The sequence below is a fragment of the Pelobates fuscus genome, chromosome 12 (assembly GCF_036172605.1).
Source record: "Pelobates fuscus isolate aPelFus1 chromosome 12, aPelFus1.pri, whole genome shotgun sequence".
NCBI lineage: Eukaryota > Metazoa > Chordata > Amphibia > Anura > Pelobatidae > Pelobates > Pelobates fuscus.
The window spans coordinates 75,702,041-75,846,219 of record NC_086328.1 but is presented as its reverse complement, the minus strand read 5'-3'; the positions used below and the strand labels follow the sequence as shown (position 1 = coordinate 75,846,219).

Below are 144,179 nucleotides of genomic sequence, written 5' to 3'. Positions count from 1 at the left end.
AAAGCAGAATGACACAACATTGTTAAATTACTAGTGAAAATGTAGTATATTTATGATAAACATATACAAACAAGTATTTAAAACACATTACTAGTCTTTGGTTTGTCTAAAAAAAAGATAGAAAGCGATTCACTACGATCCCTCTCCCTTAGAACCCTGCAAATAGAGAATTAACTTACCTGGAATCCTGCGTTGGGTGAAGCTCCCCAGTGCTGATCTCCATTCCCCCATCAACATCACCACTGCTCACTCATGGTTCAATCAAATGATTCTCATATTATTTTATTTGACTGCTGTACCAGCTTGCATGCTCTCTGAGACTGGTAAGGGAACGAGGTTGGTGACCATGGACAGACGAGGCGGGGGGGAATTAAAAAGAAAAAAAAAGGGTATTCAGTTACTATCAAGGCAGGGAGACGTGAGGGAGTGCACGAAGAGAGGAGAAAGAAAATATCAAGGCTTCCTTTTGCAGACAGGGCTGGAAGGGAGAAGCCCCGTATGTCTGTTGCCAGCTGTACAATTTTTGCACAGAATTTACATTGGGCAGCTCAGACAGAGTTCCTAGCTGCCAAAGTCACGTGTGCTAGGGGTGTAACTAGCCCCAGCATAAAAATGCAGATTACTCTTTATGTACAGGGTTTCAAGCAAAAACTCTGCACATACAGACTCCTACAATGACCACTTCTAAAAGTAGAAGCGGTCATGGTGGTTGGAGTAACGTTTTAAGTCATGAAGGGTTTTAATGTAAAACACAAACATTGAATTAAGTACTTATAAATTAGAGTTTTAGTTTCACAACCTGTATGCAATATTGCTGTATGTTACTGATTTTGTTCACCTATCATATACCTACTAGTACATGGATAGCTAGTCTGGTAACTTCAAGACTGATTCCTTTTACCAGGTCCAGTCAAGTCAAACTTACAACTTTTTTCTGTCCTGTCAATTTTCAGTCCTTCAATGTATGACCGCATCATGTTGAATATTGCCCTGCTTAAACCTGCCCAGTCAAGTTCTTTTGTGTATGTCCTTGGCAATGTCAGAATATCCTACTCTTTAAGTATTTCAAGTATTTAGAGTACGACCAGGGTGTGATCAGTAATATCCATTTTAGTGCATGTTCCAGTGTCTCCGCAAACATTAGTTTTGATTTACTCGGGCCTGACATTTTTTTTCATTGGTATTGATCATTAGGAGAAATTCGAGCAGACGCAAAATAACAAGTGCTCACCTTGGATGTGTGAATGGCCACTACAGGTAAATGCTTCATCTGTGTGTATACTTTTGGAAATGCTCAAATATAACACCCATACTTTGCATCGCACAAAGAGTTACACTTTTAGGTAATCTCAGGAATCACACAGTGGATAAAATGCCATATAAATAGTGGACCACCTGGGCCATTACTGAAACTCTTGTTCCATCTTATATTCTAGATGTGGTTTATACACATCTGGTGCATCGTTCTTGGCATTGCCAGAACCATTATTGCGGTCTCACATATATACTGTAATATTAATACTATTATTACTATTATTACTAATGCTCTCAGCCTGTCAGCTGCCCCTTGCCAGCCCTCCCTCATACTTCACAATAGCTGTGCACCAGAACCCCAACTTCAAGGTAAGCTGGACATTCCTTTATCCATAACAACTTAAATAAGGACCAAATTGAGTTACAACCAGGGGAGGTGTGGTTAAGACTCTATAACCAAAATTATGTAACTCCTAAATGGTAGATAATTGAGCAGTGAGACTGCATGGGGCATGATCTATAGATCAAAATCACATTTCAGTACTTAGAGTGGCTGTTTCTGTTTTAAAGGTGTTCCGTTAATTAACCACACTCAGAGATATATCTTTCTAGTCTGAAAAACCCACTCCAGTAATACAAACCACCCAATAATCGGTACAGGGGAATTGAGATGAGATGGGGCACAGAGAGGACGTCAACAGTGACATGACACATGTCACTAGCGACGCCAATAACTAGCTGGCCCATCCGGAAAAGCTGCCTGGCTAGACCCCCAGCCTTCAGACCCATGTCACTTGCATGCAGGAAGTGCTGTTGAAGCACTTTGTGCTTGTCCCTAGTGCCTGCTGCATGAGTGCATCTAATACATGAGTACATAATACTGTACATGAGTTCAGAGAGGTAGTTACAATGATAAGTATTTAAACCAGTAGTTCCCAAACTTTTTAGGTTCAAGGCGCCCTTAATATTTCAATATTTTTCCAAGGCACCCCAATTTTTTTTTAGGTTGTATACATGTACAGCACTGCAGCATATACTGGGCCCCAGTAAAATCCAGGCACAATAACCACTACAGCTCGCTGTGGTGGTTATAGTGCCAGGTGCCCTCCCAGGGTAAGTAGTCAAACTGTTCAAGAACAGTTTCACAACTTACCTGTGGTCTGCCAGGATAGGGGCTGTAATAGGGAATAGGGGCATAGGGGTGTGTGTGTGGGGGGGGGGGGGGCGCAATGTATGCGTGTGTGTGTGAGGAGTGCAATGTGTGTGTGTGAGGGGTGCAGTGTGTTTACGGGGGTGCATTGTGTTTGTGAAGGATGTAGTGTGTGAGGTGTGCATTGTGTCTGTGTGTTTGAAGGGCGCAGTGTGTGTATATATGGGAGCAGTGTGTGTGTATGGGGGGTCATTGTGTGTATAGGGGAGAAGTATCACTGATCTCCCCTCCGGTCCTGCAGAGCCGGCAGGGGAGAGGGAGGCACAGTTACCATTGCTATGACCATTTGATCATAGCACCAGGAAGATATCTTGCGGCGTCCCTGTGTGCCCTGGGGGGCAGTGTGTGAGGGGTACAGTGTGTGTAAGGGGTACAGTGTGTCTGATGGGGGGCAGTGTGTGTGAGGGGTACCGTGTGTGTAAGGGGTACAGTGTGTCTGTATAGGGAGTTGTGTGTGAGGGTCTGGGGGCAGTGTGTGTATAGGGAGCAGTATGTGTGTATAGGGAACAGTGTGTGTGTATAGGGGACAGTGTGTGTGTATGGGGGCAGTAAGTGTGTATGGAGGCAGTGTGTGTGTGTATGGGGGCAGTGTGTGTGCATGGGGAAGTGTGTGTGTATGGGGGCAGCATGTGTATATATGGGAGCAGTGTGTGTGTATGGGGGGGGTCAGTGTGTGTATAGGGGAGAAGTATCACTGATCTCCCCTCCGGTCCTGCAGAGCCAGCAGGGGAGAGGGAGGAACAGTTACCATTGCTATGATCATTTGATCATAGCACCAGGAAAATATCTTGCGGCGCCCCTGTGTGCCCTGGGGCACAATGTATTCCGTTTTGTCTCTGCATGTCACCACAATAGATTTTAAATGAAGCCATCAAAATGTGATGGAAGTGCAGACGAGATTATTTGCATCCAAAGTGAGTGAATTACACATTTTACATGTAGTACTCTTCTTTAGAGGAACAAAAATTGAATGAGTAGCTGTTTTATGGTTAGTTTTAAGTGGTTCTTTTGTTATTTCATACGCAATTAAGCAGATAAAAGGTCTGGCGTTCATTCCATTTTACATTTAAAAGTTGTTGCTGTAAACTCTCAATGTGAGGTGTCAACGCCAGTAACACAGGTATTAGAAGGCAAAAAAAAATTGGTTTTGCCAAACCACTTAAATTGGACAAAAAAAAATCAGGACAGCAGAAATTATTCCATGCCGTGGTTTGGCATTTCTGTACTAAAAAACATTTGGGAAAGCAATTTGGCCAGCCAAGAAAAGCAGGAAAAAAGGTGCCTATGACTATGATGACATGAAAAATTGGTACAATATTACCTGGACTAATTGGTCCCTAAGAATGGTGGGGACATTCCTTGGGGACAATGGCGGTTTGCAGGCTTTCTGTAGCTGGGAGTCACAGAGGAGAAAAGCTTTCCCGCACTGGGACTCCTAGGTACAGAGGCTCATGGGATAAAGACCCCTGGTCACCGGAGTGGCGGGAACAGGGGACAAAGAGACTGAGGTTCCGGTTCCATTATGTGACCCTCGAAAGGGGGAGGACCCTGGGAGGGGACATTGTCTTTTTGTGTGTTCCACCCCTTGCATGGGGAAAGTATAAAGCCGAGTGTGGCCAATAAAGTTGTTGTTGTACCCCTGGAACTGTGTGTCGTCCACTTACTGGGGGAAAATGGGTCTCTTCATTTAGGAATAGCGGAGGTAACCAGTCAGGTTACCCTGGGTCCATTACAACCGGTGGCAAGAGGCTCGATCCTACGTCCCTGCCAACAGACCCATGGACTATAGTAATCTAAACTGACAAACCCTACAAGAGTTGCTGGAAGCAAGGTGGAAATCGGCTGGTAACCGTAACAAAGCTGACCTGATTACCGAGCTAATGTAGGATGACCAGTGAAGTAGTGAAGAGGCTGCTCCATAGCTGGAGGGGGGAGAAGAGCCTTCACCAGAATGATGAGACAGAGCCTGGTCTTCTACTCAGAGCCTCCATCAGCAGAACTCCTGAACAAGCTCATCTTAGAGACCCAGGCCTTCATCTGGGCTCAGAAGCAGGGAGTAACTCCCATCTCCCCCAACCCACCCCTCCCCCCCTCCCCCGAGGAACAGAGAGGAGCCACCTGCCCCCGCACACAAGCCGAAACTACCCTACGCTGCCTTCAAAGAGTTCAGGGAGGCAGAGGAGGGCATTGAAGACTTTCTGCAAGACTTCGAGCAGCAGTGCCTCTTGCTAAAAGTCGCTTCAACAGACTGGGTCGCCCTCTGGGCAGTAAGTTGACAGGAAGGGCTGCGGAAGTGTACCGAGCAGTACCAGGGGACTAGATCAAAGACTACAAAGCCATGAAGCAGGTGCTCCTGGCCAGGTTTGCCATTACTCCGGAGGCATACCGGTGGAAGTTTAGAGAGACAAGAAAAGGGGAGAAGGACTCCCATACAGAGTGGGCATGTCTCATTCACTGAGCTGCCCAGAACTGGGTGTACTTCCAGCAAGTGAAGTCCTCCCGAGGAGGTGCTCCAGTTGTTCATGATGAAATACTTCTATAATGGACTAGCCCCTGAAGCTCAGGTATGGGTGAGGGACAGGTGGCCCAAAAACCTCGCCGAAGCTACCAAGCAGGAGGATGAGTACGCTGACACCCGATGGTCCCACCGCCCAGCTCTCTTACCTCAGCCTACCCCTGCTGCAACCCTTCCTCCTCGGGGTCCCCTGGGTAGATCTCTAGGCCCCAAAGTCCCCGGCCGGGACCAACAAGAACTGTTTCAAGTGCCACCAACCTGGGCACTACCAGCGGAGCTGTTCACAGGCTCGTTCACGACACCAGTTTGTTAACCTGGTGGCGCCCCATCCGCAGAGAGCAACATCCCATTGCTACCAGGCTACCGGTCCGGAGTCCCCGAACCCCAGCAAAGCATCATGGACCTGCCTTCACGAGGTCAACCCCCTTCAAGTTGGCCACGATAACAGGGACCATCACCGGCAACCGGTCCAGCTGAATGGCTGCACAGTGCAGGGTCTGAGGGTTACAGGGGCCACGCTTACCCTGGTCCATTCCACACTCATCCCTGGGACCCTCGGAATGGGGAGGACATTGGCAGGGGACATTGTATTTTTGTGTGTTCCTTGCATGGGGATGGTATAAAGCTGATTGTGGCCAATTAAGTTGTTGTTGTATCCCTGAAACTGTGTGTCGTCCAGTTACTGGGGGAAAATAAGTCTCTTAATTTATGAATAGCGGAGGTAACTGGTCGGGCTACCCTGGTTCTGCTACAGAGAGGATTTTGATGCATAGTCTGCACCCCAGGAATGTAGCCACAAAGCCCTTCTGGAAACTACAGTCAGAAACATACCCTTAGCCACCACCTTAGCGATATCAAGTGATGCCTCCGAACAAAATTCAGTAGCCAAATGGAAATCCTTCAAGCTTTCAATGAGATGTTCCCTGCGGACACCAGCCGCAATGTCCTTTTCCAAGTTCTCTAGCCATACCTTCAATGCTCTAGAAAGGGTAGTTAAAGCAACAGCCGGGTGTAGAGGGCAGAACCAGGTATGCTTTTCTCAAATCAGCATCCAAATGCTTCTCCGTGGGTTCACGTAAGTATGCCATCAAATCTACTGGTAGCGTAGTCTTTTTGGCCATATGGATTACATCTACATCGATTTTCGGAATAGACATCCAAGATTTTAAATCCACTGGAGAATAGGGATAAACTCTAGCTGTTTTATTCTTCAGAGTAGCTTTTTTTCTCGGGTCTACTCCATTCTTGAGAGATGACTTCCTTAACAGCTGAATGAACCGGAGTAATACATACACTTACAGACATACACATACATACATACACATAGACATACAGTTGCAAGAAAAAGTATGTGAACCCTTTGGAATGATATGATTTTCTGCACAAATTGGTCATAAAATGTGATCTGATCATCATCTAAGTCACAACAATAGACAATCACAGTCTGCTTAAACTAATAACACACAAAGAATGAAATGTTGCCATGTTTTTTATTGAACACACCATGTAAACATTCACAGTGCAGGTGGAAAAAGTATGTGAACCCCTAGACTAATGACATCCCCAAGAGCTAATTGGAGTGAGATGTCAGCCAACTGGAGTCCAATCAATGAGATGAGATTGGAGGTGTTGGTTACAGCTGCCCTGCCCTATAAAAAACACACACCAGTTCTGGGTTTGCTTTTCACATGAAGCATTGCCTGATGTGAATGATGCCTCGCACAAAAGAGCTCTCAGAAGACCTACGATTAAGAATTGTTGACTTGCATAAAACTGGAAAGGGTTATAAAAGTATCTCCAAAAGCCTTGCTGTTCATCAGTCCCGTTAAGACAAATTGTCTATAAATGGAGAAAGTTCAGCACTGCTGCTACTCTCCCTAGGAGTGGCCGTCCTGTAAAGATGACTGCACGAGCACAGCGCAGACTGCTCAATGGGGTGAAGAAGAATCCTAGAGTAACAGCTAAAGACTTACAAAAGTCACTGGCAAATGCTAACATCCCTGTTAGCGAACATACAATACGTAAAACACTAAACAAGAATGGATTTCATGGGAGGATACCACAGAGGAAGCCACTGCTGTCCAAACCAAACATTGCTGCACGTTTACAGTTTGCACAAGAGCACCTGGATGTTCCACAGCAGTACTGGCAAAATATTCTGTGGACAGATGAAACCAAAGTTAAGTTGTTTGGAAGAAACACACAACACTATGTGTGGCGAAAAAGAGGCACAGCACACCAACATCAAAACCTCATCCCAACTGTTAAGTATGGTGGTGGGGGCATCATGGTTTGGGGCTGCTTTGCTGCGTCAGGGCCTGGACGGATTGCTATCATCGAAGGAAAGATTAATTCCCAAGTTTATCAAGACATTTTGCAGGAGAACTTAAGGCCATCTGTCTACCAGCTGAAGCACAACAGAAGATGGGTGTTGCAACAGGACAATGACCCAAAACATAGAAGTAAATCAGCAACAGAATGGCTTAAACAGAAGAAAATATGCCTTCTGAAGTGGCCCAGTCAGAGTCCTGACCTCAACCCGATTGAGATGCTGTGGCATGACCTCAAGAAAGCGATTCACACCAGACATCCCAAGAATATTGCTGAACTGAAACAGTTCTGTAAAGAGGAATGGTTAAGAATTACTCCTGACCGTTGTGCAAGTCTGATCTGCAACTACAGGAAACGTTTGGTTGAAGTTATTGCTGCCAAAGGAGGTTCAAAGAGAGAAAACAAACAAGCCAGTTGCCTGTGGCAACCAGCCTATGAGTGTATCTGGGGAATCCTGGAAAAGGGGGTAACCCTTACTGTCACGTTCACAGTAAATGATGTGGAACACAACTGCAGATTTGTTAGGACTTTGATCTTTTATTTAGACACTTAGATGGAACTGAGACTTCAGTTCCAGAATTACAGTTACTGTTTCTTTAAATAATAACGGTTTGTTTCATTTAACATTGACAAGGTTCAGAATTCATTAGCATCCGTTATTTTTGTTAACAGTTCAAATAATCAGAGATTATACACATTGGAATTATCAGCAGCAAGACTGGTGCAGTATAACTTAAATAATACTTGTTCGGAGGGATGCTGTAGCAGGCTTGCTGAACAATTCGATTGAAGACTTTAGTATGAAGAAATAAGATTAATTGTAGCTAGACAGGTACAGCTGAACGTAGATAATACTTGTTTTGAAGAAAGCTGTAGCAGGATAGCTTAACAACTTGATTGAAGACTTTAGTATGCGGAGATAGGATTAATTGTAGCAAGACAGGTACAGCTGAACTTAGATGATACTTGCTTTGAGGAAAGCTGTAGCAGGATTGCTTAAACATTAGATAACAGTCTTTGTATGAAGAAACAAGATTATCAGTAGCAAGACAGGTAGAGCTGAACTTGGATGATACTTGCTTTGAGGAAAGCTGTAGCAGGATTGCTTAAACATTAGATAACAGTCTTTGTATGAAGAAACAAGATTATCAGTAGCAAGACTGGTACAGCTGAACTTGGATGATACTTGCTTTGAGGAAAGCTGTAGCAGGATTGCTTAAACATTAGATAACAGTCTTTGTATGAAGAAACAAGATTATCAGTAGCAAGACAGGTACAGCTGAACTTGGATGATACTTGCTTTGAGGAAAGCTGTAGCAGGATTGCTTAAACATTAGATAACAGTCTTTGTATGAAGAAACAAGATTATCAGTAGCAAGACAGGTACAGCTGAACTTGGATGATACTTGCTTTGAGGAAAGCTGTAGCAGGATTGCTTAAACATTAGATAACAGTCTTTGTATGAAGAAACAAGATTATCAGTAGCAAGACTGGTACAGCTGAACTTGGATGATACTTGCTTTGAGGAAAGCTGTAGCAGGATTGCTTAAACATTAGATAACAGTCTTTGTATGAAGAAACAAGATTATCAGTAGCAAGACAGGTACAGCTGAACTTGGATGATACTTGCTTTGAGGAAAGCTGTAGCAGGATTGCTTAAACATTAGATAACAGTCTTTGTATGAAGAAACAAGATTATCAGTAGCAAGACAGGTACAGCTGAACTTAGATATCCTTGATTTGAGGAAAGCTGTAACAGGATTGCCAAACTCTTTGATAGCAGAAATATGATTATCTGTAGCAAGACAGGTACAGCTGAATTTGGATGATACTTGCTTTAAGGAAAGCTGTAGCAGGATTGCTTAAGAACGTGATAGAAGACTTTAGTAAGTTGAAATAAAACTTTAACATTACTGGCTCTTACTTCAGAGACTGTAATCACTTAACTTCTGGAAGTGGAGGAATTGTCCCCAGCTCTCCTCAGAGGTGGTTGCTTCAGTGAACGTTTGCCAAGAGTGTTGGGAGTTGTATGCGATGAAGAGAGATGTAAGAGACTTGGATATTCCTCCAGTCCGGTCCTGTAGCGAGTGGTTGTCTCACCGAGGTCTGTGAGCCGGTGAGTTAGGTGCGGTACGCGTTTCAATAATCCAGCGTCTATCAGCTGGTGCGGTCGCATTAAATATCCGACCGCGGCAATGGGGGTGTGGCTAAGCTCCGTCAAACCCGGAAGCATGAGGAGACTCGGGAGGCTTGAGGCCTGACAGTACCCCCACCCTAATGAGCAACCTCAGTGTGCTATTTCAACATGGTTTAGAAGGGTAGCGTCTATGAAAATCAAAAATCTATTTATCAGCATGGATTTCAGAGAAGTTTTCCCAAGTATCTTCATCAATTCCATACCCTTTCCATCTAATGAGGTACTGTAAAGAGCCATTATGAACTCTGGAATCAAGAATCTTCTGAATATTGTACTCTTCTTCACTTTGGATAAAAACAGGATCAGGAGAAGTACCTATAGCTCCAGGGAAAGGATGAGGGTGATGATTTTTAAGTAAGGATACATGGAAAACAGGATGGATTTTCAAGGTAGAAGGAAGCTTCAATTCAACAACATTACAGTTGATTATTGACTTAATTGGAAATGGACCATGAAAAAGGGAACTTAACTTCTTAGATGGCCAATTTATGAAAATGTCCTTTGAGGAAAGCCAGACAAGATCCCCAATTTCATAATTGGGGGAAGAGTTTTCGTTAATATCAACATTTTTTCTTTGAGTGGAAGATGCAAATTCCAAAAGTTCATGTAAAAATTTGAATAGGGATGACATATGAGAGATTTGATTCGAAACAGAAGAATTAGACGAATGATTTGTTTGAGCATGAAACAAGGAGGGATGAAATCCATAATTGGAAAAAAATTGAGTCATCTTACCATTAGTATGATAGGAGTTGTTGTATACGAATTCTGCCATGGGCAACCAGGTTATCCAATCTTCTTGTAAGTGAGAACAATAATATCGTAGATATTGTTCTAAGTACTGGTTGACTCCTTCAGTTTGTTCATCAGTTTGGGGATGATATGCGGATGTCAGTTTACGTTGGATATGTAGAGAAGAACATAATGCGTTCCAGAAATTGGAGGTAAACTGAGTCCCTTGATCTGAAATGATTTCGTCGGGCAGTCCATGAAGTTTTACAATATTGTCAAGAAATAATTTTGAAAGTTCAGAGGATGAGGGTAACGTCTTTAAAGGGATGAAATGGGACATCTTCGTGAATCGGTCCACTACCACTAGAATGGTAATATGCTGTTGAGAAGGGGGAAGATCCACTAAGAAGTGCATAGAAATGGATTGCCAAGACTTTTTGGGAATTGGTGGGATCAATAATTGACTACAAAGGTACTGAGGTCCTTGTTTGGATTTTTGACAGATTGAACAGGTTTCAACATAGGATTTAACGGTTTTGTCTTGACGAGGCCACCAATAATATTTTTTGGACAATTCAAGAGTCTTTTTTATACCTGGATGATCTGTCAGTTTAGAATCATGAATAAGATTGAGCACTTGATTTCTGAAAGCAGGAGGTACATAAATTCGGTCTTTGAAATAGTAGAGACCGTCTTTCTTCAGTAGTTTAACTGATGTAGGAAGATTGAGAGTATCTTTACTGAGCCCTTTTATGTCGTCTAGAAGGGAAGAGAAAGTTCCAACGACTGTATAAGGAGGAGACTCTAGTTCGGTGTCCGAACAACAAGAGGTTCTGGCTGGTTCTGTAGTAGACTGAAGGATTGGAGTATGTTGTAAACATGTTTTCTTGCAATAATCGGAGTTAAAGGTCAGAGAAAAGGGGAACCATGAGATTTGAGGGTTGTGGTTCCTTAACCAGTTGATCCCTAATATAATAGGATAAAACGGTGATGAGATTACATCAAATATAAGATTTTCAGTATGAATATGATTGGTGGTTACTTTTAGAGGGATGGTTTCATGAAGTATGGGTCCCGATGAAATGAGGGACCCGTCAATCACTCTAACGGGAATAGAAGTTCTTTTACGAACACAAGGAATTTTATTCTTTGTTACAAAGGTTGAGTCGATAAATACTCCATTTGCACCGGAATCGATAACAGCCTTGGTCATAATTCTTTTATTGTCCCACTGTAATACAAGAATGATAGGGGACATTTGAGTATTTGATGTAGAGGGGAGTGCACTTAGGATGGAAGAGGCATGAGTCTGCCTACTGCCCTTTATCCGTTTCAATAAAGGACAATCAGAGACCAAATGAACTTGAGAGGCACAATACATGCAGAGGTTTAATATACGTCTTCGATTTTTCTCTTCAGGAGTGAGGGGACTTCTTATTACCCCTATATCCATAGGTTCGATAGGTAAGGATGGGTTGTCAGAAGGCTTTGGAGGATGAAATGATTTTTTCACAGCTGAAGTTGAGAGAGCCTTTTCGGCCTTTCTTTCTCTAAGCCTCCTGTCAATGCTGATCGATAGATGAATCAAAGCATTCAAAGTAGTAGGGAGTTCTATTCGAGATAGTTCATCTTTTACAGCTTCAGATAAGCCAATTCGAAATTGGTTGCGCAATGCGATGTCATTCCATTGCGTTTCTACTGCCCATCTTTTAAACTCAGCAATATAATCTTCAACGGGTCTATGTTTTTGCATCAAGGTTCTAATTGTTAATTCAGCAGTATTTTGTTTGTAAGGATCTTCGTAGAGAAGAGACATGGCTTTAAAGAATTCCTCCAGTGAATCTAAGATGGGGTCATCATTATCCAAAAAGGAATGGGCCCAGGACATAGGTTCACCTCTAAGAAATTAGATAACTGAAAAAACCTTAGATCTTTCTGTGGGATAGGATCTAGGTTTTAAAGCAATCAATAACTTGCAGGAATTAAAAAACTCCCTATATTTGGAACGATCACCATAAAATTTTTCAGGGTTACATATAGCAGGATCGCTAGTTGAGTGCAGAACAGTATGAGGAGAATGCATTTGTAAGTCTCTGACATAAGTGAGAATTCTTTCATTTGTAACTTGCAGGTCTTGCACACCTTGATTGAGTGTATCAACTCGTTGATTCAGCAAAAATACTTTAGAATCGAAATCTGCTGGTTCCATAACAATGGCTGGATTATTCTGTCACGTTCACAGTAAATGATGTGGAACACAACTGCGGATTTGTTAGGACTTTGATCTTTTATTTAGACACTTAGATGGAACTGAGACTTCAGTTCCAGAATTACAGTTACTGTTTCTTTAAATAATAACGGTTTGTTTCATTTAACATTGACAAGGTTCAGAATTCATTAGCATCCGTTATTTTTGTTAACAGTTCAAATAATCAGAGATTATACACATTGGAATTATCAGCAGCAAGACTGGTGCAGTATAACTTAAATAATACTTGTTCGGAGGGATGCTGTAGCAGGCTTGCTGAACAATTCGATTGAAGACTTTAGTATGAAGAAATAAGATTAATTGTAGCTAGACAGGTACAGCTGAACGTAGATAATACTTGTTTTGAAGAAAGCTGTAGCAGGATAGCTTAACAACTTGATTGAAGACTTTAGTATGCGGAGATAGGATTAATTGTAGCAAGACAGGTACAGCTGAACTTAGATGATACTTGCTTTGAGGAAAGCTGTAGCAGGATTGCTTAAACATTAGATAACAGTCTTTGTATGAAGAAACAAGATTATCAGTAGCAAGACAGGTACAGCTGAACTTGGATGATACTTGCTTTGAGGAAAGCTGTAGCAGGATTGCTTAAACATTAGATAACAGTCTTTGTATGAAGAAACAAGATTATCAGTAGCAAGACTGGTACAGCTGAACTTGGATGATACTTGCTTTGAGGAAAGCTGTAGCAGGATTGCTTAAACATTAGATAACAGTCTTTGTATGAAGAAACAAGATTATCAGTAGCAAGACAGGTACAGCTGAACTTAGATATCCTTGATTTGAGGAAAGCTGTAACAGGATTGCCAAACTCTTTGATAGCAGAAATATGATTATCTGTAGCAAGACAGGTACAGCTGAATTTGGATGATACTTGCTTTAAGGAAAGCTGTAGCAGGATTGCTTAAGAACGTGATAGAAGACTTTAGTAAGTTGAAATAAAACTTTAACATTACTGGCTCTTACTTCAGAGACTGTAATCACTTAACTTCTGGAAGTGGAGGAATTGTCCCCAGCTCTCCTCAGAGGTGGTTGCTTCAGTGAACGTTTGCCAAGAGTGTTGGGAGTTGTATGCGATGAAGAGAGATGTAAGAGACTTGGATATTCCTCCAGTCCGGTCCTGTAGCGAGTGGTTGTCTCACCGAGGTCTGTGAGCCGGTGAGTTAGGTGCGGTACGCGTTTCAATAATCCAGCGTCTATCAGCTGGTGCGGTCGCATTAAATATCCGACCGCGGCAATGGGGGTGTGGCTAAGCTCCGTCAAACCCGGAAGCATGAGGAGACTCGGGAGGCTTGAGGCCTGACACTTACATACGTATTAAGGAGAAAAAGAAAAAGAGGAAGATAAAGAAAGAGATAGGAAAACTCCTAATCTCTATTCTAGATCGACCATGTTAGGAAACCCCTTCCTAGTAGTAATGATAAAATTTAACCTTTAATGGGGATGCAATAAGACAATGTGAACATAAATAATAATAATAGTGGTAACAAACGGAAAACCAAAAAATAATAAATAAAAAATGAAATAATAGAATAAGTAGTGGTTCCTAAATAACTGTGGTAATGGACAATAGCAATTGTAGAAAAATAAATACGTCGTCCTTAAAAACCACCTATAGGAGGAGAATCAAAGTCAAAACTGGTACAAGCCAATGTAAAAGGGGTGGTGGAGGGAGGGAGTCAGAGTTAGGCTGAAAATGCCCTCTATAGCTCTTAGAGTGGGAAGGATCGCCAATATAGAAAGGCTTGAGCACACTAGCTAACAAGTAGGCTCAATGCCAAAGTTACACTATAGGGTACACAATGTTGCAAAAACCCTATAACCATAGGAGCTCCCCTACTGCGTATAATCAGGAGACCACCTACGTGGAACATATGGAATGAGTGTAACCTCGGTTAAACAAATTGCCAGTAAAGCTCTAAACTTGCATATACGTGGAGCATATGAAATGAGTGTAAAACCGGCTAAATAAATTGCCGGTTGAAAGCTCTAAACTTGCATATAGTGTGCATAAAGGAAATCACCCTCCTAGAGCAGAGGGAATATTAACTCGGCTAGCAGAGCAGCCAACAGGAACACCTAACCCCAATCACCCCTTGTGAACAACCTCCAATCACCCGAAAAAGAGCGACCAGTCTAGCTAGACTAAAGACTCACAAACTGGAAACACTACTGACTGAACTACCTATACGGCACCTGAGGTTCCTATGGCAATACCAGTCTGAAAATGCCTGATCTCGTCAGATCTCAGAAGCCATCCAGACTCGGGCCTGGTTAGTACTTGTATGGGAGACCAACTAGGAACCTCAGGTGCCGTATAGGTAGTTGAGTCAGTAGTGTTTCCAGTTTGTGAGTCTTTAGTCTAGCTAGACTGGTCGCTCTTTTTCGGGTGATTGGAGGTTGTTCACAAGGGGTGATTGGGGTTAGGTGTTCCTGTTGGCTGCTCTGCTAGCCGAGTTAATATTCCCTCTGCTCTAGGAGGGTGATTTCCTTTATGCACACTATATGCAAGTTTAGAGCTTTCAACCGGCAATTTATTTAGCCGGTTTTACACTCATTTCATATGCTCCACGTATATGCAAGTTTAGAGCTTTACTGGCAATTTGTTTAACCGAGGTTACACTCATTCCATATGTTCCACGTAGGTGGTCTCCTGATTATACGCAGTAGGGGAGCTCCTATGGTTATAGGGTTTTTGCAACATTGTGTACCCTATAGTGTAACTTTGGCATTGAGCCTACTTGTTAGCTAGTGTGCTCAAGCCTTTCTATATTGGCGATCCTTCCCACTCTAAGAGCTATAGAGGGCATTTTCAGCCTAACTCTGACTCCCTCCCTCCACCACCCCTTTTACATTGGCTTGTACCAGTTTGGACTTTGATTCTCCTCCTATAGGTGTTTTTTTTTTTGTAAATCTTTCTTTTATTATGGCATATGCGTCATGGGGTACAGAAGAGAAAGAGGAGGCATTGTGGGATAACACGAGTTAACAATATCAAGATAGTGTGCAATGCACCTCAAAGAAAGATTGCCATGGTTTTTTTGTGTGTGGAACAATCATGTAAACAGAGTGGTACAAGCTTGGCTGAGAAGCAAAAGTAATAAAGTTAGGCTTCATATACAAGTCTGGTGGTCATAGCTAAACAAGATATTTCTTTGTTTTATATCGACATAGGAACAACATAGTAATACAGGCCTGGTAGTATTTGCAGGTCAAATGAACACACAAAGGGTTATTAACAAAGGCTACCCTAACTGCAGGCAAATGACGGTTTCCATTATTATCATTATAACAGGCTAAACAAGCTATTCAAGCTAAACAATAAAGGACTGAGGTGGATGTGACCCTGTCGGGATAACAATCTTGCTACCTCTAGTCGGTTCCGTATCAGTATTTCTATAACATCATATGCGCCTCTAGATTATACGATAAACATGCATAGAACAGGTTAGTCCAAATGCTGGGCCAGACAGTTCAGTATCATAATTGCTTTATAGCTAGCAAAACCAAGGTAAGGGGTTAAACTGAAGCAGATAATAACGTTAGTGACTCTAGACTGCCTTACAATTACAGCAGTGAGATAGCACCCAAAGTCTGTCCGGTGTCTAGACTGGTGGCTGAGGTGCGGGTTGTTGAGACAGTTCACCCGATGCCTTTGGGATGTTTCTGGAGGCAGACCGCCTCGTGGTCCGGCGCGGTGTTCTCAGCATCGTTTCTGCCCGGGTTTTCCCGATTCCCTGCTCTCCGCCCGCTCCGACCGGGCGCTTGGTGTCTGGGGACCTTGTGTCTTCGGCCCGAGGCCTTGGTAGGGGTTCTTGCCACAAGTCCATTGGCCCCATCAACAGGGTCGTGGGCCTGAGGGTTTGCCGGTGCACGGTTGTCCCCTCGGGTGTATGGGTGGCGTGGGAGGGTTACCTCTAGACGAACCCCCAGCTCGGAAGAAGATCGTGTGGCCCCTTTGGTGGCTGGGTGTGTTTGGCGGTGAGTCCGGGGTGTATACAGGAGCTTGCTTGGGTTGGGTCCTACCTCCACCTCGTGTTTGCCGTCATGGTTCGGGAAGGCCTCGCCTAGGCTGTGTTTCCGTTGAGAGGCCGCCTTTGCCTTCCGTGGAGGGATCACCCACAGGTGGCGCCGGGTAGCCGGGCGGATCCAGGCCGCCAATTCTCTTATTCCTCGTTTGTAAGGCAGGCCCTTGGTATTGTGCCCCCTCCACAGGCGTGTGCATAGCTGGTGTAGGAACTCCAAGGCGTCCCTGGGTGGTTTAAGGAGTGTGCTTTGCGAGGTTCCCGCCATGTGGCTGGACCCAGAACATCCGAAGTCCAGCCTTGAGTGGGTAGGTGCAGTTGTTGGATCAACGTATGTCCCATTGGTGGGGACCGGGATAACCCCCGCCGGTCCATAGGGGGGGGAACGAGGGCACCAACCTTGTCTCGTGTCTTGCTTCAGCAGTGAGAGAGCGGCCGTCTCCCTCACCGCCGCCATGCTCGTAGGCCGCAACCCCGTGCGGGTCGGGACCGGTGCAGAGATCACCTTGCTTGGTGTCTACACGTAGGTCTCAGTAGCCCCAGTCGTTTGGGAGTCGTTATGTTGTGGTTCACAGCCTCTGTTCGTCGGTAGTCGACAGTGTGCACGGTGGTAAGCAGGAGCAGCAGCGACATGCGACTGCTCCGTTCCGCGGCCAGGCCCCGCCCCCCTATAGGTGGTTTTTAAGGACGACGTATTTATTTTTCTACAATTGCTATTGTCCATTACCACAGTTATTTAGGAACCACTACTTATTCTATTATTTCATTTTTTATTTATTATTTTTTGGTTTTCCGTTTGTTACCACTATTATTATTATTTATGTTCACATTGTCTTATTGCATCCCCATTAAAGGTTAAGTTTTATCATTACTACTAGGAAGGGGTTTCCTAACATGGTCGATCTAGAATAGAGATTAGGAGTTTTCCTATCTCTTTCTTTATCTTCCTCTTTTTCTTTTTCAAAGGAGGTTCAACCAGTTATTAAATCCAAGGGTTCACATACTTTTTCCACCTGCACTGTGAATGTTTACATGGTGTGTTCAATAAAAACATGGCAACATTTCATTCTTTGTGTGTTATTAGTTTAAGCAGACTGTGATTGTCTATTGTTGTGACTTAGATGATGATCAGATCACATTTTCTTGCAACTGTACATACATACATGCACATACTGACATACATACATACAGATACATACACACATATAGACATACATACAGACAGATAATGACATACATACACATACATACATGCATACACATACATACTGACATACATACAGATAGATACATACATACACTTACAGACATACATAGACAACATAGATCTGTGTAAAGGGTACATGCCATACATAGTTCCACAAGACAATCTCCATATTACAGGGTTGGTTTATTATCATATCCTCTCTATCAGGAGGGCTTGTCTCTTTATATATGTATATTCTTATCACTCTTATTCCCCTTTCCTGTACCAGATGCCCTTGAAGGCATCTTTCTTACTTTTTTGCCTATTTGTACAGCAACTTTACTCTCCCAATAGGATTTCTGTAGGTAATTAGTTTAATCGCTAATATTTGATACTTGTTTCTTTACTACAGTCTCTGGGACGTGTTTACGGTTTTTGTGGGTTTTAGCCACCTTGTATCATTTTGGTAACATTCTGCCTTTTTTGGATGTTCAGCCACTCTACACGATATCCTCATGTCACCATTTACATTGCATTGTACTGCAGCATACTGCTAGTAGCGCAGGGTATATTCCTGTAGAGTTGGTGAGACTTAAGGGAATTTTGTGTTCCAACTATCTGTGTATTTACACGGACAATCGGCTTTAACTCTATATCTGCTGACTTTGGCTTTAGAATTTTGCTTCTTTAGACAAACCTCCTGGGAGTATTTTTGACTCGTTTATTCCCTGATATTACGATTGTTTAGACACATTGTAACTGTGATGCTTTGCCTACCCGGTCAAACATCATTAGGTACTATGTTTGCATCACCCTTATTTATATTATTAGCTTTCTTTAGTTGTTATATTTAGATTCTCGGTTTTGACTGCCAATACTGACTTTTTTCTCCAGTCAGCAAGTCATCTCTGGGATAGCTTTGTTTTGATGTCCCATTTTCTATTAATAAAGGACTTTTAACCATTTGTTAATTTCAAATTTAGGAACAGATCCCTTTCCCCTTCCCTTTTTCTCCCTCCTTTCTTTTCAAGTATACTTCTATATCGGGTTACCCCCCCACTTTCTGTTCCTTGACTTGGTAATATAATTGTTATGGCCATCTCTGTTAAACTTACAGACATACATACACTTACAGACATACATACAGATAGATACATACATACATACACTTACAGACATACATACAGATACATACATACCTACACTTACATACATACAGATACATAAATGCATACTCTTACAGACATACATACAGATACATACATACATACACTTACAGACATACATACAGATACATACACACAGATAGACATTGTGGCAAAACTAGCCACTTAAGAATGTATTTTTATGTATGGGATACTATCCCTTTAAAGACTGTTAGAACCAAGTTAATAACTGTATACGTATATTGTGCGAACGAGAGCATTTGTATGCTGGCGGCAAGAAAGCCACCAGCATTCATACAGTAGTTTCACGAACAGTGACTTTCAACACTGTTCGTGAAACAAACTAACTACCAAATGGGAGACCACACACAAGAGGTCGTGTGGCTCCCATTAAATATTGCAACAATGTTTCCTTCGGTAATTATTGAGATTCAGGGTGGCCGCTGTTCGGCTACCGACCACGCGGCGGTCGGCCATCTTGGATCCTTTGTTAGCCCAGCGGTACTTGGTCGTTGAGCGCCTGGAACTAAAATCGCCTACTCGACGGCACGATTACCGCTGGACTTCCAGGCCGTTCGGGAGCACCGGTCCTTCAGTAGTTTGTTCCCCTATTGGCAGTCGGTACTTTGAATGTGAATGCAAAATAATATGTGGTTCGTGCGGCGTTCGGTTAGTTATGCTGGGATCTGAGCGGTACTTTAACGAAATGTGTGCTCAGACCCCAGCTATCTACCTAACATTCATTCGTTAATATAGGATTAATAATGTGAAAGTTACATATTTTTATGCGAAATGTCAGTTCTGCTGTACGGAGGGATAATCCACTTAACTGGATATTCTAGTGGGAGTATCCCTCTCGTACAGCAGTGCATGATGGGATAAATGTCCAGGTTGTTAAATTCCCCATGTAGTCCCCTACTGTACAACCCCTGAAATGTCAGTAGGGAAACCCCTTGCATGGGGAATCACATAAATACTGTGACCTGTGATTAAAAGCTCAGTTGACTCCCAGCCTATGTGTCGTCTTGTTCTTGGGAAGGAAGGATTTATGCAACGCTACCGGGATTACTGTATGCTGTTCCTGTTACCCAGCGGAGATACCGTGGATTATACTACCTCTCCGCTACAAACATACATACAGACACGTACTGACATACATACATACATACACATACAGATACAAACATATACACTTACATACATACACACATTGACATACATATACATACAAACACAAACATACAGACACATACTGACATACATACAGATAGATACATACATACACACAGACAGACACATACATACATACATACATACACATAATGATATACACACAAACACAGCCAAATGTTCTTACTTTTTTTGCAGGAGGATGGCTGTGGCTGATGGGAGTCGGCGTGGCTCACCTGTCCTTGCCTGTCTTTCTTCCCTCCCGTGCAGAGGGAGCTGGGAGGTAGTGACCACCGGCTGTCACTTTCTCCCAGCACTACTTTGTGGCAACATTTTAAAGGGGCCCGGTAGTGCTATTGCAAGGCCGCAGCGCTGACCGGGCCCCTGAAGATATAGGGCCCATCGCGTGGCCCTAAATGCTTGTGCAGTGTTCAGGATCCCTGGCCTAGTTAATTTTTTTATTATTTCTGTCCTGATCTGGCTGAGGGTGGAGCTACCCATAAGTGATGCTGCCATGATAAGCCAGGAAACATTAGTTATAAAGAATGGCTAGAAAAACTTGATTTGTTTTCTTTAGAAAAAAAGGTGTCTCAGAGGGGATATGATAGCACTATACAAATATATACAGGGTCAGTTTAAACCGCTATGTGTTAACCTGTTCATTAGCAGGAATAAACAGCAAACAAGAGGTCATCCATTGAGACTGGGAGAAAGGCATTTTCACTTACAGATGGGGAAATGGTTTGTTACTGTAAGAACAATAAAGATGTGGAAATCTCTGCCGAAAGAGATTGTGTTATCAGATTCTATAGATAATTTTTTTTAAAAAAAGGATTGGATACTTTTTAGCATAAACAGAATATTCAAGAATATAATTGATATGTATATAAACAGGTTGTTGATCCATAGAGATATCTGACTACCATTGTGGATTTAAGAAGTGTGGAGTCATTATTTACTCTTTTTGTGTCATAATTGGGAATAGATACAATTTCTTTTTAGGGGATAAGGGGGGAAAGTCACCTAAATGGTGGTTTTACCACTATAGGGTCAGGAATACATGTTTGTGTTCCTGACCGTAAAGCAATGTCAACAAGTCACTGTTACCACCAATCATTAATCCGAGTACCATAAAACACAGAAGCTGTAACTAGTAGAGGTAGAAAAAGCTGAGTGCCAATGGACGTGGTGGCATCATATGTAATTGTAGCATAAAAAGGGTGAGAAAAATCCAATTGTTTGGTTAATTGGACACAATGGACATGCTGCTAAACAAAGTATCCCGAGGCTGGAAATGACTAATAACTGTGGTGGCAGGCAGTGGCGTACACACAATCCACGGGGGCCCCGGTGCGAAACTGATCCGTCGCCCACCCCTCCATTCCCTCCCTCTCCTGACCCCCAACAGACACACACACACATACATATATACACACACATAGACACATACAGACAGACAGATACATACAGCCACATGCACACATACATACATACGGCTATGGGGACCAGGTTCGCACCCAGCTATGCCATGAGTGGGAAGATAGGACAGTATGGAGAGGGCATGGCTGGGTGGGTGGAGAACCTGGTTACCTATTTCCAATATATAGATGATCTTTTATTTATATGGAAGGGTCCACTCCAAACAGCCAAATTATTCATAGAGTTTTTAAATAAGAACGACGATGGTATCATTTTAAAAGCTGATTTTAGCCAAATGAGTGTCACTTTTCTGGATTTGGATATATATATCAATAACAATATATTATGCACCAAAATGCACTTTAATTAAAAAGGTCCATGTCAATAATTTTATCGAAACAGATAGTTGCCATCACAGAAGCTGGCTAAACAGCATTCCTAAAAGCCAACTTTTAAGATTAAAAAGAAACTGTTTAGATAAAGAAGTTTTTGAAATCCAGGCGAAAGAAATGAAAGAAAAATTAATTAAAAATGTATATGGTAAAAAATCGTAGAAGAAACTATAGAGAAAATAACAAACATGGATAGGGAAAAACTATTAAGAGCAACGCCCCAGAAAAGATAAGAAATTAAGATAAAGAGTTCACACTACCAGTAGTCTTAGACTATAACAGTAAGAACAAACAAATTAAAAAGATTATTAATAAAAAATTGGCACCTGCTAAAAGAGGATACCATATTGGGGACCATAATTCCAGATAAACCGAAAGTGATATTTAGAGGGGCACCTAATCTAAAAATGCAACTCACAAAAAACTTTACGAGATATCAGAAAAGTTCTAATGCCCTTAACAATTTTCTACAAACTAAAAAAGGATTTTTTAAATGCAATTGTTGCGTAGCTTGTAAAAAACTAAAAAGACAAATAGGCATACCCCAAACTTCAAATCAAACAATACTAATAAAAATCATGAAATTAGGGACACAATTACTTGTATGAGTAAAAACGTCATATATCTTTTAGAGTGCCCCTGCGGCCTGCAGTATGTTGGGAGGACTATAAGACCTCTAAAAACCCAAATAGGGGGAACACTGTAGAAATATTGAAAAAGACTTTAAAAACCACCTAGTATCATCTCAATTTGAAGTGCACAATAGTGACCCCCATGAGTTGAAATTTATGGGTATCACCAAGATGCCTCAATATTGGAGAGGTGGAGATATGATCAAAAGACTGGGCAAAAAAGAGATGGAATGGGTGTATTATGGGTGTATTATTTGGATACTCTGGACCCTAAAGGATTAAATGCCGAATTCAACCTTTTTAATTTTTTATAATTATTTCATCAACCATTTTCTTTTATAACTTTTATTAAAATAAAAATAAAAAAAATATATTTTTCTTTTTCTTTTTCTTTTTATACGAGTATATTATCTAATTTTGTTCTCTTTTTTTAGCTTATTTTCTTTTTTTATATTATCCCCACCTCATATGTATGTTTTTTGAATTCTATTATCTATTCACTATATATATTGAGAGAATCATGATTCTATAGTTCCAATTATACATGGCTTGTTCTCTTTATTTAATTATTTTATTTTATATACAGTTATGTACTTATATGAAAAAGAAATTGAACTCGTTCTCAATTTCATCAAAATTATAAATTCAGTGGTCGCGGCGCGTCATTTCCGGTCAACGCCCGCGACCAACAGGAAACAGGAAGAACAGCACCACACCTGATGAACATCCATACATCAAGACCCCTTATATAAATCGGGCGGAATGCCAAGGATACCCACACTTTTGATAAAGCCCAAACCCGGGCGAAACGCGTCAAGGGAAGGACTAGAAGCTATTTTACATGTTTTCAATTATTTTTTGAGAAATAAAGTGAAGCTTTTCTATTCAATCCTCTGGATTTTACATATTTCCTGGTGCTGCTGGTTTCCTGATATATCCACATATCCTTTGGTGGGGATCATACCACCACAAGCTATCATCACCAGAGCATGTTATTGCTCTGGATACTGTTGTCAGGATCGGGACAGGGATCCAACAAGCAGAGTACAAACAGTAGCCAGATACGTATACCGGACCTTAGAATGGCCGGACTAACGTAAGTAGTACAGTATAGAATGGTCAAAGACAAGCCGAGGTCGAGGGTAACAGAAGACAGGTAAGCGAGAGACAAGCCGAATCAAGGGTAACAGAGAAAAGCAGAGTAAGGTAAACAAGCCGGGTCAAAACCAAAAGGGATAATAGAATACACAAGCACTGAGTGACTAGAACAAGCTAGAACCACGACAGGGCAATGAGCTAATGAAAGAAGCTCTGTTAAATACCATGTTCAGAGCAGTAACCACGCCTCCGAGGCGTCCTGATTGGTCCTGCAGCAATTGAGTGACAGGTCGTTCCGGAGGAGTGTCCTGATGACAACTTCCTGCCTAGATGCTGTAAAAGGCAGTCACTCCCTCGCGGCCGGCCTTGCATGACCGGATAGACCGCGGGGAAGGGAGCCATCAGGCCGTCTGGATGGAGGAACAGCTAAGTCTCTACCTCTTTCGGAGGTAGAGACCACAGGTACCCTGACAGTACCCCCCCTCTCAGATACGCCCGCCGGGCGGAATACACCAGGGCGAGAAAGGGAAACGGGAGTGAAACACCCAGCGGAGACGGGGAGCATGCACCTCCTCCTGAAGTACCCAACTTCTCTCCTCAGGACCATAACCCTTCCAATCGACCAGATATTGCAGTTTCCCCCGGGAGATTCGAGAATCAACGATGGAATTGACCTCATACTCCTCCTGACCCTCCACCTGAACTGAGCGGGGAGGGGCGATCGTGGAGGAGAACCTGTTACATATTAATGGTTTTAGCAAGGAAACATGAAATGAATTAGGAATTAAGGCATTAGGCAACGCTAAACGATACGCAACTGGGTTAATTTGAGACAGTACCCTGTAAGGTCCAATATATCGAGGAGCAAACTTCATGGACGGCACTTTTAACCGAATGTTTTTAGTACTTAACCATACTCTATCGCCTGGAACAAACACCGGTGCTGCCCTTCTACGTTTGTCAGCGTGTTTTTTAACCAGCGTAGAATTGTGCAGAAGGATTTGTCGAGTTTGATCCCACAACTTTCTTAAATTGGCAACATGAACATCCACCGACGGTATCCCTTGAGAAGAAGACTCCGAAGGAAGGATGGAAGGATGAAAGCCATAATTCAAGAAAAAAGGGCTAGAATGCGTAGAATCACAAATGAGATTGTTATGTGCAAACTCCGCCCAAGGAATCAAACCGACCCAATCGTCCTGGTGTTCTGAAACGAAACAATGTAAATATTGTTCAACTTTTTGGTTAGTGCGTTCAGCAGCTCCATTGGACTGAGGATGATAGGCAGAGGAGAAATTCAATTTGATGCCTAGTTGGGAGCAGAATGATCTCCAAAAACGGGAAACAAATTGGGAGCCTCTGTCAGAGACAATCTGGGAAGGTATCCCATGCAAACGGAAAATCTCCCTGGCGAATATCTCCGCTAATTCGGGTGAAGATGGGAGTTTAGGTAAGGGAATGAAGTGAGCCATTTTAGTAAATCTGTCTACCACAGTGAGGATGACAGTCTGCTTTTTAGAGATAGGCAAATCAACAATGAAGTCCATTGCCAGGCAGGACCAAGGCTTTTCAGGAACCTCTAAAGGGTGCAGAAATCCGCATGGAAGCGAATGGGGTAGCTTGGTCTTGGTACAAACTTCACATGCCCCGATGAATTCTTTAATATCCTTGCGTAAGTCAGGCCACCAAAAATCCTTAGAGACCAGCGCATAAGTCTTGCGGATGCCAGGATGCCCAGCCACCTTGCTGTTATGGAGACAGCGTAGCACCTCCAGTTGGAGAGCGGCAGGAACGAAGTGTCGATCCCCAGGGGTCTGTTTGGGTGCCAAATGCTGAAACTTCATGATCTCAGAAAGCAATGGAGAGTGAATCCTGAGATTCGTGTTCGCGATGATATTCCCCTTAGGAACTATGGAGGACAGAAGTGGTTCAGTTATAGTGGATGGTTCATATTGACGAGACAATGCATCGGCTTTAGAGATCTTAGAACCAGGTCTATACGTAAGTACATAATTAAAGTGAGTGAGGAACAAGGCCCAGCGAGCCTGCCTGGCGGACAAGCGCTTCGCCTCCCCAATATAAGACAAGTTCTTATGATCCGTTAGAATAGTAACAGGGTGTAGTGTCCCTTCCAGTAAATGTCTCCACTCCTTTAAAGCCTTAATGACCGCTAACAGTTCCCTCTCCCCGATGTCATATCTGCTCTCAGGCCCAGAAAATTTTTGAGAGAAGAAACCACAAGGGTGTAACGGTTTATCCACCCCTAACCTTTGAGACAGAACAGCCCCAACTCCTGTCTCAGAAGCATCGACCTCGAGCAAGAAAGGCAGAGTCGTATCAGGATGAACTAGAATGGGAGCTGAGGCAAAAAGTTCCTTGAGAGTCTTAAAAGCACCAAGAGCTTCCTCAGACCAGAACTTAGTGTCAGCCCCTTGTTTGGTCATATTGGTAATAGGCGCAATGATAGAGGAGTAACCCTTAATGAAGCGCCTATAGTAGTTGGAAAAACCAATAAACCTTTGGATAGCCTTGAGTCCTTTGGGCAAAGGCCAGTCTAAAATAGATTGGAGTTTACCAGGATCCATTTTAAAACCTTCCCTAGAAATCACGTACCCAAGAAAGTCTACCTGAGACTGATCAAAACTGCACTTCTCCAATTTGCAGTATAGACCATGTTGCAGAAGTTTGTGTAACACCTTTCTGACCTGTCTATGGTGAGTCTCAATCTCCTTAGAGTGTATTAGTATGTCGTCCAGGTAAACAATAACACAATCATGCTGAAACTCCCTAAGTACCTCATTAATCAAATCTTGAAATACTGCAGGAGCATTGCATAGTCCAAATGGCATAACAGTGTATTCGGAATGGCCATACCGGGTATTGAATGCCGTCATCCACTCGTGACCTTGCTGGATTCTCACCAAATTGTAAGCCCCTCTGAGATCTAACTTGGTGAAGATTTTGGAGCCCTTAAGACGATCAAATAACTCGGTAATCAGTGGGATAGGATAGGCATTTCTGACAGTTATTTTATTCAAGCCTCGGTAATCGATACAAGGTCTCAGCGTGCCATCCTTCTTCTTAATGAAAAAGAACCCCGCCCCGGCCGGAGAAGAAGACCTCCTGATAAATCCCTTTTCTAAATTCTCCTGAATATACTCCTCTAGAACCGAGTTTTCCTGAACAGACAAAGGATATACATGGCCCCTCGGAGGCATAGTCCCGGGTAGAAGCTTAATTTTACAGTCAAATGACCTGTGTGGCGGCAAAGAATCGGCATTCTTCTTGTCAAACACTGCCCTTAAGTCTAGGTAAAGGTCTGGTATTTGTCTCTCTGTGGACTGAGTAGGATTCTCCTGTATGTTAATATTAGCTAATGGAGAAACCTTGCACAAACACCGATCCTGGCAGCCCTGGCCCCACGAGAGTATCTCCCCTAACTCCCAATCGATAATAGGGTTATGTTCTTTCAACCATGGGTACCCCAGAACTATGGGAACGGAAGGAGACGAAATGAGCAGAAGAGATAAATTCTTCACGTGTAGAATACCAACATTTAACTCAATGGGTATGGTCTCACGAAAGATAACAGGGTCTAGTAGTGGTCTACCATCTATGGCCTCAACGGCCAAGGGTGTCTCCCTTAGCTGGGATGGGAAATTGTTTTTACTAGCAAAGGCTTGATCGATAAAATTCTCAGCAGCGCCGGAATCTATCAAAGCCATAGCCCTTACTACTTCCATCCCGCAAGTTAAGGAAACTGGTAGCAGAAGCCTGTGATCTTTATAATTAGGAGTAGAGGACAAAATAGAAACACCCAAGGCCTGTCCTCTAGAGAGACTTAGGTGCGAGCGTTTCCCGGGCGGTTAGAACAGTTCGAGAGTAAATGACCCTTAGCTCCACAATACATACACAAACCCTCTCTCCGCCTGTACTGTCTTTCCTCCTCAGAGAGGCGGGTATTCCCTATCTGCATAGGTTCAGGAAGCAAAGATACCGTGGAGTCAGGACTTGGAAAAGCGGGGGCTAACCTAAAAGAAGTTCTCCGGTTCCTCTCTCGAGTGTTCTGTCTCTCTCTTAAACGTTCATCTATACGAGAGATGAACGAAATTAAATCCTCTAAATTCTCAGGGAGTTCTCTGGTAGCAACCTCATCAAGGATTACTTCAGATAAGCCATTCAAAAATACATCCATATACGCCTGCTCATTCCACTTGACTTCTGACGCCAGAGACCTGAACTCTAGTGCATAATCCACCAGTGTTTGGTTCTCCTGTTTCAGACGCAACAGTAATCTGGCTGCATTAACCTTTCTACCTGGAGGGTCAAATGTTCTTCTAAAAGCAGTTACAAAGGCGTTATAGTTATAAACTAATGGGTTATCGTTCTCCCATAATGGGTTGGCCCATCTCAGAGCTTTCTCAATAAGTAGGGTGATAATAAATCCTACCTTTGCCCTATCTGTAGGATAAGAGCGAGGTTTCAATTCAAAGTGGATACTAATTTGGTTTAAGAAACCACGACACTTCTCAGGAGCCCCACCATAGCGTACTGGGGGGGTAATGCGAGAAGAAGCACCCACTGTGGCTACCTCTAGACCTGAACCGACAGGAGAAACAGGGGTATTACGTATCTCCTCTGGTGGGTTATTGGCACGAGATAATAGAGCCTGTAGCGCAAGCGCCATCTGATCCATTCTGTGATCCATGGCTTCAAACCTAGGATCAGGAGAAGCCAGCTGACTGTTTGTACTTGCAGGATCCATTGGCCCTGTCGTAATGTCAGGATCGGGACAGGGATCCAACACGCAGAGTACAAACAGTAGCCAGATACGTATACCGGACCTTAGAATGGCCGGACTAACGTAAGTAGTACAGTATAGAATGGTCAAAGACAAGCCGAGGTCGAGGGTAACAGAAGACAGGTAAGCGAGAGACAAGCCGAATCAAGGGTAACAGAGAAAAGCAGAGTAAGGTAAACAAGCCGGGTCAAAACCAAAAGGGATAATAGAATACACAAGCACTGAGTGACTAGAACAAGCTAGAACCACGACAGGGCAATGAGCTAATGAAAGAAGCTCTGTTAAATACCCTGTTCAGAGCAGTAACCACGCCTCCGAGGCGTCCTGATTGGTCCTGCAGCAATTGAGTGACAGGTCGTTCCGGAGGAGTGTCCTGATGACAACTTCCTGCCTAGATGCTGTAAAAGGCAGTCACTCCCTCGTGGCCGGCCTTGCATGACCGGATAGACCGTGGGGAAGGGAGCCATCAGGCCGTCTGGATGGAGGAACAGCTAAGTCTCTACCTCTTTCGGAGGTAGAGACCACAGGTACCCTGACAACTGTAAGTAGGATATATACATTTTCTATTCCAATTTTGGGCTTTGATATTGTACCATTGGTTTTTGTATTTTGTCTTTTTTTCATACATATGGTTGCTGAGTTTGGACATCCTAACATCTACATACCCTAAGACGGGGATTGTACCGTCCAGGCGCTATACAGCAGAGCTCTTAGCAGCTCTTCAAAGTGTGAGTTTGCCTTTCATCTAAAAAAAATTACAGATTTTACCATTTACTATTTAGAACATATTGCACTATTATTTTATTGTTCTTATCTCTTTTGAGGTTTTTCCATGCTGTACCAACTGAGATCTATATGTATGTATGATATAATCCTTTTATTATTGTAACACTTTTTTTTTTGGCGCGGTTTACCACTTTTCTTATTTTCACATACATACAGACCGACACACACAGACACATACATACATACAGACCGACACACACACAGGCACAGATAGGCACACATACAGACATTCACACAAGACACACATACATACAGACAGGCACACATACATACATACAGACAGACACACACACATACAGACATGCACACATACATACATACAGACACATACATACAGACACACACATACATACATACAAACACACATAAATAATTCACACATACATATAAAGACACATACATATAAAGACACATACACACATACATACAGACACACCCAACACATACATACAAAGACACATACACACATACATACAGACACACACAAGACACACATACATACAAAGACACATACATACACACATATATACAGACAGACACACACACACACGCACACAGGGCATACATACAAAGACACACACATACATACATACAAAGACACATACATAAGACACACATACGTACAAAGACACATACACACATACACACACACACACATACATACAAAGACACATACATACAGACACACACACAAGACATACATACATACAGACAAACACACACAAGACATACATACAAAGACACACACAAGACATACATACAAAGACACATACATAAGACACACATACATACAAAGACAAATACACACAAACAAACACACACACACACACAAAATATTTTAGTCACCCTCTTGTTTCCTACCTTTTAAGTGCAGGAGGGTGACTGGGGTCCAGTGGTGGCTCAGGTGGATGGGAGTTCCCACTCTGACTCCCTGGTCTTCCTCCCGCGCGGCTCTCAGTGTTAGCTGGGAGGAGTGATGTGCGGTCACTTCCTCCCAGCTCGGTGTGATGTAAACACAGGGAGCCCGGTAGCACTGTTAAAGCGCCCAGCGCTGACCGAGCCCCCTTACAATGCGGGGCAAATGGGGCAGCTGCACTGGGCCCAGTTACCCCTGGTGGGCCCAAAGCACCTGCCCCATGGGCCTCACTGGAGAAAAAAAAAAAGCAAATATCTGCCCCATGGGCCCGCCGGTGCTGCAGCTGCTCCATGGGGCCACACTCTAAAAGGGCCCATCGGGTGGCCCATGCATTTAGGGCAACCCGGTTGGCATTTCTCAATAGGGGCCCGGTTGGGTGTTGTGGCCTTCTAACAGAGCGACCGGACCCCCTTGCTTTACAGCAGCCTGCTTGGAGGAAGTGACAGCCATGAGCCCCTCCCTTCCAGAGAGAGTGAAGCCCGCGCGGAAGGGATGAGAAGGCCTTCAGGAGGGGGCTGGAGTGCCAGAGCCTCTCACTCCCACTATGTATGTGTGTGTGTTTGTGTGTCAGTATGTCTTTCAGTGTGCCTGTGTATCTGCCTGTGTGTGTCAGTATGTCTGCCTGTGTGTGTCCGTATGTCTGTCTGTGAGTATGTGCGTCAGTATGTCTGTCAGTGTGTGTGTCAGTATGTGTGTCTGTGTGCGTATTAGTATGTCTGTCAGTGTGTGTCAGTAAGTATGTCAGTGCGGATCTGTATGTTGTCAGAGTGTGTGTAAGTGTGTATATCTGTGTATCTGTATTTAGTCAGTATCTGTCGGTGTATCAGTGTATCTGCATGTGTCATTGTGTATATGTTCATGTGTGTGTATCTGCATGTGATTCAGTGTTTGTATCTGCGTGTATATGTATCTGCATGTGTGTCAGGTTGTTTATCTATGTGTCTGTATGTGTGTCACTGTGTATATATGTATGTTATTGTATGAATCTGCAGGTGTGTCAGGTTGTGTATCTATGTGTAAGAGTGTATGTCTGTGTCAGTCTGTATCAGTGTGTGTGTGTTTGTGTGTGGCAGTGTATTTGTTCATGTGCATACATTGCAGCATTCAAAATGCCAACACTACACACAAGAACACCCCTGCATTCAAACTTCAACACTACATACAAACACACTCCTGCACAAACACACTCCTGCATTAAAACGTCAACACTACATGCAAACACACCTCGGTGTTAAACAGCAAAATTATATATAAACACACCCCTGCATTCAAAAACCAACACTACACATAAATGCATGCTTGCATTCAAACGCCAACACCACATGCAAATGGTTTTGAAAAGGTCACCGTGATTTCTGATGGCAGCCCTGCACAGGGATTGATATCTGACAGGAATTAATTCATAAGTGCAATAACAATAACTGGGTTACAAGGCCGTACTGGCCCACCGGGATAACGGGAAATTTCCCAGTGGGCCGTCAGCACCTGGGACCGGGCAAACGGCTAGGTGTGCTGGGGGAGCTGTGCTGTCTCTGCTCCCCAGCGCGCAGCTTAATGAGACCGCGGCCAGAATATGATGTCATATTCTGGCCGCGGTCTCATTAAGTAGCGCGCGAGGGTGGGGGAGCAGAGAAAGCACAGCTCCCCCAGCGGCCGCCATCACAGCTTCCCCAGAGGCCGCCATCACAGCTCCCCCTGCGGCCGCCAGCACAGACAGCTGTCTGCCCTGCACGACCCCCTGGCCGGTTGCCCACAGGTAGTAGTAATGTGTGTCATGGTGTGTGTGTGTGTCTATCTGTCATGGTGTGTGTGTGTGTGTGTCTGTCTGTGTCATGGTGTGTCTCTGTCTCTCTGTGTCATGGTGTGTGTATGTGTCTGTCTGTCATGGTGTGTGTGTATGTGTGTGTCTGTCTGTTTGTGTCATGGTGTGTCTGCCATGGTATGTGTGTGTGTGTGTCTGTCTGTCTGTGTCATGGTGTGTGTGTCTGTCCGTCATGGTGTGTGTGTCTGTCTGTGTCATGGTGTGTGTGTCATGGTATATGTGTGTGTGTCATGGTGTGTGTGTGTGTCTGTCTGTGTCATGTGTGCGTGGGTCTGTCTGTGTGTCTGTGATGGAGTGTGTGTCTTTCATGGTATATGTGTGTTTCTGTGTCTGTCATGGTGTATGTGTGTGTTTAAAAATAGTGTTTTTACTCACCTTTTATTCCCTACGCCGTGCTGGTCTCCCTTCGACTGGCCCTGCCTCTATGGCTGAGATCATCAAGCTTGATGATCTCAGCCAATCCAATGCTTTGCCATATGATTGGCTGCAAAAAGCTACACCAATCAGCATCTCCTCATAGATATGCATTGAATCAATGTATTTCTATGGGGAATGTTCAGCGCCTCCAGAGCGTGGAGGCCCTTAATGTAGAAACACAGGAAGCACCTCTAGTGACCGTCTGAGTGACTGTCACTAGAGGTGCCACTTTGAAGCAATGCAAACACTGCCTTTTCTCTGAAAGGGCAGTGTTTACATTGAAAAGCCTGCCGGGACAGGCTATAGACCACTACATTAAGCTGTGTGTGTGTGTGTGTGTGTGTGTGTGTGCCTGCTAGTGAGTGAGCTTGTGTTTTTATGTCAATGAGATTATGTATATCAGTGCGATTGTTTGTTTATGAGGCTGTGTATCAATGAGCTTGTGTGTGTCAGGGAGAGCCTTACATATTACATGCGACAATATATGGCGCAATGATTTATGGGGCTGGCATACATTTTTTTTCCAGGGCTGCTTTGTATCCCCAGTCCGGCCCTGCTGGGTTATCTGAATCACATCTCTACCGAATCCCAATAGTGTCATAGTGCTGCTTTTATAAATAAATGTGACATAAACATGTGCTAATTTAACTTAACCCCTTAAGACCGCAGGACGTACTATGCCGTCCTTATTTTGGTGGCTCTAAACGCCGCAGGACGGCATAGTACGTCCTGGGCGGTCTTCAGCCCCACGTGGCCGGCGGAACATGGCCGCTGCAGATCGCGGTCGGGGGGCATGCCTGGCCCCCCAGGCAGCCCCCCTGTGCCTGGGGACCGCGGTCTGCAGCTTCCGATCGCAGTGACAGGCTGTCACTGCGATCGGTATTTACCATGTGTCAGCCGATTTTAAAATCGGCTGACACATGGAGCCGGCGGAATTCTCTGCAGCAGATCGCGGTCGGGGGACATGCCTGGCCCCCCAGGCAGTCCCCCTGCGGTCAGTGACCGCGATCTGCAGAGTATGATCGCAGGGAGAGGCTGTCTCTGCGATCTGAATTCAGAGACAGCCTCTCCCTGCGATCTGATCGCAGTGACAGTCTGTCACTGCGATCAGAGGTTACTATGTGTCAGCCTATTGGCTGACACATAGTAACTGCAGGCAGGATCCCCCTGCAGATCGCGGTGGGGGGCATGCCTGGCCACCCAGGCACTCCCCCTGTGGCCAATTACCGCGATCTGCAGGAGGTGATCACAGTGACAGCCTGTCACTGTGATCACTGATCCTGTGTGTCAGCCAGTGATGTAAAATCACTGGCTGACACTGTCTCTGCCCCTCTCCTCCCCTATTAACCCCTTAATGTAAAAAAAAAAAAATTAGAGTTAAAAATAAAATACACTTACATCATTTATATATATATTATATATATGATCTATATATAATATATATATATATACGCACACATTTACACATACACTAAGTGTATTTTAATATTTATATATATAATTATATATATATATATTAATATCAAAATACACGTAGAAGGATATTGATTAAATATATACATAATTTTATATATATATATATATATATATATATATATATTATAATAAAAAAATATGTAAATACGTAAAAAAAATTAAAATAAAAAAATAAATAATTAAAAATATATATGTGTGTAATTTCGTTCTAACTGTATTTTGATAATATATATATATCTATCTATATATATATATATAGATAGATAGATATATATATATATATACGGTATATAGATATCAAAATACACGTAGAACGAAATAATATACCCAAGTATATACGTATACATCACTATATGTATACCTATATATAAATAAAAATAATAGTAAAAAAATTATATACATATATATACATATATATATATACACACACGTGTATATATAATAATTTTACATATATATTTATGTAATAATTTTACATAATTAGGTATCCTAATTAATTACAATTAGCGGGACCTGCCTAACAACCCAGGCCGAAAGTATAGGGAATTTAATTTGCTAGCACTATATTTAACCCTATAACTTTCCAAGACACTATAAAACCTGTACATGGGGGGTACTGTTTTACTCGGGAGACATCGCTGAATACAAATATTTGTGTTTCAAAACCGTAAAATTTATTACAACAATGATATCGTCAGGGAAAGTGAAATTTATTGCCTTTTTCGCACACAAACGGCACTTACACTGACGATATTTTTGCTGTCATACTTTTTACTGTTTTGAAACACAAATATTTGTGTTCAGCAAAGTCTCCTGAGTATAACAGTACCCCTCATGTACAGGTTTTATGGTGTTTTCAAAAGTTACAGAGTCAAATATAAGGCTTGCGTTTCAGTTTTTTCACAATGAAATTCGCCAGATTGGTTACGTTGGCTTTGAGACCGTATAGTAGCCCAGAAATAAGAATTACCTCCATAATGGCATACCATTTGCAAAAGTAGACAACCCAAGGTATTGCAAATGGGGTATGTTCAGTCTTTTTTAGTAGCCACTTAGTCACAAACACTGGCCAAAATTGGCTTTCAAATTAGTTTTTTGCATTTTTCACACACAAACAAATATTAACGTTAACTTTGGCTAGTGTTTGTGACCAAGTGGCTACTAAAAAAGACTGGACATACCCCATTTGCAATACCTTGGGTTGTCTACTTTTGCAAATGGTATGCCATCATGGGGGTAATTTTCATTCCTGGGCTACCATACAGTCTCAAAGGCAACATAACCAAACTGGCAAATTTCAATGTGAAAAAACTGAAAAGTGTAACATGCTATATTTGACCCTGTAACTTCCCAAAACACCATAAAACCTGTACATAGGGGGTACTGTTTTACACGTGAGACATCGCTGAATACAAATATGTGTATTTTATTGCAGTAAAAGCAAACAGTATTATGACATTCACAGTTAGAATGTCACATAGAACTAAGAAAATGTAAAAAAAATCATATTTTCTCTCATTTTTTTATATTTTATTCATATTACGTTATGTTCCATACCTAAATATTGGATGTTAAATGAAAGCCCTGTTTCCCCTGAACAAAATGATATATAATAAGTGTGGGTGCATTTAATATGAAAGAGGTAAATTATTGTTGAACAGACATATAGTCAAAATCTGTGGTTTGTTTACATTTTTTTTGGTTCACAACTTGTACATTTGGCTGCGGTCTTAAGGGGTTAAACATTATTCAACAAAACAGAACAAAATATTACAATTGGGTGGTGCACCTCAGTGATGTTTTTTCTGTAATTCAAATGTATTCAAAATTTCCATTTTTAAGGCAAATTCTCAGAATAAAAACGTTTAAATTATAATGGACAATATATATTGGTGTACACAAAAACAAGACATTGTCATGTATATTTTTTAAGTAGTATTTCTAGCTTTAACAATCAGCCTGCCAATGCCCACAGGCAAAATGCCAATGAGTTTTATTTTTTTCATTTTATAACTAAAGAGATGAAAAGAAAAAGGAAGGTAGAGTGAGAGAGAGAATACACTTTAGCTTTAGGACGGTAGTGTAATTATATTAATAATGCAGTGGCATCAATGATGTATTGACTTCCCCCTACTCCACCTCCTCTCGCTGGCGGGAAACTTAACTCAGTGAGAGAAGACAGAACGCTCACACAGAACCTTGAGAAACTACAGACACAAGGTAAAGTAATGACCTTGTTAGTTCTTTTTCTTCTTCTATTTATTACATTCTAGGTGTATGTTTCTGACTCTGGTAAACAGTCTACCTGTGTAAGGCACATTTTGCATCATGCATACCCTCTCCCCCGTCCACACGTCTTGTTCAAAATGCTAATCAATAAAAAAAAATAAAAAATTATATATATATATATATATATTTTTTGTACTTTCGATTTTATACTACTTATTAATCCCCTGGTGCCCGTAGGCTAGGGGTATAGCTAATCGCACATCACCCCCTCCCTTCCCCCCAGTGTACTGAAATCAGCCGAGACACTTAAACAGATCAATTCTATTCATTTTTATTGTCTGTATACGTCACCTTTCGCTAATTGTATTTTTTGGAAAGTAGTTCAACCATATTATTCTTCTCTCCTGGCCCCCTTCCCCCTCCATTGTTCCTTATCTGCTCCTCACACATTGATTGACTCCCCCACCCCCTCCCCATTTATCACTGATTTTTGCCTGACCATCTGTTAAGATATGTCTCCCAGTAATATAATAACTCGGTGGCCATGAAACTGTTACTTTGTGTGTTTATGTGAGGTAAAATTGGCCATGCCAGTCTTTGAGCTCCCCCTTGCCCGTTTTCTCCCGCCTAAATGACAACCCGGTCCTGGGCGGCACCTGTCCTTGTCCCGCGCTAACGAGACTGCAATGGGAAGCAATGAGTTCCGTGGGGCATGTTAAAATCCGTATAGGGCAACTATTCATAGTGACTTTTTATTTCAGACATTTCAAGTCAGGTTACAGCACTTGGGAAATTATTATTAATAATATATTTATTTTAGCAAACTTTCTGTCCACCTCTAATCATGAATACAGTAGCCCTGCTTGCCAAACCTGGACCTAACTTTTCATTACATTATTTATATGGCATACTTACCTATTTGAATGTGCCCCACCACTACGTGTATTTCTAAATTACAATCCCTAGATCTATGGATGGGTTGAGCATCATAAGAATTATCAGGGACTACAGATGTTTGGGAACTTTAATTCCCATGCACAGTATCCCTTTATTTTGCTGATGGCATCTGACCTTATGTATTTATTTTATTTAGTGTTTTATATTCTCTATTCAAATTTAATATTTTATTAATAAAACCAAGCTACTTCTATAAGTGTTGTTTTGTCTTTTTAAGTCTGCCCACCTCTCTGTTGCACAATAGCACAAGAAGTTCAGGCTCAACAGTTTCAGTGTATCAGGTCAAAATCTGAAAGGAGAAGGGCAGCAAGTTTTTTAAATTGGAATTAATATTAGATTTGGTGTTTGTTTTTCTAAAAACAATTTTTATTACTTAAATAGCATACCAAGTTGACTTGACACAACTGTATTATAGTATGTATATTTATTTTTATTTTGAGTATGGTTCTTTGTACAGCGCTACGGAATTTGTTGGCGCTATATAAATAATAATAATAATATGTAAGGATTGACCTGGCGCACATGACCTGGAGTACAGCATTCCTCAGTTGATGCCCACAACATTAGGAGTGCCTGGAGCATCTTTCTGTGTACCCGAGATGGTCTATTCAACCTACTAAGTTCTTGAATAACATTTACTGGCGTGAGGGAACAAGGAACTGACATATCCAGAAAAGTGGGAGTTAACTGATTTCCATAGATCGCAAGCACATTCTATGTACAAAGCAGTCCTAGTCATGTAAATAAACCCAACAGCATATTGAACATTTTGGCTGCAGTTGCTCCTTTGCTAATAATGACTTTATCATTGAATCAGCAGGGGTGTGGGTGGGGAGTAGGAGGGGAAAGCATTCTTAAAAGCACATGTCTGTATAGAAACTTAATTCATTGAGGCTGCTGTACTGCTGGTGAGTCTTATACTCATATAATGTTAAATATTGTTTCCTATTTTATTGTCTTAGTATAGCTGATAGATCCCATCCTTTATTTCTTACCCTATGACATCTTTGTCCTGTTTAGAGTACAGTATGTTTTTTGGGGGTTTTTTTTTATGCGTTTTATAACTACACCAGCTACATTTTGTTCCCAATCTGAAGTGCTCAGCATTCCTTCAGGGTTTTTCACTAAAGTGAGAATTCATATTGAATTTAAGTTTAAGCCCAAAATAACCAAAATGGAGAGATTCTCTAAGTCAGCTATGCTTCCAGTTCAGCTACGTTTGCCTTAAATTTGAAATTCACTTTGAATTCTCACTGAATAACCAAGCGTGCCATTTACTCTATTTATATCCACATCTGCATTTACTCTCTCCCCCTTCATTCCCTCGTCTTCAATTTCTTTTTTGCTTTCTCCGTCTGTTGCTGTCGTGCATACATTTACATACGTCTATTCTCGTTTCTCTCCTATTTCAGTTCCATATTTACTTCTTTTTCAATTAATGTAACATTGATTGCACGTTTCCCTTCCCTCTCGCCTTCCTGGTGCTCTGTTGAAAGATTTCTATCATGAATTCTTTCCGTTCCTGAAATATAGAATTCATCTGTACACATGCTTGGGCTGCCATCTTCCTTACTGTGAAACACGTGTTCAGAGAAAACACATAAGGCAGGCATTCATTGAACCATGAATATGATTGAAAATTGACAAATGCCGCCTAGTACTCTTTTTTTTTTTTTTTTTTTTTTCAAACAACTGATATTATTTTGACTTTATTGCTTCACATATAATTTATTTTAGATAGTTTTCTGTACAATTATTTAATATAACGCTAGGCAGATCTGGACAAATCCAGGAACTAGGTTACCATGGTTCCTAAACATTTACACAACATGCCTGTATGTACCACGTTATATCGATCTACATAGCTTTATAATCGTATCCTTGTTTCTAAAATTATTTGACTGTTTCCTGTGTTCTCGACAATCAATATTCTAAAATACTCTTATTTTTATTTTATCTCTTAAAACCATGCCACAATAAGTTTTTATTTTTAGTCCATCTCCAAACCAATGTACTTTATTTCTCTCTTTGTCTCTCTCTATCCACTGTCTTCTCTCATATACTTGCAGTGCTATGGGAAATTCCTTGAAAAACTGTTTTGATATGAGTAAATTAATTTGAGTGACATAACATGCACTGACATTGATGCTTTGCATGAGGGTGTCAAACGTCTTCCAATCCCCTATAGGAAAGCACTGAGTCAGTGCTTTCCTATGGGTAATGACTAATACTCTCGCAGTGTATACAGTGCATGCGCATAAAGTTCCCTTTATCGCTGACGTTTGAGGAGGCGTAGAGCGATACAGCGCAGAGGGACCAGGGCACTGGAATAAGATAAGTGTTAAAAGGGTTACTTAACCATTTATTTGCCGGGTAAGGGGGTGCCCAAGGGAGAAGGGACACTGTAGTATTAGGAATACAGTTTTGCATTCCTAGCGCTATAATGTTCCTTTAAGTAACCTTATACTTCAGTATGATTACTTCCAGAGAAGTGACAGTTCCTTGTTCTTTTACTCCAGTAAATGCTATGGCAGTGTTTGCATCATGCATGTGTACTGGATACCTTCTTCAGCAGTGTCATGTGTGCTGCCTGGTGCTGCCTGTACTGCACAGCAAGTCTCATCTTATTTCATCTAATATTTTGCCTGCCAATAGAAAATAAAGTAATCTGTAAAGGATTTAAAAAAAACCAAAAAAAACACTCATGCAACCAATAGTTAACTTTTAGTTATGCTAAAGTTACTTTTAGTTATGTGACAGTTCCTCTTTATTTGTGTCCAGTAAAAGTTCAACACCATAGGACTATTCCATGTGTTGTCTTTACATATTTACACTACAGCACACAGTATAGTTCATACACCTAGCAGCACATTTTGAATGGGAAATGCTGGAAGGGAAAAGCCTTTTAGGTGACTCACTTATTACTCAGACTATGCAAAACTGTTATGTTTTCACAGGGAGTATTCATCTGTGTCTATTAACCCCTTAGGTTTTTTTTGTTTATGGTTTTTTCAAAGAACACTATAGAGTTAGGAATGCAAGTGTGTGTACATTTATAATGCTATAGTGACCTACTGGCCGTCTAGGTCCCAGGCCCCACGTGTAATTCAAAGTTACATTTCTTTATTTTGTAGTTTATTAAATGTAATGTGTGAAGACATTTCTGTTTAGTTTGTTTAAAGGAATAGTCAAAGCACCAGAAGCTGTTTCGATGTATATCGTGTATAGATGCACCGGCAGGGTCACTGCTTAATTTTCTGCCATTTAGGAGTTAAATTACTTTATTTGTGCAGTTTGAGCCACACCCCCTCTTTTGTGACTCACTTCATCCATGAACAAAAAAAAGCTTTTATTATTGGATTGGTTGATCCTCCACGGAAGCAGGGCCAGCCGTGGAGTTGAGAAAATAGTGAGTAAAAACACCTTTCCCTTGCGATGGGCAGTCACCCAAATAGTTAATTTAAAGGGATACTACAGTCACCAGAACAACTACAGCTTATTGTATTTGTTCTGGTGTGTAGAATCATTCCCTTCAGGCGTTTTGCATTAAACACTGTATTTTCAAAGAAATTGCATTGCTTACATTACAGCCTAGTGATAACTCCACTGGCCACTGCTTAGATTGCTGCTAGTGGTGCTTCCGGGGTAGTGCGGCACAGGGAGCAGCACTGCCATTCAGTGTCTCCACCCTCTACATGCAGACACTGAACTTTCCTCATAGAGATGCATTGATTAAATTCATCTCTATGAGGAGATGCTGATTGGCCAGGGCTGTGTTTGTCTTGTGCTGGCTCTGCCCCTGATCTGCCTCCTTGACAGTCTCAGCCAATCCTATGTTGAAGTATTTTGATTGGCTCAGACCACCACTTCTGATGATGTTGGCAGACAGGGGCAGAGCCAGCAGCTGCAGACTTGAATACAAGTAATATTTTACAAAATTTAGGTAGGGTAGAGGGGGGAAGGGGAATTTTAAAATACCAATACTCACACACACTCACTGACAGGCAGAAACACACTCACTGACAGACACAACACACTCAATGACTGACACACACATACTGACAGACAAATACACACTGACAGACACAAACACACATTCTCTCACACACTCGCAATTATTATTTTTTTTTCAAATTGCAGCCTCCCTACTTTTGAGAAGTTAAAAAAAATCATGAGTTCCAAATGTTAATTGCTGCATATGTTTGGTATCTACATGAATTTTGAATCATGAATAACTACCCTAACCATATCCATGCACTATCTGTAACTCTGGGTATTAACCCTAACCCAGAGTTAACCCTTACCCTACCCCTAAACCTAACACTACACATAACCATAAAATGATTCCTTATGCAAATGTTAACACTGCAATCTGCAGAGGGATTACCTAACTAAAACAGTGAGAGAGAGAGGTCTGTAATTGCCATCTACTGGCTGTTTACAGCAGGAGAGGGAGGTATCTCCCTCATTCGGCAGCTCCTGCTCGGTTCCTTTGCCAATCACACTGTGATCAGTGCCAGGCAGCTGGCAAACCCCAGCACTGATGATAATCTGCAGGTGGACATGCAGGGAGGCCCTGTCTTTTCAGACCCAGTGGGGCAATGTATAGCCTTAAAATCACTACAGCTAAGCGTGATTGTTTATCCTTGGGGACTTAATGGGCTGTGCTCACTTTCAGCCCTGTGTAAAGTTCATGGGTCAGTCGGGCCACTAAATATGGCCTTGCACATTGCAGAGTGTTCTGCGCTATGAGATTGCAGCATGAAATATAGTTCTCTGTCTCATCCTGCAGCTCCTGCATTGGTGCTGGGCAACCTGCACAGCCCAGCACTGATCACTGTCTGCAGGGGTCATGGAGGTAGACCCAATAAGATTATTTTCAGACTCCATGGAGCTCCTTCTGTCTGAGCCCTTCAGGATACCACAATAATCACAGCGGCAAGATGCATTTGTTCAGCTGCAGTAGTTTAGAGAGATCTAAAGGGATATGTGCAGCACTCAGATCTCAGAAACTGTGAGAGTCACAGCAGGGAGGTGTGGCTAGAGTTGCATAAACAAAGTGATTGAGCTTCTAAATTGCAGAGAATTGAGCAGTGAAACTACAGGTCCGTAATCTATGCACCAAAACCACTTCATTAAGCTAAAGATATTTTGGCACTTAGAGTGTCCCTTTGATGTTAACATTTATTAGTTTAATATATGTGTTTTTGCTCTTAGTTTTCAAACTTCCCCTTCCCCACTCCATAAACTCACACATACTCACACTTCTTAGTATGTCTGTGTATGTTGGGTGGATAACTACAAATAAAGGAACAGAATCAGCTGTTTGCGTTACATGGTTTTGCTTGCTAAGAAAAATAGACACTTAGGAGGAGATTTCTCAAAATGTTCTTGGAGTGGTCTAAAGTACTAGAAATTGGGTAATTGGCATGGAATTGAGCGGGACCAGTAGGCACATATCATTTTTTACTCCTCCCCTTGCATTTTCAAATAACTCTTTAGAACATATAAATTATGCCCTTGTTTATTGAGGAAAAGAGATGATTAGACACCTGAGAGAGCTGCGTACATTACTTGGGGGAGTGCAGATACTGTTCTTTGTAACATAGGTATGAGAACCTTTGCATAGTTTTATTTCTAAACAAATGTGTTATTGTGCATATTGTGTAAATCACACACTCACAAGAAGCCTGTAATTGTGTTTTTTACATCAAATTAGTGGTGGGTTAGTTGTAAATGAAATGATCTGAATAAACTAAGGAAAATTAAATGAGTGTTCTTTTCATACTTAATTTTACACAGAAAAACAATGGATCCTTTGAGTAAATGTGTGCCAAAATGAACAAATGCATTCCACTTTGTTATTCAATGTTTAATTGAGCTGTTAACACTATTGACTGTATTTTGGCATTGCAGCTGCCCTGGATAGTTATTTATCTGTAAATCTATCTATTCACCATACCACAAACATAATAAAATACAGAATGTTATTTGAGGACAACTATACCTTGATGTATGCTAGCCTTCTGTATGGTTGAACATCAAGAGGAACATAGTCTAAAATACAGTTTTATAATACCCATACCTATCTGTTTCTGTCTCTGTGTTGTTAATTTAATTTCTCTTTTTCCACAGTTAAATTTAATTAATAAACCCACGTACATTATGTGTATTTGGTGCTGTTGTTTTTACTGTATGCATATGAATGAAAGCATTCGGGTGCAACGATTGTCTTTGATTGTTTAAAAATGTTTGTTTTAGTGCACTTACATTGAACTTATTGAGTGTGAAATTTTTTTTAAATGTTATTTGATAAAAACACATTTCTATAAGCATACTCATCTAGCTTACATGAAATGCTTTTAAATATTTAATTAAAGATTTAGAAGCATTGTCTTACAATCAGTGAGTTGTCTTATTTGTGCAGTGCTGACTAAAGTGTGATGTTTTGGGGAGGGGGATGGAACTAGGAACTAAATTGAGGAGGGGGTGGACAAAAAGCTAGTATGTGGACAGTGAGAAAAGTTTGGGAAGAGTGCAGTAGTATGAGAGATTGCTAGAGAGGCAGGACATAAGAAAGGAGAGAACAGGAATAGTAAGAATATTATATACGAAAGGAGTGTGGCAGATAAACAATTCTGAAGTAGTAGAAGCAGCTGAGATATAAATAATAAATGGGGAGGAGGAGCTGGTACAAGCTCAGCCTATTAATGTCTTTGCTAGGCTTTTGGAGATATCCACGTGACAGCCTTTCCTCTGCTCCTGACAGTCTCCGAAGGATTATAGACCTGAGCCCAGAGAGCTACAGTACAATTTCCAGGATGTCTCGGAAAGATGAACCTAACGACAAGTGAGTGTGCCACTGTTTGATATTCATCGGTCTTTTTTTTATTAGTGTTTTTCTTAACCTCTCCTCCTCTGTATTATCTTCACTGCATGTAGCTTACCTAGTTTTTTATCTTTCCCTTTCATAGCTGCCCCCCTGTTCCCATCTCTAGATTTGCTAATCCTATTCAGTATGTTTCTCTCCCTTTAAACACTCCCCCACCCCTTCCCATTCCATTTGTTTTCTTTAACCTTTCTGCCTCCATAGCTAAAGGCATTCTTTCTCAGAGGGCAAGGGACTGCTTCCGGATAAACCTGTTTTATCAGTCACTCTAAAATGGAAGTTTCCTTCCATTTAATTAATAATTGTCTCCTTAATTTTAGAGTTTAATGTTTACTCTCCAAAAAGACAGCAACCCATAATTCCCTTTTGTGCCCTCTGTGTTGCCGTACTGTAGAATGCAGTGACTTGTGTCTATATGTTTACCATGGAAGAGGATGATGACAAGACTATTATAATGTTTGTAATGTTATTCTGGTTAAGTCCATTGCAGCTCTTCTGTAACTGTTATTTTTGTTTCATAGACACCATATGGCAGCGGTCATATTCTTCATCTTGGGCATGGGGACCCTGCTGCCCTGGAACTTTTTCATCACCGCAATTCCTGTAAGTGGCTTAATCATAATTATGTACATTATGTGAAAAATAATAGGTCACTATATGTGCTTTCTACAGACCCTTGAAATGAATAATACAAACTGCTGTATATGTATTGATAGGAATTGTCATCGGAAGTTTAAAAAAGAAAATAAGCTGTGATTGTCAGTGCCCTTTACAGGGTGGTTTTGCCTCCCTAATGTCACCTCCATATATCCAATTTGTGACATCAACTAAGTTGACATGGAAGACATCAGTTCCTGCAATTACATAATTTGTTTTAGCAATTTGATATGGTATTCCATAAACATAAGGAAAACATAGCTGAACTCTGATAAAACATCGTTATGTACTAAGCGTTCAGTTATATTTAATTAATTGTGTTTATATTGCTAGTAGCTTGATCTCACTAAAGTATATATGGGAATACAATTTTGATGGAAAAAGTTAATGTAGAAAGACAGATTAAAAAATAATTAAATAAAAGGTCTGTTCATAAAGTATGATATTGGAATGTTGATTTACATCACCAATGGCAGACTGTAACTGCAAACTGTGGGCTGACTATTTTTGCCAACATATTGCAAGCTGGTTGCCATCACCCTGAATAGTGAATTAATATATTATGTTTATAGGAGTAGGATAGAGTAAACATTTTTGAAGGGTCAGTGCACAAGTTTTTATCTTTCAAAATAGCTTTAACTCCTTCATGACAAGGGATTGAACATATGCCATTATATCGAGTCCTGGCATGTAATATTTTCTGGATGGGCTATTAGCATATGTTTAGGTTCTAAAACCATCGAGATTTACCTTTCTTAATTCTCTGTAAGCATGAACACACTTGGGTTGTTAGAACCCTATTTTTTTGTCTTCTAATGAACATGTATACAGAAAGATCACGAGTTCTGCATTAACACCCTATAATTATGCAGTAATCCAGAATGCAGAACAAGTATTTTAATTGTTACCTGTTTTTTTCTTTGTTGTATTTGGTTTGTACCCACACATTCGTTAAATGTTGATATAAATAGACACAGACAAGTACTGGCAGTCTCAATGCTGTAAACGTTAGACCCATTATGATGAGCATATCGCATTAGTTTACATTCTCAGACCCGCCATTCGTTGTCTTTAACTGCACTGTGTTTTGGATTAATAATTTCTATCATGTATCAGAAATTTATTTTGATGAGATGGTTGTTTCCTCCCTCTCTTTTCTCACTTACTAATGCGTATTGTAAATGCTAGTATTTTCAGTTTCGCCTGAACCCTGAGGATCCTGCTGGGAACTTTTCAGATTTGCATGTCAATGAAACTTCTGCAGAGAAGATCCACTCTTCTGGAGATGCTTTTAATTTCAACAACTGGCTGACGCTTCTGGCACAGCTCCCCTTACTTCTCTGTACACTCCTCAACTCATTCCTTTATCAATGGTGAGACACACTCTGGCATAGTCTAATCTCCTGGACAGCAGTACATTTCAATCTTTATCATTCTGTTGTCAAATGTGTTATTGAAAAGGAATGCGTGGGATAAGGAAAGTCAGTAACTAGGTAGCTGAAAGGGAAAACAAAAATGCATAGGATACATTGTGAGAGGTTGAAAGTCTGTCTTTTGTGAACTGAAAACCATATTATAAACCAAGCAAAAAGTGGTGATTTGGAAAATTGTTCAACTCAGCTGTAGTAAAAGATTGTAAGCACAAGGTTTGTGGTTCACTTTTCAGTCCACTACAGTTTGGTGTTTAGTGAATCAAACCCTAAGTCTATTAGAGTTATTCACTTCAGTGTGCATTCGCAGCACTTCAAAGTGAACTTCAGATTTTCGGGTAAAAGAGCTTAACTAGATAAATTCTCCTAGTCAGTTACGTTTTCAGTTTGACTTTTTTTGGCCGAAAAATGTAAATTCCTCAATTTGTTGAATTCCTAACAGTTCACATTTTAGTGAATAACCCTTTGAGAGTGTATGTAGGAAGGTGGAGAGTAAGTGAATGAGAAACTAAATGAATGAGAAGAGGCAGGAGGATTGAGGAAATTATAGAAGAACAACAAATTAAGTATCATTTTAATGGATGAAATAAGCAAGAGAGTTAAAATTTGGGGCATTTAAGAAACAGTCTTATTATTTGCCTCTTTATATACATGATTTAATAAAGTCACATTTGTATTCATTTCCATTTTTGCATAGTTGCTGCAAGGCACTGATGACCTTGGGACCACAGATGTTTGTGAACTGTATTTCCAATGATGCTTAGAAGCTCTTGCAAAATGTAGTTCATTTGCAAAGCTAAAATTAGCTATCACTGTAAATTGTAGAGTGGCACTATGTGCCCCAATTTTTACCGCACATTCAGAGCATTTTCTTGATGTTTTTGCTTCTACATCATTTTTCCATAGTGTTTCAGTGTTATTTATGATGCCCGAAATGAAGCAACAGGATTATTTACTAAAAAATAAATAATTCGAAATGAACCAATAAACGGCATATTTTAGGCCAATAATTTTCCAATGCAGGTGTATTTTCAGTTTTGCTCATTTGTCTTAAAGGTTACTATTCTCTGATGAATTCCTGAGAATCCCCAGTTAAGTGAATACATTTGCAGAGTTTAAATGCTGTAGTAGTTTCTTCTTCCTTGTTTAACCCCTTAAGGACCAAACTTCTGGAATAAAAGGGAATCATGACATGTCACACATGTCATGTGTCCTTAAGGGGTTAATAGTTGTTCAACTAGTTGAACCTTTATTTATTGTATACTGTCAGATAATCTGCATTTGTGAGCAAGTCTGTTTTGTTCCCTCCTCCACAGTATACCAGAGAGAGTCCGAATTGTAGGCAGCATGGTATCGATCCTTTTCCTCTTTATTGTCACTGCTGTCCTGGTTACAATTGAAATGAGCGCACAGAGCTTCTTTGACATCACAATGGCTACTGTTTGGTTTATCAATGGTAACGAGTTTTCTCTTAATTATTTTTACAATATAGATTCTCTTCTGTTACTATGTTTCAACATATTCTTAGTCTGATGAAGGCCACAATGTCAGACTTGAATATGAGGATGAAAAAAACCATCTAACCACCAGCATGATTTTGCATTCTATAGTTTTTGTTTAAAAAAATTTGCTCTATTTTTGCATGCTCAATTTTATATAGCCTTTGCAAAACATTTTTTTGCAGTATTCTACATTGTAACCCTGCCTGTTCTATTCATTCAACCCCAGTGCAAAAATATTCTTTCTTGCTTGTTACTTTACCTGGGGACACTATTCTTTAATCTACTGTAGACCTTGCCAACTAAAATTAAAAATATTCAGGTGACTAAAATTAAATGGCATTTTAGTCAAAAGACTTTGTCTAAAACTAAATCAAAATAAGCTGTAAAAATTGACACTGTATTGCACATTATGAATATTGAAAATGATGTGCTAGACACAGCCCCTTTTCATTTCATAGAGCTATATGTTTTTTTTTCTCTACTACATAAAATAACAGTATTTTAACATTGTAGGCTCTCAAAATCTGCAGTATTTGTTTCTGTCTTGTAGTACGATTTACATAATATGTGTCTTTGATTGTACTATAGCAATGAACCTTATTTTTTTCCTTTTTACTTCCCTTTCCAGCATTCTGTGCTATATTACAGGGTAGCCTGTTTGGTCTGTTGGCTCTATTCCCGCAGAAATACAGCAGTATGTTGCTAAGCGGTCAGGGAATGGCTGGAATGTTTGCTGCTGTGGCTATGCTACTGTCAATGTCCAGTGAGTATATCAGTATTTAAGTTATTTTTTTCCCCATTACTTCTCTACATTTCACTTGATTGCTTTATCTCGTTTTGCTTTCTCAAACCTTAACATGATGTATTTATATACACAATGAGGACGGTAAACATATATTTGTCTGTAAACCTTTATGTAACAGAAATTTAGATCTGTTTTGTGAGACTGGCCATTTACTTTATTTGTACATCTTACTCTAATTAATGTAAATGGATAAAACTAAAGTTGTGCCTTAGCCTGTTAGTATTGTAGCCAAGAACATTGCTTCATGGCTCCCTCCCCTTTACATGACCATAAATTTGTAAATGTATGTGAAGCAGGATGATTTAACTATCTTACAGAATTTACCCGTTTATGGCCTGCTTGCTAATGTTGTGATGTGTTTTCAAAATACATTTTGATTGATTTATGCAACACCATGAACATGTTTTGATAGTGGTTTCCTCAGCAAGGACATTTGAAGTGAAAGTTTACCCCCATCCCTATTTAAAAGATCAATGTAGGCCCCATAGCCACTACATGAAGATTTAGTGGTTATGGTACAATTAGGATGCAGACACTGTCGCTTCTTTCTAGGATATACAATTTTCGAGCCACTGAGTATTGTGCAGCCTAGCCCCCATGTTGCTAATTTAAAAGTTCAAGTTCTGCATTAGCAATATCAGTTTTATCCGTATATTATAGCCATATTCATTGCTTGAAGCAGCTTTCTAATGCTGAGAAAACTGATAATGTTAATGCTGAAGTGGAATTTCTGCATTAATTATTTGAGCAAAAAAATAACAAGAGTGATTTATTGCAGCAGCTTTGTACAGGCAATCTGAGAATTGAGAGAGAGAGAACAGATAAATTTTCTTTACATAAAGCCGATATAAAGTGTTAACCTGTTATGAGAAGCAAGTCTATGCTTCCCAAACCGGGGTATTCAGGAGAGGTGTGTCTTACAGGAAGTGTAACACCCACTGAAAACATGATTCATGTTCTGAGCAGAAAGTAACGGTGATGGAAATACATTTTAAATATGAGCTCTTAATAGTATTTAGGGAAGAAACACTTAAGTATATAACATGAGTCAAGCCAGATGGTTAGAAAACTGATATCTGTCATAAGAGCTTAATTTTAATTTATGGGCACGAGATCTTATAAAATCTTATTTTGGGGTAACCATGGCCACATCACATGTAGGAAAAAGCCTGGGGGAAAAATAACAGTATATATGTGTGTGTGTGTATATATATATATACACACACAGATTTTCGGTTTCATTTTAATTTTGTTGCCTGATAACATTTTATACTTACTGACTTTCTTTTAGCTGATTTTTATTTAATTTACCTTTTGAAATCAAAATCGTTCAAAATTCAAGCAGCTGAAGTCAGTGACTCGGGTTACTGTCCACAACTTCATCCCTGGCCAGCGGGTGGGGACTCTATTAAATAAATAAAGTCTAAAGTCCCTCTCAGCCCCAACCCATGGGTGGCAGTGGGGGCTATTAATAAATAGGGGACCTTCCTCGTGTCCCCCACTCAACCCGTGGCTGACAGCTATTGATTAGTAAATGGTAGAGGGGACATCCTAGTGTGCCTCGAGACCCTCACCCATTAGGGCGAGTGGGTGCTATTGCTTAGTAAATGGGGTGGGGTGGGCATCCTAGTATCCCCCCAGTTTCCACGTATGGGTGACAGTTGTGCGCTATTGATTTTAATAAACAGAGGGGGACTTCCTAGTGTGTTGAATGGGAGCTAATTAAAAATATAGAAATGCTTTGGTTGCAGGGAGTGATTAATGGGTGGAGTTATATACCATTGACCACCACCCCCCCCCCCCCCCCCCCAAAAAAAAGTGTAGGCAAGTTTCCCAATTCCCTTAATAAAAAAATGACCTAACTCTCCTCAGCTTAATAATAGTGGGCAGTGACACTATAAATCGAAAACCTGTTAAACAAATATCATACTTACCTTTTAGATGTCTCCTTTCTTTTTAATTAATTCTTCTTTTACTTAACCCCACAAAAGAGCAAATAACAATCTGTAATAACTGACATGACTAATAAAATAAAATAAAAAAGACAAATACGCACCGGATTTTATTACCAACTTGGCAACAATAGCTGGCTGCTCACAGTTTAATAGATGTGCCGCAAGCAGCCGCATGATTGGTGGAAGCATAAGGAAGTTATTAAATGTCCCATATACTAATATGGCGGTCATATTCGTTAGTCTTTTTTTTTTGTCTGTGTGTGTATGGGTTTAAGTGTCATATATTTTAATTTTTTATATGTACATTTAACATTTATCAACAACTTTCAGTTGTCAAATCCAGTAAGACCAGTTATTGGGCCAATAGGGGCCCAATAACTGGAATTAAAGCCCCAATATTTTCAATAAAAATTATATGTATTGGTTTTGATAGTCAAACTGATAATTATCAGCTTTTCGATAAACCATTAATGACGCCTAACAAAAACAAAAGAAAGGGTGCGCCTTTAATACAGAAGATTATATATAAAATATAAGCATAAAATAGTTACAAATAGAGTCCAGAATAATAGTCCACAATAAATAAGGGAAATTCCTGTAGGACAGCGGTAATTCGTCTCAGATGTAGGTTTGTATTTTTCAATGCGCCATATGGAAAGAAGAACAAAAAGAGAGGAAATCCAATGGTACAGTACGTAGGTATAAATGGATATATAAGAATATGTAAGTATTACTCACAATTTCCAGTGCTAAAATCCAGCTCTGGTATGAAATGCGTGAAGTGGAATGATCCCCACTCAAGGATATATAGAGTAACAGCTTAATGTTCAGTAGTCCAACGGTGGTTCCAGCCAAAAATAAAAAGATAAAATATATAGTGCTCTCTGCTTTAACTGGAGTATAGATTAAAAGAAAATATAAAATGTACTCACAATATATTGAGCAGGCTTATACTGCTCGGTGTATGGCGTTTGGGTGGTATAATCCCCACCTAAGGATTCTTTTGGCGTTTCTTAGGATGGTGAAAACAAAAAAAAGTCAGGTTAAAAGATAGAATAATAACTGAAAAAAAGGAAAGTGGCAACTAAAATATTTAGGGCCAAAATTCCTTTTTTATAACAATATATAAAATATTTAAGACAATCTCTGGACGCGTTTCGCCAACAATAGGCTTCTTCAAGTAGAAGAAGAGTATTATACTCTACTTGAAGAAGCCTATTGTTGGCGAAATGCATCTAGAGATTGTCTTAAATATTTTATATATTGTTATAATAGAGGAATTTTGGCCCTAAATATTTTAGTTGCCACTTTCCTTTTTTTCAGTTATTATTCTATCTTTTAACCTGACTTTTTTTGGTTTTCACCATCCTAAGAAACGCCAAAAGAATCCTTAGGTGGGGATTATACCACCCAAACGCCATACACCGAGCAGTATAAGCCTGCTCAATATATTGTGAGTACATTTTATATTTTCTTTTAATTTATACTCCAGTTAAAGCAGAGAGCACTATATATTTTATCTTTTTATTTTTGGCTGGAACCACCGTGGGACTACTGAACTTTAAGCTGTTACTCCATATATCCCTGAGTGGGGATCATTCCACTTCACGCATTTCATACCAGAGCTGGATTTTAGCTCTGGAAATTGTGAGTAATACTTACATATTCTTATATATCCATTTATATCTACGACTGTACCATTGGATTTCCTCTCTTTTTGTTATTCTTTCCATATGGCGCATTGAAAAAAACAAACCTACATCTGAGACGAATTACCGCTGTCCTACAGGAATTTCCCTTATTTATTGTGGACTATTATCCTGGACTCTATTTATAACTATTTTATGCTTATATTTTATATATAATCTTCTGTATTAAAGGCGCACCCTTTCTTTAGTTTTTTGTTGTTCTATTTCTAACTATCCATAGGGGATTGGAGGGTACTCCCCTGTTTATAGGTGTGCTGCCTATTTATTATACACCCCCATATTTGTGGCATTTTTAGCGCTGATCAAATTTTGACTTTTTTCCATTAATGACGTCTATTTGATCATTCGGAAACGATAAATAAACTCCCCATAAAGATGGTCATCTCTAATTAAATCAAGTCCATTGTGTTCTGTGTTCAAAAGTACAGGGAATAAAATCTTTAATAATTTATAAATGAACCTACAAAAAAAGTACTTTAATACTGCAGTGATTAAATTGTATTAAGGTTTGTTTGTTTTTAAATGAAAGCTAGCCAGCACTGGTCTATGACATTGTCCTGCACTTTCAACCACTTCTTTCTTTGCCTCCCATATGGTTTAATACTTCATCTTCACCCTGATAGAATTAAGATGATTTTTGCACGCCAAATAACACTGGCAAATTGACAGATTTTATTTCAGGCTAACTCTGTCTCTGTGCAGATTTATTTTCTCTTCCCTTTTCTCTCCCTCGTTTCATTGTTTCTTTATATCTCATTCCTCTATTTCCATACGTACCTAATTTTAACAACTGAATAGACAGCCCAGTCTGATGTTTCTGTCTTTGTCATTACCAAATTTGCACAGTGATAGATGCAATTGTTCTTGTCTTCCATGACTAAAAAAAGCATACAATCATTTTCATGAGATTGGGAAATAAATACAGTATGCAAGATCTCGTTTCAATGAACTTAGAATAAATTTGCATCAGAATTGGAATTTTGTGTATGTGTTTGTGCATATGCTAACACTGGATGCTAAGTGCTTCTCATGGACACACTATTGAAATGTTGTTCACTTACCTACGGATCATGAAGGGCTGAGTGGATGGCTTGAAAGGTAATCTGTAGCTCCTAGGTTTGAAAGGGTTCTGTAGTTGTTGCAATACCCAACTAAACTATCTGACGCCTATGACATTCTAAGTTGTTCAGGAATCTAGGAATTGGCCAGTGAATTTCAACTTTTAGGTCAAAATAACAGAAATTAAAACAACTTAGAATACACCTATGTTTCCAGCTCAGTTGTTTTGGTCTAAAATTTTACATATCTTGGTGAATCTCTAGTGATGAGTTTTTGCTCTTTTTTTAGGACCCAAATTGTTAGCTACTTTCATTATTAAAGGGACTTTTGTGAATAAGAGAATTCATGTTACCTAAACCAAAACTGTTTTTCTCACGCATCATTTCTTTTTCTTTTTTTAAATTTAGAAATAGAAACTAATTTTTGCATTACTGCATTAGCAAACTAAATACCTGCAACATACATGAACTTTATGCAAGCATATTTTCTTCCCATCCTTGAGTTAACCCCCTTTTTTATGTTCTCCAGTCATGTCATCCTTCTCTTTATGCCTCTTTTTCTTTTTGTTACTTCCCCATCAACTTACTAGACTTTGCTTATGCAATTCTCTTTCTCAGATATTCACTTTTTGCAACTTGCATCACATCCATCCTGATTATTACCTCTGGTCATAGTTTCCTCTCTGAATCTGTCTCCAAACATTTGCAATATTTGTCTGGTATCCCATGCCTCCTCCCTCCCTCAGTCTTCACATCTCTCTCCCTCAGGTGGGGCAGATCATCGAACCACAGCCCTGGGCTATTTTATCACTCCGTGTGTTGGGACTTTCATTTCTATCACATGTTACCTGCTACTATATCGTTTGGTAAATATGAAAATTCAGTATCTGTGTTTCCTATATCATGTTTTATAACATATATTGCATAGTATCACATGCCAGAGGACTATAAAAAATATCATTGACCTCACCAGCTGGGTGGAGAGACGGTCTTAGAAATGGAGAATAGAAAATTATTTGTTATCCCATGACCTGAATTCTGTCTTACACATAAAACTGAAAAGCAAAGGTAGGAAATCTATCAAATAAAGCCAGCTGGATAGTTTTAAAGTTTGCAAGAAAATCACTTACAAATGGGTGCATCTAAGGAGTTGGTGGCATTTGAGCCTCCCCAGCAAAGTTTAATGACCCCTTTCTTCCACATACCTAATTAGCCGCATTGCATGTCAGAGTTGGCAGGTTTGCTAAGGAGCAGATTTTTATGATGTAGAGCAGTGGTTCCCAACCCAGTCCTCAAGTACCCCATAACAGTCCACGATTAAGGGATTACCCAGTTGTGTCTAAGGTGTTTTTATGGGAATAAAAACACTTTAGACAGAACATGGTGATCCCTAAATCCTGGACTGGCAGTGGGTACTTGAGGACTGGGTTGGAAACCCCTGATGAAGAGTATTGATGCTTAAATGCATACTCTAAAACAACTTTAGCTTAATGACGCCACTTTAATATATAGATCAGGCCCCTGCAGTCTTACTGCTCAATTTTCTGCCCTTTAAGAAGTAAAGCACTTTAGATTATGTTTATGCAGTCCTAGCCACATATCCCCTGGCTGTGACTGACACAGCTTGCAAGGAAACATTTTTTTAATTCTCAATCAGATCTGATTGCATAGGGTGTATGCTTTAGAAGTTTTATTAATCAGACAAAGGTGGCTCCTACCGGCCATTAACAGAGCAGGAGGTAAGAAATTCAAAATTTAACAGATTGTGCAATAAAGGAAGTTTAAACATTAGATGTCTCTTTACAGGAAATGTGTAGGGAATTGTGTAGGCCACATACAGGGAATGTGTGACTTGGACTGCATAAACAAAGTGAATTAACCCCTTAAGGACCAAACTTCTGGAATAAAAGGGAATCATGACATGTCACATATGGCATGTGTCCTTAAGGGGTTAAAGGGAAACCATCATGACATCCGTTCCCACTCTGCAATCTCATTAAAGAGGTTGGTGTTGCACTTCTGCATCACCCAACGTAGGTCTGTCCATTCTCCTCCTGTGCTCGTTGTCCCTAGCAGAACAAACCTTCTCCATGACACTCCAACGCTGGCTTTGTTGTGTCATATCGCTCCGTGCCTGTACTCCCTAGCCAGTGCCAGTAGCAACGGCTAGGGAGTTGCCATAACAACCACAGCACATGCATAATTGAAAATATTTGTTGTAGGTTTTCCAATTTCAAATATTTCAGAATTGCAAACAACCTACAATTCATAAGGCGTCTCAAAGCATAACAATTGGTGATAAATGAGAGACAACTCAGTCCACAGACCTGCTAAGCCTTATTTTTTTATTGATGTAGGTTAATAGTAACATTTTCATAATGATGCATTCTAAAGATAAGTGTTGAAGCGTTACTATTTACCTTGTAGTGTCAATGTCTACAATTCAAAAACTTACAGGACTTTTATCTATACTATAGTTTACAGCACTATTAATTGGCCCTTCGAGACTTACCAAGTGGGGAGTGAGCATCTGCTTATGTTAATGACCTGTCCCTTCCAGTCTCAAGGCTGTAATCTTATAGAATGTGTGTGGAAAAAATTTAAGTACAGATAACATTCAATGTTTTATAGCGAACCTAGTAAATGATACTTGAAAGCATGTATACTAACATTGTGATTGGTAATGTAAATACTAGGCTTCTTCATGTAGAGCAGATACCCCATTGCCTCGTGTGTATAAATTTTATAATTGTCACTATGGAGCAAATTATGTAATCTCCTGTATATCTATAATCTGCTAGGTGAGTCAAAGGCAGTACTGACCCTCCATGACATCATGCTCCTTAATCTTTACATACACAGGAAATGTTATTTAAAAACAAACAAAGCTAAATGGTGGTGCTTGCCGATAAGAATATTTAGTGAATGTAGGTAGCCATACAGGTTCAATCCTGACGAACATGCAGGTACCAATTAGTCTGTGCATCCTTGTTGCAGCTCTACGGATATAAATTTGAGAGGAAGGCTGAAGTGGTTACTATGAAAGAGTTAGATAAAAAAAAAAAACATGTAGCATTAGGACAAAAGAGAGAAATGTATGTCTTTGGATGTCCAAGTCTAAACTGTGTATGACAAGTCATGCAGCTGTAGAATGCTGTTGTGTTTATTTTTATAACAAAAATGTAACAATTTCTATGGACAGGATAGAAGATGCAATATTTCACACAAATTTAAACAAGGATTACTTTTAATGGGTGTTAATATAACATAACATAAAAAACTAAGTATCTTTTCATTTAAATATTTTAATTAGCATCTGTGTTTTACTGTTATGGATTTTGGCAGTGTTGTGTTTCTAATACTGATAATATATTATTTGTTTTATTGTTTACATTTGTTAGATGTGAGAATTGTTAAGTGGCTTAAAGAAAAAACGTTAACCGTTTTTATTATTACTTGTGTAGTATTTTATACTGAATACATATATATAACTTTTATTGCATCTCTCAGCTTACCATTTCTCAATGAAGGCAGAAATTTTTAGCCCTCTTTAGTTGGAAATAATATGCAGAATTTGAAGGTCTCAAATAGTCCTAAAGGGCAGTATTTGAAAGCATACACTACTAGCTCTTGCTCTCCTGCACAATTTGTGGTCAGAGTAACTGCTTCTAATCAAGAGGACTTAAACATGGCCATTTTGTTATAGCAAGGGTAAGCCTAGAGATGCATTGAAAAAAAAGTTATTTACTTATATGTATTGTAACCTAATGCTTCAGGCACGTTGCCACGGGAATTGGATCCAAATACCCTGCCTTAAAGCACCAAGTCCTACAGACACTGTTAGAGGTTTTTAAAGTAGCACTGTCCCCTTCTGGGGGTATTTGCATATTTTGCAAGATTACGACATTGCAAAATGTGGTGGCTCAAAGGTGCAGGAGATGGTAGGTTGTACTTACCTGGTCCTTTGCAGCCACTGCCATCGTGTGGATACTCTTAAGCACCTGGTGCTTTATCTGCCAGGAGCCCACTTCAATGCTGTACTCTATTACAAAGACCATATGGAATTACAAAGTTACAACATGATGGTGGTAGCTCTGCCTTTTATCAAGTGTAGTGCCTGCTTATTATATCTTTTGACTGCGTTGGCATTTCAGTGAAATATCAACTAAGTCAAAGTGAATATTTTATCAAAGGAACATTATAGGCACCCATACTACTTTATTTCATTGAAGTGGTCTGGGTGCAGTGTCCCTGTACCCCTTAGCCATGCAGTTTTATTGATGGATAGTGATTTATACAAAATAAACAACACAAGAAAACATTGTTCAGCTTGAGCTCTTACTAAGCATTCAGTATGTAGGCCTGACTACTGTTCAGCAGCTACCCTGCTTTTTAACCATAACATAATAAACAGAAGCACTATCCTTGGAATACCTTTCTGCAAGCACATTATTCAAACTCCTTTAGTCAGATGTCTATTTAAGAGCAGCTAGACCTAATTGTTAGCTGCAGGTGAGATAATTAACCTGTTGTGGAAATCCTGGAGTAGACTTAGACTCTGCACCTCCTGTTACTCCAAACATGTGGGGGTGGATCCTCAACCCGCATTGCATTAAAACAAGTAAAGTTCAGATATTATGGAATATACTTATTTTAATACTGTGTTATGTCACAAAGAGGCAATAATACAGATAATCTTTTTATTTTAAGTAAAATTCAGGTACTGGAATTTCATGAATTCATGACCAGCTTCAAATCAGGTCTACATTCATAATATATAAGCACTTTCAAAACAAGTGTTGTTTGTTTTTTTGCTGTTGTGTGTATTTAAATTCATTAAATGTAATATGTGGTTATTTTGTTTAATTAGTCTTAGTTATTGTTTCTTGTTTTCCTTTCTCATTTGTGCAGGAATTTGCACAGTTTTATCTTTCCAAATCTAACAGTCAGACTTCTAAGAATTATGAAGTAGAGACAAACACGGAACTGTTAAACAAAGGTACAGAGTAACTTTTTTTTCCCAATTAAATGAAAACAGTAACCATGCAAAATGTTTACATGTCTGTACAGAAGGTTCATTCTCCATTGGAAAGTAAAAATTCAGTCCTGGCAAGCTTTCCAGAGGAAGACGTATTAGTTTACTTATTGTCGCATACCACATGTTATTTAGTGGGAAAGAAGCCAGTAGCAACATTCAGGTTTAAGGAGGCTCCAGGACCTGAGCTGCTGACAGTGGTAATAGGCATATCCACATCAGGCTGCCTCATCTTGTTCTGTTCAACATATCTTTCTCAGCGATCATTAGAGCGCAAATTATTCGTATTCTTTGTCATACTAAACACAAAACTCCCATTCACTACAAGCGGTAAGCAAGCAGGGTGGACCACTGAACAATGTAAAGAGAGAAGTATGTAGAATAGTAGGAAATGGTTGCAGGACTCATGGGTAACAAAGAGGCGTTGAGTGATTTGGGGAGAGTCCAGACAAATGTGGATGTTGATATTTGACTTGGGGCAGCAGTCATGTGGTGATGGAGAGAACCAATGACAAATACACCTTTCCATTTATATAGTGAAAGTTCACACAAATACACCTCTGCATTCAGACACACTGACACTTACTGCTGCAGGTGTAAAACACATACACATTTTTTGGAGGCTTGACAAGTAACTTCATACTTAAAATTTTGAACACTCTGAATGGATAATCTGTGTTTAAATTTAGCTTGTGTTTACTAACAGAGATAAATGGAGATACTGGAACTGAGAAGAAAGCAGTTCTCCTTCTGAAGGATGGTGAAGCTTGTGCAGCCGTTGAAGAAAAGCAACATGTCTCCATCTGTGCTGTGTTAAAAAAAGTAAGATCACTGACGTCAATGGATATTGGTATTCCAAAAACCATGGGGATTAAATATAAAAAGTTATGCTTTGACTTTCATGTTTGTGGCAGTTTTGTGCACATTGTCTTGTTTATAAAACTCTATTCTTAATACATTGATACCCTTTTCCCACATTCTTTTAGTGCCAAAATAATCTGTCTCTTCCCTACTTCTATTCCTCTTTTAGATAGTTTTCTCCCTTTTTAATGGTGACCTAATGTGATGGAAAATTTACAGTAAGAAACATTTTGATGCAAATAGGAGGATAAATAGGTGCCATTGGCAAAAGCAGAAATACTCATGAAAAGTTAATACACCACTTTTTTAAGTAACTGTCATAAGGCTGGAGCATCAAGGCCTTGCCGTTACCAATATTTGTTGCACTGCATTTTTGGTGCATTTCTCCAGCTTTAGGCGAGTAGCAAGTGTTAGTAGTTGTAATCCAGAAAATAACCCCTTTATAATTATTACAATTGTATATTTTGTCTTCCCAGATCTGGATAATGGCTCTGACCTTAGTGATTGGATTTACAGTGACTCTTTCCGTGTTTCCTGCAATTACCGCAAATGTCAGGAGTAACACCGAAAATGAGTCATGGGGTAAGTTTCTCAGATCATTCTTTTAGCTGCTCCATGCTTTATTGCTGTGTGCATCATCTTAGTCTCATTAATTTGTGATTCTATCTCTTTTTATTTTTTAGCAAAATTTTTTAACCCTGTTTGCTGCTTCTTGTTATTTAACATTATGGATTGGGTTGGGCGAAGCATTACGTCATACACTCTGTGGGTAAGTATCCTCCCTTGTTAGAACCCTCCAGCTAGGGTCTCTTTTTTTCTACCAATCCCTAGTTTTTTATCCTGTTACCTTATGTTTGGCCTCATTTTTACTTTTATAGCCCTGTGAAATATAACATGTTATGGTGCCCTCAGTAGTCAAGGATTTTAGTAATTGTGGACTGCCAGAAGTCAACCCATAAAAAAGTGATGGTGGCCCAATGTGGTATTATGATCCATATGTGGCCAAGTGTAGTGGTTTGGGGATCTTTTTTAAGATCTGGGAGTGACCTGAAAGACACCTAAATATTACTTGTCCTGTGAGTTCACAAAATGGAGTAGATGGAGTTGCGGAAAGCAAACTGCATTTGAAAATATAATGTCCATTAAAGACACAACATACAGTACCCTTGCATAGACTCTGTTGTAGATAGGTGTGAGGGAGACTGCCTGGGGACTCGTGGAGTGTGCACATTCAACAAGTACATGTACAGGCAGACTTATCTCAGTGAATATGTTTAGCTTTACACTAATAAATATAAAAAACATGCCTTCGAGTTGCAAGAATCAATTCCTTATTTAACAAGGGGTCTAATTATTAAGGTGTCCTAATATTTTCCATGATAGGGCTTTTACAGTTCTCATTACCAAAATCTGCAAAATCTATTTTTCTCTTCTTTTGATAGTGTCTAAAGAAGAATAGTTATTCTTACGGATAGCCTTTACTCATAAACACACCTGAATTGCTTATTTTCAGCATTGCCCCTACCCCTGAGCATCCTTTTTGATTTTTGATTTTTTTTTTTTTTTTGAGTTGTAGGTAAAGCACAAAAGCTAAATGCTGAAATGTGTTGTGTCTATACCTTTATTTTATTAGTATAATATGTAGTTAACATTTTATCATTACATAAGTAATATGTTTGCATGGTGTTGTACTTTAATGTTCTTACTGTGTTTCTTTCTTCATCCACAGCCAGGTCCTGACTGTAAATATCTCCCTCTACTTGCGTGCTGCCGCATAATATTTATTCCCTTATTTATGTTGTGTAACATCCCCAACCATAACTACCTCACGGTCATCTTCTCAAATGATGCCTGGTTCATCATCTTCATGATTCTATTCTCCATGAGCAGCGGCTACTGCATATCTCTCCCAATGTGCCTGGCGCCCAAGTAAGTGACAGCTATTTATGTAGACATGAAATATGGGTTCATGATTTTATCTTATTTAGATAAGCACTGGGATCATTCAACTTCAGGAACACATAAAAAAAGTGTAAAATTATGTTTATTTGCACTATAAACATAACCACTTAATTGGTTTTGTTGTAGTGGATATCAATGCCTTCCAGAGTTATACGCCACAGCAAGCAAAGTATGTTTTTAAATCTAGTATCTACTTAAAATGTTGTGACTGCGGTAATACAAATTTTAATAAAATGCTTGTGTGAAAATGCAATGCCATCATTTATACTTTCACTGCAATGGAGATTCTCAGACTTGTACTTACGTATATTACTCTGCATTATGTTGCAAGAGTAGGCATTTCTTAAATAGTAAATACAAGTTTGGATACTCAAATGAGCTCACATTGAAAGAGTATGGAAGTGCAAAGTAGTGTGAGTTCATATAGGTAGCATGAGCACTAAACATCCCAGGATACGATCTGATGGTATAAATGTTAGGTTTTTTTTTATAGTCATACCATTATTAAAGTTGGGGGGGGGGGGGGGGGGCGGCAATGTATGATTTTCCTTCATATCAGAAGGGGAATGGTATCTGTTTCTTTCTCCTTATTTTTGGACATGTGTTGCCATGGGATGAGTATACATAATATGTAAACATGTAGATAGGCACAAGTATGTATAGAATGAATACATGTTAATGCATTTTGATGTAGTCATATTCTTTATTTTTGATGTATAGTGTACATGAAAAGAATAAATTAACATCACAGGATAAGCGATATAAATGGTTCAGATTGTGTGTGCATCTTACAATAGGTAATTATAGCTCACATTATCCTCCACAGGAAAGTGTTGCCCCATGAAAGTGAGGTGACTGGTGCCATCATGACATTCTTCCTTGCGTTGGGTCTCTCTCTTGGAGCAGGATTATCTTTCCTTTTGAAAGCTTTGTTATAAGCAGAAGGCTGGTTGAACAAAACTACAAAGGATCCAACTCCATTACATCACTGAACCATATCGTACCATGGATAATCTTTGCAGACATTGCCATTTTATATTCATCGATACATTCCACCGTAAAATATGTTGATGTTTGTTAGTTAAAGCCTTGGAATCACAGTGATACAGATGGCTGTCACCTGAAACATGCTTACAGATAACCCAAACACATTTATTCACTGCAAGGCCAGCTATGGAAAAGAGATACATTGGAATGTTTATATTTATCCTGTTTGGCTTCTCACAGTTCAGTGATTTGTCTTAGCTGCTACCAGTTTTATATAGGAAGAACTATGTTATTATAAGATTTATTTATTCTCCCTAAAAAAAATCAAAATTATTTCTTATTTTTTCAAATATTTTGTTAAATAAATAGGGAAATTAGGGCAGGAATATCTAAATAAAGGTTAGATATTCTATATAATGTGTTATTGTTAATCTGCAGTATGGTGTTAAGAACAAAGTTACACACAACTGGAGATTTTATTTTAACTTGTTGGGTTTTATTTTATTGTAGCTACGTTTTAAAGGGAGAGCAGTTGCACGTAGTGAGCAAAATATTTAATGTGTATAAAAAAAAATAGAAATGTTACCTTTGCAAGGAAAACATTGTATTCCTAATAATTTTGCTAGTACCACAGCTGAAGGGAATCCACCGTGTATGCTTAATTCTATGGTGTGCTGTAGAATTTAAAATAATTTTTATATTTTATAGAAGTTTGCATGCTTTTAATATCAGAATTTAAATCTGATTTAACAAAGTTTTTTTCTGTTTACTGCAGCCGTGTCTAAATAGTTACAGCATCATTTTTTATTAAGCTTGTCCAGCCTTAGCACTCCAACAATTGTGTGGCTTCATTCCCCAAATTTCTTTGTCAACCAAGATATGGTGGTGAATTGTCAGAACTGTATTCAAGTTACATCATGAAGGTCTGATTGGATAACCCTGAGTTATATCATGTGACCTTGATTTTAACAGTCCGTATTATATCATATGGTACTTCTCCCTACTCTTTCTTACCATTAGTATTTCAGATATCCAGAAAAATGCAAAGGAGTTGGAAAGAAAAAATATAAAAACAAATGTATGTTGTCATTTCAAGTATGCAAAAGACTAAAACTGAATTTAATACCAAGTGGAAATTTAATGGATTATTCACTAAAGTGTGAATATTAATGAATTCAATTTGATACCATAGTGACTTTAAATTTCGGCGCAGTCTAGCCAAACTGAAAACTTAGCTGACGCTGACAATTTTTGCAGTTCAGCTAATGTGCCCTAATATTGGAAATTGACTTTGTATTCCACATTGAATTCCTGACAGTTCACACTTTTGTGAGTATATCGGTTATATTTCGGTGCTTGAAACTGTGTTTACTTTTAGATAATTTTTAGATTTGAATGCTTGAAAGGAAACAGGGCTTATAATGATTTTAATAATTTCCTTAAAATCATGTTTGCCTTGTAGGATGTTAAGTGTTCTTATCGTAGCCTTTTCTGGTGAGTAAAGTCTTGTTGATGAGTGTGATCTTACCAACAAGTTAGGTTATTTATTTTGTAAGTGATATAACGTCTGTTATGTTTTTCACTGTGGAGCCAAAACTGGAAATGTTAGGTATTATTTTTATTTGGCAACTTATTTTTATACTAATAAAGCTCATTTTTTAGCAAATAAAAAAAACATTTTGTTGTTCGTGATTGTCCATTCTTTTTTTTTAGCAATATCACAATGTAATGTTTGTTCATAGTGATATATATAAAGTTGGAGAAAAATGTAAAAAAAAAATCAGTAAAAGTAGCAAAATCCTCCCATAATAAGAATTTAAAACCTATCCAGTAACAAATAGGATTAATAATATTTTTTTTTTCTTAGCAACCAAAATGACTCATCATGGTTTTACTTCTTCATTTGTTTCTCACTATGTTTACACAATCATTCTAACATATATCATTAAAGTAACACTGCAGGTACCAACACTACTTCGAATGATTGACATTGTTATGATGCCTGGAGTTCATGAGCACTGCATCCCACATCACTGCTAAACAGTTTACTCACCTTTTAACAGACGTGTTCAGTATGCAGTCTGGCCTCCAGAAGCAGATTTCTGGTTTGCCTCTCAAAATATGTCCTCAACATACCCAAGTTGCATATGCTTACTGCCACTGCCACCCGTGGGATGCTGATGTTGATATGTTGTTAGATGTAGTGTGTGGATTTAATGTTACTGTTACAAAAAATCTTGTCTGTATCAACCTGTGATGCACTCCCCCCCCCTCCTCTGTTATGTACCCTCTCCCTGTATAAGGAGCAACTGTACAAATCTAATCGTATTAACTATAATCCCATTCTTTTCTGTACCCTGAATACGTTGCTTACTGACAAAATAAATAAAAATTGTCAAATTTTAAAAAAATATATATATATCAGTGGTAGCAGGCAGTAATAGGCAGAGAGCATCAACTCGTAGCCAATTACCCCTCCCCACCAATCCCTGGTAGGAATTCGAAGGTAGTAAGGTGGCAGCATAACTCCACCTCAGCCATAATGTAATCAGAGGCTGCAGGCTACCAAGGAGCGAGCACCTGTACTAAACAGGGAGTAAACCATTCATCAGTGAAGCAAGGCCCAGTACCCATGAACTTCCGGAACTCTAACCACTTCATTCTGTTGAAGTAGTTGAGGTTTTAACAACGTTTCTTTAATTAAAAGTATAACTTTCATTATATACGAGTAATATGATTTTAATTATAATTTTACTTGGCGTAAAGACAACATAGAGATCTAGCGTAACGAAGAAAACACAGTATTAATGTAAGATCGCATCAAGGATGTTCAGAAAACACAAATGAATAATATACAGCTAATTCATTGTCTGACTGTTTTGCTATCTGTTGTGAAGAGAAATAGTGAGCAGAAATCTCCGGTGTTACAGAGAGGAGAATTTGTCGTACAAATAAATTAAGTAGAGGAATGAAGGTAAATGTAAATGTTTCAATTATATAAAATTGGTATCAACTTGCCCAGATCCCACTGAAAATCCTGAGAAGGTCTCCATCTGCTATAGTAGTCAATAAATCCAAGTCTGCTGGTTCCACTAAGTGAAAAAAGCAGGACGTTAATCAGTGTATGTTTCCAAAAGAATCTTATCTAGATGTGTATCAACTTGGCTACACCTATCACAATTTTATTTAAATCAAAACAAGACTTTAGTTTGCCTGGGTAACTGATACAAAAGTAGTATGGCTAAATGAAAGGCTGCAGTCCAGTTTAAAATTCCCTGCTACTCTCAAGCAATATATCTTCTGCTTCTTTCATAAATATTCAACAAATTCAATCTGGATTGCATACGTAACAGCACGGACTGAGGGACTTTGTTTTGGTTAGGTTCTAAATAGTTATCCGTTTCATTGATGATAAAAACCACAATATCATATGAAGGTAATTGAAATCAGCAGGACGTTTAGAGACATGATAATGAAAAGAACTTAACAGAATTTTTTTATTTATTTTTTTATATTCGACAAGAAGTGGGGGTCTTTCTAATGAATTAGTCTTAACAAGGTTACCAAAAATAAATATATTCTCCTTTAGATATGATTATGTTCATGAGTGCTGCTTTCTTTGGATCTCTAAAAAGTGAGATAGTTTGTGTTCCTGAAAACAAATAAGCTTTCTGAATTGCATGGCATACAGGTATCCATAGATAGTAAAGCACTGACTTATATTGCCTTATCATATATGGATCACACATACAAAGTCTGTATGTGTATTTTATGGAACTGATTTATGTCCTGACTGCATAATTAATGCGTGATTAAAACTGGCTATAGTCAGTAGTGTTTAACAGACATGGTTAATACACTAAGATTTCATTCCACAAAGTTTTTAAAATGAACCCTTCGACCTGGAAGTCACCCTCGATTTTAATAAAGCATTGGAAATATTACTGAGACGTGACAGTCATGTTTTGCTTTGTGCTTGTTCGGTGACTTTATAGATGACTTCTGTAGATAAATCATTTTAGCTAACCAGTTGTGGTCATTTAAAAAGCTTATCCAAAAGAATTAAACCAAGGTCTATAGCGTCAACCCATGACACAATTTCCACGCATTCAGTACTCTCAAAAACACAATTCATAACAACATAAGCTTCACTTTCTCTGTTTACGTCCTGCCGAACAATCTAAACTCCAGAAATCCCTGTATAATTCCACAATTTGACCCTGACAGTCCTCTTATGTACAACACCCTACTTTACATTAGCACCTTGAACTGACTACCAGCCTCTGTCTCCTCAACAGACCTTTTACCTCACAATTCATTGCTAGTCGTTTATCCTCTTTGAATAGCCATTCCAGTCAATCCTTCCCATTGAATCAATATTGAAAAGCTGGGAGAGCAAGCAGCCCCCTGCCCATTGAATGTTGGTTCCTACCCATACAAATGGGCCTTTTAATGTTAAATATAAATGGGACACTTTAGATGTTAAACATAAATGGGCCACCTCAGATGTTAAATATAAATGGGACACTTTAGATATACATTTAAAATACACTTGAGGTAGAGAAACAATAAACTAGTGGCAAGAGAAGCAAAAATAAATTAGTGTCCAGCCCAGCAAAATCTATGTGAGCAGTTACTGTGTTTTAAATCGTTTTGATATACTGATCAAGGCTGAACAATGAGCAATCATCCCCAGGTCCAGAAACAGCGGGGGAGACTTATTAAAAAAAAGTTGTAATTTGTAATTTGAAAAGTTGTGAAACGTAAAGGAATAAAAAAAGTTCCATAACCACTACATACCACTATAGTGGAGTGCCCTTGAGCCATCCCACAGTAAGTAGTCAGTCTGTTTCAGTTATGCCAGGCACCCACTGCTGCCCTGCATGCAGTCAACTAATGAGTGCCACCCTTGAGCCATGCTTAGCTGCAGAGACAGGCTTCTGCAGGAGAAGACTAGATACCAGGGGGACCAGGTAAGGTATCAAATCATTCTAAAACAGTTTGACTGCCGTTACACACTCTCTCACATAATCTCCTCCACACACAAACAGCATTCAGCTAACACAAACAACACTCATAGATTAGAAATATACCAAAATAAGTCCTGCGCTTAAACTCCCACTACTCCTGGGCGGCAGCAATGACCATAGTACACATCAGCCCCAAGACATACAATAAAAACCAAAGAAAATATTTACTTGCGCGCTATTCTGAAACTGAAGGAAACAAGGTGAATTGTTAGCGTAGGATTTATCTAAGAGGTTTTGCCTTGACGTGGCAGGTGAGGTTACACTTAATTGGCCATTGTAGTGATGCTAAAAAAAACTCCAGTTATTTAAATGTGCATAGGGACTTGGGATAGTGCGCAAGCAACTCATAGATTAGAGTCCAGAGTGCTAGGAATGGGCCTCAAATTGGCATCCTGCCTGGGGCCCTGGGCAATCCTAATCTGGCTCTGCAGGACAGTAACAAATTAGTCCTAAAACCAAACAGTAATGCCTGGGACAGCAGGACGACTGATAACACTACTCTTCTGCAGCACTGCTTAATGGATAAATTACAAAACTATGTGACGGAAAGAAAATAACTGATTAAAAAGTTAGTGAAGGTTGAGAGGGCGGAGCTAATGCTTGAACTGAGCAGATGGCATTCCTTACTGCTCCTTACCTACCTCATAAATCCCACAGAAAATAGCAGCACCTTCTTGACAAACACTAAAATAAACCGCAGCACTGCAAGCTGGCACACAAAGCCAAAACGCAAAACTGGGGCCTACTACGCTCCACAGACACAAGGCCTGGAGACACACTATGACAGCCGACTGGAGGCACACAACACAAGAGAGTCGGACTCCCAATTAATGACGCCACAGCCACACACTCTACCAGTTTGGCGCCGATCACAAAAACCCGGCAGGGACATCAGAGTTATGCTCCAACGACCGGCAGCACCAAAAACTCTGGCAACGGAGGCCCGCCAGAGTGAGGAGGCACCAGCTCCCACGCCACAGTGCACTAACATAGACACCTCGCCCCCACTCCAATCAGAGCATCCAACGAGCCTCCAACTAACCGACAGCTCAGCCCCGACCACCAAAGGAGACCTTAAAATCCTCCTCTCAGATTTACACAAGATGATGGCGGCGGACCAGGCGCTTCTTAGAACAGAGATTCAGACCAACACAGACCGCATAAAAGCAGCGGAGGAAGAAATCAAGACCACCCAAGCTACAGTGTACACCTTAAGCAGCTCTGAACAACAACTCTACACCCAGCAACACAATCTCTCTTTGAGGATGACTAACCTCGAGGACCAACAACGCCGCAATAATATGAAGATTCGGGGCATCCCAGCTGACATAACAGCGGAGGATTTACCTCACTATACCCGGAGGCTGCTGGCATCCATCCTGGCCAAGAAACTTACCTTGGAAGAAATATATCACATCACCAGCTATAACAAGGGATGTTATAGTACGCTGCACTTCAACCTCAGGCAAGGCCTATATCATGGCAGCTCTGAGAGGCAAAACACCCCTGCTGTTTGAGGACTCCCATCTGAACTTTTTTCAAGACCTCTCCAAAACAACATTACAGTGGCATAGAGCTCTGGGGTCAGTTCTCAGGGTGCCTTATTGATGGGGAACAGCGTGTTCCCTAATAATGACCCGCAGCGGAGCTATACATACACTCCGCTCGACAGCCGATGCACAATCATTCTTAGAAGCACTGGGACTCACACAACCTGTAGCAGGAGCACCTACTGGAGCCCCCGGCAGATCGTGGGAGCTGACCAACATTGAACCCTTCGTACCCAGAAGCTCACACACACAAGGGACTTGACTATCCAGGCCTCAACCAGGACTCATACCGACATACCGGACCCGAGAACCTGGTACTGTGCCAAAGTTGACGTACAAACCAATGGTTTGCCTTTTTTTTATTCTTAGTTACTCATTTGTTGCTATTGTTTTGCACTTGCACCAGGTGAGCACAGTCAGATACAGGGCAATACTTAATGCAGATTGTGGCCGTCTGCCAAGGTATCACCTCCACGGATATCCTTTTTCCTATATAGACAAGCAAATAATCCCACAGGTAAAATATAATTGGTGTAGCATAACCCCCCATACATGAGCCAAGGCTTAACGCTGGGAGAAGACTGTTTAATGGGAGTACAGGCATCACATTTATTCAGTCAGTAAACTCCTCCTCTGTGCCTGAGAGATAATTGAGTCAGGAACTGTACAAACCCAATTATCTCCAGGGACAGAAAAGTATCACAATTTCTGAACATCCCAAAAGTACCCGCAACATACATGGAAACCCCACAAAAGTCACATCCCTGGATAGCTGGGATCTGGGCGAACAGATCAGTAAAGAATACTCCCTGTGTTCGGTAGTATATATCTCCCGAATGCCCTTCGTGTAGGTGAAGGGGAAAGGGCAGCAGGTCCATGATGACCAGTATTCGTGGGAGTGCCTGGCCGAAATGTGTCCACTCCCTCGACGACCAAGTCCCGCTGCCTGCGTTCAGGAGACAAAATGACTGCCGCGGTCCGTCCGTGTGTATATATATATATATATATATATATATATATATATATGTACAGTGGTACCTCGGTTCACTAATTTAATGTATTCTCGGGACGTTTCTTATTGCGAAAAATTTGTAAACCGAAACACAATTTCCCATAGGAATGCATTGAAAACCAATTAATCCATTCTGGAAGTCAGAAAAAAGTCAAAATGAGCTGGCATGGAAACCAACCCACAATGCAGAACACACAGTAAAAGGCATGCAAACGACGAAGCTGAGCTCCCTACCTTTCCACAGCTTGAGAAATGCACCCAAAAAGATCCAAAAAGTCCCCAAACTATTGCAAAAAATTTCCAGAATGGCTCTAAAACTCGCCGCTCCAACACCTCCACACCCGACACCACATGCTACCCACAGACTCCAGCATGCAGAGGGGCGGCGCTAAACACCTTCCAGGCGTAATGAATCCTGGGGAAACTTGCTTTGTATTATGTTAACCCCTTAAGACCGGAGGGCGTACTATTATATAGGTGGCTCTAAATGCCGCCGGGCGTAATAGTACGCCCTCCGGTCTTTCCTTACTTAACTGGTCGCCGGCGGTCCCACGCTGGCGATCGTGGTTGGGGGGACTCCCAGGGAGCCCCTCCGCAGCAGATCTTCCTCCTCTGGTCCCCCTTGCGAGGACCTCACAATCACATGGCAGGGATAGCTGGCTTCTGTATTGCCAGCAGGGGGACTGCCTGTAATGACAGATGGTCCCCCTGCTGGCTGGAAATAAAATAAAATAAATGTTAAAAGTGTAAAAAAATAATAATATATACTTAGATCATATATATATATTATATATATATGATCTAAGTATATATATATACACATATACATACACACACGTACACTGTATAGGTGTATTTTACTATTAATATATATATAATTATATATATATATATATTAATATCAAATTACACGTAGACTGATACTGATTAAATATATATATATATATATAATTATTGTGATATATATATTTATATATAATATAAAAAAATTAAATATGTAAATACGTTAAAAAATAAAATAATTAAAAAAAAAATTAAAAAATATATAGATGTGTGTTATTTCGTTCTAACTGTATTGTGATATTAATATATATATTTATATCAAAAACACGTAGAACGAAATAATATATATATCTATATACATAAATATATACGTATATATCACCATATATATATACCTATATATAAATAAAAATATTTTTAAAAAAATTATATATATATATGTAAGGCCTTGGCCTGTAGTTGTGGGAGGGGCTTGAATTCCCTTAAAAGGGCTGCCAATCCCCTCCCACCTTACCGTGGACAGTCTGGCGAGTCACCCCTCCACCGCTCCCTCTATTCATATCACCCTCTAAGGTGGGCCCACTTTTATTACAGGCCTACTGCTCTGTCGGTTCCAGCACACCACAACCGACTGGTGTCATTTGAATATGTCTATTGGTTAAAATATACTATGGTACACTATCATTACGGCTAGATTGCCCCGACTACAAATATATATATACATATATATTCACATACGTATATATATACATATAGTAATTCTACATATATATTTATGTAATATTTTTACATAATTGGGTATCTTAATTAATTACAATTAGCGGGACCTGCCTGACAACCCATGCCGAAAGTAAATGGAATTTAATTTGATAGCACAATATTTAACCCTATAACTTTCCAAGACACCATAAAACCTGTACATGGGGGGTACTGTTCTACTCGGGGGACTTCGCTGAACACAAATATTAGTGTTTCAAAACAGTAAAATGTATTACAACGATGATATCGCCAGTAAAAGTGACTTTTTTTGCATTTTTCACGCACAAACAGCACTTACACGGACGATATTATTGCTGCGATACTTTTTACTGTTTTGAAACACAAATATTTCTGTTCAGCGAAGTCTCCCGAGTACAACAGTACCCCTCATGTACAGGTTTTATGGTGTTTTCAAAAGTTACAGCGTCAAATATAAGGCTTGTGTTTCATTTTTTTCACATTAAAATTTGCCAGATTGGGTACGTTGCCTTTGAGACCCTATGGTAGCCCAAGAATGAAAATTACCCCTATGATGGCATACCATTTGCAATAGTAGACAACCCAAGGTATTGCAAACGGGGTATGTCCAGTCTTTACAGTAGCCACTTTGTCACAAACACTAGCCAAAATTGGCATTTTTGCATTTTTCACACACAAACAAATACTAACGCTAACTTTGGCCAGTGTTTGTGACCAAATGGCTACTAAAAAGACTGGACATACCTCATTTGCAATACCTTGGGTTGTCTACTATTGCAAATGGTATGCCATTATGGGTGTAAATTTCATTCCTGAGCTACTATAAAGTCCCAAAGGCAACGTAACCAATCTGGCGAATTTCAATTTCAAATGTAATGTGCTATATTTGACCCCGTAACTTCCCAAAACACCATAAAACATGTACATAGGGGGTACTGTTTTACACGTGAGACTTTGCTGAATACAAATATGTGTATTTTATTGCAGTAAAAGCAAACAGTATTATGACGTTGACAGTTAAAATGTCACGTAGAACTAAAAAAATAACAAAATTTCTTATTTTCTCCCATTTTTTTCATATTAAATCATGGTTCATAGCTAAATATTTGATACTAAATGAAAGCCCTATTTCCCCTGAATAAAATGATATATAATAAGGGGGGGTGCATTTAATATGAAAGAGGTGAATTACGGTTGGACAGACATATAGCGCAAATGCCAGGTTTTGTTTCGTTCACAACGTGTACATTTGGCTCCGTCCTTAAGGGGTTAACCGAGGCGTTTGTAAACTGAGATACCACTGTATATTGGATATATATAGTATCTATCTATCTAATCTTTCTAATCTATGCACCGTTTAAATCTGTCCTAGAGATTAAAGAAATGTGCAAGTGCATATAATCTAAATGGAAGAGGCCATTTTTGTATTCATTCATACTATATTTTTAAAAGCTTTTGTCTCAGATGTGTGTAAATGTATAAATAAAATGCAATAACAAATTTCATAAATATTAATTCCGAAAAAGTTTACGACGAGGATGGGATTCGAACCCACGCGTGCAGAGCACAATGGATTAGCAGTCCATCGCCTTAACCACTCGGCCACCTCGTCACCTACAGAACTGTGTTCTCTACATTCTTTATGTTGTGTGCAGGAGGCTCAATCCTGTTTGGTTTTCATTTCCAACACATGTAATTATATTTAAAATAACATATTCGATATATATAAAAATGTATATTTGTATATTGGCAACACGGTCCGTCTTGCGCCTGAAACATGACATACAATAAATCTGTAGTACAATTCCTCTGTGCAAGATGCCCGCTGCAATTCGTACTCCAGGTCGCTTGGTGGCGCTGCAGCTGCTCAGGGACAGCTCTTCCATTGCCCAAATGTGCGCTTGTTTTGTGTACATGCTATGAATCATGGGTAGAGGAGCTCAGGCTATTGACAGTGCTGGTCACAGATTGGTGTCCGCAGCTCCCTGCTAATGATTTATAGGTGTCCCAGACCTGGCATTTGGTATATGGCTTGCAAGGCTCGGTGTCCATGTTTAGGGGGTGACTATTTGTAAGGATGTTAATTTGTTAACCTTTAGAATCCCATGAAATCCTTTATTCCAGCAGTGGAACGTTGCATGCTAGGTTAACATTGATACATTTCATTCGTTTGATCTGTTTGTTAGTTCTTTAAGAATATAATGCTTATTTTCATTTGAAGATCAGCACAATTTTCTTTCTATTAAGGAATATTGTGAAACAAGATAATTTGTCTTTGTGTCTCCTAATTTGAGTATTGCATTTTATTGTTGATTATACCTGTAAATAGAAAGGGATGGTCAGAAATTATAAAATCAGCTGTATTCATTGGACAGAGTAGTGCAGGGTTATTATTAGAATTTAGAAGTAGAGGCTGGGTCAAGCAATGCCTCCTACTGTTAGATGCTCATTTTTTCGTGTAGTGTTTGTTGCCCTTCTCCTTGTTGCCCTCCTCCAGCTGCTTTACCTTTCCCTCCTTTCTAACCTGCATGGACAGCAGCAGCGATTTGCTTACCCAGCACCAGCAGGCACTCCTCATGCGGAGTCACAATGGAAAAGGGAACATAAGATGCATCTTAAGACTGTCCTGGCTAGTGGTGGCATTCTAGATGCTAGTGGACAATACCGAATCTACCGTAATTTTGTGCCACTTGAAGAGGGTCATTGGGGAAACACGGATGTGATCTTGGCATCTCATACAAGCTTAAGCAACTTGGGGCATTTAGAAGAGCTAGTAAAGCGGTGGGATGGTAGGATTTCACTGTCACTCTTTGCCGCAAATGCTGCACAAGCAAAGCTAGCTACTGTTCTTGCAGATACCCTTGCTCAGCTATGTCCAACTATTAGGCAGAAAGTAACCTTCCATCTAGTATGCCAGTCTGGTGATATGGCAACCTTTCCAGAGTTGGAAGAGCATGTAGAATTTGCACGTCTACACACATGTCAGTCTGTCTTTGCAAAGGTAGCAGCCGTGGGTACTAATGTGATAAATTATGCTGGCAATACTTCTTACCCTAATAACTTACTGAGAAATGTTGCCAGGGCAGGTATACCAAGGGGTATATTTACCCTTGTAGTGGACATTGATATGGTACCCAGTGAAGGCCTGAGGTCAAGTTTTTTGGATCTTGCGGCTCGTGGAGTTGATGGACGCATGGTATTTGTTGTGCCTGCCTTTGAGATTCGTCATACTCGCCGTCTACCTGGCACTAAAGAGGAACTGTTGCGACTCTACCAGGTTGGAGAAGTACGTGCATTTTATGAGGAACTGTGTCCACGATGCCAGGCACCTACCAATTATTCTCGCTGGATAAATTTAAAGGAAAAGCAGGGCACTGCCAAGCTGGAAGTTGCATATATTGTGGAATGGAAAGACCCTTGGGAGCCATTTTACATTGGAGGTGATGAAGTACCAGCCTATGATGAAAGATTCAAGCAGTATGGCTTTAACAGGATCAGCCAGGTAAGGATAGTTATTATACAGATTACAAACCGTGTAGGCTAAGTGTATTACTCTAAATATAACCTTATAGGGTAAAGGGTTTTATTGTTAGCAAGGGTAAATGAGAGAGGGGTTCTGCAGGGAACACCAGAGAGAAGCAACATTGCATAAAAGATCTTCTGTTTGAGGGGAGGGCCATTATGTTTGCATATCACTCAATCATCTCTCTCTTCCTTTCAATGTAGGCCTGTGAACTGAACATAGCTGGTTTCTCCTTTGCAGTATTGGACTCTGCCTTTTTGCTTCATAAAGGCCATAAGCTACCAGGAGACTTTCACAGCCAGAAGGAAGTGGAGAACAAGAGGAACCGCCAGCTATATAGAGGTTTCAAGGAAGAGCTAAAGAATAAATATTCAGATTCTCCTCGGCGATGCTGACATTACTCTGATTGAACTGGATGAAGGCCAGATGTTTCAGAACTAGAACTTGAACCCACCCCTCCCATGTTAACTAGGATGATGTGGAACAAGGGTTCTTAAGTTTCAAAGCTCTAAGGTGTTACTTGATGGAAGGACATTGTGGTTTGTATAATGTATGCACTGGAAATTGCCCGCTACCATCCTACAATGTTATTCACTAACCTCCTGAATTGTAGTAATTGAAAATAAAATGGCAAAATATAAGCTAAAATATCCAAGCTGTGAACTGTAGCTGACTTGGAGAAAATTATTTCAGATCAGCAATTTAAGCTCAGTCTTGTCATTTGAATTTAAAGGGAACCAATCATGGAATAATTCATTTTAGCTCTTTTTTAAAAGTCTGTATTGTGCTGGCAGTTTTGTTAACAAACGTATAGGTTTGGAGAAAAACCTATTTAAATTTTTTTTTTTTCTGACATCTGTGTCTCAATTCTCCGGCAGACACTTAAAGCCGAATAATTGAGCTGAAGATACCTCACATAGGGTCCCTCTGTTCTTCCCCTATAGCAGCCACAGGGCATGTGCTCTAGTTGCCATGGTAACTCCCTTGCCCATGCTGCTAGCACTGACTAGGGAGTACAGAAATAGAATGTAGTGATGTCACTTCATTCAGACGCGTCAACTAAGCCACTGTGTTGTCATCACGGAGGAGGTTTGCCCTGATTGGGGAAGTGTCCCCAAGCAAGTCAAATCAGCAGAGAACAGAAGAGTCATACAGACAGACCAGAGGTGGGAGTCACATAAGTGTAACACTCACTTCTTTATTGAGATTGCGGTGGGGGAGCGGATGGCCAGGTAAATAGTACAGATTTCCTTTAAGTTTACCACAATCTGAGATTTAGTGTAAAACCCTTACAGTGTTTTATTTAACTAATATTACGTGTACAATTTATTTGTTGATTTGCGTGAGTGTCTCTACTGTAAACTTTGTATATTTATTATTTGACTACTTTCAGATATGCAGCTGTGCACAACATGTAATGTTAACACATGCCACTGTAATATATTGTATACATTCTAATTGGGGCATTGGTAGGCTGTACAGTATATGAGTGTACATGTGTTGCTAAAAGAAATAAATGTATATATGTAAAAGAACAAACTTTAGTGAAAGAAAAATCCTGTAAACATCTAAAACAAGGTCCCTTCTAGCAAATCTACTGTGTTCCTGAATTGTTTGTTGGCAAAAGTTGTTTTGAAGATCAAAGTTTATATTTGAAGTACTTTCTATCTAAGATGGAAATTGTGAAGCATTGCCATGGGAATTATACATTTTAGGACAAAATTGTAAAATGTAATAATAAACTTCAAGGTCAAAGTGTACATATGCAGACAAAATGTCATTTAGAGATCTGCTACTGTTACAATAGTCAAAATGAAATGTGAAGCTTCTAGTAATAATAAAGTAAGTTATTTTGTAGATCATTGTCAACAAATTATTCCATATAAAGAGCAAATATATGCCACAGTGTTTAGCTGATCAAAATATTCACATGCCTTATTTATTCACTAAACCGTGACTTACATTGAGGGAACAAATGATTTGCAATTATAAGTACATATTACAAAAATGAGCAAATTGTAAGCTAGATGTATTTATTCCAAGCAAGGTTATTCTGGACAAGAAAAGCAAGTGTGTGTATGTATGTATGTATGTATGTGTATATGTATGTATGTGTGTGTATATACACACACACACACCCTTAGGCCAGAGTAGCTAATTTAGAAAAGTTCTCTGTCAATTCTGTGTTAATTTATTTCAGTATTTTGGCCTTGCATTTGAAATTCACTTTAAATTCCCAGCAATTTCCCTATTTACTGAATAACACTGTATTTTCTGTCAGCTGTTTCAATAATCAATTGTTATCTTATCTAGAAAAATTTACAAAATCTGATCATTATATAATTTAAATATGCGTAGACTGGGTTATTCACTAAACCATGACTTTTTTAGTTCAAAATTGATGAGTTAAATACACGTCTGATTTGGAGAATTGTTCCAATTCAATATTTTGGTCTGTTTGAAAATCCTTGCAAAATTCACAATAAGTAAAGATTAACCCTGCCATATTTGCTTGGTTATTTAGTAAACATTAATTTTGGAAATGGATACACAGGGGAAAACAAATTTAAGTCTGGTCACAAATTGAAATATAATTTAAATAAGCCCCTAAACTGTTAATCTGTGAAGAATGGCCAACGCAATTTGAAATTCTAGGCCAAAATAACCGCACATGATAATTTATCCAGGTAATTTTCCAGTTTGCTAATTTTGGCTTAAATGTTACCATATTCCTTGCAGTTCTCCAGAAATTCCAAGTTTACATATATATTTACTAAACACCACATTCTAGTAAATTAAAATCTGAATAGACTGAACACATAATCTAACTCTGCTGTAGTCACAGTGTGAATGTTTTAGCTGTAATTATTAAAGGGACACCATAGTCATCAAAACAACTTTTGCTTAATGAAGCAGTTTTGGTGTATATATCATGCCCTTGCAGTTTCACTGCTCAATTCTCTTCCATTTAGGAGTTAAATCACTTTGTTTATGCACCCTAGTCACCCCTCCCTGCATGTGACTTGCACAACTTTCCTAAGCACTTCCTGTAAATAGTCATCTAATGTTTACACTTACTTTATTGCAAATTCTGTTTAAGTGAGATTCTCCTATCTCCTGCTCTGTTAATAGCTTGCTATACCCGACAGGAGCCTCCTGTGTGTAATTAAAGTTCAATTTACAGAGCAGGGGAAAATATTTTAAGGTTACTTCTGAGTGAAAGTGAAACCATTTTGTTTTCATGTAGGCTCTGTGAGTCATGGCCAAGGGAGGTGTGGCAAGAGCTGCATAAACAAAAAATTATTTAACTCCTAAGTGGCAGTGAATTGAGGAGTGGAACTTCAGAGTCATAATCTATACAAAAACACTGCTTCACTAAGCTAAAGTTGTTTTGGTGACTATAGTGTTCCTTTTAAAGTGAGAATGCAAAGTGCATTTCAAATTTAAAGTGGCAGTGTCATCCCCCACCCCTGAAAAATTACTATTTCATAAAGATCAAAATTTAATGAAATACTCATTTTGACTGAAATTCCAACCAAGTCAGGAGAAATACAGAGACAGAGTAGGTACTTTCTTAGACTCAGGGTGGAGTCTGTCAGTCCTGACAGCTGTCACCAGTGATGGCTGCAATGAATTGGCTGTGTCTATGGAGGATCTCGCAGGATCCTTCATGGGCCTTAATGCTGTACTCTCACGCATGCACACGAGTACAGCAGTGACATTGGTTACTGACGCTGAAGAGAATCAGACCAAAGAATATGTGGGTGCCTGTGAGGGACAGGTTCGGGTAAGTAAATCTCACCTTTACCTACTACTGATGTCACCATTGGGAATTCCACAAAGTCCCCAGACAGTGATAGTTCTGCTTTAAGATCAAAATAGCCAAACTGGAAAATTTCTCTTAATCAGCTATGCCTTCAATTTGACTACTTTTGCCTTAAATTTGAAATTTACTTTGAATTTGACATCAAACTTTGAATTTGACATTAGTTCTGCAGTTTGGTTTGAACTCCAAGATCCTCGAGAGAGTTGTGTACACCAGACTGACTGACTTTCTCAAATCCAACTCTCTGCTTGAGTCCCTTCAGTCTTGATTCCGCGCTGGTCATTCTGTCGAAACGGCTGTGACCAAAGTATCCAACAATTTAATTGCTGCTAAATCTCGCAGCCATTACTCTATCCTAATTCTCCTTGATCTTTCTGCTGCCTTTGACACTGTTGATCATCAACAGCTTCTTCGCATTCTCCGTAATTTTGGTCTACGGGATACTGCTCTCTCCTGGTGCTCCTCCTACCTCTCCCAGCGCTCTTTCAGTGTTTCTTTCTCTGGCTCTGCCTCTTCCCCCCCAACCACTCTCTCTCGGCGTCCCCCAAGGTTCTGTCTTTGGTCCCCTACTGTTCTCTATCTCTACTGCCTCCCTTGGTAAACTCATCAGCTCCTTTGGCTTCCGTTATCATTTCTATGCGAATGACACGCAAATCTACCGGATCTCTCTCCACCCATTTTGACTCGTGTCTCTGACTGCCTCTCTTCGATTTCCAACTGGATGGCTGCTCACTTCCTTAACCCCTTAAGGACCAAACTTCTGGAATAAAAGGGAATCATGACATGTCACACATGTCATGTGTCCTTAAGGGGTTAAACTCAACCTGTCCAAAACAGAACTTCTGGTCTTTCCTCCCTCAACTGTTTCTACTCCCGTGTCTGTCTCCCTCCAAGTCAACGGCGCTACCATCACCTCTGCCTCAAAGGCTCGCTGCCTGGGTGTTCTTTTTTACTCCAACCTCTCCTTCACCCCTCATGTCAATCAATCGCCAAATCCTGTTGCTTCCATCTCAAAAACATAGCGCGCATTCGCCCCTATTTAACCCCGGATGTGGCTAAGGTGCTGGTCCATGCTCTTGTACTGTCTCGCCTTGACTACTACAATACCCTTCTCAGTGGTCTTACGTGTTCCCAGATTGCTCCGCTGCAATCTATAATGAATGCAGCGGCAAGGCTCATTTTCCTGTCCACTCGCACCTCCCACGCCTCCCCGCTCTGTCAGTCCCTGCATTGGCTTCCAGTTAGATATAGGGCTCAAATTAAAATTCTGGTGCTTGCTTACAAGTCCCTACATAATGCTGCTTTACCCTACCTATCCTCCCTAATACACAAGTATGTCTGGTTGAGGCCCCTACGCCCACCTCTAATGCTCGCCTCCAAGATTTTTCCAGGGCTGCACCTCTTCTATGGAACTCCCTTGCCTTCTCCGTAAGACTTCACCCATTCTCCACTCATCCAAAAAATCATCCCCCACTCTCCCTGACTCCTCTTCTGCAACTGTCAAAAATTACCTACTAAGCCCTCAATGAATACTTTTCTAACAACCTACTTTATACCCCTACTTTTACCCTTTGTGGCACTATACCCCACTCCCTCTAGAATGTAAGCTCATTGAACAGAGCCCTCCACCTCTCTGTTCCTGTACGTCCAATTTTCTGGTTACAATTACATGTATGTTCGTCCACCCATTGTACGGCGCTACTGAATCTGATGGCACTATATAAATAATAATAACAACTTAAAATTTGTTAAACCATTTGGAGTTTAGCAAATAAACTCCAGAAAGAATAAGTCTGTATTATGGCAGTGACGGGTTAATTCCCTGCATTCACAATTGTAGTGAATTAAACACTGAATTAAAAAAAAAAGTCATGCTAAAATAGTCAAGCTGTGACTTTTGTTGCTTTCTTTTCTAGAAATGTGATTATTTTTTTTTAACCTTGCAGCTCGGCTATTAGTGAGCAGTTTGGAGAATGTACCCCTATGTGTATAAGATGGGAACCAAACCCCCCAGCTATGATTTTGTAAGCCCTGCAGTGCTTGCATTCATTCATATTGAGCCTGTATTCATCAATGCGGTCTTCCAATATCCCACAATGCCTTGCTTCACTCTGCGTAAAAAATAATAATATATATATCTTTAACATTTTCAACTCTCTTGTCAGGCCTTCCGTGATTGGTTAACATGTTGTCTTAGCAACAAAACCTAACTCCCTCCCCGTTGCAGTTGCGCGACTTTGTTGAAATATCATTGGCTGCTTGTCCGGTCCTCTCTCCTCGGATCGGCTCGCGGCCTGTCAATCCAAACGCCTGCGGGAACAGGCGACGGTTGATTACGTCACAAGTAGTGGAGGAAGCCATCGCAGATCAATAATAAAAGTGAATGAAGTGCTGGCTATAGAGGGAAGTCGGGTCTAACTAGTAGTTAAAGGTAATTGCTGGGTGTTTGGGAGTTCTGTTTACTTGCCTTAAGGGGATCACAAGATTAAAATGGGGAGGGGGGTCCTTTTGTTAATATTGACATTTCCTAGTAATAAATGTTGCTTTGCATAGGATTTACTGGGACACTCTAGGATTTAACATTCCGCAGAAATTTAATGTTTGAACATTTTGTTTAGTTCATAAATTTTCTTATTGGTGTTGTACATGCCCATATGTTTGTCACCATTGCAATGTGTGTTTTATTCTTTTTGTCTGTAAAATATGCCCAAACAACCCTGAAATAGTCAGGGAAGTGTTAAGTTATTTTTGTGACAGATTTGATAACATTTTTGCTCTCCCAGAAATTCTGACAGTTGTATGCCTTGGCATCATGGGGAATGTAGTCCATCACGGCAAATATGCCACACAAAGTTGATGTTGTGCCACGTTTTAGCAGTCTCTGGTATTCAACGTTGCAATTGGAGATTCAATGCTGATAATAACAATAATAATAATAATTAATAATAAGGAAATACATATGGGGATAATTCCCAATAGAAACTGGTTGGTTCTTAATTTGAGATCGACTTGAGTCAAACTGTATCGTAATGTAATCTAATTTTTCCACAATAGGAGCTCAACCTCCATAATGGAGGCAGAGGCAGATTCCGCTGCCGAGATGAATGGCCAAGAAGAGGCAGACAGTGATGGGGAGGACAGCGCCAGTCAATCAGACTCTGAGGAAGAGAGTTCAGGTATGTAAAATGCAAGTCTGGATGTTAAAGTATGCCACCTGGAAACAAATGCACTATGCTAAAGTTGCTCTGTCATCTAAAGTTTTCTTTACATACATTGTTTATTACGCACTAGAAGACTATTTGAATAGTAGAACTTTCAGAACGAACAAGTACTTATATTTAGACATTTGGAATAGCCACAAAAGGTTAACACTTTAAGGATCAAACTTCTGGAATGAAAGGGAATCATGACATGTCACACATGTCATGTGTCCTTAAGGGGTTAAAGAAAGACTCCTTAAAAAAAATCACTATTTAATGGGCATGCCCTAATAAAAACATGTTTGCTTTATTTCTGCATTTTTTTTTTCCTTTGGTGATATATCTATAAACAGCTTAAAAAAACTTCAATCAGTGGCTTCTCATTGAGAAGTCTCTGTGCTGGAGCTGTGCACACTTAATCGTGGCTTTCTAATTCCCCTCAATGAACTATAATATAGCTCATTGAGAGGGGTGGAAGGCAGGCATGCTAGGACCACACACCTGGAGTTTCTGTTAGCTCAGTGGAGCTAACGAAAGTGGGGGAAAAAATGATTCTGACTCTTTCTGGCTGCAAATATAAAAGTGATGATATTTATTGACATTTGTATTATTTGTAAACTGTCACAAATATGACAGGTTCCAGACACATGAAACACTTGTGGAGTTTACCTTGAATCTATTCATTACATTTACAGAATTCTTAAGCTTATGCTCTTTTATTTGTACTTCACATAGTATCATATGTTCTTCTCATAGACATGGATGATCTTGATTGTGAACGTCGCAGGATTGAGTGTCTGGATGAGATGTGTCACTTGGAAAAGCAGTTTTCAGAATTAAAGGAAAAGTGAGTTGGCTCAGTAGCAGTGCGATAGATTAAGATTAAGAATTTTTTTATTATTTATCTGTATGACTCTTTTGACATTTATTGTTTATTTCACACTTCTAGTATTATCACCAGTTTGGACAACATTGATTGGCTGAGAGTGCTGGACTAACATGTTGGGTAATATATTTATACTTTAACTTTCTTATAGGCTATTTAAGGAGCGGTTGAACCAACTGAAAGCCAAATTAGAAGAAGTGACCTCAGGCAAAGCGATGGAGTATATTAACCCATTAGCTGATTTACAGAAGAATATGAAAATCAGGATTGAAGTTGCAGGTAATATCGTCTGAGGTGTAGAATATACCAGGAGTTTACATTCTATGGCACAGGTTGCTAGACCCAAATAGGCAGGCTGGGGAGATCAATGGACCTCTCACATATTCTTCCCCCACACGGGTCCCAGTGGAACCAGGAGTCTCTTTCCCCCAGGCTGTGGCAGTACCATTGGGGTGGGTGTGTATTGGATGTGTGTGCCCCATGAATGTGTCTGGAATGAGTAATTGCTTCTTTATGGAGTGTGAGACATATACACACAGCCACGCAAGAAACACACACATATTATTATAAATGGCTTCCCGAAAACAAACACAGATATGCAGGCAGTCCTTCAAAAATAACACAACTGACAATGCATGTACTCACCCAACCGCATAAGAAGCTAAAACGCACAATACAAACTCTGCTTACTCACATACACAATAACACAAACAGCCCATATACATTGATCAGCCACAACATTAAAACCACTGATAGTGTAGTGAATAACATTGATTACATCATGACAATGGCACCTAACAATTGGCAGGTAACATGAGTGTCACATCACGTGGCAGAGGCTGGCATGCCGTACTTATTCATTGAGAACCAAGCTCTTTCCGACCTCCGACAAGGGGCACAGTTCTTAGCAGCGCGCCTCACTTGGTCCTACCCACCTGGCACCTGCAGCTGTTCCACATGGGTTACGCCATGTAGTGGAAGGGAGGAGCACCATGTCTGCCATTCGGCCTGCCTCCCCTCCGGCGCGCATTCCACGTGGCACATGTAGTGTGTACCTCTATGCTGCTTCAGGATCCCCTCAGCATGTCAGAACCCTGGGGGATCCATCCTGGTATTTCCGGGAGCAGTATGGGGAACAGCTGGTTGAGTGGAAAAAACAGTATAGTTTCCTCCCCACAAAAGGGTGTGTGCACCTACTCATCACAAGGGGGCCATCCACTTAAACAGGCCCATAGGCCCCTTCTCACGGGAAAGCTCCCATTCCCTCTCCCTTATTTAAACCCAAACTACCCTGGGTCCTTGATTCAGTTGTATTGTTAACTCCTAGCGGTTACAAGCCTTCTGTACCTGAACCTGAATCCCTGGTTAACCTTTTGCCTGCCTTATCATCTCCTGGATTGCTTGATTAACTTTTTTGTCTACTTTATATACCTGCTAAAGAGTATCGGTGTGCTGATCCTGCCTGGACTATCATGTTAAAAATACTTTCCTTTTGCTTCCCAGTCCTGTTTAAACAATAAAGACTTTCAGTTAAGTGACTTTGCTTTTTCATTTCTCAGCATACCGAGCCCATTCACCCCAAACCATTACAATTCAGAAGCAAGTGAACAGTCTGTACTTGGTTTTTGAAAAAGGAAAAATAAGCAAATGAAAAGAACTGAGTGACTTTGGCAAGGGTCATTTAGTGATGACTATATGTCTGGGTCAGAGTATCTGCAAAACAGCAAGTCTTTGGTGCTGGAAAGGACAACCATTGAACCAACGTCAGGATTATGGGTTCACAACACTCATTGATGCACGTGGGGAGCGAAGACTAGCCCATCTGGTCCAATCAAACAGAAGAGCGATTGAAGCTGAAATTGCTGAGAAACGTAATCCTGGCCATGATAGAAAGGTATCAAAACACGCAGTGCACCTCAGTTTGCTGCGTATGGGGCTGCATTGCCACAGACGGATCAGAGTGCCCATGATGACCCCTTCAATGGGCATGTTAGCGTCCGAACTGGACCATGGAGCAATGGAAGAAGGTTGTCATGTCTGATAAATCACGTTTTCTTTTAGAGCAGGTGGATGGCTGGGTGCGTGTGTGTCATTTACTTGGGTAAGTGATGGCAGCAGAATGCACTATGGGAAGAAGGCAGGCTGGTGGAAGCAGTGTTATGCTCTAGGCAATGTTCTGCAGGGAAACCTTGGTCCAGGCATTCATGTTTGTTACTTTGCTATGTACCACCTACCTAGAAATTGTTGCAGCCTATATACACCCCTTCATGATAATGGTGAGGCCAAACGGCAGTGGCATCTTTCAGCAGGACAATGTACCCTACCACACTAAAACAGGTTCAGGAATGGTTTGAGGAACATGACAAAGAGTTCAAGGTTCTTCAATTCAATTGAGCATCTGTCAGATGTGCTGGAACAACAAATCTAATCCATGGAAGCCCCACCTCGCAATTTACCGTACTTACAGGATCTGCTGATGTATTTTGTGCCAGATACCACATGACAAAATCAGAGGTCTGTGGAGTCCATGCCTCGACACATCAGAGCTGTTTTATCAGCATTAGGGAACCTGCACAATATTAGGCAGGTGATTTTAATATTGTGGCTGAACAGTGTATGCACACAGAGGACACATTCACTGACACACACACACACCTACACACAGGGGACTCTGACACACACTGCTGACATACGTTAAAATCTTCACCTTGCTGACAGAGCTCTCCTGTTCCACCCTGTGGGCATTCCCTCCCACCTCCCTCCATTGCAGACCCGTTTTTTTTTTTAAATATATATTGTATAAACACTCCATCCACATCCCCACTCTTTCCCTCCCCTTGCAGGCCCGGAGCAAGTATATGCGCTCCAAGCCAGCAGTTGGCCCAATCATGAGAGGCTTGTGATAGGACCGCTTGAGGCCCCAATGATGTCAGGAGGGAGCGCAAGTTAGCGCCAGGAGCTTCTTACAGCATTGGATTAGAGGAGAAAAAAAAAAACCTCATCATTGTAAATAAGTAGCACCGATAACCTGCAGGTGTAGCAAACCCCTCTAGTGGGCAGACTTAGAGCTGCAGTTCTCTGGAACTGCAATGTTTAACATTGCAGCACTAGGTGCAAAAGGGTCACAGCACTCAGACTACTTAAATTAGCTGAAACTCCCATAGACTAGATTTAGAACTTTTAAATGTTGAAACATAGAAACATAGAATGTGACGGCAGATAAGAACCATTCGGCCCATCTAGTCTGCCCAGTTTTCTAAATACTTTCATTAGTCCCTGGCATTATCTTATAGTTAGGATAGCCTTATGCCTATCCCACGCATGCTTAAACTCCTTTACTGTGTTAACCTCTACCACTTCAGCTGGAAGGCTATTCCATGCATCCACTACCCTCTCAGTAAAGTAATACTTCCTGATATTATTTTTAAACCTTTGTCCCTTCTATTTTAGACTATGTCCTCTGGTTGTGGTAGTTTTTCTTCTTTTAAATATAGTCTCCTCCTTTACTGTGTTGATTCCCTTTATGTATTTAAATGTTTCTATCATATCCCCCCTGTCTCGTCTTTCCACCAAGCTATACATGTTAAGATCCTTTAACCTTTCCTGGTAAGTTTTATCCTGCAATCCATGAACCAGTTTAGTAGCCCTTCTTTGAACTCTCTCTAAGGTATCAATATCCTTCTGAAGATATGGTCTCCAGCACTGTGTACAGTACTCCAAGTGAGGTCTCACCAGTGTTCTGTACAATGGCATGAGCACTTCCCTCTTTCTACTGCTAATACCTCTCCCTATACAACCAAGCATTCTGCTAGCATTTCCTGCTGCTCTATTACATTGTCTGCCTACCTTTAAGTCATCAGATATAGTCACCCCTAAATCCCTTTCCTCAGATGTTGAGGTTAGGACTCTATCAAATATTCTGTACTCTGCCCTTGGGTTTTTACGTCCAAGATGCATTATCTTGCACTTATCCACATTAAATGTCAGTTGCCACAACTCTGACCATTTTTCTAGTTTACCTAAATAATTTGCCATTTGGCTTATCCCTCCTGGAACATCAACCCTGTTACATATCTTAGTATCATCCGCAAAAAGACACACCTTACCATCAAGACCTTCTGCAATATCACTAATAAAAATATTAAAGAGAATGGGTCCAAGTACAGATCCCTGAGGTACCCCACTGGTGACAAGCCCAAGCTTCGAATATACTCCATTGACTACAACCCTCTGTTGCCTGTCACTCAGCCACTGCCTTACCCATTCAACAATATTGGAATCCAAACTCAAAGATTGCAGTTTATTGATAAGCCTTCTATGTGCAACAGTGTCAAAAGCCTTACTGAAATCTAGGTAATCTCTACTGTGCTTGCCTGTGGATAAGCAACATCTGCAGGAGATTCAATTGGGATTTTTAGCAATATGCTACAAATGCCGATTTCATTTTACTTTTTTTTTTTTTTTTATGTGTTTTGCATATTTTAGGTCCATGACTAGTTCTGCTTGAGAACAGCATGATTCACTGACTTTTACTTCATTCTTTGTAGGTATCTACAGGGGATTTTGTCTGGATGTTATCAAGAATCGATATGAATGTGAATTACAGGGGGCAAAACAACATTTGGAAGTGAGTTGGATGTTAAGCGGTGCATGGATAACTCTCTAGATCCTTTCTCTGGGAACTAGTGCAATCTTCTATTTTCTTTCGTTTTAGAGTGTCTTATAGTGACTGTGATTTTTAGAAATTGCTGGCACTATACGACAACACTATAGGGGTGTGAGTCAGGCACCTGGGATACTTGGTTTCATGTTGCCTCAATTTTGTCTATACTCTGTGTACATTATGCACAAAAGGGAAATCTCATTTTCTCCTCTTTCTCTTTCTCTTCTTTGCCGATGGCAAAGCAGAGCTTGGTTCATTAAACCAGGCTGTGTGTAAGCTCTCATTGCTATTGGTTCATAATGCAATTCCAGCATTTGAGGAATAAAGTACTAATTCCATAAACTTCTACTAGGTAGATTTTTACGGGATGAAATCAACCATGACCTCAACAGTCCAAGATCTAGGGATTACCCTGTTGTGTCTAAAGTGTTTTTTTTTTCTTTTCTAAAAACACTTTAGACACAACTGGGTAATCCCTAAATCCTGGACTGTTAGGGGGTTCTTCAGGACTGGTTTGGGAACCACTGCTCTAGACTAAAATGAGAGCCTCATGATATGAGTGCAACATTTCGATCCCACAAGGGATCTTTCTCAAGTTCAGAAAGATTCAACAGCAGGTTTATTGGAAAAGTGCAAGGTTTCAATCACACAAGGGATCTTTCTCAAGCTCAGAAAGCTTGAGAAAGATCCCTTGTGGGATCGAAACATTGCACTTTTCCAATAAACCTGCTGTTCAACTGATCCTTGAGTGCCCGGACCACAATTTTGTTCAGCTAATTGCATCATAGACAGTCGCTCCTCGCTCTCCACAATCCCACCCACCATTTGCTGGTATCAAACCTGCTGAAATTGTTAGGTTTGTTTCATATTAGATGTACTTCCCATCAGACCGTTATGCTATTTCTTCTGCAGAATCTCTTCATGTGGTTGCCTGCACTATACTATTGTTATTGTTGTAACAATTAGACATTTGTTTTAAAGCACTTTCTGACAGAACTTTGACAATAAATAAAGCTTGGTGTATGAGTTTTATGCCTGTTGGTAGAAAAATATTCTACATATGGTTATTGTATTGTTGATTATACTCCTCGTTTTTATTTTTTTAATAAAGAGTGAAAAGGTTCTTCTGTTTGATAACATGCAGTGTGAGCTACTAGAGCGTATCCAGAGATTGGAGGAGGATCGTCAAAGTATAGATATCTCTTCAGGTACGATTAACCATTAAAGCCAACACTAAATGTGAAGTTCGTTTGTCATACGTTTTGTTAACAACAATGGAGGCTTGTCCAGGGGGACACTTGGGACAGCTCTGCAGCAGTTTTATTTGGCATATTTGTATTTTTTCATTGTGGGTGAAGGTTACGAAGCTGAAAGTTTTATGTATGTATATAATATGTAGATTAACATACTCCACACATTGACCAATTGTATGTTTTTAAAAAAGACAAACCGGGTTATTTACTAAAGTGAATTTCAGATTTAAGGCCACAGTAGCCACACTGAAAGCATAGCTGACATTTTACAGTTGAGCTATTTTTTTTTTTTTTTTACATTTTAAAGTACAGCCAGCGGTACAATATAATGTAATGGTATTATCTGAGTCAACGTATGATAAAACACATCGAACTCCTAACAGTTAAGCTATTTTGACCTTAAATTTAAAACGCAGTTTAGATTTTTACCTTGTGTAACCCTGTGTCTCTATTTTATTTTGTAATCTGTTACTACATTGCCGCCCACCCTCCTCCTGATTGGTGGCTGTCTGGTGAAGCTTCGTAGAGAGCAATTAGGCACAACAAAAATGTAAAAAAATACTTCAGTGTTCAGGTAATATGTCCCCGCACACCAAACTCTCTAAAGTGCGAAGTGCAGCTCTAATAATTAATTGCAAAAGGACACTAACCCCATAATTCTTCTTTTTGGGTTTGGTTCATATATAAATAGAAAATAGAAAAAAAACACATTAGTGCAATATAGTATGTATAAAGATAAGTCTAAATAATTGCCGATAATATGCTCACAGTAAGTAGTCTTTTATACGTTCTGGCTCTGAACTTTCTCGTCTCTGTGCTCTTTTGGTGGCAACAAAACCTTTTCAGATTAAATTATTATTTACTTCCCGTGAAGTAGTACAGAAATAGAGGTTTGTGTTGCAAAATGTGTTAGTGACTGGTGGATTTACTGCTATAACATTGTATCTGCGGTTTAGAAACACTGCAGTTTTCGCACAGAACAGACTGGACTGAACACACAAAGGGAAAATCAAGTAAAATAGGATTTTTTTTTCCCTCTAAACAGTAAATTAAAATAAATAACTTTTAACTGTATATTGGTATGATAATCTCACACCAGAGTCAATGACTCAGGATAGGCAAAATGAATTTATTTATTTATATTTTCCCCTGACACCACAGTTCACAAAAGAAGAATTTCTTTCGTTCAGTTAGCAAACAGAAAACCAATGTTAACTGTATATTGGTAAAATATTCTCACACTATGATCAGTAATAAAATGCCTGCCATTCTCCTATCTCCCACTCAACGTTTTCTCTAGTGCCTCTAACTGTACTAGCAGCGAGATGCAGCATAACTCTGAAGTTAGTGTCCCTCTAAGATTAAATGACCCAGGCTTAATGTTTCACTAATGCCAGGCAACTGTTCACACACACACACACACACACCCAAACCAGGAGAGAATGGTGGATTTGTGACAGATGACAAATATCAATATGCTGCCTTTCACTAATAGATTTAATAGCTTGTAATGCAAATAGCATTGTATAAGCCCAGTTTACACTGTACCTACTTTTCTCTACTTATATTTTTATTTTATTTTATTTTTTTTAAATTCTTTATTTTGGTTGTGCGTAGAGTAACATATATAGTCACATTGCCACAGCAGCTTTGCGACTTGGAACAATAAACAGTTGGTAACATTGCATGGCTTGTCTTATCATGCACATTTTTCGTTTTGGTCGCATTATATAGAACGGTCTCTATAGCTTTGGGTTGCATTCCCGGTGTCCTGTGTGAGCTTGTTGTCTCCGTTGTACACAAGTGCGGTTTGAGTGAAATAAGCAGTGTGTGCTGCATGTAGGGAAATAAGCTTGTGTCTGACCTGTTTGGCGTGCATGGTATAACCCGGAAAGTTTAATAGTGAGTGGTGCTTTTAAATGACATATTCCCTGTAGCGGGATGTCATGTCGCTTAGTGCCTTGCTTGGTGTGTCACCTGCCTCGGTTGGGTTGCGAGTTCCCTGGGTAAGTTCTTTCTGGCAAGGGGGAGGGTAGTGGTTCATGGCCCACCGGCCGTCTAGTCAGGTGTGTCAAGAGTGTGGTCAGTCGTCTTGGCAACATTCAAACATTTAAACATTCAGAGGTTAACATTGAAATTATAGAAAAAAAAAAATCATGCTTTAGTGTAAAGTCCTTAGGGTGATGGCTCTCGCCTGTGAGTTCAGGTTGTTGCCGGATCATGTTGTTCCCGGGTCGAACCTCGTGGGACGAAGGGGGTCACCCGATCAGGGTTCCATGTGTGTGTCGAGGTGGTAGCGCTTTGGGTTGCAGCAGGGCGCCGTTGCTTCTGTGAGGGTGCTTACTGTGTGCTTGGTTTCACCTTTCTGGATCCATAGGGCTCGGGTCATCAGCCACTTGTAGGGTATGTTTTTCTGCCTCAGCAGCATGGTGAATGGTCTGAGGGACCTTCTCCAGGCGAGTGTGCTGCCAGTTAAGTCTGCGTAGAATGTTAGATCCATCGCCTCAAACTGATAGGGTGAACTTCCCCTGGTTGCTGCCACGACCGCCATTTTGTCCTTGTTGCGCTGAAATTTTATGATTAGGTCTCTGGGTGTTTCGGTAGGTGCCTTGGCTGGTTTTGGGGCTCGGAAGAAGCCGTCCAATTGTGTTTTGGCCTGTCGCGGCAAAAGTAGGGCTGTCAGCAAGCGCCTTAGCATGTGTGGTAATTCGTCTGTTGGGGTATCCTCCGGGATGCCCCGGACTTTTAAGTTATTAGCCCGCCTTGTATCTTCGAGTGCCGCGAACCGGCGCTCATGTCTATCATTCTGGCTTTTGAGGCCCTGTACCTCCATTTGCAGCACTGCTGGTTGCGTGGCTTGGCTATTGGACTCCGTTTCCAGGGCTCCCATTCTCCCCGTTAGGCCGTGGATGTCGGCCCGCAGGGACGCCACATCCGATTGGAGGGTACGTTGGAGGTCAGCGAGCAGTGATTTCAACACCGCCGTCATTACCGGCGAGGCATCTGCCTTTTGAGTAACCGGTTTTGGTGCCGCCTCCGCCGGGAGGTCTGCTTCGTCTTCTCCCGAGGAAAAGTCATCGGAGAATTCAGGGTATGTTTCCGGATAAGCAGCCATTTTGGGCCTGGACGCCCCCTGTGTTTGGCGGAGCAGCTCGGCTATGTTAGTGCCCGGTCTCGGGTTCTCTTGCTTGGATTTCTTTGATTTCCACCCTATTTTGTTGTTCCGGTACCTGGCGGTTCAGTGGGCTATGGTAGTACCGTTTAGATGTTGCCAGTTGCTGGGTTTTGGTTAGTTTGGGCCTGGTTGTGTCGGAGCTCATGCTCCATGCGACTTTCTCTCTCGGTTGCTTAGCTCCGCCCCTTATATATTTATTTTAAAGAAGCTTAGTAATTGGCTCTTTAGCAATTCATTGAAAAAAGCATGCTGGCTAAAAGCAAAGTTGTGAAGCTCCATACAGCAGCCTGGGATGGTGACTCTGTAAGTGAGCTGATTCTGACCGTTTTAATGTTGGCTACTTCTTGGCTCTATATTGCCACTGTAGATTGATAATATTGGCAGCCTCAGTGGCCCTATGGATAATGTATCCATATTCTGCTGCTTTAAACCTGTGCATTTTTCTATGTTGTGTGTGTGGAGTGCTGTATCTGCATTGATTTCTAAAGATTTCAGTAACTTTCTAATTCTGATTAGTTTCACTGTGCTTTTAGTAATCTGCCGTGAAACGAATGAGCTAGAAAGTTGCTGAAATGATAAGCACACGGTGCTTACAGTCTTAAAGCAACAAGATACGGATAGCCTCCATTATTGCTTCTTGCAGCTTTCAATATGGTCTATCTGCAGTGGTAATAATGGGTCAGGAGTAGCTGGAATGCTCCATAGTAGCAACATTTATTAGAGAGCTCAAGCTTTCACACATGACTCGCTTATAGCCAGAGCACTACTGGAGATGAGATCAGAAAAGGGAGGCTAGGGAGATAGTTGTACAGAGCAGGAGCTTTATACAGATACTTTGTATCTATCATGGTGACCCTGGCTATTTATTGTATAGTTATCTCTATATTGTGCCTGGCTCTGTGTTTCGTGTATGAAGACTACCATTAGGGTTTGAGTATGTGGGGTTAAGTGGACAGAGACCTCCAAGTCAGAAGATGGTGGTTACAGTGTTAAGTAGAGGTACAGTCATTATAATACTTCAGCAGCAGACACTAGTTTATAATAATGGCAGATAATCTTGAGCATTTTTTCTTATTTTCTTCTGCTTTAGAATGGTGGGATGAAGAATTAAGATCTAAAAGGAGTCGTAAGAAGTGGGATCCTTTCCGATCAGAAAAGAAAAGGAGAGTTCCTCTTGTGTCTGGTATCCTTATCCTAGCTTAAATTTTTATTTCTTTTCTTTTTGTACTTTTATGTAGTAAAAGACAACAATCACCTGCACACACTTCATTTTGAATGCCCATGTAAATGCATTGAGCACGCTTCTTATTGTTGGGGGAAAAAAAAATCTTATTTAAAATAATCTTGAACTGTGTTAAAGGACCACTCTAGGCACCCAGATCAGAGAAACTGCTATGTTTATCAATTAGTTAAGCCTTCCCCTATTTCCTCTAGTGGCTGTCTCACTGACAGCCGCTAGAGGCGCTTGCGTGATTCTCACTGTGAAAATCACAGTGAGAGCACGCAAGCGACGGGGAGGAACGGAGAGGAGGAGGAGAGCTCCCCGCCCAGCGCTGGAAAAAGGTAAGTTTTAACCCTTTTCCCCTTTCCAGAGCCGGGCGGGAGGGGGTCCCTGAGGGTGGGGGCACCCTCAGGGCACTCTAGTGCCAGGAAAACGAGTATGCTTTCCTGGCACTAGAGTGGTCCTTTAAGATTGGACCCTGTTTTTTCAGAGCTGCAACTTAATTGCAAGTAAATAACACACTCTTGCAAATCCATACTTCTCTGGGAAGACCTGGTGATGAAGAAAGGCTCTGAGGGAATTGAATACGAAAAGAGGAAACCCTGATGATACAGAATGCAGTATGCCAAAGCCAGGGATAGAACAGCAGAGACAAATTAATTTCAAGTCCAGAAGTCAGAGTAGGCAGCACAGGTCCAAGAAACAAGCTAAAGGTCAGGAAGCCAGGAGCCCCACAAAGGGAGAACATAAATGGTAGCTGGACCAAAGCAGGGAACCATGGTCTGTCTGCTACAGAATAACACTGGGCAAAAGTATAGGTAGAGACTGGAAAAGGGGGCATGGGAGCTAGGAGGAAGTGACATGGGTAGAGGCTGTATTGGTTTCAATTAGCAGCGACAGATGGGTGGGCTTTGTTTCCACATATACACGTGGACTTTGTGATTTGAAAGGTTTCACAGCTCACTTTTTGTGTGTCGGTATCAGTGTGGCCATTATAAAGCTGAACACTCCTGTACCACCATTGACCACATGGATGCTGAGTTTTCAGGTAGGAGAAGGCATCAATGGCCATGACAAGAGAAAAACATCAACATTGCCGGTTACACAGGACTACGCCTGATTTCACGGCCTTTTGTGCCATTAATGATACCTGAATGGACCCAGTTAAGAGCGCCTCTAAGGGAATATATTTCAGTAAGCAGGAAGTCAACAACAATGTCAAACCTTTGCTAGCTGACCTATGGAATTAGCAGGTGAGATCATATTCCATATATCAGCCAATTCAAGATCAGCAAAGGGCTTACAGTCCACAGATGAACACCTGAACACTACTAAAGGTAATCTGTGATGGAGAAATGTGAAGGGAAGAGTTGTTGAAGTTGGAACGGCTGAATTCTTTTTTTTTTTCTCTACACAGCAATTGCACCTACATAGACAGGACAGATATGTGCTAATTGAGAGCTTTTCATTCTCCCCAAAACAGCCAGAGCCACAGAGACAAGGGTTTGTGAGATTTCAGTGCAATCATGACAGGACTATTCTTATTGCTAGTAAAAAAAAAAAAAAAAGCCAAGACTCTTCACAGATCTGTTACTCTAGTACTGCTTGCTATAGATTTCTTAAGTAACTCCGTTAACTATTTATGGCATTAGAAAGTTTAAGTAGCGAGAATATGTATAGCTTCCTGAACATTTATAGTTAACAGTCTATTCCCATATTTGTGATGATATTACAATTAGCAGTGCCATTTAAACAGCTCTAATCTGTTGGCAGCCACTTTGCATTTTAACTCTTCCTTAACACAAGCTTTAGGTCCATATATTGTATACATGCTGCGGGATCTGGATATATTGGAAGATTGGACGGCTATCAAAAAGGTAACATTAGTTTCCCTTAAAAGCCTTTAAGCAGGGTATTGATAGTGTCTGTTTTTTATTTTTAAAATGTACTGTATGAAACAAATAGTATTTCTGATTCTATGCTATTTCAGATGTTATGTAAAATATGGCTAGATATGTATAATCTCAAAACTTGGTAACCCATCCTCCATCTATATTTCTCTACAGATTAATACAGTAAAACTTAAAATAGTGTACATTTACATGATTCTATACTTTATTTTTAGATATCTGAAAGATCCCATATATTGATTTGTTACCTAATATTATGTGATAACTGTAGAGTCAGGGTTATTCACTAAAGTCTAAATGCCCCCAGTCCATATCAGCTCAAACAATTATGTACCATACGGAGGCATTCGGACCACAAAATCCAAACTTTTTAAAGGGACACTACAGTCACCAAAAAAAACTACAGCTTATTGCATTTGTTCCGGTGAATATAATCATTTCCTTCGGGCTTTTTGCAGTAAACACTGTTTTTAGAGATAATGCAGTGTTTACATTACATCCGAGGGATACCTCTACTGGCCCCTCCTCAGATGGCTGCTAGAGGTGCTTCCTGGGGCAGTGCTGCATAGTGTGCATCACTATTGCAAAGCTGTTGGGTGCATGAGTAGAGTCACAAAACAAAAGCAGTAATCCAATTTTCAAAAAAGATTTTTATTTATTTTGGCATGTAAGTACATAAATCATTTCCGTTTATTTAAACATATAATATTTAATCAGTATGTTGCATTTCACAAAGAACACTCATGCTTAACAAGCTTCACATAATGTATTTTGTGTGCAGACAAATGAAGTATTTATTTCTAATCCCTACGCAGTTCCACTAGTCTCTTGTACTTTCTTTTTTGTTTATTTCAGGCCAAAGCTGCAGTTTCTCCCCAGAAAAGGAAATCTGATGGTAAGTTCACTGATCGAGAACGTTGATTATCCATTAACTTAATTTAGGTTTTACTCATACATTTGTCCTTTCAGGCTTACCTCACATCCTTTATTGTTTCTGTAGGTATAAAGGTTGAAAAGCAGCACTTTAGTGCTCGTTGTGAAGATGGTTGTCTGTACTACGAGGGAGAGAGCTTTACAAAAGGAGAAGCCATTATCCTAGATGTGAAAGATGAACCCCCATCACAGTAAGGAACAGTTCATATAAGCAGAATGCAGAAGGAATAAATATATGTACTTTAGTTAATTTCCCTAACTATTTTTTTTGTTCTCTTTAAGGGTAGTTTATACCTTCTCATTACCTATAATTAAACCTTGTTCGGTCACCACCATCCTATCCTGTGCATGATTCATGTCCTTTTTATTTAAAGGAACACTATAGCGTTAGGAATACAAATTAGATGACTAGGGCCCCGTTCCACAGCGAATAAATTGTTAATGGCTCCCTCGACACTGGTGACCTCTCCTCCACCATCAACGTCAGTTTCCGAGTGGAGCCAAATGCGCATTCAAACATGCCCATAGGAAAGCATTACTCAAAACTGTTTTCAGCTGCAGGTTTAAACTTGGGGGGACCTGGCACCATATTAGGTTTACCTATGTTTAACAAATGTGTATTGGTGAGGTGTGAAAAATAAAATTTAAAGGGACATTATAGTCACCAGAACAACTACAGCATCATGTTATTGATCTGGTTGGTATAATTAGCTCTGCAGGCTTTTTGCTGTAAACACGGTCTTTTCAGAGAAAATGAAGTTTATATTGCTGCCATGGGGCATCTCCTGTAACCACTCCTCTGGCCACTGGAGGTGCTTCCCGGGGCAGTGCCGCACAGTGTGTAGCACTGACATTCAGCGTCTTCACGCTCTGCAAGGAGACACTGAACTTTCCCTATAGAGATGCATTGATTTTCCTATGGGAAAGCATTGTGATTGGCTGAGATTATCAATTCTGATCTTGGGGGGATTGAGGGGGGAGGGCAGTGGGCTAAATAGTGTTTTAACACTGTAGGGTCAGCATTACGTGTTTGTACCTGACCCTCCTGGTGCTTTGCTAATCCTAGTTATAAGCTGTGGTTTTATTCATCTGGCAGTCAGCATAGAGGGGAGAAATTACACTATGTTTCTATTTCTCTTCTTCATTTTCAATGTTTGCCGTGGCTTTGCCTTGTCTAAATGGGATTATTATGTAATTAGCTTTTTTTTTTTTTTTTTTTTTTTACTTAAAAGTTAGCATCTCCTAAAAGAGAGAAAAAAAAATCATGTAGTTTTATATATGATTTTCAATGTTTTAAAAAGGGAACTATTACTTCTCTGGAATTTACACAAAAACACTTTTGCTTTTAGCTTCTTTTAACCCTTTAAGACCGGAGGGCATACTATTACGCCCTATTTTAAGCGGCTCTAAACGCCGCCGGGCGTAATAGTACGCTCTCCGGTCTTTTGTTACTTACCCGGTCGCCGGCGATCCCACGCCGGCGATCGCGAATGGGGGGACTCCCAGGAAGCCCCCCGCAGCACGTCCATCCTCCTTCAGCCCCCCCGGGCCATGTGAGAGTGAGGTCCTTGCGAGGACCCCACAATCACATGGCCGGGTTAGCTGCCTGCTGTTTTGCCAGCAGGGGGACTGCCTGTAATGACAGGTAGTCCCCCTGCTGGCTGGAAATAAAATAAATTAATAAGTGTAAAAAAAATAATAATAATAATATACTTAGATTATATATATATATATATATATATATATATATATATATATATATTTATATATTATCAAATTACATGTAGACTGATACTGATTAAATATATATATAATTAGTGTTATATATATTTATATATAATATTAAAAAAATATGTAAATGCGTTAAAATAAAAAAAATAATTAAACATAAATGTAAAAAAGAAGGGTATAGGCGCTCACTAAAAAACAAAAGATGTATAAGGCAGCAGTGAACCTGCAGGACTTCCCAATGCCTGCTATATGGTGAATGTGAAAATAGAAATAGTGGTAAACCGCGCCAAAAGAAGAGTAATCAAATAATCATATCATACATATCGTTCTTGAGTAATAAAGCATGTAAAAACCTCAAAGGGAAATAACAATAGTAAAATAATAGTGCAGTATGTTAAAAATATTTTGGTGGTGTATATATAGAATAAACTGTGGATGAAAAGCAAACTCACACTTTGCAGAGCTGCTAAGAGCTCTGCTGTATAGCGCCTGGACGGTACAATCCCCGTCTTAGGATCTGAAGATATCGGGAGGTCCAAACTCAGCGGTCATATGTATGTGGAAAAAACAAAATACACAGACCAATGGTACAGTATCATAAACTAAAAGTAGTATAGGAAAATGTAGGTATCCTACTTACAATATCCAGAGCAATGACTTGCTCTGGTGATGATAGCTTATGGTGGTATAATCCCCACCAGAGGATATAGCAGGAAACCAGCAGCACCAGGAGATATGCAGAAGCCGAAGGATTTGAGGAAAAAGCTTCAATTTATTTATAAAAAATATTAAAAAGTGTATATATAAAAGATGTATTATAGCTTTAAGTCCTTCCCTTGACGCGTTTCGCCCGGGTTTGGGCTTTATCAAAAGTGTGGATGTCCTTGGCATTCCGCCCGGTTTATGTAGGGGGTGTTGATTCTTCAATATCGATCTGGTGTGGTGCTGTTCTTCATGTTTCCTGTTTGGTCGCGGGCGTCGACCGGTAATGACGCGCGGTCATTGGTGTGTGCTGGGAAATGTAGTGCATACAGATGTCCATAATGGTAATGCAGTTAGATCGCGGCCGTCAAACGGTAACCGGAAGTGACGTGCCGCGAGTTATAGTGTATGGTGGGAAATGCAGTTTATCCAAATGTCCATTTAGTGATACAGTATAGTCACGGCCGTCAACCGAAAACCGGAAGTGGTGTGCCGCGGATTCAGATGGTTGCTGGGATCTGTAGTCTTTTAAAGCAACCATATTAAAGTGCATATTTACAGTGTACAAATGCAATAGAATATATTAACATTCTCTGTGAGGCATGCAAAGCATAGCATATAGTGATCAGTGCTGGTATCTTAGGGAACTTTTTGTTTAAATAATTATATTCATCTGTGTTTAAAATCTTTTTATTTTTTTCCTTCAATTAAAAAGTTTTCTAATAAAATTTTAATATCTGGCGTAGGATCTCTGGACAGTTTAGTGTATGTTGTATCATCATTGAGTTGTCTGTAAGCCTCTTTTTCATATAATTCTGCTGATAGGATAACCAGTCCTCCTCCCTTATCTGCCGGCTTTATTACAATTGTTTCATCCTTTTGTAATTCTTTTAGGCTATCTTTCTCTTTTTTTGTTAAATAATTTTTATCTCTTTTATCCTTTGTCATGACACACTTTTTTTTCAAATATGTCGAGGGCACTAGATTTAAAGTTTGACAGGTAAAATTTGGTTCTGTTTTTTTAAAAAACTTTTTACATATGCATTTTCTATTTCACTATTATTTATCTCCTTAGTATTATTATTTTTACCCATATAGAATTTAACAAAAAAGAGCCTAAAAGAATTACAAAAGGATGAAACAATTGTAATAAAGCCGGCAGATAAGGGAGGAGGACTGGTTATCCTATCAGCAGAATTATATGAAAAAGAGGCTTACAGACAACTCAATGATGATACAACATACACTAAACTGTCCAGAGATCCTACGCCAGATATTAAAATTTTATTAGAAATCTTTTTAATAAAAAGATTTTAAACACAGATGAATATAATTATTTAAACAAAAAGTTCCCTAAGATACCAGTCATATACTTTCTGCCTAAAATTCATAAAGATATTAAAGAACCACCCGGGAGACCAATAGTATCCGGCATTGATTCAATTCTTTCAAATTTATCCGAGTACATAGATATAATGCTACAGCCATATGTGAAAAAAGTCAAAATCTTATTTAAAAGATACAATAGACTTACTTAACAAATTAGAAAATATCAGCTGGGACGATCAATATGTACTAATAACCTGCGATGTCCAATCCTTATACACAATAATACAGCATGAAAAAGGGTGTTATGCGGTGAAAAAAATCTTGGAAAGCGATAACGTTATGAAAGCAGAGCAGATCAGCTTTATAATCAAAGGCATTAATTTAATACTCAACAACTACTTTTGGTTCAAAGATTCCTTTTATGTACAGAGGAATGGTACAGCTATGGGGACCAGGTTCGCACCCAGCTATGCCAATCTCTTCATGACTGAGTGGGAAGATAGAACAGTGTGGAGAGGGCATGGCTGGGTGGAGAGCTTGGTTGCCTATTTTCGTTATATAGACGATCTTCTGTTCATATGGAAGGGTCCACTTCAAACTGCCAAACTATTTATAGAGTTTTTAAATAAAAACGACAATGGTATCATTTTAAAAGCGGATTTTAGTCAAACCAATGTTACTTTTCTAGATTTAGACATATACATTAATAATAGTACATTATGCACTAAAACGCACTTTAAAGAGGTACATGTCAGTAATTTTATTGAGACAGATAGCTGTCATCATAAAAGCTGGCTAAACAGTATTCCGAAAAGTCAACTCCTAAGATTAAAAAGGAACTGCTCAGACAAAGAAATCTTTAAAATCCAGGCGAAGGAAATAAAAGAAAAATTCATTGAGAAAGAAAATATACCATAGAGAGAATAACTAATATAGATAGGGAATCTCTAATTAAAAGTAATACTCCAAAAAAGACAGGATATATGGATAAAGAGTTCACATTACCAATAGTCTTAGATTATAACAATAAAAACAAACAAATCAAAAAGATTATCAACAAAAATTGGCACTTACTAAAAGAGGACGCCATACTAGGTACTATTATTCCGGATAAGCCAAAAGTGATATTTAGAGGGGCACCTAACTTAAAAATGCAACTTACAAAAAATTTCACAAGACAGCAGAAAAGTTCCAATGCCCTCAACAACTTTCTACAAACTAAAAAAGGATTTTACAGATGTAACTGCTGTATAGCGTGTAAAAAAACTAAAAAGATAGACAGACACGCCTTAAACTTCAAATCAAATAACACCAATAAAATTTCTGTAATCAAAGACACCATTACCTGTATGAGCAAAAACGTTATATACCGCTTAGAGTGCCCGTGCGGCCTACAGTATATAGGAAGAACTAGAAGACCTTTAAAAACCCGAATAGGGGAACATTGTAGAAATATAGAAAAAGGTTTTAAAAACCACCTAGTATCATCCCATAATGAAATGCACAAGAATGACCCTCACGAGCTAAAATTTATGGGTATCACCAAGATGCCTCAATATTGGAGAGGTGGAGATATGCTTAAAAGATTGGGAAAGCTTCAGAGCTCCGTGCAACAAGCGCCTAAATCGCAAGACATCAGCTCCCACAAAGTCTCACCGACACAGGGGAAGGCAGAACACACCTCAGGGCATCCTGCTGCACACGCCGATGCCTTTTTTTCTCGCCCCGACGGGGAAACACCGCACCCGCGCTTCCAAAGCCTACCACGTGAGTAGACAAACACGGGAGTTAGAGGGGCTATATCAGGTGTGGAAAAACGCAGCACAATCGGAGCCATACCTAGCCGACCACACTGCCGAAGAAATGGGCAGAAAATCACAAAAAACGACTGCCCCCACACCAAAGGCCCACAGGGACATAGGCCTCATGCTACAGACACCCACACCCTCCCAGGTTCCAGCATCTGGGGAATCCTCACCATCCAGGCTCTCAGGGGAAGAATCCCCCCACAGTCCACCACAGCCTTCACTAAGCAGAGTGACCATACAGGCGGCGGAGAACTCAGCACCAGCCACCAAGCAAGATATCTAAACTATGCTAAATGGCCTGCAACATAATCTGCAGCAAATGTGGAAAGCAGACTTGGCATTACTGGCAACAGAAGTACAAGCTGTGACAGAACGGACCAGAGCCACAGAAGAAGAGGTTGTGGAGCTTAAGCAGGGACTGCAATCACTTGGAAACAAGGTGCACCAACTACAAATGGCACACACGGCACTCACAAGACAAGTTACGACCCTTGATGACAGAGGCAGGAGGAAGAATGTAAAGATAAGAGGGGTCCCTGAGACAGTCCCCCCAGAAGAACTCCCACACTTTGTCAGGCGACTGGTAGCCACCATACTACCAACGAAACAGGCTAAACACTTTTCCTTCGCAGGGGTATATCGCATCGCTAAATCACCCCAAGCTCCCGCACCAGCACCCAGGGATATTATTTCGAGATGCCAAACCGTGTCCGACAAAATAGGCCTAATGATGGCCTTTAAAGGAAAGACATACCTAGCCCCCCCCCCCCCCCACAAGGGTTCCTGTCACTGTACAAAACGATACACAAGAGGCATGTCTCAATGCACAAAGTACATACAGGGCTAGTCACTACAATAGCTCACTAGAGTAGCACCCCAGGCTGGTCCAGGAGCCGTGCCAACCACTCTCATACACAGACAAACCCTTAGACACAATCGGACCAAGAGGGTTGCTTTTATACAGGAACATGGATGTTATAGATAAGACCGCTAGCAACCAGTGCCTAGACAGCTATATAAAAATGTGCAAGGCTTATCAATGTCACGTCTATTACCGTTAAGACAATCGTCTGCAGACTTTTATTTGCCGCAGTGGCATACTTTACCTATTTTGTTAATATTGTCATGACTTGCACCAAAAATAAAGAATTACAAAAAAAAAGATTGGGGAAAAAAAGAGATGGAATGGGTGTACTATTTGGATACTCTACACCCTAAAGGATTAAATGCTGAATTCGACTTTTTTAACTTTTTATAATAGCTTTTTACTTATATTTTATATATATATATATATATATATATATTATTTTTTTTTTATCCAAATCTATTTTATTTTATTTTATTTTTATTTTGTTTCCATTCTCATCAAATTTATTTTATTGCAAAAGTGATTACTGTTCTATCTTTTTTTAATGGAAGTAATCTTCTCTTTTTTAACTCTTCTTTATATAATCCTTATATAATCCTCACCTCAAAGTTAGGAATATTCCCTATACTGGTTGTTTATATATATTGGGAGAAACAGGATTCTATGGTATATATTATACTTGGCTCCTTATTTACACCATACATATTCAGTAGCTATGAAGTATATTTTTATTTTTATTTTATAAATTATGTCTACAATTCCTTTCCTAATAAGTGACCTAAATATACCACTAGAATCTGCTTCTCCAGCACTGATCACTATATGCTATGCTTTGCATGCCTCACAGAGAATGTTAAGAGTCTATTGCATTTGTACACTGTAAATATGCACTTTAATATGGTTGCTTTAAAAGACTAGACTACAGATCCCAGCAAGAATCTGAATCCGCTGCACGCCACTTCCGGTTTTCGGTTGACGGCCGTGACTATACTGTATCACTAAATGGACATTTGGATAAACTGCATTTCCCACCATACACTATAACTCCGGTTACCGTTTGACGGCCGCGATCTAACTGCATTACCATTATGGACATCTGTATGCACTGCATTTCCCAGCACACACCAATGACCGTGGCGCGTCATTTCCGGTCGACGCCCGCGACCAAACAGGAAACAGGAAGAACAGCACCACACCAGATCGATATTGAAGAATCAACACCCCCTACATAAACCGGGCGGAATGCCAAGGACATCCACACTTTTGATAAAGCCCAAACCCGGGCGAAACGCGTCAAGGGAAGGACTTAAAGCTATAATACATCTTTTATATATACTTTTATATATACACTTTTTAATATTTTTTATAAATAAATTGAAGCTTTTTCCTCAAATCCTTCGGCTTCTGCATATCTCCTGGTGCTGCTGGTTTCCTGCTATATCCTCTGGTGGGGATTATACCACCATAAGCTATCATCACCAGAGCAAGTCATTGCTCTGGATATTGTAAGTAGGATACCTACATTTTCCTATACTACTTTTAGTTTATGATACTGTACCATTGGTCTGTGTATTTTGTTTTTTCCACATACATATGACCGCTGAGTTTGGACCTCCCGATATCTTCAGATCCTAAGACGGGGATTGTACCGTCCAGGCGCTATACAGCAGAGCTCTCAGCAGCAATGCAAAGTGTGAATTTGCTTTTCATCCACAGTTTATTCTATATATACACCACCAAAATATTTTTCACATACTGCACTATTATTTTACTATTGTTATTTCCCTTTGAGGTTTTTACATGCTGTATTACTCAAGAACGATATGTATGTATGATATGATTATTTGATTACTCTTCTTTTGGTGCGGTTTACCACTATTTCTATTTTCACAATTAAAAATAAATAATTAAAAAATATATAGATGTGTGTTATTTCGTTCTAACTGTATTGTGATATTAATATATATATATTTATATCAAAATACACGTAGAACGAAATAATATATATTTCTATATACATAAATATATACGTATATATCACTATATATCACATATATATATACCTATATATAATTAAAAATATTAAAAAAAAAATTATATATATATATATATTAATTCTACACATATATTTATGTAATATTTTTACATAATTTGGTATCTTAATTAATTACAATTAGCGGGAACTGCCTGACAACCCATGCTGAAAGTAAAGGGAATTTAATTTGCTAGCACTATATTTAACCCAATAACTTTCCAAGACACCATAAAACCTGTACATGGGGGGTACTGTTCTACTCGGGAGACTTCGCTGAACACAAATATTAATGTTTCAAAATAGTAAAATGTATTACAACAATATCGACAGTAAAAGTTACGTTTTTTGCATTTTTCATGCACAAACACCACTTGCACGGACGATATTATTGCTGCAATACTTTTTACTGTTTTGAAACACAAATATACAACAGAACCCCTCATGTACAGGTGTTATGGTGTTTTCAAAAGTTACAGCGTCAAATATAAGGCTTGTGTTTCATTTTTTTCACATTAAAATTTGCCAGATTGGTTACATTGTCTTTGAGACCCTATGGTAGCCCAAGAATGAAAATTACCCCTATGATGGCATACCATTTGCAATAGTAGACAACCCAAGGTATTGCAAATGGGGTATGTCCAGTCTTTTTTAGTAGCCACTTAGTCACAAACACTGGCCAAAATTTGTGTTTTTTGCATTTTTCACGCACACACAAATACTAACGCTAACTTTGGCCAGTGTTTGTGACCAAATGGCTACTAAAAAAGACTGGACATACCCCATTTGCAATACCTTGGGTTGTCTACTATTGCAAATGGTATGCCATTATGGGTGTAAATTTTATTCCTGGGCTACTATACAGTCCCAAAGGCTACGTAACCAATCTGGCGAATTTCAATATTAAATGGAACGTGCTATATTTGACCCTGTAACTTCCCAAAACACCATAAAACCTGTACATAGGGGGTACTGTTTTACACATGAGACTTTGCTGAATACAAATATGTGTATTTTATTGCAGTAAAAGCAAACAGTATTATGACAGTGACAGTTAAAATGTCATGTAGAACTAAAGAAATGACATTTATTTTCTGCCATTTTTTTCATATTATATTGTTTCATAGCTAAATATTTGATTAGATGAAAGCCCTGTTTCCCCTGAATAAAATGATATATAATAAGGGGGGTGCATTTAATATGAAAGAGGTGAATTACGGTTGGACAGACAAAAAGCGCAAATGCCAGGTTTTGTTTACGTTTTGTTTTGTTCACAACTTGTACATTTGGCTCAGTCCTTAAGGGGTTAATTACCATGAATTTCCACAATTTGTTTTAATGATGTAGTAACAAAGATCTTGTTTTTATTTTTAGGGCTATCATTACTGCGGTAAGCACAGGGGAGGTTTGGCTGAGACGGGGAGACAGCAGCAAGACAAAGATTTACGTGTCACAGCTACAGAAAGGCAAATACTCAGTCAGGAGGGCAGGAAAATAAACCAAACCTGCTTCCTTTGAAACATCTAAAAATAATGTCTGCACCGTAGAGAGTGAAAGAAGGTCAAATTAATTTGGCATTCTGTTTGTTTATAAAGAAATCCAAAAACTATTAAATCGTGTGTGTACAGTGTAAAGTGTGTATTCAAATGGTTGGGTCCAGATCAGAATTGTGGGCTGAGGATATTTTTTTCTTTCTTGCTAAGTAAGCGAGGTATTGGTATAAAATGTGATGGGATTTGCATAAAACACTTTCATTACAATGGCATATTGCGTGCACATAGTAAGCTGGGGATTAGCGTAGGGCATTGTGCAGTTTTTCAGAAATAGTATATAATTTTCCCATTTAAAATTTTTGCACAAATTTAAAATGTATTTTTGTAACCAGCCAATTTAGCCAATAAACTGTTTTTAAATCTAGATTTTTGATTTTTCTTTGTCTTTTAATTACATGTAACTGGAATGTTGGATTACCAGATTTCAATGCAACACTCATCAATGCTTCATGCTGTGTGGCAATGCATATAATGCACTCCCAGTAGGAAATAGCATTTGTGTGCTACAGGAGTGAAATTTAGGCATGGTGGTTCCTCTGGGATCGCTGTAATGATTGATGGTACTGCATTATATGGATTATGGATACAACATACTACTTGGAGCGCTGTATATGCACACGTTAGAGCAGTGTTTCCCACAAATTGGTTCCGCTAAACAAAACTTTATGAGCATGACCGAGCCCCTGTAATATATGCCGTCTGGGAGGAAGTGAGAGCACTTCCTCCCAGCTCCACAGCGTTGCTGCCGCGCAGTAGGGAAGGAGGAGGAGACTGGAGACGGCAGCCCAGAGAGTGAGCAGCATGCATGGCAGCGGAGAGGCTGAAGTGAGCATGCAGCAGCTCACTCCCATCATCCTAAGCCAACAACACCAAGACCACAAGGTAAGTTAACAGGAGGGTGGCTCTGATGTATGTCAGATTGTGTGTATGTGCCAGAGTGTATCAGTGTGTTTTCATGTGCCAGTGTGTATATGACTGTATGTATCTGTGTGTCAAGGTATGTGCCAGTGTGTGTATATCTGTGAGTGTAATTATTTGTATGTGTCACTGTGTGTGTATGTGCCAGTATCTGTATGAGTGTGCCATTGTGTGTATCTGTGGGTCAAGGTGTGTGCATCTGAGTGTGTATCTGTGTGTTTGTATGTACCAATGTGCGCATCTGAGTGTGTCAGTATGTGTGTATCTGTGTGTCAGTATGTGTGTATCTGTCAGCATGTATATGAATGTGTGTGTCTGTGTGTTCATTTGTTTGTGTATGTATGTACGTGGCAGTAAATGTGCATACATCCCAGCAATCAAACACCAACCCAATATGCAAACACATAACATACAAAAACCCCGGGATTCAAATTTCTATTTTATATAAAAAACACTCAAACACACCCTTCACTCAAACACTAATACTACACACAAATGTACAAATCTGAACTCTGGAAGCTATCATGATCGCTTCCAGCTGCTCTAAGGGTATTGCAGAGATGCCTCGATGTCGAGGCATCCTGAAACATCTCTCATGGCTGCCGATTGATCACACCCCAGGAGCGTTCACTTTCGAGTTGCCCCACGTGACGCCCGGCAGTGTAGCAGAGCATCGGAAGCCAGGGGTCGAGGCACTCAGTGAAGACTTAAATATTTGCGTTTTCACAATACTTTCGAATTGAGTTTACATGTTGTATTTTAATAAATGACTCATTATGACACTTACCACCTTATTACAATGCCATGAACCTACTTTATATCTTCTTTTTTTAAAGGAACACTATAGTCACCTAAATTACTTTAGCTAAATAAAGCAGTTTTAGTGTATAGATCATTCCCCTGCAATTTCACTTCTCAATTCACTGTCATTTAGGAGTTAAATCACTTTGTTTCTGTTTATGCAGCCCTAGCCACACCTCCCCTGGCTATGATTGACAGAGCCTGCATGAAAAAAAAAACTGGTTTCACTTTCAAACAGATGTAATTTACCTTAACCAGGCTAGCGGTATTCCCGAGCGTGACTCGGGGTTAATTTTCGCTGCCAGAAGCGGTAACCCCGAGTCACGCTCGGGGTAGATAACAGAGCTGGCAGCGGAGTCTCCTTACCTTCTCCTTGCGATCCAGCGATGTCCCCGCGCTGTGATTGCCGGTGAGAGCCCCGGCGGATGCCTCCATCTGACTTCCTGGTTCCGTCTCTGTGAGCCGCAGAGGCTCATGGGGGCGGAACTGGGCGGGTAATTCAAATGTTTCAAGCATAAAAGTGACACACACACACATAAAGTTAGGTGATACAGTGAAATCCTGTCAGATTACATTGTATCACCTCAGATTTGACACAGTATCACCTCAGATTTGAAATTTGATCATCCTACACTGCCCTGCCTGCCCTTTTTGCTGTAATTTCTGCCCATAAAATAATTTTTTTACCATGGCATCAAAGCGTCACTTTAGCATCTCCAAAGCGGGTTTGGATCAGATGAGTGACAGCGGCAGCGACACAGAGCCCCTCGCAGAATTGAGCGACTGCGATAGCGATTCGTGGCAAGATTCGTCATCCGACTCTGACAGTGACCAGAGAAGTGGCGACAGCGACGATTCTGCACCCGAGCTCAGTGATGTGCGCACTTGGTGCCTTATTGATTGCGGTATGGATGAGGTACCGCCGCCAAGATTTCAGTTTACTGGATCACCTGGGATGAAGGTAGACGTTGAGCACAATGATCCTTTGGCATACCTAAAATTATTTCTCACAGATGACGTCATTGAAAAGATTGTCACGGAGACAAATCGCTACAACGAGCAGCAATCAGCTACTCTGCATAGCAAGTTTTCCAGGAACAGAAAATGGGAACCGGTATATTATTTATTAGATTATAATTCATGATTTTATGTTTCGAACTTTATCACATCTGAGAGTACTTTTGGTCAGGTTTAAGAAAGTAATTACTGGCCTACAATACATAACACCAAATTTCCATGCAAAAAAATGGTACCACTTTTGGTACAAAATTCCTGACATAATCATACCGCCAGGGAGGTTAAATAATTGTATCTCAATCTCTAAATTGAACTTTAATCACATACAGGAGGCTCTTGCAGGGGATAAGAAAATCTTAATTAAACAGAACTTGCAATAAAGAAAGCCTAAATAGGGCTCTCTTTACAGGAAGTGTTTATGGAAGGCTGTGCAAGTCACATGCAGGGAGGTGTGACTAGGGTTCATAAACAAAGGGATTTAACTCCTAAATGGCAGAGGATTGAGCAGTGAGGCTGCAGGGGCATGTTCTATACACCAAAACTGCTTCATTAAGCTAAAGTTGTTCAGGTGACTATAGTGTCCCTTTAATTATTGTTCCTGAAAATTCTAAAAGGATAATCATCCACTTAAGATGCAGCTGCAACAAGAAAGACCCTAGTGACCAATACATTATCCCTTAGGAATTCTTCATGCATAATTTCTCTGTTAACAGGAAGGTATAAATTAAGTATTTATAATCTCTTCTTGTAATTCTGAATAGGAATTTTTAGATGTTTGGCATTATGAATTTGTTACTGTGACTTCTGCAATGCAGCTGCAAGCAATGAATTTGTTGACTGCATAAAATATTATATAATATGAACCATCATCTTCCTGTGTTCTTTAACCCCTTAAGGACCATGGACTACTAGGTATGTCCGACAAAAAACGGTCTTTAAGGACTGCAGATGTACCTAGTGTATCCGCTGGAATCAATTGCTTCCAGCGGCTCTAAGAGTATTGCAGCGATCCCTCGATGTCGAGGGATCCTGCAATACCGCTCCTGACTGTCGAGTGATCGCTCCTCACATGGCACCCGGAAGTGTAGCAGAGCATCGGAAGCCATCCAGCAGGCTTCCGATGCTCTGCCTGTGAGCCTCGAGGAGTCGATGCACTCAGTGAAGACTTAAATAAAATCAATAAAATTATGAAAAAAAATAATAAAATCAATAAAATAAAAGTTGCAGAGTTTGTTTCAAGAGGGGGGGACACCGTCTTTTACTGGCCTGATTGCCCTGGACATCCTGGACTCTGCATTGGGGACTAGTTCAAGCCATATCACACAATGGTCCGTTTAAAAAAATAAAAAAAAAAAATCATTTTACATTTGCCGTTCAGTTTTTGTTTTTTTGGTTACGTTTACTGTTCCGGAGTTTTTTTTTTTGTTTTTTGTTTTTACTTTTACTGCGCCAGATTATTTTTAGGATCAAGTTCAACCTATGCATGGGGGCTTGAGTCCACTCAAGAGGCCTTGCAGAAAACAACCTGGAGTGTTTTCTTGCAATAACCAACAACAGGCTCCTCTAAATCACACTCAAATGTGTGTGTAAAATTGAAAGTTGAAAAATTACCACCACACATTTTCTCCAATTTCTTTTGGCTAAAACGGTTGTATCAAAACACTCCATAACAATACCTTGGGGTGTCTACTTGTCAAATATATGCATGTTCATGGCAAGAAAATAAATTGGGATATGTAAAAAAAAAGCCTCCAAAAAGAAGTGAGGTAAAGAAGGGATGTCAAATTTGAAAAACATATGTCAGACGTTTGGCATTGCACACACCCCCCTCCCCCCCCCAAATCACTGTACTTAGGAGATGTTGCTGAACACATATTGGGGTGTTCTTTGGCAGTAATACATAACAGGAGCTGAGAATCCATGCCTAAAGTACAATGTGAGAAAAAAAAATGACTACCCAAAAGGTTGACAAAGACTGGTGGTAGAATTAGTGCATGGAAAGTGTTAAAATACCACCATTTGAAATACCCTTGGGTGTTTTTTGGCGGTTGTAGATGCGTAACAGATTTTGGGGGTCAAAGTGTGTTTTCTTTTTTTTTTTTTTTTTTTTTTAAACATCATATTTTACAATTATTTTTATAGGAAGTTATATGATATATGATGAAAATAATGGTATCTTTAGAAAGACCATTTAAGTGCGAGAAACGGAATATAATATCCCCCCACCCTCCAGTTTAGTTATTATGCACTAAAGTTTGAAACTCACTTTTAAATCTTAAAAATGTACATGGTAATGAATAACCTAGGTGTTTTATAGGTATTTGGGTGTTTTCTGTGATTTTACTCATCCTGTGTTTATATAACACAATAGCGCCACCTAGTGTACCGCAGCAATATGAATATTCCTCACACTAATCGTTCAGGAAAAATGCAACAAATTAAACGGACCTGTGATCCTATTACACCCACCCGCCCACATATAAACAACAAGTGTTTTTATATAAAAGAGACCAATACAAAATGCATTCGGCACAATATAATTGTATTTCAAAACTTGTACGAATAAAGCAATTTGTCTGAATTATCCTACTTAACCATAATGTCTATTGTGTGAAGAAAATACATGAAGAAAATGTGATAAATAGAAATGCCATTGGCGGAAGAGAAAAGATCAAGAGAGGACTTCTTTAGAATATGTATGATGACCTTGGAAGTGATTGGAGATATTGGTAGGCAGCAAGGACAGAGAATTGTGATCCATGGGCCTTTCTCCTGCCTGGCCTCATAGAAGAACCAATCAATTCCCAAGAAAATATGTTTTATAAAAGTATATTTTCCTGGCATATGGTGGCAGTACAATAGGGATGTACTCTTCCCATAGGCAAGCATCTGAAAGAAATCATCAATTAGCATACAAAGTTCCTCCCCCTACCAGGGAAAAGAGACCCTGCAGCCTTAGGACCTCAGTTCTCTTTCTTGTTCCAACAGGAACGGTCGGCATCTGGAAGATGGAGAGCAGTGGTGAGGCACATGGGTTGCTGCCAGGGGGATCAGGCATGATAGCCTCCCGGGTGGAGCGCTGAACGGCCATTGGACATACTGCAGTTACGAAGGCAGGTATGAAAGCCTGCTTTTATGCCGCGTGAGGTCACCGGCTAAGCAAGGAGGCGGTCCCTTAGGGCAGCGAATCTCTGTCCGTCGGAGGAGCATGCGCACAGCGGTGGAACGCACGCCCGGGTGGTTTTGCGTTCCACCGGAGTTCCGACCACGCTATCGCGCATTCGCGGTCTGAACTCCCCAAAAAATGGTGCCAAATTTGAAATAAGCTGCCTATAATGCTGTGCAGATCTGTCTGTCAGCATGGATGCTTGGCATTGAAGATCTCCCGTGTCACCAGCCCCCCCCACACACGGGTCAGAGGTTTTAGAGGTAGGATCCTGATGGCTTCTATTCTTTAAAACTTTCTAGATAGATTTACTAAAGTCGAATTCAAATATTGTTTACATTTTGTGTATTACAGATATGTCTAGCCCTGTTTCTACGGACAATATGGATAAAGACAAGGTTCCTACTCCTGTTTCTAAAAAAGCCAGTTCCAAGTCTAAACATCTCTGTTGTAGTGAATGCTCCACTCCTTTGCCAGATGGGTTCAAAAGGAAAATCTGTAATAATTGCTCCTCATTATCGCTAGAAAAATCCAAGCAACAAGAAATTAAGTATTTTTTGTCTTGGTTTCAGGATAATCTAGCCCAGACCTTTGAGTCTTTTAAAGAAACAGCTCAGACTTCTCCTGTTATAACTAATAAGCAGAGAGCTAAAAGGAAGAGGACACCATCTGGTTCAGAACTCTCTTCTGGGGAATGTTCCTTTTCAGATTCAGAATTCTCTAGCGAATCTTCTGATAATGAAGTGGGGTTTCCTCGTGACGAGCTGAGGAAATTTATTAAAGAGGATACTATGGTCCTTGCTGATGAGACAGCTGATAAAACCAGGAGTAATTTTTTTCAATCCAACAAAAGATTCTGGATTTAATTTTCAGGGAATGGAAGAACCCAGAGAAAAGGGTCTTTATCTCCAGTCATTTTAAAAGTATTGTTAAAATACAGGAGGATGATAAATGGGAGGATTTACCAGTAGTTGATGTACAAGTTGCGCAATTGTCTAAAAAAACTACTTTACCTATTGGGGAGATTTCGGGTCTGAAAGACCCTATGGATAAGAGAGCTGAAACTTCCAGCAGACGGGCTTATCAGGCAGCAGGTTTTCAGGCAAAAGCTGCATTAGCCGGGGCTTCAGTGGCAAGAGCTCTGAATCTTTGGTTGAATACCTTGGAAGAAGGTCTGGGTGATACCCAGGACAAAGGCCTGTCCCTCCTATTCCAAAATTTGAGGTTGTCAAATGAATATCTTATGGATATTGTTGCGGAGGTGATTAAACTATCAGCTCGTATCATGGGTTTGTCATCTGTAACCCGAAGGGCACTGTGGCTTAAGGCCTGGGCAGCAGACACTGCTTCAAAAGCTGCATTATGTGAACTTCCCTTGGAGAAGAAAAAGTTGTTTGGGTCTCCCCTAAAAGAATTGGTACGACAAATGTCAGAAACTAAGAAGGCCTTGCCCCAAGACAGAAAGTATTCCTGGAAGCCCAGGTACAGAAATTTCCAATTCAGGCACCGGAGGGGTTTTCAAGATAAACCCAGGGGTTTTCGTCAACAAAAGAGATATCAGAAGTTTGACACTCAAAAAGACAAATCTGACAGAAACAAACGTTTCTGACGCCATCAGAGTAGGAGGAAGGTTACAGAGTTTCGTTCACAAATGGAGAGAAACAACTACAAATCCATGGGTTTTGAGTATAATCCAAAATGGTTACCGAATAGAATTCTTGGATTCTCCAAGGTCGAAATTCCTTGTCTCCTCCTACCAGTCAAAATTAAAAAAACAAGCCCTTTTTACCGCCACTGTTTCCCTTTTAAGAAAGGGTGTTATAGAAAGGGTTCCAAACTCTCAAGTTTATCAAGACGTATACCCCCGCTTGTTCCTTGTTTCAAAGCCAGACATGTCTTTTCACCCAATTTTAGATCTAAAATCCCTAAACAAACTCGTTTATTATCAACATTTCCGAATGGAAACAATAGAGTCTGTCACTCATATCCTTTGAAGAGGAGATTTTATGGCCACCTTGGATCTAAAGGATGCCTATCTGCATGTTCCTATGGATGTGAGCTCAAGAAGATACCTCAGGTTTGCTATAAAGAAAGGAAAGAGTATCCATCATTTCCAGTTCAGGGCTCTCCCGTTCGGGCTAGCCTCAGCACCCAGGATTTTTACAAAGATCCTCACGCCAATCACTGCACTTTTAAGGCTACAAGGTATCACAATCGTACCCTATTTGGACGACTGGTGGATAAAAGCAGATACAAGAACCACGCTGAATTCAGATGTGGCCTACACTCTAAAAACCCTGGAAGAACATGGGTGGATTATAAATCTAGAAAAGTCACATCTTACCCCTTCAAAGTCCATCCTATTTTTAGGGTTTTTGATCAAGTCAGATACCCTGTCAATTCATCTTTCAAGCAAGAAGAAGACAAAGATAAAAAGGTTGATAACGAAACTTCTTCAGGTATCAGAATGTTCCGTAAGAAAAGCCATGCAGGTTTTGGGTCATCTGACCTCTACGATTCCAGCAGTAAAATGGGCCAGAGCGGAATCAAGGCCCTTGCAATGGGAAATACTTACGCAGTGGTCGAAAAAGGAAGAAGACTTTGATGCAATCATGTGTATATCAAATCATACAAAAGAAAGAATCTCTTGGTGGCTGCAGGAAAAATTCCTTACAAAAGGCCGGTCCTTTCACCTAAGATCCTGGGTAGTAATTTCAACAGATGCATCAAAAACAGGTTGGGGAGCTCACCTAGGTTATCACTTAAGACAGGGTGTTTGGTCAAAAGACAAAACAAAGGAATCGTCAAATTTCAGAGAAATGCTAGCAGTCTTCTACGCCCTTCAACAGTTCGAAGTTTTCATTTTCGGGAAAGCTGTAAAGATCCAGTCGGACAATCAGACTACTGTGTCCTACCTGAACAAACAAGGCGGTACAAAAGTAAAAAGATTATGTCCTGGGCTCAGTACCATCTGGAAGACATTTCAGCCGTTCACATTCGGGGGGTAGACAACATTGTTGCAGACGATTTGAGCAGATCAAAATGGTCCCAGAACGAGTGGTCGCTCAATCAAGTAGTCTTTGCTCAGCTGGTGGAGAGATTCGACCTTCCAGTTATAGACCTTATGGCAAGAAGATCCAATGCAAAAGTAAGATCGTTTGCCTCCCTTTTCAGGGTAGACAGGCCTCTGGTAATAGACGGTCTTTCAATCCGGTGTGAATTTCCCCTTGCTTACATTTTTCCCCCGGTAAGCTTAATACAGAGAATTCTACACAAAGTGTCATCGGATCAGGCACGTCTCCTGGCCATACTGCCGTGCTGGCCAAATCGCAGCTGGTTCTCGGGTTTGAGGAATATGACTTTAAAGTACTGGACTCTTCCGGTTACGCCGGATCTTCTGGAAAACGCGGATGTCCCAGTGGAAGTATTGGAGATGTTCAAATTGACAGCTTGGCTGCTGCAAGGCTGATTCTGCATCATAAGGGTATTAAGAAAGAGAGGTTTCAATTGCTTTTAAACTCCACTAAGAGCTCTACCTCTTCTATATACTTGAAGATTTGGACAAGATTTCTTCACTGGTGCATTACTAAAGATTGCATTAGATCCCATCCGTCTGCTGACACAATCCTTCATTTTTTGCAAGATGGTCTTGAACAGGGTTTTAGTCGGTCTACCCTCAAGGTCCAAGTTTCTGCTCTGAGTAATTTTTTGGTAAAGAATTGGGCTTCTCACTTAATATTGCGGCTTCTGCAGTCAGACTCTATGTGTCATATCTGTCTTAATACTGATGTTTCTACGATGTTACTGCCTATTTTTTCTGCCAACCTTGCAAGCTCGAATATACAATAGTATACCATAATATAGTAAAGAAGTGTTAACACATTTATGCACAGCCATTCAATCTAGAGTGTACTTCTGTTTTACAAATGCGTTCCTATGCACCGATGTCACAGCTGTATTCATTTTCCTGTCGGGCGTTATGGCACTTGACGACTATTGAGTATTCAAGACCGTGTATGATCAAATATTTGTATTATCAGAGCTATTACTCACTTTGTACACACGCGCATGTACGCTGTTGTGGCGTTAGTTTATGTTTTTGTACTCACCTGTATGACAAAATAAAGAATTTACAAAAAAAAAAAAAAAAAAAGAATTGGGCTTCTAATCCTCTCATTAGGAGATTTTTTTTTTTTTTTAATTCTTTATTTATTTCAAGGTTAAAACACCACTGGCAACACAACAGTTAAAGTACAATATGAAAAAGCGGAATACTTTTAAATACAATGTCATTGATAGGAACACTCAAGATATCAACACGGACAAGACGAAAGCATAGAGAGCCTTAATAAAAACCATTGTGGCTAGTCCATATCAAATGAGCGTTCCTTAGCCATAGGAAGTCAAATGTTCATGGTGTCTCACCCTGTCTTTTTAAGTTATAAGTAAACAAGAAAAATTTCGATCATCTACAACATACCCAGTAGGCTCATATATCTCCCACGTTTATTGGGCCATGGAGCAATTACTCTTAACCAGTATAACCCGCCCTCACCAATCAAAAGCACGGGGCTACCTGTATAGATAGTTTTAGCTGGCCCTGGATCAGCAATAGGCTCAACATCACCCACCACATGAAGACCTGGGGGGGTCGTTACTTGATACGTGAACCGGAAAAGGCAGTCCAAGAAGGAAGCTTAGTAGAGAGGGGTACGAAGGAAAAATATAGATGATCGTATAGTAGAAAGAAAGAAGAAGAGTAGAGAAGAGAAGATGGAATGACTATGGGGTTGGGAAAAGGGTTGGGAAAAGGGATGGGAGGGGGGGGTATAATATACTGCCAATAAAATAATATAATGAGCATTTCCGGCGGGCTAGACTCCATATAGCCATGTAAGATGGCCAAGACCATGGTATCCAAAGCGCGGGCCATGTTCCGAAAACCTCCCGGCGAGAACCTGAGAGTCCCACACTAGGAGATCAGGTTGAGAGAGTAAAATCGAGGCTAAGAAAAATGGTGGCAGAGGCATGTGCCCGGGGGGATGAACCCGTCTTCCCCGCCTCCTAATCGCCTACTCCGCTATCTATCCATGTGTCATCTGTAACCCGAAGGGCACTGTGGCTTAAGGCCTGGGCAGCAGACACTGCTTCAAAAGCTGCATTATGTGAACTTCCCTTGGAGAAGAAAAAGTTGTTTGGGTCTCCCCTAAAAGAATTGGTACGACAAATGTCAGAAACTAAGAAGGCCTTGCCCCAAGACAGAAAGTATTCCTGGAAGCCCAGGTACAGAAATTTCCAATTCAGGCACCGGAGGGGTTTTCAAGATAAACCCAGGGGTTTTCGTCAACAAAAGAGATATCAGAAGTTTGACACTCAAAAAGACAAATCTGACAGAAACAAACGTTTCTGACGCCATCAGAGTAGGAGGAAGGTTACAGAGTTTCGTTCACAAATGGAGAGAAACAACTACAAATCCATGGGTTTTGAATATAATCCAAAATGGTTACCGAATAGAATTCTTGGATTCTCCAAGGTCGAAATTCCTTGTCTCCTCCTACCAGTCAAAATTAAAAAAACAAGCCCTTTTTACCGCCACTGTTTCCCTTTTAAGAAAGAGTGTTATAGAAAGGGTTCCAAACTCTCAAGTTTATCAAGACGTATACCCCCGCTTGTTCCTTGTTTCAAAGCCAGACATGTCTTTTCGCCCAATTTTAGATCTAAAATCCCTAATCCAAAGCGCGGGCCATGTTCCGAAAACCTCCCGGCGAGAACCTGAGAGCCCCACACTAGGAGATCAGGTTGAGAGAGTAAAATCGAGGCTAAGAAAAATGGTGGCAGAGGCATGTGCCCGGGGGGATGAACCCGTCTTCCCCGCCTCCTAATCGCCTACTCCGCTATCTATCCATGGGGCCCAGACCCTATCAAACTTCTTAAATGTGCCCCTAACCCGCGCTGTTAGCTTATCCATGATGAAGGCGTCTTTGATCTTCTGTATCACTACTCCGAGTGGGGGGGTCTCCCTATGTAGCCACACCTGTGCGAGGGCCCTCCTGGCTGCCAGGTTCACTTTATGTAGCAAATTTTGCTCCATTCTGGACCAATCGTCCAGAGATCTGGCCAGAAGGAATACCCAAGGGTCTAATTTAACCTCCCTGTCAAAGATATCCTGCAAGAGTCCCGCCACTAGTTTCCAAAATTTTTGTGCCTCAGGGCACTCCCACCACATGTGTAGGTATGTCCCCTTCTGACCACAATCTCTCCAACACAGATCTGTGGGCAACTTGTGCATCCTACATAACTTTACCGGGGTGGTGTACCACCTAAAGATAATTTTATATGCTTGTTCCTGCAGGGAGACACATATAGACGAGGTCGCCGCGGCCTCCCAGATCTCCTGCCAATCAGCACCTTCCAATTCCTCGCCCAGGTCAGCTTCCCATTGAGAGATGTAAGTGAGCTCCCCCCATTCCGTCGTGCTCGTGCTTAGGTGTGTGTACAATATGGAGATGAGGCTCCTAGGGAACCGCTCCCTAAGGCACATACTTTCAAAGAAAGTAGGCGGCATTAGGGCACTGCTCTTAACCGAAGGAGTCCGGGCGAAGTCCCGAATCTGGAGGTAGCGGAAAAAATCAGCGGGGCGCAGAGTAGCCCTGGTTTTCAATTCCTCAAACGATACAAGGGATCCACCGTCATATAGGTGACAAAGACGTTGGATCCCTGTGCTTTCAATACCTTTAAAATCCTTAGCTACTAGTCCCGGGGTAAAAGCTTTATTTCTCAAAAGAGGGGCCAAGGGTGAAAGTCGGGGTGACAAACCGTATTTAGTCGAAGTGGCGTCCCACAGTCTCAGGGAGTTCGCAATAGCTGGACAGTCAATGCGAGTCGATGGCCTATGGTCCCTCGGGACCCACATCAAAAATTGGGGCAAGTCGGAACCCATGAGAGATGACTCTAAGTCTACCCACCGCCTCTCTTCCGGGAGAGAGTGCCATAGAGCTATTTGTGTTAGCTGAGCCGCCAAATAGTAGAAGTATAGATTCGGGAGGCCCAAACCCCCTCTCGTCTTAGCCCTATAGAGAACATTTCGGGAAATTCTCTGTCTCTTATTTTGCCAGATAAACTTTCCTATATCCTGCTGGAGCACGCCCAGGTCAGATTTAGCCAACCTGACCGGGAGGGCCTGGAACAGGAATAGAATTCTGGGGAGAACGTTCATCTTTACTGAATGAATTCTACCGATCCAAGAGATCGGCTTATCCAGCCATTTCTCCATATCAGTTATCAAGGTGCAAATCAAGGGTGCGTAATTTTGTCGATATAGATGGGTAGGATCCGCCGTCAACCAAACCCCTAGGTATTTAACGTGGTCTCTTGTTATACAAATCATGTAGGTGTCACCGATGAAGGCTATGTCAGGAGCCTTAGGCATGTTCACCTTATAACCGGACAGCCCGCCGTAGGCGTCAAGTACAGCTGCCAGCGCCCCCATTGACCTGACCGGATCCGTCAGGGTCAGCAAAATGTCGTCGGCGAAACCCGACACTACGTATCGCTGGCCCCTAATCGAAATCCCCTGAATATCTGAGCTATTCCGTATCTCCTGCAAAAGGGGCTCCAGGGAGAGGACGAACAGCAAGGGAGACAGAGGACATCCCTGCCTAGTACCGTTCCCCAAGCTAAAAGGTGTCATTTTTGCCCCAGATATCCGAACCCGTGCCTTAACATCTGTATACATTGCTCGAATCGCGGTAATAAAAGTGTCCGGGAGGCCAAAGTGTCGAAGAACCTCAAAGAGATAGGGCCACTTAACCCTATCAAAGGCCTTCTCCGCATCAAGGGATAAAAGCAACGTCGGTATCTTTTTATCTGTCTGCCTCCAAATGAGGTCAACGTTTCGCCTAGTGTTCTCGAACAGTTGCCGGCCGGGTACAAATCCCACTTGATCTGGGTGTATCAATCTTGTTAGCAGGGGATTCAGTCGGCCAGCCAATACTTTCGGCAGAATTTTCGAGTCGTGATTGATCAACGAGATCGGGCGGAAGTTGCTCGGGATAAGGTCATCTTTGCCCGGTTTCGTTAAAAGCACGATATCCGCCAGCGACATATCTCTATCTGGGGCGCCCCCCTCCATAAGGTCATTAAACCATGTCTCCAGGTGGGGGGTGAGTTCCTCCCGGAAAGTCTTATAATAGCCGCCCTCAAAACCGTCCGGACCTGGAGCTTTATTGCCTTTCAACTGTGAGATTGCATCATCTATCTCCTCAGCAGAGATCCGAGTTCCAAGGGCGGCTAGGAGATTTTTTAACCCCTTAAGGACCGGACTTTTTTTGCGATGTTGTACATTTGCGACCAGGCATCTTTTTGACACTTTTGTGGTGTTTGTGTTTAGCTGTAATTTTCCGCTCTCTCATTTACTGTTCCCATACAAATTATATATTGTTTTTTTCAGGAGAAAAGGGGCTTTCTTTACATACCATTATTTATATAATCTCATGTAATTTAATTTTTAAAAAATGAAAAAATATGATGAAAAATTGAAAAAAATACATGTTTTTTTACTTTTATGTGAAAAATCTTTTATTCATCTACAAAAGCGAATGAAAAAAACTGCTAAATAGATTCAAAATTTTGTCCTGAGTTTAAAAATACCCAGTGTTTACATGCTTTTTGCTATTTTTTTGCATGTTATAGGGCTATAAGTACAAGTAGGATATTGCGGTTTCAAAACATACATTTTTAAAATGTATCAATAGTGACATTGTAACACTATTATCTGTCATAAATCGCTGAATAACACCCCACATGTACATATTTTTTTTAAAGTAGACAACCCAGGGTATTCAATATGGGGTATGTCCAGACTTTTTTAGTAGCCACTTAGTCGCAAACAATGGCCAAAGTTAGCGTTCATATTTGTTTGTGTGTGAAAAAAGTAAAAAACTAAATTGAACGCTAATTTTGGCCAGTGTTTGTGACTAAGTGGTTACTAAAAAAGACTGGACATAACCCAAGGTATTGCAAATGGGGTGTCTTCTTTTGCAAATGGTATGCCATCATGGGGGTAATTCTCATTCCTGGGCTACCATACGCTCTCAAAGGCAACGTAACCAACCTGGCCATTTTCAATGTAAAAATATTTGACCCATATATTTGACCCTGTAACTTTCAAAAACGCTATAAAACCTGTACATGGGGGGTCCTGTTCTACTCAGGAGACTTTGCTGAACACAAATATTAGTGTTTCAAAACTGGAAAATGTATCACAACAATTATATCATCAGTAAAAGTGCTGTTTGTGTGTGAAAAATGCAAAAAAAGTCACTTTCACTGACAATATCATCGCTGTGATATGTTTTACTGTTTTGAATCACTAATATTTGTGTTCAGCGAAGTCTCCCGAGTAAAACAGTACCCCCCATGTACAGGTTTTAGGGTGTCGTAGAACGTTACAGGGTAAAATACAGTGATAGCAAATTAAATTCTCTGTACTCTCGGCCTGGGTTGGCAGGCAGGTCCCTTAAATTGCAATCAATAAAATAACTTAATTATGTAAAAATATTACATAAATACGCACGTAGAATTTAAATATATATGCATATTTATATATTTGAAGTCTACGTGTATATTTATATAATTATTTATGTAATTTTGTATTTGGACATATGAATAGTTCGCATTCTTTTTATTTATTTATATATACATAGATATATATACAATTTCATTCTAAGTGTATTTTGATATAAATATATATATATTAATATCAAAATACAGTTAGAATAAAATTTCGTATAGATATATAATTTTTTTTTAATTTTTATTATTATTTTTAATTTTTTTTATTTAATTTAAATTATTTATTATTCGTATTTTATAATAATATATATATACACAATATATATAGTTATTATATATATTATATATATACGTGTGTAAATTAATTATAAGTGTATTTTTATATTAATATATGTACATATTAATATAAAAATACACTTAGCATGACATTATATATATGATATATAGACATATATTATATAGGTATAATATATGTCTATATATCATATATATACACATATATTATAATGTTTTTTTTTTTATTAACTTTCACTTTCAATTTATTTCTGATTTTACACTAGCAGGGAGACTGCCTGTCAGCACAGACAGTCCCCCTGCAGGCAGAGACTAGGACACCTATTGTGACCATGTGGTCGCCCTGTTGGGCGATCACATGGCCACAGGGGTCCTAATCCGCCATGGGGAGACTGTCTGGGCTGCAGGCAGTCTCCCCACACCGGGAGAACCGCCGATCGCCGCCGGGGGAACGACGGCGATCGGGTAAGTACATTTTAAATTTAGGACGGTTCAGGTCCGTCGTCGGTCGGCAAGTGAAAAATGCCGATGACGGTCCTGAACCGTCCAGCGTCCTTAAGGGGTTAAAGCAGTGAGGATTGTAAGGCCTTCTATAAAAGTCTGGTTTCTCTCTTGGGATTTGTCCTTAGTTTTAAAATTTCTTTGTTCTCAACCTTTTGAGCCGCTGGAAAACGCCTCTTTGAAGAATGTGTCCCTAAAATCCGTGTTTCTAGAAGCAATTACTTCAGCTAAGACAATTGGGGAACGGCAGGCTCTGTCCTCTTCGCCTGACTTTACTACGTTTTATCCAGATAAAGTGGTTATGTTCCCTAAGCCTTCATTTCTTCCGAAAGTCATCTCCTCCAAAGTTATCAACCAACCTATTTGTCTGCCTTCCTTCATTAGTCCAGCTGAGCCGGATTGGGAATTTGATTGGAACCTACTGGATGTAGGGAGGTCGCTTAAAATCTACTTAGAACGCTCCTCTACATATAGAAAAACTGATCATTTTTTCGTCAATTTCTTTGGAAAATTCAAAGGTCAAGTAGCGTCCAAAGCCACGTTGGCAAGATGGCTGGTAGAGGTTATAAAGTTGGCTTATTCTTCATCGAACGTTCCTATGCCTACTTCCTTAAAAGCACATTTGTCAGGGTTTCTTTGCTGTTTTAAACAGCAACCCTTTCTGTTTCAGTGATTGAGTTTTCAGCTGCAATTACTATGAGCTGCTTCTGCTTGTTGCCACGGTTACTCACCTGTGAGTAGTAATCAACCCTGCTGCTAATCAGTTCTGCCTATTTAAGCAACTAAGCCCAGAACCTCCTTGCCCTTGCGTGGTTTCCTGTTCCCCAGAAGTCTCCTTGTTCCTGTGTTTCCTGTTTGATCCTGGTTCCTGACTCCGGCCTTGTTCCTGACTCCGCTGCTCTCCGTGCTCCTGATCCTGGCTTGTCTGACTACCCGCTCTGGTGACTGACCGCTGCTTGATTCCTGGACTTTGCTTTTGTTATTTATTTATTATTTATTAATAAAGGTGTGTTTGCATCTACTTCTGTCTCTGTCTGGTTCCTGGTTCCTGACATTACGCAAGGGCCATGAATACAGATGGTACAGGCAAGACACCTATACCTAACCTGCTTACCCAGTGGGACCAGCAGAACCACCATTTGGACCAGTATGCCCATCTGGATCCAGTACCCGGCCAGCCTGCGATTGCGGCCGCCTCTGCCTCACTTCCTGTTCTAGCACCGGTTGTAGCCTCCAAACCTGTAGCGGCTAGAGAAATGACTGGGTCTGTCCCGCTCCCTCAGCATTTTGGGGGCGACCCAGCACAGTGCAGAGAATTTATAAATCAGATTAAAGGATACCTTGAAACCCTGCCCCAGGCATTTCCTACAGACAGTGACAAAGTTCACTTCATGATTTCTTTGCTGTCTGAAAAGGCCCTAGCTTGGGCAAAACCTCTCTGGGAGGCAGAGAAGCCTATTATTTACAATTACCCTGAATTTGTTGCATCCTTCAATAGGGTTTTTGATATTCCAGCTCGCTCCACCCCTACTGCCGAACTACTCATGTCTAATTCTCAGGGCACAAAAACTATTGTCGAGTATGCCAGTGAATTCCGTACCATGACACCAGAGGGTGGCTGGAACAACGAGACTCTCGTGGCTGCCTTTGCACAAGGTCTCTCCGATGTGTTTAAAAATGAGATTGCAGCCAGAGAATTACCTAAAGATCTCGAGGAACTGATATCATTTGTCACCCTCATTGACATCAGACTCCGAGAGAGATCCTCATCCAAGGAGCGCCTGCGGAGGCCTCTTGTAAATTTGGCACCGAGCTTTTCTTGCCCACCCGAACCTCCCATGCCTCCCATGCCTCCTGGTCCTGAGTCCTCTGTCTGTGTGGAGCCAAGGCGGTTAGGCTTCTCACGCCTCTCGGCCGAGGAGAGAGCCTTTAGGAGGAGGGAGGGCCTGTGCCTATACTGCGGACACCACGGTCACATATTAAAGTTTTGCCCGATCCGTCCGGCAAAGGGTCCGTACCCAAGATACTGTCAGGGGCAGATCTTGGGTGGTCTTTCTGCAGACCCAGAGATATGTGTGCACAAACCCTTGGTGCCTGTTATCCTCTCCTGGCCTGATTCATCCATTGAAACCCGGGCGTTACTTGATTCTGGGGCCGCAGGCTTGTTTATAGATTGTGCATTTGCAGCAAAGCACTCTATACCCTTACAGTCTCGCAACTCCCCACTAGCCTTCGAAGCCATCGATGGCAGACCAATACAGCCAACCCACGTGACCCAAGAAACCGTGCCCATATCTCTGGCTGTAGGGGCTCTGCATCATGAGACGACCCAATTCCAGGTCATTTCCTCTCCATATTACCAGGTTGTTTTGGGATACCCTTGGTTACAGAAGCATAACCCCACAATTGATTGGCGCAAAGCTGAGATATTATCATGGTCCCAGCAATGCACATTGTCCTGTCTCCAGAAACCGGTCAAAGTTTTGGGCGCATGTTCTGCCTCTTCCTTACCCGCTGAGTACCAAGAATTCCAAGATGTATTTGACAAGGGTCAAGCCAGCGTTCTGCCACCACACCGTCCGTATGACTGTGGTATCGAACTCCAACCGGGTACAAATCCTCCCCGGGGCCGGATTTACCCACTGTCTGTAGCAGAGAATCGAGCCATGGAGGAGTATATTACCGATGCACTGTCTAAGGGTTTTATTCAGAAGTCATCTTCTCCTGCCGGGGCCGGCTTTTTCTTTGTAAAGAAAAAAGATGGCGAGTTGAGACCCTGTATCGACTATAGGGGTCTCAATCGCATTACTATTAAGAATGCCTACCCCATTCCATTAATCACGGAATTATTTGACCGCCTCAAGGGAGCAACGGTCTTCACCAAACTTGATCTGAGAGGGGCCTATAATCTCGTCCGGATAAAAGAGGACCACGAATGGAAAACCGCATTTAACACCAGGAGCGGCCATTACGAATACCTAGTAATGCCCTTCGGTCTTTGCAATGCTCCGGCGGTTTTCCAAGAATTTATAAATGACGTCCTGCGAGATATGCTGCAGCAATGTGTGGTGGTTTATCTTGATGATATTCTGATCCATTCCACATCTCTCGAGAACCATCACGCAGACGTTTCTCGTGTTCTACAGAGACTTAGAGAAAATAGTCTGTTTTGCAAATTGGAGAAATGTGAGTTTCACTGCAAACAGGTTACATTCTTGGGATATGTTATCTCAGATACTGGATTCTCTATGGATCCGGAGAAACTTTCGGCTGTACTAAAATGGCCTCGACCTACGGGTCTTCGCTCTATACAACGGTTTCTGGGCTTCGCCAATTATTATCGGAAGTTCATACGCAACTTTTCTTCCTTGGTTAAACCTCTCACGGACATGACCAGGAGAGATGCTGATCCACAGCATTGGTCACAGGAAGCCATTACTGCCTTTGAGTCTCTCAAAGTCGCCTTTGCTGCTGCTCCTATACTGGCACACCCTAACCCTGCCTTACCATTCATTCTTGAGGTCGATGCGTCTGAGACAGGAGTGGGCGCCCTCCTGTCTCAACGTCCTAACCCAGAGAGCTCCAGGCATCCGTGCGGGTATTTCTCGAGGAAATTGAACCCGGCGGAATGCAACTACCAGATTGGTGATAGAGAACTTCTAGCCATAATTTTAGCTCTCAAAGAATGGAGGCACCTTCTTGAGGGTACTTCAGTACCAATCCTCATACTCACAGACCACAAGAATCTAACATATCTTTCTGAAGCTAAGCGACTTTCCCCCCGGCAAGCTAGATGGGCTCTCTTCCTATCAAGATTCAATTATGTGGTTTCTTACTTGCCCGGTACAAAAAACATTCGGCTGATGCCTTGTCTCGACAGTTCTCCCCTCCATCTAGAGAGGAGATAACCCCTACTCCTGTGATTCCTCCGGACCATATACTGGCAACCATCCGTACTAACCTCACCTCACCCCTAGGCGAGGAGATTCTGGCTGCACAAAGTAATGCTCCTCCAGAGAAACCTAATGGCCGTTGTTTTGTACCTATTAACCTCCGTACGAAACTATTGAGTACATACCACGACCCCAAAGCAGCTGGACATCCAGGCAAAAAACAGTTAATCTGGTCCGTATCCCGGCAATTTTGGTGGCCTAGTCTCCGTTCGGATGTCACCGCTTTTGTAGCTGCCTGTCCTGTGTGCGCTCAAAACAAAACCCCACGACGCCCTCCAGTGGGTCTCCTGCAAACCATACCTAATGGTGAACGACCCTGGACCCACTTGTCCATGGATTTTATCGTAGATCTTCCGGTCTCCCGTGGCAATACAGTCGTTCTCATGGTTGTTGACCGATTCTCGAAGATGTCGCATTGCATTCCCTTGAAAAAACTACCAACTTCCCAGGAACTTGCAACAATTTTTGGTCGGGAGATCTTTCGTTTGCATGGGTTACCCAAAGTGATAGTCTCAGATAGGGGTAGCCAGTTCGTGTCCAGATTTTGGAGAGCTTTTTGTACGCAAATGGGAATTCAGCTTTCCTTCTCCTCGGCCTACCACCCGCAATCCAATGGTGCAGCGGAACGAGCTAACCAAACACTGGAACAGTTTCTGCGTTGCTACATTTCTGACCACCAGAACAACTGGTCTGATCTGCTACCCTGGGCGGAGTTTGCCCACAATAGTGCGATTAATGCCTCCTCCCGGCTATCCCCGTTCCTGGCAAACTATGGGTTTCAACCGTCCATGTTGCCTGATACGTTCTTGCCACAGGAGATACCGGCATTGGAGGGACATCTCAGGGAACTCCGTTCCACTTGGGTGCAGGTTCAGAGTTCTTTGCAACGCGCAATGCAGAACTACAAACTCCAGGCCGACCGCAGACGCCTTCCTGCACCTACCTATCAGGTCGGAGAGAGGGTCTGGCTGTCTTCCCGAAACCTACGCCTCCGTGTTCCCTCACAAAAACTGGCACCCCGATACGTTGGGCCATTTCGTATACTTCGAAGGGTTAACCCTGTAGCTTACGCACTTGACCTTCCTGCTAACATGCGCATCTCAAATGTTTTCCATGTTTCCCTCTTGAAACCGTTGGTTTGTAATCGCTACACCAACTCAGTGCCACGTCCACGTCCTGTTCTGATTGACAATCATGAGGAATATGAAATACGCAGCATCATTGACTCACGGGTCTTCAGAGGACAGATCCAATACTTGGTGCACTGGAAAGGATACGGTCCAGAGGAACGCTCCTGGGTTCCAGCCTCTGATGTCCATGCACCATCCCTCCTTCGTTCCTATCACGCCCGCTTCCCCATGAAGCCCGGACCCACCAACAGAGATGGGGGGAGTCGTTGAGGGGGAGGTACTGTCAGGGTTTCTTTGCTGTTTTAAACAGCAACCCTTTCTGTTTCAGTGATTGAGTTTTCAGCTGCAATTACTATGAGCTGCTTCTGCTTGTTGCCACGGTTACTCACCTGTGAGTAGTAATCAACCCTGCTGCTAATCAGTTCTGCCTATTTAAGCAACTAAGCCCAGAACCTCCTTGCCCTTGCGTGGTTTCCTGTTCCCCAGAAGTCTCCTTGTTCCTGTGTTTCCTGTTTGATCCTGGTTCCTGACTCCGGCCTTGTTCCTGACTCCGCTGCTCTCCGTGCTCCTGATCCTGGCTTGTCTGACTACCCGCTCTGGTGACTGACCGCTGCTTGATTCCTGGACTTTGCTTTTGTTATTTATTTATTATTTATTAATAAAGGTGTGTTTGCATCTACTTCTGTCTCTGTCTGGTTCCTGGTTCCTGACAACATTCCACTAGAGCCATGGCTACGTCTTGGGCCGAAAAAGCATGTGCATCTCCGGAAGAGATATGTAAAGCAGCTACCTGGTCTTCTTTCAACACCTTTGTGAAGCATTACAGACTAGACGTATTCTCTGCCTCTGACGCTGATTTCGGGCACAAGGTGTTACATGCTGTTTTGGCCTTATTCCCGCCCTTACTTGGGATCTCGATATATCCCTATTGTACTGCCACCATATGCCAGGAAAAACTGCAATTTTACTCACCGTAAATTACTTTTTCCGTAATATGGTGGCAGTACAGCACACCCTCCCTTTATCTAATTAATAAAAAGTTTTTTTGAGGTTTTTGTGGTTCCGCTGTGGTTTTCTTGACACGTACTGAGCAGGGCTCGAGTCCTGCAGGAACGCGTGGGAACGGCGTTCCTGCACTATTTCCACAGCAGGAACGCCGTTCCCATTACTAGTCCTGCAGGACCCAGGGCTGGCACAAGCGGCTGCCAGAGCAGGGGGAGCACAAATCCGAATCCCCTGTCTCTGACTGGGGACTCGGATTTTTAAACTCACCTCTCCCCCTGCAGTCAGTGGAGTCGTCCGGCCTCTCCTGATGATGTCAGTAGGAGGGGGCGTGACTTTCTCTGCTCTTCTCACAGGACCGCTGGGGAGCAGAGGAAGTCACGCCCCCTCCTCCTGACATCATTAGGAGAGGCCGGACGACTCCACTGACTGCAGGCTGCAGGTTCCAGATCCTGTCCCACCCCTCCTGGCCCAAGGTAAGCCTCAGGGAGGGAGGAAGGTACTTTAGTTTTTTTTTTTATCCCTTTCCTCAGTCCCTGTCCCCCTCCTCAGTCCCTGTCCCCCTATTTAAGGCCCTGTCCCCCCTCCTCAGTTCCTGCCCCCCTCCTTAGTCCCTTTCCCCAGTCCTTGTCCCCCTCCTCAGTCCCTGTCCCCCTCCTCAGGCCTGTCCCTTTCCTCAGTCCCTGTCCCCCTATTTAAGGCCCTGTCCCCCCTCCTCAGTTCCTACCCACTCCTTAGTTCCTTTCCCCAGTCCCTGTCCCCCTCCTCAAGCCCTATCCCCTTACTCAGTACCTGTCCCCCTCCTCAGTCCCTGCCCCCATCCTCAGGCCTGTCCCTTTCCTGAGTCCCTGTCCCCCTATTTAAGGCCCTGTCCCCCTTCCTCAGGCCTGTCCCTGTCCCCCTCCTCAGTCCCTGTCCCCCTATTTAAGGCCCTGTCCCCCCTCCTCAGTTCCTGCCCCCCTCCTCAGTCCCTGTCCCCTTATTTAAGGCCCTGTCCCCTTATTTAAGGCCCTGTCCCGTTACTCAGTCCCTGTCTCCCTCCTCAGTCCCTGTCTCCCTCCTCAGTCCCTGTCTCCCTCCTCAGGCCCTGTCTCCCTCCTCAGTCCCTGTCTTTTTACTCAGGCCCTGTCCCCCTCCTCAGCCCCTGCTCCCTTCATCAGCCCCTGTCCCTTTCCTCAGCCCATGCCCCCCCTCCTCCTAAGCTCCTGTCCCTCTTCCTCAGCCCTGCCACCTTACTCAGCCCATGGCCCCTTCCTCAACCCATGTCCCCCCCTCCTCCTAAGCTCCTGTCCCTTTTCCACAGCACTGTCACCTTACTTAGCCCCTGTCCCCCTACTCAGCCCCTGTCCACCTTACTCAGCCCCTGTCCACCTTACTCAGCCCCTGTCCACCTTACTCAGCCCAGTGCTCTTACTCCTGCATACGAGCATCAGTGCCCCTGCATACGAGCATCAGCCCCTGTCCCCCCCCTCAGTCCCTGCCCCTCTTCCTCAGCCCCTGTCCCTCTTCCTCAGCCCCTACCCCTCTTCCTCAGCCCCTACCCCTCTTCCTTAGCGCCTGTCCCTCTTCCTCAGCGCCTGTCCCTCTTCCTCAGCGCCTGTCCCCCTTCCTCAGTCCCTGTCCCCCTTCCTCAGCCCCTGTCCCCCTTCCTCAGCCCCTGTCCCCTTTCCTCAGCCCCTGTCCCCCTTCCTCAGCCCCTGTCCCCCTTCCTCAGCCCCTGTCCCCCTTCCTCAGCCCCTGTCCCCCTTCCTCAGCCCCTGTCCCCTCTCCTCAGCCCATGCCCCCTCCTCAGCCCCTGCCCCCTTAGATAGCCCCTGCCCCCTTAGTCAGCCCCTGTCCCCCTCCTCAGCCCCTCAGTTCCTGTCCCTTTCCTCAGTTCCTATCCCTTTCCTCAGTTCCTATCCCTTTCCTCAGTTCCTATCCCTTTCCTCAGTTCCTATCCCTTTCCTCAGTTCCTATCCCTTTCCTCAGTTCCTATCCCTTTCCTCAGTTCCTATCCCTTACCTCAGCCCTTGTCCCCTTCCTCAGCCCATGCCCCCCCCCCTCCTCCTAAGCTCCTGTTTCTCTTCCTCAGCTCCTGTCCCCCTCCTCAGCCCCGTGCCCTTACTCAGCCCCTGCATACAAGCGTATCATTTTTGGGGGTTGGGGGGAGGGGGCGGAGGGGGCGGGGAGTGGATCTTGGGTGAGTTCCTGCACTTTTTTACCCAGGACTTGACCCCTGGTACTGAGGTCCTAAGGCTGCAGGGTCTCTTATACCTGGTAGGGGGAGGAACTTTTTATGTTAATTGATGATTTCTTTCAGATGCTGGCCTATGGGAAGAGTACATCCCTATTGTACTGCCACCATATTAAAGGGACACTCCAGGCACCCAGACCACTTCTGCTCATTGGAGTGGTCTGGGTGCCAACTCCCACTACCCTTAACCCTGCAAGTGTAATTATTGCAGTTTTTTTTAAACTGCAATAATTACCTTGCAGGGTTAAGTCCTCCCCTAGTGGCTGTCTATTAGACAGCCACTAGAGGGAACTTCCTGGTCCCTAGCACAGGTTTTCTGTGCTAGAGCGTCGGACGTCCTCACGCTGTGTGAGGACCTCCAGCGTCACTCTATTCCCCATAGGGAAGCATTGAAATTAATTTTCAATGCTTTCCCCCCATGATTTTGACCTTTCATCTGGTTAGTAGATAGCTCCCTTATTCGATACATTACATGGGATTACCATAATTAAGCATTAGGGGTTTATCTACTAAGCAAGTGAAACAGCAAATTAAAGAAGAAGGCCTTGTTTTCCCTCTTAATGCTAACCTTTTAATTGTTTAGTAGATAGCTCCCTTACTTGGTATGCTTATAAGGGATTGCCATGATTAAATCATCAATTAATTTGTACAAAATGGCAATATTTGCATTTGTCAGTAAGAATACCTCTAGTGGCTAGCACTGAACATTTTGAAGAATTCTCACAGAGATGCATTTTATTCAATCTAGTCTATGGGAACACTAGAGTGCTCCTCTAAAGAATCAGGAAGGCAGCTGGGGTGACAGGACACCTGTGAGAGGCACCTGGACACCTGGTGAGATCAAACTTCTTCAAGCTTCTAGGAAACAGAGGTCACAATAAAATGATGATGTTGTTTCAAAAACTGCTCCGTGCCTATGACTGAGTAACTTTCTTATCCACATTGTGCAACATGTACATCCAGAATTACTTGTATCTCACCTCACATTGATTGAGGACTTTATAATATATTCATTGTACCGTAAAGTGGATAATGCACTGGCTGCAAGGGATTACTTCCACCAGGGTGCTCCTGACAGGGTAGGCAAGTTCCCCGAAGGATCCACTGGAATTATACACAAACGTTCAGGCACACCCAATAGTTTCTTCAAGAGGCAGTCGTTATTTTGGAACAAAATATAGTGACAAGTACGTTTCGGCACCTACATGAGCCTTTGTCAAAAGAAAGACTGCCTCTTGAAGAAGCCACTGGGTGTGCCTAGAGGTTTGTGTATATTTATAATATAGTTGTTCATGTCATTCCTTGGGTTTATGGCTAGCAAATACAAATGTACCCTCATAACAGGTCTCATATCGTCATGGGCGTAGGAACCGGGGGGGATGGGGGGGACGCATCCCCCCCAGCAAATCATGCGGGGGGGACAGGTATGGGGAAATCCCCCCCAGCTCCGCCGGCCCCCCTTTTGCTGCAGCCGCCCGAGCGCTCTGCAGAGAGCCTCAGGCGGCTGCAGCTCTGCCCGGGCTGGTGCGTCCATGAGGGCGCACCGCCCGGGTGCAGCCAGAGAGGGTTGCTGACAGGAGGGAAGCGCTCAGCGCTCCCTCCTGTCACTCCCTCAATGTAGCGTGGCCGAGCCCTGTATAGTCCGCCGGTACAGGGAGCATCTGTCTCCTGTACCCGGCCGGACTAACAGGAAGTGCACACTGAGTGTGCACTTCCTGTTAGTCCGCCGGATACAGGAAACAAAAGCTCCCTGTACCCGCGGACAGTACAGAGCTCGGCCACGCTACAACACAGGTAGGGGAGGGGGGAAGAAAGAAACAGGGGGGGGATAAAGAAACAGGGAGGGAGGGGGGGATAACAAAACAGGGAGGGGGGATAAAGAAACAGGGAGGGAGGGGGGGATAAAGAAACAGGAAGGGAGGGGGGGGATAAAGAAACAGGGAGGGGGGGATAAAGAAACAGGGAGGGAGGGGGGGATAAATAAACAGGGAGGGGAGGGGGGATAAAGAAACAGGGAGGGAGGGGGATAAAGAAACAGGGAGGGAGGGGGGATAAAGAAACAGGGAGGGAGGGGGGGATAAAGAAACAGGGAGGGGGGGATAAAGAAACAGGGAGGGAGGGGGGGATAAATAAACAGGGAGGGGAGGGGGGATAAAGAAACAGGGAGGGAGGGGGATAAAGAAACAGGGAGGGAGGGGGGATAAAGAAACAGGGAGGGAGGGGGGGATAAAGAAACAGGGAGGGGGGATAAAGAAACAGGGAGGGAGGGGGGATAAAGAAACAGGGAGGGGGGAGGAGAAAGAAACAGGGAGGGGGGAGAAAGAAACAGGGAGGGGGGAGAAAGAAACAGGGAAGGGGGGAGAAAGAAACAGGAGGGGGGGAGAAAGAAACGGGGGGGAGAAAGAAACAGGGAGAGGGGAGAAAGAAACGGGGGGAGAAAGAAACAGGGAGAGGGGAGAAAGAAACGGGGGGAGAAAGAAACAGGGAGGGAGGGGGGGAAGAAACAGGGAGGGAGGGGGGGAAGAAACAGGGAGGGAGGGGGAAAGAAACAGGGAGGGGGGAGAGGGGGAGAAAGAGTGACAAGGGAGGGGGAGAGAGAGTGACAAGGGAGGGGGAGAGAGAGTGACAAGGGAGGGAGGGGGAGAAAGAGAGTGACGAGGGAGAGAGATTGACATCCATCACACACACACACAATCACACAATCATGCCACCCTTACACACACAGAAACACACAATGCATTCCTTACACACATTCAATGCACCCCGTACACACACTCAATGCACCCCTTACAGACGCACACACTGCATCCCGTACATACACAGAATCACACCTTGCAGCCCTTACACATACAAACACAGATTCACACAATGCATTCCTTACACACATATCAGGACATCCCCTACACACTCCACCCCCTGTGAACAAACTCATTGGTGGAACGTGAAGGTGGACCATGGGACCCAGACCTTGAGCTGTGTAAAGGGCCCCCAAAAAATGGAGCTGCTTCCCGTTCTCACAGAACATTGATTTTTGGGACCACAGTTACAAACAGCCTCCAGAGAGCCTGTTCTACACCAGACCAGTGGAGCCAGACTGCAGCTAGAGCCCATCATCATCCTCATCTGGTTGTAAGTAGGCAATCTAGCATATTATTCGTGGCACTAATCTCTAATTTACCTCACATTAAAGAAACACTATAGTCCCCAGAAGCACTGCAGCTTAATGTAGTGGTTCTGGTGTCTATAGCCTGTCCCTGCAGGCCTTTTAATGTAAACACGACGGCACTCCAGCACTGGCGTTAGTTAACATGGCAGAAAAATAATTGGAAAGGGTTAGGGGGGCTACTAATAAGGATAGGGGGAGAGGGGTAGGTAGAAAAATAATTGGAAGGATTTAGGGGGGTTACTAATATGGATGGGAGGATGGGGGAGGTAGAAAAACTATTGGAAGGGGTTAGGGGAGTACTAATATGAATGGAAGAGGTAGGGTGGGTTCTAATATGCATGGAAGGGGTTAGGGGGTACTAATATGCATGGAAGTGGTTAGGGGGTACTAATATGCATGGAAGGGGTAGGGGGTTAATATGCGTGGAAGGGGTAGGTGGGGTTTCTTTTGTGCATGGAAGGGGTAGGGGTGGTTCTAATATTCATGGGAAGGGTAGGGGTGGTTCTAATCAGGAGGATCCCGGCGCTGTATCCGGGTAAGTAAAACCCCTTCCCTGTAGTGACCCTTTAATGTTATTATTTAATCATTTATATAGCGACTGCAAATTCCGTAGTGCTGTACAATGGGATAAACAACTCCTAGTTTACGGAATAAGAATATACCCGGCGAGTAAAAATGCTATCCCCCCCAGATTTTTTGGGGTTCCTACGCCCATGCATATCGTGGCTGTACATGTACTCTGCAATAATATCCAGCCATTAAAACCAGTTTAGCAAAGCTTGCAGAAATTGTTTGGGAAATAAATCTGTCATTCAATGTTCAGAGCTGCATAATATCCAGAAGCTATATGCAAATTAACCACACCAGATCTCAGAGAGGAGCACATCACTGTTTCTTCTCTATTTGTGCGACTGTTGCTACGGTAATTCTGAGGAATTAGCATGTCCAGAGTGCACAAGATACCTGGACTGACATGGCACACCACCCAACACCCCATCAACATCAAGCTTATTGGAGAATCGTTGCAGTAGTTTCAGTGTATAAATAAATGCACTTGTCAGTCTTTTCTTAACAGGATTAGTAATGGATTCTTTGTAACATGAAGTATATGTAAAAAGATGAGAAACATGCATCCCTCCCTTTAGTATATGACAGGTTCATTTGCATTCACTTTTGGTCAGACAGTGTTTGAATTTGACAGTCCGTTTGATGATATTCCTGCACTGTGCAAGGAGTGAAGCAGGAATGACCATAGAGACAACATCAAGGTTTTCAAACATTGTCTTGATACCGGAGAAACTGACGGAAGCCAAGCACAGAGAGATGGACACAGGTTTCTTCAGGAAGGAAGAGATTCTTTATTGGATCACCGATCGGGACTCAGAGGGACTAATGTCACCAAAATACAGCAAGTTCTGAGCCCCGGACAATAGTGCAGGCTCCTTATATAGGCACATAACTCCTCCCATATTAAGCTCCACCCGCACATTCTCTTGACCAATCAATACAAATAAGAATTAACTTCCTGCTTGACCGCATGGCTTGTCCAGCACAATGGAGGAGGGGAATACTATATCCTGTATTCTTGCACATGCTCCGTACACTATTGATCGTATCTTGCCTCGTGCAACCAACTGATCGATACGTCAGCATATGCACGTACACATGCCACGTGGTAATCTCGGCCTACTAAATTTATTTTTACCGAGATTCCACCACATTCCCCCCTTTGATGCCTCTTGATATTTCACAATTACTTGAGGCATTACTTAACCTTAGTTTGCATACACCGCAAGTTACCTTGAACCAGACCAGACTTATCTTATGATGTGAATCTTCAACACTCATCTTCCTGCATTGGTTCTCCCTGATCTAGAGCCTTATATTTATAAATTGCCATTATCTGTGCAGCAGCCTTCCTCTCTGCTATATTTTCTATCAGGCTTTGCACAGACCTAACTACTAAGGGTATAAGACACGGCAGGAGTAGACACAACATTAAAATCAGTAGGACTCCACCTACCACTGCCTTAAGCCCTCCAAACCACTCATACCAGCTACCAAACCAACTGCTTGGATTGTACCCTTTCCATACCTGAGTAGGCACATGCGCTAGTTTAACCATATGGCTAGTAAGCTCAGCTATTGCTTGCCCTTCGTCATCTATTTGAAGACAGCAATTGCTCAGGTTAAACTTCCCACATACACCTCCCTCTACTGCCAATAGGTAATCCAAGGCTAATCTGTTTTGGTATACTGCTGTCCTCATCCTGGTATTATGCTTCGCTAGAAGATTGAGCGCTTGTGATGTCTCGTTAGTAATAATCTCAACCACTGCCTGTAATCTTATAATACGGTTGAGCATATAAATTGGGGTTCTATAACCAAAGGTACCATCCTCTGCCCACGTGGCTGGCCCATAGTAATCTATAATACGCTGGGGAGGCCATTCATTATCTTCCCAGGCGCCTATCTCTATGGGTCCCCTTTTCTTCCTATGATTCACATCATACACTTTAACACCTAAAGTCTCACCTGTTTCAATAGGTAACAAGAAGAAGGATGGTTTGAGCATACCCAACACACATGCCCCTTCCCAGTCCTGTGGCAACTCCGAATAGGCTTTCTTACCACAGATCCAGTACAAATTTGCTGGGGCTCTCCAGGTAGATGTGATGGATAGGTCAAACCACACATCCTTTAAATTGGCGTATCTAGCAAACGGGTTAGATGGTTCTGAGACATTTGAAGCCGACCACCAAGTTGTATTCTTTGTATCATCATCATAAGCTTTTTGCCCTAGACAAGTTAATTCTCCTACAGAAGTATTATACATCATTCCTTTCCTCGCTATGCAAACATAACCTATGATGGAGGTCTTTAATCTCCACTCAGATTTACCTCTAACACTCATATGATAATCGGCTTGTGTAGATATTAATTGGTCAACTGCCTCAGAACCGGACATTACCTCCTTTGCTTCCCAAGGCCATTGGTCTCCCATGTTAGTACCTCCACACACATAGCAGTTGGTAACATTAAGACTACCGGCAATACTTTCGGCTAAATCAATGAACAGGTTTTTAGCATTATGGGGGATCTTATTATCTATGCTCATCTCTTCATAAAAGGAATGGTATACTTGATGAGTCTGGGAGGATACCGTATCAGTCTCTATCCCTATAAACAATACTGTCCCAGGATCTAAACCCGTCCCATATATTTGAAACCCAAATAAATTACCATATTTATCTAAGAACTTGTCGGGGTTATTTATAAGTATATGGACTGGATTGCATTCCATAGACTTACAATATGGGCTGGTAGGCAACTTAGTCACAATCATGTCCTTGTCTACTGTCTGTCCCCAAGTTGCCCACCCCACACAAGACCAATATGGGCAAAAGTTATAATCTCTATTTGGGCATCTAGGACTCACATATTTATTTTTACTACTGGGACAAATATATTTATCGTTAGACCCATACGTCCTCTCCCATTTAAGATCCCCACATACATTCCACGGCTTTCTACCACTTGATATCGCCTTACACGCATCAAATAGCAGAACACCCGAAGAATGTACGGATTCTAATACCGTCTTATTAATTAGGGTCCCCTGAGGATCTCCATTCCTGAGAGTCAACCAAATTGTACGGGGTTGATACTCTGGACTGAAGCACTTAGGTTCTCCTACTCCTAAATGGCACACACTATACTCTATATTTAGGTATCTACATCTTGATACATCTCCTTTACACTCGTATTGCGAATGCCAAATTAGGGTTTGGGAGATATGGTTACCTGTTCTTGTAGTCTTAATGCATACCTCACAGCTAGGAGTGTCGGTACCTCTACCTTCCTGAATATAAAAACACACATATAAAAACATTATCATAAACACATCTTTCGTCGTCATCCTCAGTCTTCGTCCGTGCGAAGGCACCTCAGCTTCCAGGATGTAAGGGCTGCAGGGAATGGAGTTCTGCTCGTCTTCACAGGGGTCCCTTCGAGACTTTTCCTGGCTTATATACTATACGTCGGTGAGCGGACAGGCTTTATTATGGCCTTCTCACTCACTTACCAAATCTCTGAAACAATAAAATTTGTAATCCACAAAGTTCCTCGTCACTCCGACTGAGTCGTGCGCTTTAACCGGATCTTGCAGGGATTCTCTGGATCTGCTGTAACTTGCCAAGAATCGACTGCTGCTGGTTTAACCCTGGAGTGATGTATCCACGGAGTCACTTCGGCTACTTTTATCGCTGTAGGGGTAGACAAAAGAACAACATAAGGACCTCTCCACTTGGGCCCTAACGGTACATTATTCCACTCTTTAATCCACACTTGGTCTCCTGGGTGGTAACTATGAACTGGGGGATAAATATTCACAGGTAATCTATCTTGTACCCATTTCTGTACCTCCTCCATAGTCTTACTCAACTCTACAACCTGCTGCCGGGTAATTCCTTCTCCCAACTGACTCAAATCCCCCCTTAAGTTACCAAGTACGGGAGGTGGTCGCCCATACATGATTTCAAAAGGAGAGAGGCCCATCCTTCTGGTAGGTGTACTGCGGATTCGCAATAGAGCTATGGGCAAGAGAACGTTCCACTTAAGTTGGGTTTCCTGACACATTTTAGCCAACTGATTCTTAATAGTTCTATTCATTCTCTCTACCTTACCAGAACTCTGGGGTCTATATGCCGTATGAAGCCTCCACTTTATACCAAGCATATGAGTCAGTTGTTGTAGGCACTGATGAACAAAAGCTGGACCATTGTCCGATCCTATAGAGCAGGGTAGTCCATATCGGGGTATTATTTCTCGTAGCAGGAATCTCACAACTTCTCCTGCTTTCTCTGTACGAGTAGGACATGCTTCTACCCAGCCTGAATAGGTACACACAACTACCAGCAGGTAGCGATGTCCACCCGATTTAGGCATCACTGTATAGTCAATTTGTAAATCGGACATGGGGAGTCCCCCCATAAACTGGACTCCTGGTGGCTTTACTGGTCCTTGCCTTGCATTATTCTTAGCACACGTTACACATCTTCGTACAATGGCCTGAGTCAAGTTGGACAATCTTGGTATGTAGAAATGTTTTCTGAGAGATTCTTCTGTGCTGTCTCTCCCAGAATGTGTCCCGTTGTGATAGTTTTGGACAATTTCTACCGCTAGTGATGCTGGAATGACTATTCTTCCATCTTCTAACTGATACCATTTGTTCTCCAAATACTTTCCAGGTTCAGTCTTTAACCACTCCTCTTCTTGAGCTGTATAAACTGGAGTCCATTGAGACAGTGGAGTTGGTATGAGAGCAGCTATATGCCCCACATACTCCTGTCTTCCCGATTCAGCGGCACGCTTAGCTGCACTATCTGCCATCCGATTTCCTTTGGTTACATCACCATCTCCTCTCAGATGCGCTCGACAATGTATAATACCGACTTCTCTCGGCTCCCACACTGCTTCCAATAGTTGTAGGATTTCGGCTGCGTACTTGATTTCTTTGCCTTCTGAATTCAATAGTCCTCTTTCTTTATACAAAGCTCCGTGGGCATGAGTGGTTAAAAACGCATACTTGGAGTCCGTGTAGATGTTCACTCTTAAGCCTTCAGCCAATTGTAATGCTCGTGTCAGTGCTATCAACTCTGCCTTTTGTGCTGATGTTCCTTTTGCCAGTGGCCGAGCTTCTATCACCTTGTCTATTGTTGTTACTGCATATCCTGCATAGGGGATCCCTTCTTTCACATAACTACTGCCGTCGGTGTAATATTGAACATCGGGGTTCTGGATGGGAAAATCACGAAGATCTGGTCTACTTGAAAATACTTCATCCATTACTTCCAAACAATCATGTTGACTTTCAGTAGGTTGTGGCAAAAGGGTAGCTGGATTTAAGGTGTTTACAGTCTCTAAATGCACTCTTGGGTTTTCACACAACATTGCTTGATACTTGGTCATACGACTGTTACTAAACCAATGATTTCCTTTGTAATCCAACAACGTCTGTACTGCATGTGGGACTCGTACATAAAGTTCTTGACCCAGAGTGAGTTTATCGGCTTCAGCTACTAGCAGGGCGGCTGCAGCTACGGCTCTTAGACAAGGTGGAAGTCCGCTGGCCACTGCATCCAGTTGCTTAGACATGTAGGCAACAGGTCTTTGCCATGATCCCAAGTACTGTGTCAATACTCCCACAGCCATTCTTCTTTGCTCATGTACATACAGGTAGAATGGTCGTGTGTGATCAGGTAGACCTAATGCTGGGGCACTCATCAAAGCCTTCTTCACATCTTCAAATGCCGTTTGCTGTTCTTGAGTCCATAAGAAGGGGTCGTGCTCTGTACCTTTGATAGCTGCATACAGAGGTTTTGCCAGTATCGCGTAGCTGGGAATCCATATCCTACAGAAGCCTGCTGCCCCCAAGAATTCTCGCACTTGTCTTCTATTCCTGGGTATCGGTATTTGGCACACAGCTTCTTTTCTCTCTGGCCCCATAATTCTTTGACCTTCAGAGATATGGAATCCCAGATATTTGACAGTTGGCAAACACAACTGAGCCTTCTTTCTAGACACCTTGTATCCTGCCTTCCAGAGAATGTGTAGTAGATCGTGCGTCGCTTGCTGACATATTTCCTTTGTAACTGCTGCTATCAACAAGTCATCTACATATTGTAACAATACACACTCTCCTGGGATGGACTCGAAATCCAATAAATCTTGACTTAGAGCTGAACCAAATAGGGGAGGTGAATTTTTAAACCCTTGGGGCAGTCTTGTCCAGGTCATTTGGCGTTTTGAGCCCGTCACAGCGTTTTCCCATTGGAAAGCGAAGATACATTGACTTTCTGCGGCAATTCGGAGGCAAAAGAAGGCATCTTTGAGGTCTAAGACTGTAAAATAAGTAGCCCCGCCCGGAATTAAAGCAAGCAGGTTATATGGATTGGGCACAACTGGATGTATACTAACAACCGCATCATTGACTGCTCTCAAGTCCTGCACAGGTCGATACTCATCTGTACCGGGCTTTTGAACAGGCAGCAATGGGGTGTTCCAGGGGGAAGTACAGAATTTTAGGATACCATACCGTATGAACTTATCCAGATAAGATTGGATGTTCTTCTTAGCCTTCTGCGGGATGTGATATTGTCTTAGGCTCACTGGATAAACCCCAAGTTTTAGTTCGATTTTAATAGGTGGAATATTGCGGGCCAGTCCTGGTGGGTTGTTCTCTGCCCAAACTCCTGGTATGTTGAATAAGGATTCATCACTCCTAGGGTTTTATAGGATATGGCGTATACTGCGCCCAAATATTATACGTACATACACCTCTGCGAGGAAAAGTTGGTAAAATACCTCGGAATAATAAAACAGAAAAAATAATAGTGCAATACAGTATATAACAGTGCAAATATTTGTGCTAGGTAACTGTAGGAAAAACACTCACATACAGTAGAGCTATATAAGAGCTCTACTTTTTTCAGCGTGGACGGTATAATCCCCGTCTAAGGATGTAGGGTGGTGAAGATGGTACTGGTCCTCCAAATGCACAATGGGGATAAAAGAGAAAGAGACGCTCTGATAGTGTAGTAAGTACTATAAAATCAGGGTGATAAGATAAAGTAATGTACTTACAATTTTTAGAGCAAGACTTGCTCTAGTTATCACAGCATGGGTGGTACTATCCCCACCTAAGGATATGATGGCACCAGGTAGTTGAACAGGACATAGAGGAATAATATATAAAATAATAAAATAATAAATGTCTAAAAGTATAAAATAGACTATTTATTATCAAAATATCACATATAAAAATATAGGTACAAATGTCCAAAGTATAAGGGGGTCCCACTTGACGCGTTTCGCCTCTCCAGAGGCTTTATCAAAAGTGTGGGGTAGTTTCCTCGCTGTCCTGTATAAATATGGGTGAGTTGATTGCAGAACGCTACCTGGTGGGGCTTTCTTCCGGTCTCGTGGTGCGTACCGGAAGTGATGTAGTCCATAGATGCTGGCTTTGATTTGCGTTCCATTGTGGACCGCACGCATCACAACCGGAAGTGACGCGGGTGGTCAGAGTCTTTGCGATCACATGACTTCTGTTTGGAACGCACGCAGCGAAAAAAGGGCGTGCGTTGCGTTCCAAGGATAAAAAGACCTATATCTCCCACACATAAACATAGGGGGATAATAGAAAAAAACGGAATCAGTATAAAAATGTTAACCTGTGGCATATTTTAACATACTACCTGGTGCCATCATATCCTTAGGTGGGGATAGTACCACCCATGCTGTGATAACTAGAGCAAGTCTTGCTCTAAAAATTGTAAGTACATTACTTTATCTTATCACCCTGATTTTATAGTACTTACTACACTATCAGAGCGTCTCTTTCTCTTTTATCCCCATTGTGCATTTGGAGGACCAGTACCATCTTCACCACCCTACATCCTTAGACGGGGATTATACCGTCCACGCTGAAAAAAGTAGAGCTCTTATATAGCTCTACTGTATGTGAGTGTTTTTCCTACAGTTACCTAGCACAAATATTTGCACTGTTATATACTGTATTGCACTATTATTTTTTCTGTTTTATTATTCCGAGGTATTTTACCAACTTTTCCTCGCAGAGGTGTATGTACGTATAATATTTGGGCGCAGTATACGCCATATCCTATATTCTCTGTTTCACCAATACACAAGGTTTGGGAATCCTTGTATTGTATACAGCAGCCCCCATTGTTATCTTACGGTATAGTGAGCGCCTATAAACCCTGTTTTCTCATTGCACTTTATATTCCCACATAGGCAGCCCTATATTTTTATTGACATGACACTATTCGAATATCGTGACAATTATACCATAGACATTGAAGAAGTTTTTAATGAATTAAAAAATACAGAGGAAGCTAACATAAATGAACCTCTAATTATATTCGATAACCTCCAAGAACTTCTTAAAGAACTTGAATTCTCACTCACTAAGGAAATGAAGCTTAGATGGGAAATAGCAACGTTAACAAAATACGTTGATGAAAAAATCACCCCTAGAGGCCTAAGACTATTCAAAATGCCAACATCAGACACTGACAATACTAATTTTATGAATGAATGGTTTAACCATTTAGAATTTTGCACTTTTGGTTTAATGAAAAGTTTAATTAAGGTGAAAAAAGAAAGACTCATGATTTTAGACAAAAAAATCAATGCCCTTAGGGAGCAACTCACGCCCTTTGCAGATACGGAAGAATACTTTAATTCCACCCTAAAAATCAAAAAGAATGTAGAGAAAATAGAGCATGATACTAAAAAAATCAAAATTAACAAATTCAACAGAGACAAATATGATTATGCACATAATCAAGTACGCACTTATAACACAAAAAAAAACACAACCCTCACACAAATGGAGAAACGATGATGGTTATACGAAAAACACATATACAGCTCCAAACAATAACTACTTTAGACAAAGAAGACTACAGAGTAACGACTACCAAAAACAACACTTCCCCCAATACAAAACATACCAAAGACACAGATCACCAAAAAAATTCACAGAGCCACCCAATAGAAACCACAGATCACGAATCAACCACGAAGAGAGACCCATAAAAAAATCTTTTGAGACCAAGTCTAATATGGCCTCTGCACACCCAATCACTAACAGGAAAGACTATAGCAGATATCACAATTACAAACACAGCACAGACGAATCACCTTTAATAGTGAGACCCAAAACACATAAATTCACTTACATACCTGACTCACCTAAATTCAAACCAAGAGAAAGAAAAAACTCATGGGAAAGAGTCACTACTAGAACACACCACAGACACGAAGAAGTCAAACCTAGTTCACCAATAGATGACATAAAAAATAATAGATATCATGCACTCTCATTTTGCGAACCATTCGATGAGACTTCTTTTTTAGAAATCCGTACAAACAGAGAGAAACACACAAATCGTTTGAATATCACACCCATCAAAAGTCGCAAACGCGACCTAGAGGAAGACGATCTGGTAGAAGAGAACAAAAAAGGAAGAATAGAGATATTTTAGACAAAGATAACAAAACAAGCCCTACCGGTATTTTTAATTTATCAGGAAAACCTCTGAACAACTCTCAAATCAATATATTGAAACAAGGTCTTAAGTTTGCCCCTACAAAAAAGTATGACCCTTTTCTGGCATACATTGACATCAATAAGTTTGTCAGAAATGCTACTCTAAAACGTTTCTATATGGGCAAAAAAGACACAAATACCACCATAACAAATAGTACTGACAACAATACCACATACATAAAAAGCTTTTTAAAGAACAAATCTACCTTTTACCCAGCCCACTGCAAATCTAGTGCTTTAGAGATGTTTGAAATAAAAGTGTGTAAAGACCTAAAAACCCTGAACAGCAAAACAAACGATAGAACCAATATAAATAAAAAAGAGAGACAAATACTAAAAGATCTATATAATGACCCATCGATAGTAATCAAGCCCGCGGATAAAGGCGGAGGACTTGTAATTCTATCAAGTGAACAATATGAAGCTGAAGCCTACAACCAACTAAACGATACATCCACCTACACCAAATTAAGAAATAACCCCATTATTGACATTAAGAATAAACTAAAAGCCTATCTAGATAGAGGAAAAGATTGCGGTATAATAGATGAGAAGGAATACAAATACATCCATATATTACACCCAAAAATTCCAGTTATTTATTTTTTACCCAAAATTCATAAAGATCTCAATAACCCCCCGGGCCGTCCTATTGTGTCAGGCATAGGATCACCACTTTCCAACTTGTCGGAATATATTGACATTATGCT

At 41.1% G+C, this 144,179-nt stretch overlaps 3 protein-coding genes, 1 non-coding gene and 1 pseudogene across 5 annotated transcripts; 4 read left to right on the top strand and 1 right to left on the bottom strand.

Moving 5' to 3' along the window:
* The first annotated feature begins 14,711 nt into the window (after positions 1–14,711).
* On the top strand, positions 14,712–14,830 carry LOC134579814 (5S ribosomal RNA; annotated as a pseudogene).
* Positions 14,831–40,369: 25,539 nt separating this feature from the next.
* On the top strand, positions 40,370–63,519 carry SLC29A2 (solute carrier family 29 member 2). 2 transcript variants are annotated; one of them, XM_063438379.1, is made up of 13 exons: positions 40,370–40,409; positions 43,770–43,850; positions 44,411–44,492; positions 45,735–45,919; positions 47,293–47,432; positions 48,107–48,241; positions 53,774–53,871; positions 57,917–58,004; positions 58,747–58,862; positions 59,378–59,483; positions 59,585–59,670; positions 60,631–60,830; positions 61,690–63,519. In XM_063438379.1, exons 2-13 carry the CDS (start codon positions 43,822–43,824, stop codon positions 61,799–61,801), a joined length of 1,377 nt encoding a protein of 458 aa, XP_063294449.1. In that variant the 5' UTR covers positions 40,370–40,409; positions 43,770–43,821; the 3' UTR covers positions 61,802–63,519. The 2 variants fall into 2 exon arrangements, with proteins under 2 accessions (XP_063294449.1, XP_063294448.1); XM_063438378.1 differs by lacking the exon at positions 40,370–40,409 and having other exon boundaries at positions 43,547–43,850.
* An 8,974-nt stretch (positions 63,520–72,493) lies between these two features.
* Positions 72,494–72,575, bottom strand: TRNAS-GCU (transfer RNA serine (anticodon GCU)). Its single transcript has one exon. It is a non-coding gene; the product is annotated as a tRNA-Ser (tRNA).
* Positions 72,576–72,897: 322 nt separating this feature from the next.
* B4GAT1 (beta-1,4-glucuronyltransferase 1) lies at positions 72,898–76,343 on the top strand. The gene is made up of 2 exons (XM_063437629.1): positions 72,898–74,465; positions 74,690–76,343. Exons 1-2 carry the CDS (start codon positions 73,389–73,391, stop codon positions 74,879–74,881), a joined length of 1,269 nt encoding a protein of 422 aa, XP_063293699.1. The 5' UTR covers positions 72,898–73,388; the 3' UTR covers positions 74,882–76,343.
* Positions 76,344–80,622: 4,279 nt separating this feature from the next.
* Positions 80,623–105,941, top strand: BRMS1 (BRMS1 transcriptional repressor and anoikis regulator). The gene is made up of 11 exons (XM_063438393.1): positions 80,623–80,743; positions 81,367–81,488; positions 82,269–82,359; positions 82,550–82,677; positions 86,946–87,025; positions 88,173–88,269; positions 92,580–92,672; positions 94,524–94,588; positions 95,477–95,516; positions 95,622–95,745; positions 105,399–105,941. The coding sequence occupies exons 2-11, from the start codon at positions 81,383–81,385 to the stop codon at positions 105,520–105,522; spliced, it is 948 nt and encodes a 315-aa protein (XP_063294463.1). The 5' UTR covers positions 80,623–80,743; positions 81,367–81,382; the 3' UTR covers positions 105,523–105,941.
* The last annotated feature ends 38,238 nt before the right edge of the window (positions 105,942–144,179 follow it).

Bases quoted from the DNA above. Each gene is read 5' to 3' on its own strand.
- SLC29A2 (XM_063438378.1), top strand. From the start codon at position 43,675: ATGGGGAGGAGGAGCTGGTACAAGCTCAGCCTATTAATGTCTTTGCTA. The intron at 48,242-53,773 runs GTGAGTATATCA...TCTCTCCCTCAG, and splicing joins TATGCTACTGTCAATGTCCA to GTGGGGCAGATCATCGAACC. The intron at 59,484-59,584 runs GTAAGTTTCTCA...TTTATTTTTTAG, and splicing joins CACCGAAAATGAGTCATGGG to CAAAATTTTTTAACCCTGTT.
- B4GAT1 (XM_063437629.1), top strand. From the start codon at position 73,389: ATGCCTCCTACTGTTAGATGCTCATTTTTTCGTGTAGTGTTTGTTGCC. The intron at 74,466-74,689 runs GTAAGGATAGTT...CTTTCAATGTAG, and splicing joins GCTTTAACAGGATCAGCCAG to GCCTGTGAACTGAACATAGC.
- BRMS1 (XM_063438393.1), top strand. From the start codon at position 81,383: ATGGAGGCAGAGGCAGATTCCGCTGCCGAGATGAATGGCCAAGAAGAG. The intron at 82,360-82,549 runs GTGAGTTGGCTC...ACTTTCTTATAG, and splicing joins TTTTCAGAATTAAAGGAAAA to GCTATTTAAGGAGCGGTTGA. The intron at 95,746-105,398 runs GTAAGGAACAGT...TTTTATTTTTAG, and splicing joins AAAGATGAACCCCCATCACA to GGCTATCATTACTGCGGTAA.